Source organism: Pristiophorus japonicus, chromosome 17 (assembly GCF_044704955.1).
Source record: "Pristiophorus japonicus isolate sPriJap1 chromosome 17, sPriJap1.hap1, whole genome shotgun sequence".
Lineage (NCBI taxonomy): Eukaryota > Metazoa > Chordata > Chondrichthyes > Pristiophoridae > Pristiophorus > Pristiophorus japonicus.
The window spans coordinates 10218270-10333758 of NC_091993.1; the positions used below are offsets into that span (position 1 = coordinate 10218270).

The following is a 115489-nucleotide window of genomic DNA, read 5'->3' on the forward strand; positions in this document are numbered from 1 at the left end:
GGGCTTGAATTTTCCCCAGAAGTCTCAAGGTAATGCTCCAAGTCAATGCCCTAAGAGTAATAATATAATGGTGGGGTTTTGGCTGGAAATGTACCTGGATGCTTACCAGTGCTTTGTGAAGTTGGTTACATGGTAGTAGCTGGTTAAACTACTGAGTACCCCTGTGCACATTGGAGGTCACTGGACTCTGAAGTTAGGTACATGGAATGTATTTCTGCAGGGAGCAAATGTGTACTCCGTATCAGGCAAACAGAGCCTCTACATGTGTAGATTGATCAGCAGCTTGGTTGGAGACTCAAACATGAATGGGTGTCCATGTGTATCGCCTGGCTAATCAAATTGAAAACAATGGTTAAGCCAGCATTGCTACTGTATTCACAAAGTATGTTTGTGTGCTAATTAATGATCGATCCACTACAACCAATGTTCCCTCTAATTTTTTTTTTGTGCGCGGTCCCTCTAAATTTGCTGCGTGGTATCTTTTCCAGCGGCAACAGTTGGTGAGAAGCCTTGGTGGGACCTTATGACCGATGTGCGACCGGTCGTGCACCTTAGGTGGAATATTGCCTGCAACTGAATTGTAGCACAGAGGTTTCGTTTACAGATCTCTAATTACTTCGACATATTCGTTGTTCAAGGAAACGTTGATGTACAAGTCAATTTTTCTATGCAGTGAGTAGTTATGATCTGGAATTCTTGAAAGGGTGGTGGAAGCAGATTCAATAACTTTCAAAAGGGAATTTGTGAAATACTTAAAAAGGGATGCATTTGCAGGGCTATGGGGAAAGGGCAGGGGAGTGGAACCAATTGGGTTGCTCTTTCAAGGAGCCGGCACAGGCACGATGGGTCAAATGGCCTCCTCAAGTACTGTATCATTCTCTGCCTTACGAAGCAGAATAATATTGCACTATTAAGGTATGAATGAACTGAACTGGATTTCAAGGAAAACTGCTGTGGGTGAATGAAGAGCTGTGGATTTTTATTACTCTGTCTTTGTCTTGAGCAGTATACACTTTATATACTACAGCCCTACACTCGACATATATGTACTCTATTTGGGAGCATAAATAACAAAATATGAAGTATTTAGTTGAAAATATTTAATAGCATTCCATTGCATGCATGTAGGGGTCAGAAAACACATTCGGGGGATTAAAACTGTCTCAGTAAATGCAATGAACAAGACGGAGTAGAGGAGTATATCACATGTACAATAGTGATTTATTTATGGTGGATTAGCTCTGGAACAGTCAAAATGGACTCCCAAGAAAGTGCAACACATGAACCCACATAGATGATCTCAGCCTTATGAACGGCTCTACTTCATTCAGGACAATGTTTTATACCAGGTATAATAGTTTAATCTTTGTTAAATCAACAATTTCTGGAAGATTACATCTACTATAATTGTGTCACCCAATTTGATCACTTTGTGTTTAAGCTATGTCAAACATCCTTTAAGGATTAAAATATTGGTTGAATGCGATTGAAGTTAAAAGAATAAACATAGCTGATGAGTATTTTGTAAAGCACAATGCTGTCTGTGTCCCTAGAATCATGGTTATATACAATTTATGGAATTCAACTGGTCAGATTTGAATAGTAAGATCAAATTGACATCTGAAGATTACGCTTGATTATTGGTACGGAAGGTTGGGAACTCCGGGGGATATTAGATATTAGAGTGTATTTAAAAACACAATTAAATTTGTAAAACTGGTCAACTGCATCCATATATGACAGGACTTTGTTTCTGGAAAAAATAAACCTGTTACTGATTTATTTTTCAGTATACCACTAAATCCCATCATATTTTCTCCATGGATAACATGAGTACCAAGGGAGGATTGTGGAATTAATTACACAGTTCTTCATCAATCTTCTGCAAATCCCTCCCTCAGTAATACACTTGATTTGAGAGATTTTTCTAAAGAAATACATTTTAAGCAATATAAAAGGTGAAAACAGTGAAGTCAAGAGAACTAAAACACAAACAGATAAACGTCCTAAGTTTGGAGTAGTAAACATTGTGGCAGAGCATTTTCAATGCAAATTCTAAGCTATAACCATGACTAGAAGCTTGAGGAGTACATGCTCAAACTTTTACAACTTGAATTGGGAAGGAGACCCAGAGCATCCACAATAGGGCCAGCAAGTACGTTAAAGAAACAATTTCAATGTCAGCTGGAGTAGCAACCTGCATTGAACAGCCATCAGACTAAGCAAGGAAGCATGAGAAAGCAGTGATAATTTAGGCTACACTGAAAACCCCACCAGAAAATAATAGGCCAACCTTCCTTTCCAAGATCCTTGAATTTGTTCCGCCTCCCAGATCTGTGCCCATCATTCTTAGATGTTGATTCCCTCTAATCTGATTTCTGCCCCATCCAGAGTACTGAAGTGGTCCTAACCAAAGTCACAAAAGATATTCTGCGAGATGATGGTACATTATCTCTTACTGCCCACTCTGCAGCCTTCTAGTTGATCACAGCATCCTTCACCAATGCTTCTCCTCCATTGTCTAGCTCTGTGTTAATGCCCTTACTTGGTTTCACTCACACCTACCCAATGCAGCCAGAGCATCTCTGCTAATGGTACTTCTTCCCACGGTCACCTCTGAATTCCCCCAAGGATCTTGCCCTCCTCTACATTCTGTCACTTAGCAATATCATCTGCAGACATGGGGTCAGCTTTCACATGCAAGCTCTAACCCTCCACTGACTCTGTTGACAGACTGCTTTGTCTGACATCCAATCTTAGATGGGCTGTAATTTCCTCTTTTGGCAGACTGAAGCCATTTTCAGCTCCCGGCACAAACCCTGTACCCTCAGCCCCAATCATTCTCCTCTCTAGCAGTTTCAGGCTGAACTGGACTTCATGCAACCTTAGTGGTCGGTTCAACCCCAAGATGAATTTGTGACCCATACCCTTGCCATCACTTCTACCTCCATCTTTACCTCAGCCAACCTGTGCTGCAACCTCATTTATGTCTGTCACCTCCAGACTCAATTATTCCAATGACCCCTTTGGCCAGCCTTCCATCCTTTGTAAACTTCAGCTTATCTAAAGCTCTGCTGCCCAAATCCTAACTTGCATTAAGACCCGCTGGCCCATCACCCCATGTCTTCATTGACCTACATTGGCTCCCAGTCCCCCAGCAGATCAAATTTAAAATTCACATCCTTGTTTTTAAATCCCTCCATGGCTTTGCCTTTTCCTATCTCTGTAACATCCTCCAGCCGCCCCCCACTCCACTCCCACAAACTCACTCTTCCTCTGACTTCTGTGCATCCCCTTCTCCTCATCATTGTCCACTCTGGAATTCCTCAATAAGCCCCTCTGCCACCATATCCTCCTTAAGATCCATTTCTTTGACCAAGTTGTTGGTCTTCCCTCCTAATCATTCCTTCTTTGGTTCATTTTCTGATTTTCCTTACAGCTCTGTGAAACACCTGGATTGCTCTTCTTTGTTAAAGGTGCTCCATACATGTAAAGTATTTCATTCATTACAAGATATTAACTCATCCAGGTGGATGACTATTCAACAGTGAAAATAAAGTTCATGAAATTTTAAATGGGACCTATGATTGCTGGAAAAACAATAAACTGCTCAGTCTCTCAGAACTTCAATACATAAGGTTGTCACTGGTAATAGTAAAAGCTCCCTTCAGCACAAATTAGAGATACCATGTGATAGTTCTGTCCATTTTCTGTTCAGACTGTCAAATTGGGCAGTTTTGTGCTGTAATTTAATCACAAATATCATCGATACTTATCCTCAATAAGGGGGCAGCTGAATGGTTCAGACTTTTGGGTGTGCAAATACACTAGTTTGCACCTACAATTTCTGATCTCCACTGAATTATCCAGTTGAGGTGAAGCGAGGAGTTTCTCAATACAGGAATTGAAAAAGGTGGGAGTCAACCTGGGCTGCTTTTGCACAGCTATTGGGAGCCATATACAGAAGGGATCGACTGATATCCACCTTCACATGAAGCCCCATAATATCAGAGAAGGTACTGATTACTCATAGTTGCAACAATCAACAACATTTCAATTTGTGCACATTTTTATGTCTCCACTAAAGTGTATCAGTCAGCACTCATATCCTGAGCATTCCACAAGCACAAAGCAAGTAAATGACTCTCGATACATACAAGTTCCTCTAAATTCTGACAAAACTGCACGGTTCATTTCAACATTAGTTCACATGACTGTAGTCCAGAAGGAGGCCATTTGGCCCATCGAGTCTACGAGACACTTTCGAAGAGCAATGAGCCAACCAGCTGATCCAAAAAACATATTGGCCTTCTACTAATATTGGTAATCACGAAACACATTACCACGATGGTAGGAAAATACAGAACAAACTTAAGTACAATACTCTGTCTCATTTATACCAAGCTTAATTATAAATAGAACTCAACAGCTTCAAAAAACAATAACCCTAAATACAATCATGATGTTGTGTCACAGGACTGCCCAAATGTCCCAGTGAATAAGTGGATCGCATGGTGTGGCAATGAATCACACAGACCAGGAAGGTCTCGGATTCAGTAAGTGATCACTGCTCACATTCTGATTTGGGGTGTTACAATTTGCTTCAGTGTTTCTATACTTTATGGGGTGGGTAAGAGGAGAAAATAAAATCGGCCAGGGCTCGTGCCTCTGATTATTATCCAGTGACACCTGCTGGGAAGTGGTTATGTGGAGATGTCTCATTAGGGTAGGATTAGGCTTTGTCGAAATGCCCCCCCCCCACAGTCAAGTACCTTGTCAAAATTCAGGTGCACACTTGAAGAATAGTAATTTGGGTGAGGTATTGGAGTGCTGCCAGCACCCATGATTTACTGCCTTCAGGACAACAGTACAGGAGATTACAGAGAGGTAAAATACATACATACACAAAAAAGTACACAGTTACAAGTCATTAGATGCATTTTCTTTATTTGAGCTTGCAGGCACTGGCATTAAAGTTACATTTAACTTCTACAAGAAGAAAAGTATACAAACCATTATTTCCACTCCTCCCTGTGTACAGTAACTTTACTCTGAATAGAAATCAATTCAGTTCCAGAACTAAAAGTGGCAACGGCAGCAATGGAAACATATTTCCTCTTCCAAGTTAACCAGCATTAAATACAGTCACACTGAAAGTTATAAGGAAAAGCCTTTGCACTGTGCACTACCAATGTTATTACTTTTATATATTTCACAGAGGTCTAAACTGTTTTGACAACTATAGCTTAGTCCAATAATGTAAATCTGCCTAATCTGTCCATTTGCCAACATTTGCAAGCGCAGGCATCTATAACATTTATTCAGTTGCACATTGCTTTGTATACCCAACATTCATGAATAGATCATGAACTCAAGTGCAAGTATCCTGGAGTGGAACAAGTAAATTTACACTTCAGAGGTATAACAGCAATAAAAAGATCATCGTATCTCCAACATACAAATATGGAGATTATTCTTAAAGTAAAATACTAACAAATCCTAAATTAATCCTTTTAAAACACATAACAAAAGTATTTACAATCCTGCTATAAATTAACTGTGTAAAGGAAATTATATTAGATGAGCCTGCATTTCAACTCTCATTTCCCCTACAAGGTAGACTGCATATGCAAAACCACAAGGACCTGGAGGACAACGACAGTCAAACAAATCTTGAGTGGTGTCCACATGGAGTAAAACACAGCTGAGTACTCCGATGCCTCAGCCAATAGGTTATACGGGTATACATTTTTTCAAAAGAAAAAAATGTAACATTTTGAAGGAGCCTGGCACAAACGGCATGGTAACATTTGCCCTTGATTGCATTTACCAATTTGAAAATGTGTAATTATGTGTTCACCACAAATCTGTAGCATCAACTACATCAGTTTTTACACCATCAGTGACTGATCTCTAATTTTGAATTGGGGTGGTATTGGTAAGCATAGACTTCAAAACTAAAAGCACAATTAAATGAGTCTATAGAACTGGGCATGACAGTTTACCATATACCGTTGGTATCAAAACTTATTAAGCATATACTTGAAAGAGGTTTATTCTTGTAACTACAATTGTAACTGATAGTTAAAAGGAAGAACTGTAAGCAGCTGTCTGACTGTGAAGCAAGATACCAATTATATATTCCAGCAGTTAGGGGCTCAAATCCCAAAGCTGCTTTAAACTTAAACTAGCCAGGTTAGAATTTTTTTTAGGGAAGGAAAGGGGAGAGCCACAACCAACCAATATCATCAGCAAGGACACGTCCAGGTACACAACTGCGGAAAGGCATTGATGGCAGTTCAAGGGGAAGCCTGCAAGATGGAAATCACTGTGCTCCCAATGGAAGGAGAATGTATGGAGGCAAATGGCATGGGAGATATGTTAGAAAGTTTGCAGAAAAAGTCAAACAAAAGTATATCACATTTATGGATTACTACTTTAGATACAAAACCACTCAAATAAGGCATCCAGAATACTATGACAGTTATACAATAGTCATTTTAGGTGGGTTCTCAAATGCATATTAACGAAAGAAAATATGGAAGATTCCATCTTAATCAAAGAACGTAAATAAGAAATGTTCACATTTTATTAACTATATTTCTCAGAAGTGGAAAGTGCAACTGTTCAATTTGTGTTTATTACAATACATTTTTAGTAAATGATTTATATATTGCTTTGTGGCTTAGAATCTGCAGGTCTTTTTTAAGAAAAACAGTTCTATACAATGAGATATTAAAAATTCTGTTTATTGACAGATGGACAAAGAATATTTTCAGGGGTGTCTAATTTTTTTTGAGAACTAAGAAGATTTAGATGGGTAATTTAAAAATTATCCCATATGAAAATATGAAACAGCAAAATTGGTAAATTATATTCATCAAATTTTGATGCATGCTATTTTATATTCCTTTACTCAACTAGTCTCTAGCAAAATGCACTCAGCAGAAATAAACAGCCATCAGCATCAGGGTGCTCTCACATCCACATCACTTCCAAATTCTGGTAACTATGATGCACCTTCTGGTACTCATAACTAAAATAAAACAACCTTTATAACAAAGTAAAATTAGACACATCTAAAGACTCAAGTCTAAAGTTTTGATACTTAAATAGGGTTTTGTTGTTTTCTGCACAAACTGTTTGTACATCAAAGCAAGCCACTGTCAGTCACTAGCAAAGTACATGTCTGAAGCTATTTACCAAATATGTAGCAAAAAATATTCAGTATAATTTTAAGCAGCTTTATTCTTCCTCATACACAGTTAGCTTGGCACTATAAAGTACTGCAGTCGTTTTAAAAACAATTCATTTTTATGTATTCTGCAGCCCTTGCCTTTTATGTCTACCTCTGTAAGCAGAATGAACTGCTGAACCACAAAACATACATGCCAATACAAAGAAAGCATTACTTAACACAACATATCCTATTATCTACAATAAAAGGAAAGGATGAACTGCACTTTGGTTTACCATGTAACCCATCCTAAATGCTCTATCTCTACTGCAAAGACTATTAAAATAATAAGCACTGGGTTACAGCAACAGCAGGATTATGTCTTCTTGTACATGACTGAAGTCAGATTTTTCTGCACAGCTGCACACTGACATAATCACACATATTTTGTAATGATTCCACTTTCACTGAAAGTTTACTTAGGTAAGCTAAGAGCCTGGCAAGATTGCACCTATACAAAGGTGCTTAATTTTATACAGAATTCTACAGAATTGTAAGTCTTTTCTATTCACATGCTATTTTTTTTTGACAAAGACAGGAATGTGAACGCTAGTCGGAACAGGATAAGAATATCAAAGCCTTTAACAGTACAAGTGTTTGTGTGCTTGGTGTGTATGTGTCTGTATGAGTAAAGTCCAATAAGATAATCAAATGCCCCACACAAAACTTCAGCTCTTCTCACTTTCTTCTAGATGTTCTGAGCTCATGAGTATTGCACCAGAGCTGGTCTCTTTAGTATTTTCCTCTATGTACTCAGAAGCAGTTGTTCCCTTTTTCTTAGTGGAGGTAACCACACTCCCTTTCTGTAGAATCTCAGTAGCTTCATGCTCTAAAACCTCAGAAGGAGTGAGTGGCTCCAATTGGATACTGCCCTGCTCACTCACATCAGAACCAACAGCCTCTGGTTCATCTTTACTCCTAAAAAACTGTTCAAAAGAAACATCTTCTTTGGGATCCTTATCCTGTTCTACATTTGCATCATCCCCCTTGTCTTGAGTACATTTTTCTTCATCCAATCCCTCGTCCTCTGTCTGTTTACATTTCTGCATGGTATCCTCAAGGGTCTCGCAATCTTTTGTTTCATTACAAGCAGCATTTTCCTCAAATTCATCGTGTATTATTTCTGCATCATTATCAGCTGAATTGAAACCTTGTTCCTGAGCAGTGTTTGGAGTCACAGGTTCTCTGTCTGAGGAATCATCCTGTACTGTCTCTCCAGTGTCGCCTTCCTTCTCTGTAGTCAGTTCAGGCGGTAGACCATCTGTTGTTTTCAAAGTACTTTCTATACTTTCATTGGAGCTTATTTTGTCTTGATGATCCTTTAATTTGTCACAATTTGGTGAAGGCACATCTTCCACAGATGGCCACTCAACTTCAGCTTTTAACAGCTGATCAGTCTTCTCCAGGCTTCTGTTAAAGAGAAAACAAAACTGACATTCCATATTTTCCAATAGTACAACCAGGAAGCTTGTTTTCTAGTTATATATTTTCCTTTTCAATTTAGAATATTGTAAAATGATGGATTTTCAAAATGTAAATTATCCATTGACAGACATTCTGTAATTAAAAAAGAAAATCTTAATTACCCATCAGAAGATAAATCAATTTCCAAACTTTCTGCATCAGGTAAGATGGAAGATGTTTTCTCCTTAAAGATAGAATAGAAAAGGAGATGTTTAAGAACTTTAAACAAAAGAATAGACCGCAATACGTTTCTGCCTATAATTTTGATAAAAGTACCAATTACTTCTGAAAATTCAAAGTCATTTTTTATCGAACAAAAATTGAATTATTCAATAATTTGAATTAAACAATGTGAAGAATATAGCAAAGGAGAAAATTTATACCAAAAAAATGAATCATCGGGTAATCCAAATTAACCAACTAAATAGTATAATCGCAGCACAGAAGTCACAAAGATTTATTGTATATTATTAACTTAGTTTCCAAAAGACCCATCACTCTGACAATCGGTTGCTTAAACAGTGTGACTCTGCAACATGGAACAGAACTCTAATATTACAGGAACGAAGGTACACAAATGCCAGCTCTTGATTTATTACTAATCCTAAGATACAAAATAAACATCTTAAATAATGTTTAAAAATACTCTGCTCAGCTGATCTTTCTCGTCTCTTATACATCGCTTTAATTTTACTTTGCCCACAATCTCTATCCAATGTAACCACTTTAGCTATTTTCTTCCTTCTGCTCGTTCCATCTACTTTGGAGATGGAGCAAATTCTAAAAAATATGTCTTTTTAGGTTAATTTTCCAGCCAGTCAGAAGCGCCACGTCATACAATTGACGTGGTTGAATCGCAGACATGATTTTACACACCAAAGGTTGGTTCAATTATGTCAAAACAGGAAGGGGCTCTGTGGAGAATGAGCTCATTTATCAGTGGATCCACTGTCTGACAGCACCCAGAAAAATTAATCCACCCAGGATGCTGTAAGATTAGAAGTCAGTTATACATTTAAGGAACAGGCAAATCCACTGAATCACTGCAATTTTTCAATGCTCTGCAAGTTAATAATTGCATTTAATCCTCTGAAGAACCCTTATATTGGATTTTCTTACCAATAATGGTGAAATCAGCTATAATATAGCCACTTACAATATATTTGGCACGAGTAAAATTCTGCATATACAGTTCTGATCATACATACTAATGGCTACAAAATGATTGAAATTACCTCAGATTTCTCCATTTCATCAGCTGTTGAAATATCCTCACTTCCCCTGCTGGGTGAAAAAAAAACTGTTAGCTCTGAAATTCTTTAAAGTGATGTGGCTGGAAAAACTGTACAGGAAACTGATAGTTTAAAGAAAGGCATCCATGACAGTGACAAGCATGTTGTAAGATAGATAATTCTAATGGTATATACTAGAATATTAAAGGCACCGTGGGCCGTCATGTTTTTTTGTCGGCCGACTCCATTATGGGTGCTGGGCAGCTTTGGGATTTGAGCCCCTAGCTGCTATCTCGAAACTAGATACTGGTGAGTCTTCAGTATGCATGGGTTATTTTGTACATCTTAAAGATTATAAATATAATACATTTGAATACTGTAACGTTAATATTCTGAGCCATTCAAGCCTCACACTCTACCTCAATTCTGCTGTCAAATAAACAACAAATCGACCAATGTACCATTGTTAGAGAAGCAATACTTTCAATAAATATCCAATAAAAACAAATGTTTATGGTTGCCTAATTTTTGCCTCAACTTAAAACATACAGGAGCAGAGTAATTATTTAAGTTAATTTTTATAACACTACTGTCAAACAGCTGCATTGCATTATAGCTTGTCAAGCCATTTAAAAGGCTCTCTGAAATCCTATGAATGTCAGATCAAAATAGTCAGCTTACAAATCTTTGTACCATAGCCTTTCAGTAATTCAATTTAATGAAGCAAACTCTTAAGGGAAATCTCTTTGACAATGTCCTGAAATTATCTTGTGCTTTTCTAAAAAATGTTCTCATCTTTGCTCCTGAAGTCATTGACCCATGCTGGGAATATGGATTTATGTGCACAGGTCCTTGCCTGGGTGGCCACATGAGCATAGATGGTGAGTTTTTGCAGCCTATTTGACCACAGTTGAGACACGAGTGCAAGATCTCTCAAAATAGGGCATAGCTAGTGTTTCAACTGAGCTATAATACTGCAGTGTGCCACCCCAATGTTATGAAAGTACTATCTCCTTGCAGTGCTCTCCTCCGGTCAGTGGTTGTGTTGCTCTCCTCCCTTCCAAATCCCAATGTTTTCCTAGCCAGTCGGCTTGAAAATCAACGTTTAAAAAAAAATGTTTGCTTCACTGTCATGAAGTCCCACATGCCTTTGCACCAGGCACTGATTCAATACTGCAGCATAGATATTGGCATCTGGGATACAAAGAGCACTCCTCAGTTCAGAATGTATAGTATAGAAGTACTCAGTTGAGCAGCATTGCTGAAGTAACTGCTAAATTTAACAGTTTTTAAAAAATTAGTGTTGGTGGAACACTGCTGGATGTGGCCAACTTCAATCATCTTTTATTTATGACAATGGGAGACGGAGTAAGGTTCTTGCTTTTATTTGAAAGCACCCCGACAGCTTTCCTGTTGCACCCTATGGGTTTTCCAGGCTTCATTTTGGAATTCAGGAGGCTTGAGAACCACGTTTTCCTGCCTCCTGCTGCTGCTTATTTCTTGGACCAAATTTAGTTCTGCAAGAAGGAATTCCTGCTCTTGTTGTAGATCAAGAATTTCTTCTTACACTGAATTTTGATCTCAGAACCAGGCAGCCAAGTCACATAGGAGATGCAACCAAGAACAGAATTAAGAAATGCATCAAGGAAGTAGTTCTTCTGTGATTTGGATGAGAGAACAGGAGAGAAAGTATATTTTTAAACGAGAGAGCGAGAGAGGAGGCAGTTCAAGAGAGAACATATCTGTGTGAGCCAGAGGTGGGGTGGTGGAGAGGTCTGTGAACTAAGAGGGAGGATTGAAAGAAAAGAGTATCTCTGAAAAGGGGTGGGTGCTGTTTCAGGATGAGAATGCCTCTGTGAACTGGGAAGAAGGAGTTACAATGTCGTTGAATAAGATAGAGTGCCTCTGTGAAGTAGACAGGAGGAAAAGTGTTCAGGTTATATTTTAAGGAAGTACTGTTCCAGTTGCATTATTAAATATATGCTGGAACCCAAATGTCGCTTATTTTTCCTATAATTTTTAATATTAAAAATGTATCAATCATGAAGTAAAGTGGTGTTTAAAATTAATCAGATTAAATAGTAAATTTCAAAATTTTCCAAGTGAGCAGGTCTCTAGAAATGCAGCATCAACATACATGGGGATGCACTGAAGCAGCTTTTGGAAGGAGCATGTACAATTCTAAATTTGCTGCCGACAGCCCTGGTTAGGCCAGTTGATCTGGTGAGTCTGTCAATATTTGTAGGGACTTCCTGTGAGTGTTGTCAAAACGAACACAAAGTTTGAAAGAAAAAAAATCCGAGATGGATTTATTTTAAACTAATAATTAGTTAGAGAGCATCACACCAGAATGGTTTGGCCCACTTCCATCAGTTGTCTGAAGTATTATTTACTCCCATAAAAGTCCACCAACTTCTCTCATTATTTCTCAGAAAATCAATCTAAAACACTTTCTCAACTTCCACATTCTGTTTAAAAGGCAAGTTGCTTCCTCCTCACTATTTAGTGAATCAACATTTTACCAAATTGGGAGTCAGAAATGTATCATTTAGAAGTGTTTCAAAGTCTCTTCCATCTGTACTGCTCCACAAAGCAAGACACTATCAACTGAACAAAAGCAAAAAAAATAAAATTAAACCAGTAATACAGAATCTGTTCATGTGGCTCTGAAATTTAAAAAATGATAACTACTGAAATCTAGTTGATAATATCCCTAGCCTTAACATATTTTGCAATGCAATTTATGTGCAACACTCTTAATATAATGTCTTATTATAGGGAGAACACAAAAACATCAACTTACATTTCTGTTTTAAGATTCAGTTATTGCTTACTGGTTTAACTATTTGGTGTTTCTATAATATACACAACATTAACAGTCACCGCTGTTTCTATTAATGTCTAAGATGATTTGCAAAACAAACTTACTCATAAACATTGTCTGAGATTGTTGAAAGCATCAAGCATAAAATGTAACTAAATTTGTAAGCATTACTGCAAAAATCTATTTTTCCATTTAGATATTTTCACTGTTTCAAATCGCTGATCATTGTTATGCTAATACAGAGTCTATAGGCAAATAATTCACTATAACTATACATCTGAGACAAATATATTAAAATTATAATGTAGCTAATGGTTACAGGTTCTAATGATTGCAATGAAAACAACAGATTTCTTGCATATTGATTCAACATAAATATTACACATTAATTTTATGTAACAAATGGATCAACACTGGCTTCAACAGTAATGCATTCTATGAAACTGTGTTTTTATATATATAAGGAAATAGCTGGTGATTGCATCTTTTTAGCAAAGGCTGCACTAGTGTTAATTTTTATCCACTGAAGAAGAGCACTTACGCAGTATGAAACCTAGTTATTAATCATTTATTACATGATTCATGACCCTGTGAGCTGAAATTTTGACTCTTTTCTGCCACTACATGTTACATTAAGCATAATAAACAGATACATTGATTTTATCTATGAGAAGAGTACTTGGGTAATGCCCATTCAAACATGATGTATAGATCACTAATTTAGTAACAAATTGGTTTTCCAGTAGGGTGTCTAGTCTAAGAAAAATAGTTCTAACTAACCCAACCTCTCCAATTTTTTTAAGCCATCTCTATGGATGAATAATAAAGTTAACTTTCATTAATGATTTCACAACATTTACAGCAAACAGCAGTCCTATTGGTACTACTTCACAATCCATTCCCATTAGCTACTTTAAAATGGCCTGATTTATGACACAAAGCTGTATAATAAAATTTAAAAATTATCCAAACCACATCTGTTGTTATAAATGCTGCTTTATTATCAGGTAGATTATCATATCCTATAGGTAATTAGCAGTACAAATCATTAATATCAGCAAAATAATGAGGGAAAAACAAAATCAAAACACAATAAATAATACTTTCGAGCCATTTTCAGGTCAGGGAATTAGAATCCCCAAACGTACTTAATCATGAGCATAGCCTTCCTAAACGTTAAATACCAAGACAGAATGAAATAGCCATGTATATTACTGCTCATCACAGCCTCACCATTATTAATCATTATGGCCCAAATTACAAATTTTTAATACGAATATATTTCAATAAAGGTTTCTATTAGTCCATTTAAAATCTAAATCATTGTACATTGTTCAGCTTAGATTATGTAACATTTGCAACTTGCTTTCTTTGCAAAACTGGAGCATTAAAATTGGCACTTAGTTAGTGTGATTGACTCACGGATGAAATATTATCATTCTATGCAGCTTTTTCATTATAGTCAGAGCTTGAAAATTATGGCTTGTGCTGTTCACTTACATTTTTGCACAAAGACCTAATTGAAGCCCATTGCACAGCAAATTAAAGGGTCAATGTGCATTGAAACAAAGGGTTATCTAAGACCATCCCAAGCATTTGCCTTTCTAATTTCTTCTCTTTTTAACTAGATAAATGCAAGTTGTTGTTGTTAAAGCTAGGATCGTGGCTCTATTACCTGAACTTAGTATTAGGTCACATTTGAATATACTGCTGTAATATTTAGTCACAATTCTATAAATTTAAGATAGCTAATAAGATAGCTAATAAACAACTGGCGAGGCTATAGTGGCCCATAATTTTTAGTTTCAGTCTGTCAGCAAGATGTTCATCAAGATGCAGATTAAAAATCCTCTGGAGAGAAGCATCAAAAGTGCCTCAAACTCTCATGTGACAATAGATTGATTATCAGCTGATCTTACAGCCAATGAAGGTCCTACTGGTGTAACAGCTTAATCAACGTGCACAATAACTGTTGTCTCCATAAATTCTCCTTCCTTTAGACCTTTTTCTAAAATAAAAACCACATCAGGTAGTATTGTAAAAATAAACCACTAAAGTGCAACAACTATACCACTCTTCAACCTAACTGGACAACACATCCATGATTTTGTTACAAATGTTATCAGGTTGGCTCCTCTCAAGGACTGATGTGATACTTTCTAACGACTGACACGGTTTCCAGAAATTTAGCTAAGAATGTAGATGCTGTGAAACAATTATAACTTAAATATTTACAAAGTGGATGCCTGTATTTAACAATGCGTCAAATGGCTAGTTGTGCAATATCAGAGCTGTCAACATCAGCCAAATCCTAAACGTGAGATTTTCAGTTGCAAGCTGTATACCCGAGGAGATGTATCATGGCAAAACAGTAACTGTGAGTAAAAGGTGCAATTTTACCTATTATTAGGCTGCAAGGGACAACCAAATAGTATTAATATATTCTTTTTTTAATCATTTATCCTTCTTTCCCCATCTTTTAATCATTCCTTCTCTTTCCCTCTTCATAGCCTGTGGGTGTTTCCCCTGCAGCTACGGAGCTGGGTCTATCCCAGTATTCACAGTGGAAGTTCATACAATATACCCTTCCTTCCAAATACAGGAATTTTCACAACCATTATAGATGCAGGAATAGTCCAGTGTCACTCAGATTGTGTCCACTCAGAGAAAGCAGGAAAGGTGTGAGGAATTACTGGCAGTCCTTACAGAGGGAGAATATGAATCTGGGAGAGTTGGTATATTTGTGCAATAGTGGTATCCAGCAGAGGAATGGAACAAAATCTGCTTAAACGGAGAGTTTATTCCAACTGAAAGATACTCAGACCACAGCAGTACGAAGAGACAATCTCGTCACTAGCATTTTTCTAACTTTTTAGAAAAATCCATGTAGACTCATCTATATCAAATAACAAATTACAACTGCAGTTTAGCAACATGAAATTAAACACAACAATTAAAACTTGGCAAGTATTTATAACCAAGAAGAATATTTTTGCACTTTTTACAAAGTGCCCAACTGGGAAAATACTTTTATTGTGAATAATGTTGACTCTCAAATACATGGGGCTTAGAACATATGGTACAACTTTAATTTTCCTGCAAATGTTGAAGTCCCCACCGCTCCCTCAAACTTTACACTGCATAACTATAACTATTTCTACAGTGGATCTGAAAAGAAATGAACTGTGTGTTGTCAGTTGATATTAACTCTTCATGCTCAGGTACTTCGAGTTTGCCGCCCATATGTTGGCCCATCGCATGGGTATGCTCTGGGTACAAATTGATACCTGAAAGTGGGCGGGACATGGGGCGGGACAGTGGTCCGGGAAGGGAAAGGGGAATTGATTCACTAGCTCAAAGATACCTTTGGAGATTGATTTACAATTATATAAAAACTACACAGGGGAATAGTTTATAAAGAAAAAGGAAAGCATCTCTCAACACACTTAAATGCTTACTCGAATCATTCCTGAAATTCCTTAAACCTTTCATGATTTATAAAACAATGTAATAATCTGATCAAATTAGACTGTACCATATAATAAATGCTAAAAATGTATTTACATTACATATATACCACTGGTTTGTAATCCAGTGAATTAATGCTACAAAAGATTTCCATATAGAAAAAGGAAGCCCTGTTGCTTCCGATCAGAAAGTTTCATGAATTTTGCTTACTAATACATATTCCACGAGTCAAGCTTGTGAATGCTAGATATGCAACTGTGAAAGATAAATATGCAAAACAAACTGTCAAACAACACTGATCTATGAGGCAAATATTTGGTGTATGCAAAATATAATTACTCTATATAATGAGTCATATGGGGAGGTAATCCACGTCACATTTATACACTACACTCCGAGCAGCCAGTTATAGAGTACTTGCAGACAGGTCTCCAGCTAAGCTTTCGAAGCTGGATAATTTTGTTCAACATGGGGGAAGAGGAAGTATTTAATTCTGATAACTAGGCAATCGGTTACAAATGTAATGAAAAGGCAGCACAACTGTATAAAAAATATACCTACAAACCACAACAGTACAAAAAGGAATAATGGTTCCAATTCATTAGAAAAATGGGGAGGAACGATCACAGGAAATTATACAGAAGGATTTCAGTTGCATATATACTTCACAAAATTCTTTAGAACCCATGAGTGATCAATAGCTACTCAACAGGGATAAAGGAAGGAGACATCCCAACTATTTAATATGCAACTAAATAGTGAAAATATCTTCAAAATTATTTGAGGTTTTCAAAGAATGTTGAAGAAAAAGCATACTTACTTGAACATATTCTCAATAGTACAGGAAGCTATAAGCAAAAGAATCAGAATTATAAAAAGAGTATTCCTTTAGATCCCGTGAAGAACTATCAGCAAGTGGACTTAGATATAAGACAATTACTGAACAAGGCTGGTCAAGTTCACATTCATCATCAACCCTAATATGGTAATCGATTCTCTCTCAATGTGTTTTTTTTAGCTTTCTAGATAGACGCTACTTTTAAATGTACCATGTGTCCTATCTTTCCTGGTCTTACATATATTTTCAGTCTCTATTTGTGCCCTACCCTACTTTGCTTTCTCCCGCTCCATCTGAAACTGTATTCACAATCAGCTTGTTTACCCTAGCTATCCTGGAGGGCACAACTGGGAGAAATTGCAAGTTTAAAAAAAATTAAGATAAAATAAAATAAATACTATTTGCTTGGAGTTCCATGATGGGCTAATTAATAAATACACTACATGCCATGATACTGAACCATACAAACAAGAAATGTCCCAGGTCTCTGCTGAGGTAGCTGATTTCAGCCAGCGTGATTCACTGTCCCCAGGACAGGAAGAGGGAAAAAAGCCAGGATTCTAGCTCATTAATATCCAGTGATCCTTGTGACAACTGTGTGAGTGGATGTTGGTGATTGAGCTGAAACGCAATGCACCTCACGGTTAAAAAGCTTGCTGACACTCACTGTCCAGTTTGCGTGTCAAGTACAGTCACTTAAATGGGATAACCGTGGGCTGCTGGAGGACCGTACACCAGCACAAATTATTGTATTTTTGAGAGGACTGGAGAAAACTGGAAAAGGAAGTATGATTATGCAACTGTTGGTGTGATCAGTACAAAGTAATGCAAGGGTGTCATCCAAGAACTGAATATCAAAATGTTCCTTGTGACATTTTTTAAAAATTAAAAATTATATAGTCCCGCTTGGGAATACCTAATTAATTGAATCGGTTTTTATTCTATAAATAGAATATCAGCTATTTCACTGAGGATCGTAGAGAAAGATTTTATTTCAGCTGCGAAAAATAATAGAATCGCAGGTGCCACTGCAAGAATTCTGCACAGAACACGTCACAACAAAAGATAAATATAAATATGACAAACGTGTGATGTCAAGTAGCAGGCAAATCACTTTCAACAGACATACTTTTCCAAAAAGGAAAATACATTTGCAGCAAACAGATTTACAGTCACTATCACTTTAAAATGAGTTACAAACAACATTAACTTTAATATACTTCTGCATATTAATCTGTTAAAAGCAAAGGCTGATGACATAATGTGGACATTGGCTTCCGAGAGTTACTACCTTAATATCGTGAAAGCACTAAACTAACATGCATGGTTGAAGCTGAAGTAACATTGGGTTAATGATTTTCTCTGATGTGAATTTAGCTCCCTCATATTATCTGGGTTGGTAACTCATTCAAGACAGTGAGGTAGATTTGGTCTTTGTGCATTAATATAAAACGGCTGATAGCGCATCAGCAGCCCATTTTACACCTCTCCCTATGCGATTTTTATTTCCATTCAAGTCAATGGAAATAAACATCGAGAGAGATGTAAAACAGGCTGCCGATTCACTATCACCCGTTTTACATTATCGCACAAAGACAAAATCTACTCCAGTATGTCAGGCAATTATTATTTAAACAAATTACAGATTTTTAAAAAAGAAAGCAAATTGAACAGAAAGGCCTAACCAAAAAGTGCCGAAGATAACTCTAAAAGCATTTGGTTCTGGGAAAACAGGTACTGATGATAAAAACAGCTCTTCAAACAAAGAAAAAAATTATAGGCAATTTGTCTTCATTTGTTCATAGCTTTTTCCACTTACCACTGGACTTTGAAACAATACGACAGCCATGGAACTTGTTTCGATCAAGATGCTTTGCCATATCATCTGAGTCAGTAACATCAGCTTCAAATGGACAGCTAGCACACACCAGTTTGATACCTCTGCAACAACATAAAGTACTGTTGTTTACTCTGTGAAAACAAGTTTTAAATTCTGTGACAGGTATCACTCATTAGCGCACAACATTTAGCAGTTGGGATTGTCTGGGACATTCGCTTTTGTACAGCCTCTTAACAGCATAGACTAGCTGACAGAATGTATAATTTCAATCGGACAGTTTGAGTTTGCAACTGGGCATTTGTTAGCATGTAGCAACCCTGGGTAGTACCTAATTTAGCAACCCTGGGTTTGTCTTGCACTTGTCAGATTCTAGATGTGAATCAAGTTCTCAGCTTTTGTTTTAATTCTATTAAGGTGGCATGACAAGAGGATGAAGCCAGAGAGAATTACAGTAAGGGTAGATTTCACAAATTTGAATCTAGTAGTGGATGGAAATACAAAAAGACTCAAGAGAAATCAAACTGGGTGCCATTGAACAGTTCAGATTTTTAGTGCACTACATGACCATTAACTCAGCATTAAATAACTGCACATAAGAGATAGAGTTCCAAGCAACAACACAGCTTGCCAAGAGAATTCCACGGATACAAGTGAACTGAAACTCACCACTAATACTCTGCAAACGTTTTGGACTGATTTTGAATGCTGAGCAATAAGTAGCAGTAGCTTGTGCTTGTGCTTGTTGCGTAAACATGGAAGTGTGTCTTGTGCTAAAAGCTCTTTGTGCTGCTGTAGGTAGAATTTTGTGAATAACTGACAGGTCACCTTTCTTGGATGCTGGGGCGAGTGGGGCCTGGTGGGGAGGGACTACCCTTATACTCTGCAGGGCTTTAGACTGTACCGAGTCCAGAAGCACAAGATATATTTTTGCAAAAATCTGCCAAACAAGATTGCAATATTCCATAACGGAGTGGAAACAAGCTTAGTGGTACACTGAAGCAGTCACTGACAAATGGGAGTGAAATTAATTGAAGACTTCCCCATCTCTGCTAACAACTTTAGCTATCTTTGCCACTTGTTTGTTTCTGCATAAAACAGAAGCAATTACTAAATCAATGAGCTGTGTTTTTAACTGAAGAAATGTTGTGATCCTTACACAGTAGAAGTCAGTGGACAACATCACAATCAATCTTTCTTGACAGCTACTGATTTGGTCTTCTCTGTGCAAGTTAACACAGCATTTGTCCATTCACTATCCCATTTTGCTTGTATTTAGCTGCATTAATTCAGTTACTGTTTTTCTTTCAGATGGGGTGATAGCCAGTTTTTATGCAGAGGCAACATCACTTTTATCGTCATCCATCAGCTCAGTGAACTAATAGGATCACCCTGAGGATTAGCCTTTGCACAAGCTTTATTCATCAGAAGCAAACTACCAGTCTTTTAAGTGCGGCAAATGGTGGGTTAATACAAGTAACATTTTCTCAGTGATATATTTAGGCTTAAAGTTGTACTGTATTTCCTACCTCAATTTGTTTGAATATTCCCTGAACATCCAAAATTTCATTTTGCTTGGGACAGTATGAAAGCTGCAAAACACAATGGATATTAAAAGACAGCAATAATATGTGTACACTTCCAGATGGCAATCCATTGCTTAGATTTTTTTCCAATTGTACATTAGTGAAATTATTAAAATATATTTTAAATAAAGTAAATGTTACACAATTACATAGTAACAATTTTTAATATAAATATATATATGAACACAGAATTTAACATATTATATATAGGAAATTTTCAGTTTGTCAACAGCTGACTCCTAATATAGGTAAGAATCTTTTTGTTTGTTTTTGATTTTATTTTTAGTGTAGAAAATGGGAGAAAGTCAGCAGGAAAAATTGGACCCCAAAAAACTGAAGCAGTTAGTAAAAACAATCTACACGGGACATGAAAGGTACAATCAAGCTAAATAACACACAATTATTAGCGAAGTTCACGAACACCACTTGTATGTGGCCAGACTTTCATTTAACCCCAACATAATATTTTTTTTAAATTAAAAGTAAAATTGAAGAACCTATATTCATTGCTGTGGCTCTGGCTACTTACCTGCCACTATGATGAGATTGTAAAAATTGTTGGAAATTATGCACAGAAGAACAGTTGCGATCTTGCGTTTAGTAAACAATGTCTTGGTGTGTGACCTGAGTTAGACTTTGATTGATGACCTCAATCTGCAGAGGGCTATCAATGTGATAACTGTGTCAGTGCACTATCTTTGTTCCATATCCAACCAGGAATGAAAGGCTGACATTTGCTGCAGTATACAGCATATCGTCCTCACATCACTACTTAAAGAAGATCCAGATCCACTTAAAAAGTCTAAATTGCACAGCCTTCATTCCTTTTCCTGCCAAATACTAAGTCCAGAGATGCATATGCATCAAATCCATGATATGAGCACAAAAACATACAACACGTATGCTCACAAGCTGCAATGTATACATGTCTTGGACCTGATTTCTGATAAGAAAATAATGGGGAAGAAGGAAGGTTAGAAAATTTGGGAGGATTTTTTTTAACCAATTCACATTTAATTATTAGTGGAAATCAATAAAAACACATTTAATGATCCCGAAAGGCCAAGGAGAACATAGCACTCAGTTTGGAGTAGAATTTTACTGAACAAAAAACATTCATCCTACCTCATCATGTGGGCCGCATAAGATTTGCTGCAGCTACTTCTGAATCGACAAAGAGAACAACGGACATAAGTGCTGAAGTGACTGGCAAATTCCTTAATTTCTGTGTCACATTCAATACATTTGTGAAGACCACATCCGGTCCTGCAAGTAACAGAGAAAAATCATAGTTCGAGCTGGGATTTCAAAAGTACAAGTTCAATGTAACTATCCTGCCTTTTCCACAATACTCCTTATGTACTGACACTTGTGTGGCAACAGCTTCCCCAGGAATCCACTTTAGAAAAAGGCATTGGATTATTTAAGAAATTAATTATATATACGCAATGGATTTTTTAATGATTCAGAACAAGACAGGTCTCTAAACGGTCACAGTGCCATTATTTGGATGACTTGTTAAGTCAAGGCTTGACTTGCCTAGTCAGGTGTTTTGGATGGATGTTAAATATCCTCTTGCACTATTTGAAGAGCAGGGAGGTTGACTGGTGTTCTGGCCAATAATCTGCCCCTCAACCACCACCCAACATAGTCATTCTTCTCATTTTTGTTTGCGGCATCTTACTGTGTGAAAAATAGCTGCCACGTTTTCCTACATAACTTTTATATCTCCTTAAAGTAATTCACAGTGTGTATTTGAGTCACGACATGAAAATGTGGTATATAAATGCAAGTCTTTCTTTCTCAATACAAAATTTCACTGAAATATTGAAATAGAGATCAAATGGTTTAGGAAGTGAACTCATTCAGGAGTCACAATTTTCAATAAAATCTGCATGATAAATACTAGCTGACACAATCTAGCTATGCAGTTATTCTTTTAGCTTTACACATACTTCTTCATGTCTTTTTATTTACACACTGGAATTAAGATGCTGTGCAAATAACTTGGCATAATTTACCTGAAAGACTGCAGCACAATGTTAAAAGATTTGGTTATTTTTTTGTTGGCTGGACTTTCTTTCTTTTCCTGTTGCTTAAAGTACGGAGCTGGCAGCGACCTTCCTTCAGTATTAACTTGGTTTATAGTTGATGAGTACAATTTACTGTTTACTGTTACTGATGATGAGCACTGGAGTGTAGTACTAGTTGCAGTATTAATTGAGGGCATGGAAGATGATCCCACCTGATAAGGTGTCATGGAAGCTCGAATAGTAACCTGTTAGATTAAACGAGACTTCAATTAGAAGATTGCAGGATTCAAGTTCACAAACTGCCATGATTTTAGCCTGATTACTAGTCCAGTAACATTACTGCACCCGTTGTTTTATCAAGAAGGCTATGTAACGTGTAATGTTTATTCTGCTGCCAATGTAGATCTGTGTGTAACTGGCCTCTCCCTATATGGCCACATGGTCTAATAGATACCTCCTCTGATCAGTTAGAGGCCAATTACTGTCCGGCATACCCAGAGGTCAATTAAAGTGCAATTGGTTCTCTGCTAATTGGTGGCTGCTTGCAAGTCCACCACAAGGTCAAAAACCAGCAAGACTGGTTTCCTCTTTTAAAAAGATTATTTTGCATCTGTAATAAAATGTGAAGCGACATAAATCATTATATGCAAGACTGTCACTTACAAGATATACTTTTAAGTAACACAGTGGCATTACATCGGCTTTTATTACAAAATCCTGCAAAAGACACCATTTAACATATTTCAAATACTGTGAGGGTGGTAGCACACAAGGACTCAAAAGGTTTTTTTTAAACACATCTGCAGCCAAAAAAGTGTATGACCAGCTAACAAGGTTTTGTAAATGGCATTGCAACCAGCTGTCAGGTGTGCACAGCAGCTGCCTGAAGTTCATTCTCCTTTCAATCCTCTCTTTCTTCTTCCATGTTGGGTAAACATCCAGTGTCCACCTGAAACTTCTCCACAGTGGAATTGCTGAAAATGATAACTCAATGTGTGGGGGGGAATTAGGGATTGAATCTATATCCCACCACTCTGGAATGCTACACATGAAAGGGTACATTACAAAAAAATAAAAAAGTAACCTGCAACTGACCAAAGGACCTTTGCAGTTTCACTTTCGCTAAACTATATTATCCAGATTTTTCCATTTCAATGAAATTGTTCTTGTGGAAGATGTCTACTACTCCATGGCATTATAAAAATTGACCAAAAGCACCATCTTGTACCAATCGTTCCCAGCAGCATTTGAATTGATGCAGAGGATGACAGACTCAATACTAATGGTGAAAATATCATGCTAGGGAGAACAAAAAAAGATGCTCTGCAAACATTTTTAAAACTCAAGCCCAATTGTCGATAAGGACAAACACAATACATTAGCATAGGTTCAGCATTCCCAGATTTTAGCTGCACTCATAGGGTACATGGATAAGAAAATTAGGGCAACAGTGCTGTAGCTGTACCTCCTACCCATGTTTCCTTTTTGGAGGGTAGAAGAGGGTGAAAACAATTTATCTTCCCACTTTAAACTCAAATATTTTTGCAATTAAATAAAAGAACAGGTACACATATGATGCACATTAAATATGCTTGCTATGTCATGTCATGTCATAGGCAGTCCCTCGGAATCGAGGAGGACTTGCTTCCACTCCCTAAGTGAGTTCTTTGATGGCTGAACAGTCCGATACGGGAGCCACAAACCCTGTTACAGGTGGGACAGACATTCGTCGGGGGAAGGGGTCGGTAGGGCTGGTTTGCCGCGCGCTCCTTCCGCTGCCCGCAATTGGCCTCTTCATGCTCCTTGCGTCGAGCCTCAAAGAGCTCAACGACCTCCCGGATGGACTTTCTCCACCTCGGGCGGTCTGCGGCCAGGGTCTCCCAGGTGTCATGGTGATGTCGCACTTTACCAGGGAGGCTTTGAGGGTGTCCTTATAACGTTTCCACTGTCCCCCTTTGGTTCGTTTACCATGAAGGAGCTCCGCATAAAGCATTTGCTGAGGGAGTCTCGTATTTGGCATGCGTACTATGCGGTCTGCCCAGCGAAGCTGATCGAGTGTGGTCAGTGCTTCAATACTGGGGATGTTAGCCTGGTCGAGGACACTGATGTTGGTGCGCCTGCCCTCCCAGGGGATTTGCAGGATCTTGCGGAGACATCGTTGGTGATATATCTCCAGCAACTTGAGGTGCCTTCTGTACATCGTCCAAGCCTCAGACCCATACAGGAGGACGGGAATTACTACAGCCCTGTAAACCATGAGTTTGGTGGTAGATTTGAGGGCCTGGTCTTCAAATACTTTTTTCCGCAGGCGGCCGAAGGCTGCGCTGGCGCACTGGAGGCGATACTGAATCTCCGTATCAATGTCCGCCTTTGTTGATAAGAGGCTCCCGAGATATGGGAAATGGTCCACATTGTCCAGGGCCGCACTGTGGATCTTGATGATTGGAGGGCAGTGCTGTGCGGCGATGACAGGCTGGTGAAGGACCTTTGTCTTACAGATGTTAAGCGTAAGTTCCATGCTTTCATATGCCTCAGTGAATACATTGACTAGAGTTCATAGAGTTCAGCCTCTGAAAGTGCACAAGCGTAGGCATCGTCCGCATACTGCAGCTCAATGACAGAGGTTGGGATGATCTTGGACCTGGCCTGGAGGCGGCGTAGGTTAAACAGCTTCCCACTGGTTCTGTAGTTTAATTCCACTCCAGCGGGGAGCTTGTTGATTGAGGTGGAGCATGGCAGCGAGGAAGATTGAGAAGAGGGTTGGGGCAATGACGCAGCCCTGTTTGACCCCGGTCCGGACGTGGATTGGGTCTGTAATGGATCCATTGGTAAGGATCACGGCCTGCATGTCATCGGCGAAGAATGTTGACAAACTTTTGGGGGCATCCGAAACGGAGGAGGAAGCTCCATAGACCCTTACGGTTGACAGTGTCAAAGGTCTTTGTAAGATCGAAAAAGGCCGTGTATAAGGGCTGGCGCAGCTCCCTGCATTTTTCCTGCAACTGGCGCTGCAAAGATCATGTCTGTTGTGCCCCGAAGGGGACGAAATCCGCCTTGTGATTCTAGCAGGAGCTCCTCGGCCACATGGAGAAGACGATTGAGGAGAACTCGAGTGACAACTTTCCCAGTGGCTGAAAGCAGGGAGATTCCCCTCTGGTTGCCGCAGTCGGACTTGTCCCCCCTTTTAAAAATGGTCACAATCACTGCACCTCTAAGATCTCCCGGCATGCTCTCCTCCCTTCAGATGAGAGAGATGAAGTCATGTATCCGCGCCAACAGCGCCTCTCCGCCATATTTTAGCGCCTCAGCAGGGATTCCATCTGCACCCGTAGCCTTGTTATTCTTAAGCTGTTTTATGGCTTTGCCAACCTCGTGCAACATTGGAGTTTCAATGAGTTGGTGGAGGGTGGCATGCTGTGGGATGGAATCGAGAACACTCGAGTCAAAAGCAGAGTCTTGATTGAGGAGATCTTCAAAGTGCTCCTTCCATCGGGCCCTGACAACCTCGGTTTCCTTGGTGAGTGTTTCCCTGTTCTTGGCCAGGAGTGGGGTGGGGCCTTGGGAGCTTGGACCGTAGGTGGCCTTGACTGCAGTGAAGAATCCTCGCATATCGTGGCCGTCGGCCAGTTGTTGTGTCTCCTGTGCCACCACCTGTTCTTTAGGTCCCGAGCTTTTTGTTGGACCTGAGCCTTGAGCCGTCTGTAATGTTGTTTTGCAGCTCCCGAGTTGGGCTGTTGCTTGAGGCTCAGAAATGCTTTGTTCTTGCGATCTATTAGTTCTTCGATCTCTTGATCATTTTCATCAAACCAGTCCTGATGTTTTCTGGTTGAGTGACCAAATGTCTCTTCACAGGCACTAGTTATAGAGGTCTGGAGGGCAGACCAAGCGCTATGTGGATTCAGCATCTTAGGGTCATGAAGGCACGCCAGATTGGCTGTGAGGCGCTGGCTGTTTAGGGCTCTCTTAGCTGGGTCTCTAAGTGTTCCGGCATTAACTTTTATGCGGAACTGCTTCTGTTGTCCCTTCTGCTTTGGGGCAATGTTAATGTTGATGATGGATCGGATTAGGCGTGGTCCGTCCAGCAGTCTTCAGCTCCTGCCATAGCGCGGGTGTTGCGCACATCCTTGTGATCCCTGGCTTGGACGATGACTTAGTCAAGCAGTGTTTGGAGCGAGGGTGTTGCCACGATGCCTTGTATTTGTCCCTCTGGCGGAACAGCTTGTTGGTAATGAGGAGTTCATGTTCTAGACATTTTGTCAGGAGTAGGGTACCGCTGGAATTGGCTTTCCCTACCCCCCTCTCTGCCAATCACGCCTCCCCAGAGGGCTGTGTCTTTACCAACACTGGCATTAAAATCACCCAGGAGGATCAATTTGTCGCCCGTGGGGACATGGGACAAGGATGTCGCGAGGTTGGAGTAAAAACCCTCTCTAGCCTCATCTGTTGCATCGAGTGTGGGAGCGAATGCATTGATAACTGTGGCACATTGGTTCCGAGATAGGGTGATATGGAGAGTCATGAGGCGTTCGTTGACCCCACACAGGGAGTCTTTGAGGCGGTCGACCAGCTCATTCTTGACAGCAAAGCCGACTCCATGAAAGTGCCGTTCTGCCTCTGGTTTCCCTTTCCAGAAGAAGGTGTAACCTCCAACATGTTCCTTCAACTGGCCTTCCCCTGCACTTCGGGTCCTGAGGGAATGATCAGCCATGATATTGAATGGTGGTGCAAACTCGAAGGGCCGAATGGCCTACTCCTGCACCTATTTTCTATGTTTCTATGTCTCGCTTAGGGCGGCGATATCAATGTCAAAACGTCTCGAGTTCCCGGGCAACTATGGCGGTGCGGCGTTCTGGCCTTTTGCTGTTGGGATTGTCCATGAGGGGTCCTGACGTTCCAGATCCAGAACTTCATACTGACAGAGTGGAAGATGCCTGTGCGTGAGTTCTTTTAATGTGGGGTGGCCACTGCACACCGCAACCACACGGGCTTAGCTGAACAAGGTCTTGATCCAGTGGCAAGAGGGTCCAAGACAACTGGAGACCAGGCACAGCTCGATAAGCCTAATTGCCTACGGCGAAGTGTTGGCCGCAAACTCGGCGCCGGGTAGCGCTATTGATGGTAGATGGCCCGAGGCTAGGTTGGGGGCAGGCATTAGGAAGGTGACTTCCAAAGTTATTTTAAAAGATTAAAAGTTGATAAAGGTTCCCAATTTATTTCAAAAGTTTCTAAGATTTGTTAAAACGTTTTAAGAAGTTTCTAAGAATTGTTAATAATCTAAGATGTAAGTCAATAATAGATTATAAAAGTTTCCCCAATTTAAAAAGTTTCTAAAAGTTGTTAAAAGTCAAAGATGTAAGTTAATAATAGATGTTTAAAAGTATTTCGGTTGAGAGTCTAAAATGTAAGTTTTAAAAGTTCTCCTAAATTGTTTAAAAAGTTTAAAAGTTGGCTAAAAGTTAAAAAATTCATTAAAAGTTGGTTGGGAGTATGAGACAACGCCACGCCTCGGTCCTTTCAGCTGGTTCGGCACTGGCCACGGAGTCCCTTTGGCGGATTGAACGCCGGCCTTGGAGTCCCTTTGGCCGGCCCCACGTCCTCGAGTCCCTTTGGCAGGTCGTCCCGGAGTCCCATCGGCCGGCCACACGCCCTCCGAATTCGGTGCTCCTCCCGGGCCGGGTGGCCGTGGACTGAGCGCTTCTCCCGGGCCAGGTGGTTGGCTGGCTGGAAGATGCTTGCTATACATTACAATTAAGTGACTGCACTAGTAATCTATCTTCCACGTCTTTACACATTATAAGACAATGACATCTTTTAAATTCAAAATTGAATGCTGCATTGAAATCAGCTAACAAGCTACCAAATAATGAAATATTAAACAGCTGTTACATACTGTACTAACACTTTCAGAAAATGCATATAAAAAGTATAGCAACCCTACCTTTGTTCCAGGAGGTAGACCTTCTAACTGCATAGGTTTTCGAAATGTCCTATGGTGCTGAGTCTTATGATCCACTTTTTCTTTACAGGTCAAGAATTGAAGTTTACACTTGCTGCAGCGGTAAACTCCTTTTTTCTGGATAAGCAATTAAAATTTTGAATACATTTTTTGAACTTGTAATAATAATGGGCTATAATTTGAAAGGAGAAAATAACAGGATTGCGGTGGGGGATGCTTTTAATCTAAAATATGTACTTGCTTATGTGTTTCACATCCTTACTTTGAACAAAACATCATTTCATCTACATCTCTTAAACAGCACCATTCCCAGTCCAAGAGGTTTAGCAAGCCACTTGCTCACAGAACAAAAAACGATGTAAAGAAGTGCCAGATCTTGATTCTGTGATTCACTGACAGTGGATTGCAATTCCACATAAGTTGAGTTCGCAGCTGCTCAGTTCTATCCTATCACTTCATGGTGATACAATACAACGAGCAGCTGTGAATACACCATAGCGTTTAAAGAGTTTCCTTTTTGAAGTTAAGGTTGTGGGACTCTATCTTACAATGAATGCTTTATCCCCCAATAGGTAAAGAAGAAGAAAAGTACAGAGATGGAATCCTGTTCTTACTCAATTCCACTTGTACATAAATCCACCCACACTCATCCCCTTGACTATGTCAACTTGAGAACTCTTGCCACTGCTGAGAACACAATCTTCAAAAAAGCCATCTCTGATCACTTCTTTGTTTCCCTAGCATCCACACTATCCTGCCTACTACAAATCCGTCTACAAATAGATTTGTTGTCTGATATGTGATCTTTTTCACCATTAACCCTAACCTCTTACTATTAAAACTATTGATACTACCATGGTCAATGATCCTATGGATTTTTTGTAACTTCTACATTACTGTATCCTCCAAATATTCCACTTGGCTGAGTCTATCACAATTTGCTACCACCAATAATTTTTTCCAAGCATGTCAAAACTGTGGAACTCTTAACTTCCCTCTGGTGTTCCTTCTACAATGATCAGACTTTTAAAACCGAAACCTGGCATCATTTAATAACCATTTCCCAATTTCTCTCATTTTTTTCTTCTTTTCAACCTAGATCGTGCTCTATCCTTTGGGCCTTGGTGTTTCATCTTGGTTTAAAAGAAACTCAATGAAATTATTTCCCCGCTAAATGAGGAACTGAAAAACACAATTCACATGGGGAGAAAAAGCTTAATGATATGTGTGCACTGGCTGCCCTCCACCCTTCCATCTGACTGAAATAATTGTGCTCATCAAATATAGCTTTGGAGAAAAAAACATCGTTTTATTACTTTATATTCTCTCCTGCACAGATAGTTCAGGTCACAGAATTTTGAGAAAATGTTTAATCTACAAATAGCGATTATAATAAAATACAGTTGTCCCTGACTAAAAGGTTGCTCAATGTAGAACACATTACTTATGACTCCCGATCAGAGACGCCACATGATATTCCATCTATTCAGCAGGATCTTTATTCTTACATGCTTTGTGCATCCTTCCAAAGATTTCCTTATAGAGAAACTGTGGTGGTTTACTTAAATTTTTTATTCTCATTAGCATTCAATTTATTAGTCAGTACAACTTAAATATTAAAATTGTTTTGTTTTTCCCCCCCGATTCTGATTTGGTCTTCAAACAATAAACAAGCAGCATTCATTAAAGCTTTGTGTGTGGTCAAGCTACTACTATCTACTTCTCAATGATGCCAAGTTATGAAGCCTAATCAATTCAAGGAAAGTAGATAACTGAACACAGTAGTCTATAAGTGGGTTTCTGGTTATGCTGACTGTTCAAGTTGTTCAGCTATGAGCCACAAATAGATTTCTCCACTGACAATGATAAACTGAGATGTTCAATACACCCAACAACAAATGTCAAAAACAACAATAATGCTGTAATTGATTACTGACCTACTTTTTCTCTATGGTAAGTGCAAGTCCTCCACCCGTTTCTCATGCATTTCAAAATCTAATGAAAATAGTGTTTTTTTTCTGAGCTAATTCACTCAACTGACCCATTCACTAGTCATATTTTTCCAAATAGTCAGCAAGCCAATTGTACATGTTAAAATAATTACTGTAATTTTCAATGATCAATTCTCAGTAAATATCCAGAAATTTAGCAGTATCATTGCAGAAAGCCATTTATAAAATTACAAATGAACTCAACACACATCAATACTAATACTGTACCTGATGCCTCATGTAATGCTGAACATAAGCATTTCCACTTTTAATGACCTTAAGGCAAAAAGGGCAGAGCAACTGCTTGGTATTTTCATGAATGATGCGGAAATGGTTATCAACATCTGAATACACTGACGACCGGTAGTTGCATATCTAAAAGGGAAAAAAAAACAGGGGGGAAAATTGTAATTTTTTTAACGAAAACTTTTTGAACAACAAATCTTTGTTTACGAATAACAATTGAAAATTACCTGACAAACATATGGCATTTCCCCTGGTTTATGATTGTCTTTCATATGCTGTAGAAGTACTTGCTCAGATTCATAGGATAACTCACAAATTTTGCAAATTGCTAGAAAGCAACCAAAGAACAAGGTTACAACAAATTGCACAAGATTTGCTTCTGCATATACGTTACATCCTATAAATATTGAAATATTGTTGTAAATCAAAATAGATCAAAACAGTAGCTTGTGCTACTAAGCTCGGCTGCATGTGTTGCTTAACAATGTGAAAGGAACAAAGTAATTTTTTTTTTTAAGTGTTATCAATGTCTTGCATTTTACTACAAGTTGTATCATTCTTTTCTGCTCCAGCATTTTCGGAATAAAGTTACGGTACTTGACCTCTTTATGTAAAAGAGGAAATTCAGACAAACAGCATCGTTACTCCCATTGAAGCTTAAACTATTCCTGACAAATGGTTTTTACTCCTGGTCTGATTCTGCTTTTTCATATTTGAGGTATATAAAGAGACTTCTTTGCTTTTCAAAAATATTTAGATTTTTTTTAAACTACTGCTCTTTCTTTACAAAATCAAACAATTTGGTCTGAAAATTTTTAGGATTTCAGTATTCCAGATGTATTATGCTTAGATTTGAATACTATTTCCGACATGTTTTTCTGATTATTTGTTTCTCTGATTCGCATTTGATTCCCCATAATTTATTTCTCCAAAACATTTCTTAATGTTTCCTCCATCACTTCACCTTGCAGTTTTAGCTCATTTACTGTGACAAATGGCTTAAATTTTCCCTCATTTATAATCCTCTTCCTTTCACCAATACCCGATTTGCACTAAACTCAGTTAGCTCAATGCAGACATATTTCCCAATGCACGAGGTCAGACTGAGTGGAAGTGTTTATACAGTTTACTCTCTGCAACCAAATTTACATTTTGCAAAACAGTATCACTAAACACATCCTGATGTGCAAGAATAAATTGAGCAGTAGATCCATCATCAGGTTACATAGCACTGCCTCTGAAACCAGTCTCTGCATGACTCTACCCCTGAAATGGGTTTACTTTAGAATAATTAATTCAAACCATAGAAATTACACTATTTATATAGTCAGCTGGAGTTAAAATCTTGGCAGATACTGGTGGATTCCAATCTAACCTCCACTTAGCACTTAATAAAACTGTGTTTATATCTCCATTACAGCTAAGAAATGTATTTACTAACACTTTACGAATCAGTGGCACAATAATTTTATATAAAACCAGGCAGTAGAGTGAACTGGGACACTATTCTTTCACTTCTGGCATCAGGGTCTGAATCTAGCATAGACTGTTGAGATGAAAATCTACCTTCTCTGTTGACTGTAAAGGCCCCACGTGAAAAGAGTTTAGGTAGCGTCAACCAAATTCCCGGTGTGATTGTGCCCATAAAACAAAACTGCCCATTAATTTAGCACAAATCTCACTCAGCATGATATGTGAAAGGAAAATATTCATACTTGGGCAGCAAGTTCAAGATGAAGGAACATTTTTGAAGGACAGCAAAGAAAATTAAATGCTGGCACCAGATGCCCAAGGTGGAGAAGCATTCCACCTCCCAGTATTCACAGGCCTCAACTTTGATAAGGAAAAGTAGCACTAATAAGATTGCTGTGGAGCTTTGTTAAGAATGCCATGTTACAATTAACTTTTGATTTAGTCTTGCTTAAACCACCAGATAAAATAGAAATCAACCCAGTACAAAATAAAGTTTGTGTTAATGACAAATGACAAACAAATTAATATGCTCTACAATGAAGATTATTCAACCCATTCAAGACACCCTCCCCAAAAATGTTCAAGTGACACTAGTTTATGGCAGTTATTTTAGCCAGACAATTTTGCCATCATCGCATTTGCTCCTTTTCACAACAGGAAAAATAACAAAATGTTAAAAAAAAACTAGCTTGCTCCTAAAATTGATTCAAATAATAGTAAAGTGACTTTGAAGACAACACCCAAGGATTGTGCTGTGACAAAAATATATCTGTTTTCTATATCTGTTTCCCACATTACAACAGTGACTGCACTCAAAAAAGTACTGCATTAACTGTAAAGCGCTTTGAGACATCCGGTGGTCGTTATATAAATGTAAGTCTTTCTTTCTATATAATTATTTTAAATGTGGTGTAGGTTGCACTTTTCTCGAATGATGGTTGCATTAAAAAGAAAAAACATCAAATTATACAGCTTTTGGCGACTAATGATAGAAAGAGATAAGTGGGCAAGGATTTAAAGAGACCAGCATGCTTTAGAGTTGTGAGGAAAGCAAAGAATAATTTGAAGAAAAAAACAAGATCAATTTAACATCTGAACTCTATGTACACAGATATTTGTGCCAGGTATGACTTTTTATCTTTACATTTTCTAGCAAATGTAATTGTACAAGAATTATTTGCAAAAATATTGGGCAAAAAGCAAAGATTGAACAATTAAACTGGAACAGTAAGAGAACAAAATATAGGAACATAGAAACAGGAATAGCCATTCAGGCACTCGAGTCTCTTCTGCCATTTAATTAGATTATTGCTGATCTCTAGCTCAACTCCATTTATCCACCTTTGCTCTATATCCCTTGATACCCTTACCTAAGAAAAACTATCGCTTCAAAGACTTGCAGTGCATTTAAGTATTATATTTAATAGTGATTATAATGCTTCTAATTAAAGTGCACTATTGTATCAGATTTAATGCAATGCAACCTCAGGAACCCCAAAGAATCAGTTGGCCACTTTTGGAAAGATTAAAATCCAAGTAGAAAGAATAAAGTAAAATAATTCTGCTGTACAGGTAAAGCTGTTTTATGGGAATCACAAAAATAATTATGTGTTCTATTCAGACTGTTTGGAAACTAAAGGAACAAGAGCTGCAGTGGCTCCAATATAAATACAATCATGGTTCCATTTTACTGATGAACAGAACTCTAATTGAAAAGTACAAAATTCTCAGAGGGCTTGACAGGGTAGATGTTGAAAGGCTGTTTCCCTTAGCTGGAGAGTCGAGAACTGGAGGTCATAGTCTTAGGATAAGGAGTTGACCATTTAGGATTGAGATATCGAGAAATGTCTTCAGTCAGTGGGTTGTGAATCTTTGAAATTCTCATCCCCAGATGGCTGTCAATACTGAATCGTTGAGTATATTCAAGATTGTGGTCGATAGATTTTTGGGCACTAAGAGAATGAAAGGATATGAGGATAGGGCAAGAAAGAGTTGATGTTGAAGTTCAGCCGTGATCTTATTGAAAGGTGGAGCAGGCTCAGGGGGCCGTATGGCTGACTCCTGCTGCTATTTCTTGTGTTCTTATGAATTGCTGCTTAAAATAATGATTATTCTAAACTCTACACCATTCCTAAGAGAACTAACAAATTTTCAGGACAATGCACCAGCAAAACAGTTTTTATAAAGATCATAGTGCAATGTAATTGGAAAAGGCTTAGTATATTTTAGTGAAATATTTTTAGTTGAATACTGTATGATCTTTTCATCAGGATCTATTCACATTTCCACCACAATAAGTTACATCTTGGAAATAGTTTCCTACATTATATATTAAATTGAGTGTACTTTGCCCACCGCCAAGACTATTTAGAAATACGGTACAGATCACAAAAATACTCAGCAAGTTGTTGGACTGCCCAGCTGACAGTCTCTGTAACAACAACAAGGAAAGCTAGAATTGAGAACCAGTTTTAAAAAAAATATTTTCCCCATTCACCCTTTCCAATTAATCTAATACTAATTTCCACCCCTCCCACAAATAAATAACTCTCAGGTCCCATATAGTTTGAAGTAGTTTATAAAAGTCATTATATTTCTTAGCGAACTTTGCAATCTCCCCCAGCACAAGAAAAACATAGCAATGCATTATAGAATACCTGTACTGGATAAATATTGCTTAAAAAAATTAATTTTCAATTCCATACATGAATTGGCCCAGTCACAAATATTAAACAAAACCGAGCACATCTTAACATTTTATTTGCAACTAAATCCATCGTTTGATGACCCAGATTAAAAGTGTGCTTGCTTTCAGGATGGGGAAATTCAAATAAAATTCTTATTTACCACAGACCTAAAGTAGCAATTAAACACCATTAAAACTGGGCAAGAATTTTAATTCTTCAATGGCGAAACTGGCAAAAATATGACGTTCTCTCAACCAAACCCACTAGTAAGCCTCATAATTAAATCTTGATCTCAGCTCATCAATTTTTGGGGGCAATTTGGAAATGAGGAGAAGAACGAGGTGCCAATATTGTTTATGTCTCTGCTTTTGAAAATAAATTCTCCACAGCTATTCTGAAAGGATGCACATTCCTTTTATAAGTATTGGAGGAAGGAGAGGTGGGGAAGAGAGAGCGAAAGAGTGTTAGAAAGAGAGAATCTTATCCCATAAACCTAGTATTAACAGATTGACAGCAGAGAAATATGCTATTTGATATTAGACTTAAAACAGAGTTCAAATGGCACCTTCCACTTAACATTTGAGCTCACCTAACCTCACAGTGAATTTTATCAGGGAATTATATAGAGACTGGGTCAAGAGTGAAGTGCCTCAGATTAGGAGGAGAAAAACTGGCAGGGCCATCTTATTCTGCAGAACTGTGTCAACTAATCATGTAGTGCAGCTCATCCTGCTGGAGAAGGAAACATGGCGAGCCACAAATGTACAGCCTCAAAAGAAAATAAATTAAAAAGCATACTGAAAGAATGCCCTGCAGTACTGCAAAGAAGAATAAAGTGAAAAGCCAATTTAACAAAAGACCACAGAAAGACACCCATTGTATATTTATAAATCCTTTTACTTGAGTGAAGTATTATTCCACTGGATGGTGAAAACATAATTACCGTAGATAATAGACCAGACAAGGCAGAATAATGAAAATTTTGTGGTAACTGGATTATAGCAGTCACTTTCTGAAAAGAAAACTGCTCTTTCATTCAGTGCTGTGCAGGAAAAAAAAATCTGCCATGAAAAGGTAGGATGAATTTATACTGTTCATCCAAACAACATGCAATATCCTGCGAGCAACCTCTACATTTGAGAGAGGCTGGCATAGATTATGCAACTATGAACTAAAATCACAAACAGCTGAGTGAGAGAGAAAGAATTACCACATTCAAGGAAGAACATGGCTCATGTTCAATTAATGGTAATTTCAGCACCATCTGCAGTTACAGATGCCCAGACTCAGACTTGTGAAGGACATGGCAATTCTCCCCCGAACGTGACCACAATGGGTTCTTGTCCAGGGTTTCCTCTAGCTTAAGATTGATGTAGGATTTCACATATAGCAGCCACTTAAGGAAAAACAAGTTTCAAGGCAGGATCTTCGAGACACAGGCAGAAACCTTGTTGTTATTCTTATTCAAGTGTTTTAAACAGAAAGAAGCAATAAATCCTAAAGTGTGAAATATCCTATGCATTTTTATCAAACTCACAATTGGAATGAAGAGGCGCTGTCAAGCAACATTGTCATTTAAAAGCATACAAAAGGCAGCTAAACACTTACTTGTTGACTCATATGGACTGTGCGCAGTTTCAATGTGGCACTGTAGCTGGAAAGGTGTGGGGAATTGCCGATGACAGTGCTGACAGGTGGTGTGGTTTTCCCAGCTTTCACTGCTCTGCTTCTCTAGTTCCATGTGATGCTTCATGTGGTTCATAAACCTAACAATGACGAGGCAGCTACTAAAATACTAATCATCTCCAACGTGCGGCTTTAAACATATTACATGGTGAAATAAACTGTATGTAAGTAAAAACCAGAGAGTAAACCTGATATTGCAAAATGCATAGCATGCTTTTTAAATGTGGTTTTAAACTTTTGAATTTTAACTAAAAAACACAAAATTAAGTCGGCATAATCATTCATTTTATTTTACAATTTATAATCAATCTTTATGTATAAACATTTAAAGTTAAGTTCAGAGACTCCACCCCGATCACAAAGCCTTCCTAAATAAAAAGGTACTAAACAAAGAATTTGGCCATAGTGTTATTACCTTAACTTTGATGGGTGCATGCAGAATTTATCCTATAGTTTATATTTTGAGAGTCACGTGCACAGTGAATGCAGAAAAATGCACATGAACTAAATCTGCTGTGAATAAATGCATTATATGAAGAAAACAAAATTTTAAAGTAACACATAATGCTTCATTTATCCCGATCACTACGGCCCCGATATTTACTGGATTTCCAAGTGGGGAGGGGGAAGGAGTTCTCGTCAGGAAACCCGGCACATTCAACTCCACAGTGTGCGTGTTTTTAAAAAAAAAAACAGGTTCCTTGCCAGGAAGCCAGTCTGATTGACAGGCCTGGCTCCGTTGGGTGGAGCACGATCCAGAATCGGCCGCAGCCCAGGAACAGGCAAGATCTTGCTCATCGGGGTAGAGATCACGAGGGGGGGGGGGGCGGTGGCGGGGTACAGCGTCGATCGTGAGTGGCCGAGAGTGTTTGGGGGGGGGGGGGGGGGGAAGGCTGGTGATCAATGGGGTGGTGTGTCAGTGATCGCGCAGGGTGGAGGGGCAGTGATGTCAGTGATCGTGTGCTGGGGGGGGGAAGGGGAGAACAGGTTTGCTTGGTGGGCTGGGGTGGTGGGGGAGGAATGCTCCTGCTCCTTCTGGCCCACAAGCAGTGCTGGAAAAGCATTTAGCTCTTCCACACGATGATCCTCACTTCCCTTTAGCCGACAGGTTTCCTGAGGTCCGGGAAACCCGGCTGGCCAGTGTTATAGCTGGGAGAGAAAGAAAATCTGAGGCGTGCACCCTCATTAAAATATTTAAATTAGCGACCCACCACCTGGGAGCAGGTTGGTTGCTCGGCCCCTGTACCGCCTTCATTGAAAGTGGAAGTGGGTGGGTTCGAAGCAGGTTAGGTTCGCGATTCAGAGTTTTTACATTTTAACCTCCAAACCAACCTAAACCCACTCATCTTTGGAGGGTTAAAATTACCACTTATATGTCTTTAAAAAATGCTCTTCAAATTATACCATCAATAACTGTCTTTTTCATACAATTACTAATTTAATTTGAATATTTACTGAATTAGATTTTTTTTCAACCAGGCATTTGATATAAATGGAAACTCATGCCCATGCTTTTGACTCTCCAAATTAAGTTACAAAGAAATTCACAAGGGTAAAGTTTCTGTTTGCCTGATACAGAGTGAACATTCTCCACCCACTTAAGGGAACAACTTATTTACCCATATCCTTTGAGCTTACTTTGGCAGGTCACAAGCATAGTGAATCTCAAACGCCACAGGGTACTACAAGTGTTAATCAACTAAAACTACTGCCTCTCAACACAGGGCATTGGTAGACGTCTCAATGCTTGTCCAGCTAGGACACCCCATCAGTTAAGGCCAGTAGCTTTGCGTTAACTACAGCCAGAGTGGGAAGAATGCCAGCCCCATGACAGTCCAGTTTCAATATATTAAGTAGCTTCTAGGTCAACATCAATCTTCGATTTGATCCCAGAGAGTCGGGATAAATGGGTCCTTTTCAGAATGGCAGGCAGTGACTAGTGGAGTGCCACAGGGCTCAGTGCTGGGACCCCAGCTCTTTACAATATACATTAATGATTTGGATGAGGGAATTGAGTGTAGTATCTCCAAGTTTGCAGATGACACTAAGCTGGGTGGCGGTGTGAGCTGTGAGGAGGACGCTAAAAGACTGCAGGGTGACTTGGACAGGTTAGGTGAGTGGGCAAGCGCATGGCAGATGCAGTATAATGTGGATAAATGTGAGATTATCCACTTGGGTGGCAAAAATATGAAGGTAGAATATTATCTGAATGGCGGCAGATTAGGAAAAGGGGAGGTGCAACGAGACCTGGGTGTCATGGTACATCAGTCATTGAAAGTGGGCATGCAGGTACAGCAGGTGGTGAAGAAGGCAAATGGTATGTTGGCCTTCATAGCTAGGGGATTTGAGTATAGGAGCAGGGAGGTCTTACTGCAGTTGTACAGGGCCTTAGTGAGGCCTCACCTGGAACATTGTGTTCAGTTTTGGTCTCCTAATCTGAGGAAGGACGTTCTTGCTATTGAGGGAGTGCAGTGAAGGTTCAGCAGACTGATTCCTGGGATGGCAGGACTGACATATGAGGAGAGACTGGATCGACTGGGCCTGTATTCACTGGAGTTTAGAAGGATGAGAGGGGATCTCATAGAAACATATAAAATTCTGACGGGACTGGACAGTTGAATGGGGAGAAATTACAACATGCTGCGGTGCAGAGGGACCTGGGGGTCCTTGTGCATGAATCCCAAAATGTTAGTTTGCAGGTAATCAGGAAGGCGAATGGAGTGTTGGCCTTCATTGCAAGAGGGATGGAGTACAAAAGCAGGGAGGTCCTGCTGCAACTGTACAGGGTATTGGTGAGGCCGCACCTGGAGTACTGCGTACAGTTTTGGTCACCGTACTTACGGAAGGATATACTAGCTTTGGAGGGGGTACAGAGATGATTCACTAGGCTAATTCCGGAGATGAGGGGGTTACCTTATGATGATAGATTGAGTAGACTGGGTCTTTACTCGTTGGAGTTCAGAAGGATGAGGGGTGATCTTATAGAAACATTTAAAATAATGAAAGGGATAGACAAGATAGAGGCAGAGAGGTTGTTTCCACTCGTCGGGGAGACTAGAACTAGGGGGCACAGCCTCAAAATACGGGGGAGCCAATTTAAAACCGAGTTGAGAAGGAATTTCTTCTCCAAGGGTTGTGAATCTGTGGAATTCTCTGCCCAGGGAAGCAATTGAGGCTAGCTCATTGAATGTATTCAAATCACAGATAGATAAATTTTTAACCAATGAGGGAATTAAGGGTTATGGGGAGCGGGCGGGTAAGTGGAGCTGAGTCCACGGCCAGATCAGCCATGATCTTTTTGAATGGCGGAGCAGGCTCGAGGGACTAGATGGCCTACTCCTGTTCCTAATTCTTATGTTCTTATGTAGGTTAGATGCAGGAACAATGTTCCCGATGTTGGGCAAGTCCAGAACCAGGGAGATAGTCTAAGGATAAGGGGTATGCCATTTAGGACCGAGATGAGGAGAAACTCTTCACTCAGAGAGTTGTTAACCTGTGCAATTCTCTAACGCAGAGAGTTGTTGATGCCAGTTCATTAGATATATTCAAGAGGGAATTAGATATGGCCCTTACGGCTAAAGGGATCAAGGGGTATGGAGAGAAAGCAGGAAAGGGGTACTGAGGTGAATGATCAGCCATGATCTTATTGAATGGTGGTGCAGGCTCGAAGGACCGAATGGCCTACTCCTGCACCTATTTTCTATGTTTCTATGTTAACTGCATCACCAGAAAATAACAATGTTACAAATAGGGATGTACTGGTTTGAGTCACATGCAATATGCACATCTTATTCTACTGCAAGTTTTCAGTGTTAATTAATACATGTTCTTATTTATACAAGAGCAATATACAGTGACTAGCCAATGAGTAATCCTCAATCAATTTCATGTGTGGCGTACACTGCACATTGCCTTGAAGCTCTGTACTGCCGTTGGCGGTTAAACCATGGAACATGGGAGCTGACTTAAAAAAGGCAGTTTTTTTGTAATTGATGCTTTATAGCTTTGGATTGAAAGGATAGGCGAGTAGGTATGATGTTAGTAACTGTGGACACATAACAATTTTCCCAAAAATGGCAGTCATGGTTTTAAATAAATAAACGGCCATAAGCAAATACAGTGAAAATGAGACTGGGGGGGGGTGGGGCGGGGGGTGATAATAGTGTTAGTTCATACTTTATTTATAACTAAAATGAGAGTATGTTCCTACAGAAAATTTACTTTCATATTTATTATTTCTCAGTCATAAAACTCTTTAAAAGTATTCATTAGATTTGAGCTGCTCTCAAGACAAATCACTAGCACTTCTACTTAGGTCTCTGCTTCTAAGTACATCTAATAGCGATTAAAATACCCTCAATTATATGTAGCTTTTGCTTTATTTAAGAAACTCACCTCACCTATTACTACAACTCAGCTCATTTTATCATGCAGGCTGTGCTCTCAACAGCCATGCCCATAATTCAATTTTCACATTTTGCTATTTCAGCTTCCCTTAAAGGATTCTTATTCAGGGCAACTATGACCTTAACTGCCAGCACGTGACTGTGATACAAACGGGTCTGGCTGTTAAAACAGCTTACAGAAGCCTTTTCGCAGCATTTTAAAGTAAAGTTATTCAATCAAAAGAACAGTTGTACTGTATAAACTACCAACTATTTTTCACTGTACATCCCTGAAGGGAATTCCACTGAAATCTGCTGATAATGCCATCAATCTGTACCAAAAAATGGTAATGAAGGCTGTGGAGTATTGTACCATATACTCATGGTGCAGCATAATCACCCTCTAGAGTACTTGCAAGCACACTTGCCAAATTTGGTCTTCTGATGGTGTTTCAGGTTTAATTTCTTTTCAACAGAATTGAAGCTATTGTATTTCTTTGCACTGTAATAGTATATAATGTACTGCAAAAATCACCACACGTGGTAATTGGAGTAAAACTAAAACACATTTTGAATACCTGGGTTCACTCACATATACTATTAATATAATCACTCAGAAAATTAATTTAGCAATTACTTCCATGAATATGAAGAAACCACAGTGCAATATATTTAAAACAGTATTTAACAAAATGTCTCCCTGTGTTTTTCCTCAATCTACATTTCACTCGAGGTGAAGAAGGGGGCCAACGGGTATTCAGGGCTCTCCAATTAACCACACTGTAACTGTCCATTTGGAAGTATTCAATAATGACCCAGGGTAACCCACTTATAGATTCTTCCATCTTATGGGGAAACGCCTCAATTTTACTCAACATTCTGTGATAACAGACAAAATGGGAAAGGTCCCATGTTGAAAATAGTGGGCACAAACCTGTATTCTACCACTACTAGGTTAATGTTAACCATTTGCTACTTATCCTCTTTAATCAGAAGGCGTCCTCAAACATCCAATAGCTATTTACTGTGAAAGTGTATTTAAATTTTATCCAATGCATAACAGGGAAAAAGTTACACATTAAAATGATGAAAGCACTCTCCCTCAAATTTACCCAGTTCCAGAAATCTACTGAAGAAATGCCATGTTTTCCTATAATACAAAATGAATTGTGACCTTTTATAATGGTCTTGACGCAGATAAACAATGTTAATTGACTTCTTCATTTATTTTTAGGGGGCATCTGGGGGGCATGGGGGAGGTGGAGGAGGAAAGTGACAAAACTAAAATACAACAGATAAGAGGGAGATGCACTGAGTTATAATAACCCTTCAATATAGCACCCTCTATGATAACTGCAAAAAATAGCAATAGAGAAAGTAATGTTTTACTAACTAATAATGTGCGTTGATGTACTAAAGAGTGCAGTCAAAAACTGGGCATTATAAAGATGGGGTTAAGCATGCTACTAAAAAGGATATGGCAGTATACATCACGACATTTAGAACGGGTTTCCTTTTGCATTTTTAAAATATGTTTTTGTTGGATAAAAATGTACTACTGTTTTTGCAATGCCAAACTCAAAATTCTAGTTGAAATAAGGACATGATCGATAGACACTAAACACCCCTTCCAACAATAAGTTTTGAGATTTCTTGTAATGTTATGAAGAACAACAACTTGTATTAATATAGGGCCTTTAATGTCCCGGTGCTGCACAGGAGTATTATGAGATAAAAATTTGACACCAGACTGCATAAGTAGAAATTAACGCTGGCGAAAGAGGTAGGTTTTAAGGAGCGTCTTGAAGGAGGAAAGAGAGGTAGAGAGGCGGAGAGTTTTAGATAGGAAGTTCCAGAGCTTGGGGCCTAGGCAACAGAAGGCACGGCCACCAATGGTTGAGCGATTATAATCAGGGGCTCAAGAGGGCAGAATTAGAGGAGCGTGGACATCTTGGGGGGTTGTGGGGCTGGAGAAAATTATGGAGATAGGGAGGGTCGAGGCCATGGAGGGATTTGAAAATAAGGATGAGAATTTTGAAATCTAGGCGTTGCTTAACTGGAAGCCAATGTAGGTCAGCGAGCACAGGGGTGATGGGTGGGCAGGACTTGGTGCAAGTAAGCCACGGGCAGCCAAGTTTTGGATCACCTCTAGTTTACGTAGGGTAGAATGTGGGCGGCCAGCCAGGAGTGCATTGGAATAGTCAAGTCTCGTGGTAACAAAAGCATGCATAAGGGCTTCAGCAGCGGATGAGCCGAGGCAAGGACGGAGATGAGCGATGCTACGGAGGTGGAAATAGGCGGTCTTAATTAAGCTGCGGATATGTGGTCGAAAGCTAATTTCAGGGTCAAATAAGACACCAAGGTTGCGAACAGTCTGGTTCAGCCTCAGACAGAAGTTGGGGAGAGGGTTGGAGTCAGTGGCTAGGGAACGGAGTTTGTGGCGGGGACCGTAAACAATGGTTTCGGTCTTCCCAATAATCAATTGGAGAAAATTTCTGCTCATCCGGAACTGAATGTCGGACAATTTAGATACAATAGAGGGGTCGAGAGAAGTGCTAGTGAAGTAGAACTGGGTGTCATCAGCGTACATGTGGAAACTGACGCTGTGTTTTCGGATGATGTCGCCGAGGGGCAACATGTAGATGAGAAATAGAAGGGGGTCAAGGATAGATCCTTGGGGGACACCAGAGGTAACGATGCGGGTCGGGAAGAGAAACCGTTGCAGGTGATTCTCTGGCTACAATTAGATAGATAAGAATGGAACCAGGTGAGTGCAGTCCCACCCAGCTGGACGACGCTGGAGAGGTGTTGGAGAAGGATAGAGTGGTCAATTGTGTCAAAGGCTGCAGACAAGTCAAGAAGGACGAGGAGGGATAGTTTGCCTTTGTCACAGTCACAAAGGATGCCATTTGTGACTTGGATGAGAGCTGTTTCGGTACTGTGGCAGGCGCGGAAACCGGATTGGAGGGATTCAAACATGGAATTGCGGGAAAGATGGGCACGGATTTGGGAGACGACAACACGTTCAAAGACTTTGGAGGGGAAAGGGAGGTGGGAGAAAAGTAACTGTTTCATGCTGTTGGACCACCTACTCTGCACTGACCACATTGTCAATCTCATTCCTTAGTTTCTTATTTTTATTATAATGTACCTTCTAGCTCAGTCTTCCAGATCTGAGCTTATTTTTCTCTCTCTCAAAAATCACCAAATCAGAAACATCTTGTTGCATTAGCTATTTTCCTTTCACCAGGATTTTCATTTGTTTATTGTAATTAGGATTAAACCTTTTCCTCAAAAGTTATGCTATGCCTGAAAGAATCGGTCACATTCAAGATTTTTCACTATTACCCATGGGTCATTTTCAGTCAACTACAGCAATGGTCCGGATTTTCCATGGCCTATGACGGCATATGTGGCCATAAGTGCCTCGCAGGTTCCGGGTTTACGCATGGACAGATCCTCTGCATCCCCAGGAAATGGACATCTGTTGATGGAGAGTTGGCCTATTTGCCCAACTCCTGCCCAGCGAATGCCCGTAAAACGCCAACGCCTGGTAAAAGCAGGCGCAAGGCCTTTTACCAGTGTAAAGGTGAAAATAAATATTAAAATAAAAATTAAAAAATCATTTTAACATTCATAAACCTGTAAAATAAGTTTATTTTTGGCCCCTTAAAAATGTTTACATTTATTTTTCCAAAATTATTTTTTTGTTTTAAATATTTCATTTAATTCAATATTTTAATTAATTTTAAACATAATGAATTTTTTAATTTCAAGGTTGTATACATGTGTTTTTGGGTGATTCCTATTAAGTTCATGGGGATTTCATACGTAAATGGAATCTCCGTAAGCATAATGAGAATCCCCCTTTCTGATTGGTTGGGCCAGCCCATGTGATCCCAGGGGTGTTTGTGAACCGTCTGTGCCCCTGGTATATGTGGGCCTCTACGCAGGCCTATGCATAGAGGCCCAGGAGCGCGAGTCTCCGTGGATCCAGAACCATCAGGTAGGTGCGTATATTTTTTGTGTTCAGAGGTATCCGCGCGCAGGAAACCTCTGACCGCAAACTCAGGCCCAATGTGATTGCACAGTGTGATTAAAAACACTACATAGATCGGACCTGTCTGTGCCCAAGTCATTTGCTGACAGCCGTAAGAATAAAAACATAGAAAAGCTTCAATCAATCACAAAATGGTGTTAACGTGCATAGCGCAGTCCTGGACTACTATGTGTGCGGGAAGTGTATCCAGCTGCAGCTCCTGATAGACCGCAGTGCGGCACTGGAGCTGCGCATGGATTCACTCTGGAGCATCCGCGATGCTGAGGATGTCGTGAATAGCGCGTTTAGTGAGTTGGTCACTCCGCAGGTAAAGGTTACACAGGCAGATAGGAAGAGCAGTGGAAGAAGGTAGTGCAGGTCATCTCCCTCCTAGACAGATATACCACCTTGGGTACTGTTGGGGGAGATGGCTCATCAGGGGAAGGCAGCAGCAGCCAAGTTCATGGCACCATGGGTGGCTCTGCAGCACAGGAGGGTAGAAAAAAAGAGTGGGAGAGCTATAGTGGTAGGGGATTCTATTGTAAGGGGAATAGATAAGCATTTCTGCGGCCGCAAACGAGACTCCAGGGTGATATGTTGCCTCCCTGCTGCAAGGGTCAAGGATGTCTCGGAGCAGCTACAGGGCATTCTGGAGGGGGAGGGTGAACAGCCCGTTGTCATGGTGAGTAAACGTACCAACAATATAGGTAAAAAGCAGGATGAGGTCCTACAAGCTGAATTTAGGGAGCTAGGAGTTAAATTAAAAAGTAGGACCTCAAAGGTAGTAATCTCATCTGCTAGTCAGAGTAGAAATAGCAGGATAGTTAAGATGAATACGTTGCTTGAGGAATGGTGCAAGAGGGAGGGATTCAAATTCCTGGGACATTGGAACCAGTTCTGGGGGAGGTGGGACCAGCACAAACCGGACGGTCTGCACCTGGGCAGGACTGGAACCGATGTTGGGGAGGATTTAAACTAATAGGGCAGGGGGATGGGAACCTATGCAGGGAGACAGAGGGAAGTAAAAAGAGGGCAGAAGCAAAAGGTATAAAGGAGAAAAGTAAAAGTGGAGGGCAGAAAAATCAAAGGCAAAAATCAAAAATGGCCACATTACAACATAATTCTAAAAGGACAAAGAGTGTTAAAAAAACAAGCCTGAAGGCTCTGTGTCTTAATGTGAGGAGCATTCGTAATAAGGTGGATGAATTAACTGCGCAGATAGCTGTTAACGGATATGATGTAATTAGGATTACGGAGACAAGGCTCCAGGGTGACCAAGGCTGGGAACTCAATATCCAAGGGTATTCAATATTCAGGAAAGATAGACTGAAAGGAAAAGGAGGTGGGGTAGCGTTGCTGGTTAAAGAGATTAACGCAATAGTAAGGAAGGACATTAGCGTGGAAGAGGTGGAATCTGTATGGATAGAGCTGCGGAATACAAAGGGCAGAAAACGCTAGTGGGAGTTGTGTACAGACCACCAAATAGTCATAGTGAGGTTGGGGATGGCATCAAAACAGGAAATTAGGGATGCGTGCAATAAAGGTACAGCAGTTATCATGGATGACTTTAATCTACATATAGATTGGACTAAACAAACTGGTAGCAATACAGTGGAGGAGGATTTCCTGGAGCGTATTAGGGATGGTTTTCTAGACCAATATGTCGAGGAACCAACTAACGGGGAGGCCATCTTAGACTGAGTGTTGTGTAATGAGAGAGGATTAATTAGCAATCTTATTGTGCGAGGCCCCTTGGGGAAGAGTGATCATAATATGGTAGAATTCTTCATTAAGATGGAGAATGACACAGTTAATTCAGAGAAAGTTAACTTCGATGGTATGAGACGCGAATTGGCTAGGATAAACTGGCGAGTGATACTTAAAGGATTGACGGTGGATAGGCAATGGCAGACATTTAAAGATCACATGGATGAACTTCAACAATTGTACATCCCTGTCTGGAGTAAAAACAAACCAAGAAAGGTGGCTCAAGAGGCATATAAATTGGCCAAAAAAAGCAGCAAACCTGAGGACTGAGAGAAATTTAGAATTCAGCAGAGGAGGACAAAGGGTTTAATTAGGAGGGGAAAAATAGAATATGAGAGTAAGCTTGCAGGGAACATAAAAACTGACTGCAAAAGCTTCTATAGATACGTGAAGAGAAAAAGATTAGTGAAGACAAATGTAGGTCCCTTACAGTCAGAATCAGGTGAATTTATAATGGGGAACAAAGAAATGGCAGACCAATTGAACAAATACTTTGGTTCTGTCTTCACTAAGGAAGACACAAATAACCTTCCGGAAATATTAGGGGACCGACGGTCTAGCGAGAAGGAGGAACTAAAGGAAATCCTTATTAGTCAGCAAATTGTGTTAGGAAAATTGATGGGATTGAAGGCCGATAAATCGCCAGGGCCTGATAGTCTGCATCCCAGAGTACTTAAGGAAGTGGCCCTAGAATTAGTGTATGCATTGGTGGTCATTTTCCAACATTCTACAGACTCTGCATCAGTTCCTATGGACTGGAGGGTAGCTAATGTAACCCCACTTTTTAAAAAAAGGAGGGAGAGAGAAAACAGGGAATTATAGACCGGTCAGCCTGACATCGGTGGTGGGGAAGATGTTGGAATCAATTGCTAAAGATGGAATAGCAGCGCATTTGGAAAGCAGTGACTGGATTGATCCAAATCAGCATGGATTTATGAAAGGGAAATCATGCTTGACAAATCTTCTAGAATTTCTTGAGGATGTAACTAGTAGAGTGGACAAGGGGAAGCCAGTGGATGTGGTGTATTTAGACTTTCCTAAGGCTTTTGACAAGGTCCCACACAAGAGATTAGTGTGCAAAATTAAAGCACATGGTATTGGGTGTAATGTACTGACATGGATAGAGAACTGGTTGGCAGACAGGAAGCAAAGAGTAGGAATAAACGGGTCCTTTTCAGAATGGTAGGCAGTGACTACCGCAAGGTTCAGTGCTGGGACTCCAGCTATTTACAATATACATTAATGATTTGGATGAGGGAATTGAGTGCAATATCTCCAAGTTTGCAGATGACACTAAGCTGGGTGGTGGTGTGAGCTGTGAGGAGGATGCTAAGAGGCTGCAGGGTAACTTGGACAGGTTAGGTGAGTGGGCAAATACATGGCAGATGCGGTATAATGTGGATAAATGTGAGGTTATCCACTTTGGTGGTAAAAACAGGAAGGCAGATTATCTGAATTGTGACAGATTAGTAAAAGAGGCTGGGGTACATCAGTCATTGAAAGTTGGCATGCAGGTAAAGCAGGCGGTGAAGGCGGCAAATGGCATGTTGGCCTTCATAGCGAGAGGATGTGAGTATAGGAGCAGGGCGGTCTTACTACAGTTGTACAGGGCCTTGGTGAGGCCACACCTTGAATATTGTGTACAGTTTTGGTCTCCTAATCTAAGGAAGGACATTCTTGCTATTGAGGGAGTGCAGCGAAGGTTCACCAGACTGATTCCCGGGATGACATATGAAGAAAGACTGGATCCACTAGGCTCATATTCAATGGAATTTAGAAGAATGAGAGGGGATCTCATAGAAACATATAACATTCTGACAGGATTGGACAGGTTAGATGCAGGAAGAATGTTCCCGATGTTGGGGAAGTCCAGAACCAGGAGTTACAGTCTAAGGATAAGGGGTAAGCCATTTAGAACCGAGATGAGGAGAAACTTCTTCACTCAGAGAGTTGTAAGCATGTGGAATTCTCTACCACAGAAAGTTGTTGAGGCCAGTTCGTTAATATATTCAAAAGGGAGTTAGATGTGGCCCTTATGGCTAAAGGCATCAAGGGATATGGAGAGAAAGCAGGAATGGGGTACTGAAGTGCGTGATCAGCCATGATCATATTGAATGGTGGTGCAGGCTCCAAAGGCCGAATGGTCTACTCCTGCACCTATTTTCTATGTTTCTATACCATGAAATAGTGGGACAGAACTTCCAACAAGCTCTCATAAACCAAGATTCCCATCAGCCACATGGAAACACCAAGTGGAATGAGAATCATTGCTGACCATTGTCATGGAACCCAATTCAAAGCCGTACCGATTAAGAGTTCAAACAGCAGTAGTCCACTGCTGCTGCAATACCCAATAAAGTCCAGAGGCAGTCTTGGCCAAAGTAATAAAAATATTTAGATTTTCCCCCCTTCCTCTTCAATTTAGGGTTATTTAGAAATTACATTTTATAATTGTGGGGTTAAATTTAAAACTACATTTTAAACTAAGTGTAGATTTAATAGAATAATAAATGTTGCAGCATCTAATTGATTAAACTCTCTAATTTTGAATAACATGCTATTTTAGAAATATGGTATAAGCCCTACACTCGGGCAGTTAATTTATAGTACCTTATATTATTCTTCAGGATCTTCAGACAGCTGTAGCACTTGAAAGTTGTATGTGTCTTCTGATCTTGCTGATTTAGGTGGGCATCGCCATCATCTTTTCCATAATAAAAGTCATTGACCAACATGATAAGTTTCCCTTTTTCGATCTCGAATACCTTATTTGACGACTGTTCGGTTGACAGTACAGGACAGTAGCTGGACACCAGATCTGGACAGCAGAACTCAACAGGTACAAACAAATAGTGGTATTATTTATCAGTGCTTACAAGATAAATATTTTTAATACGATCACAATATTTTAATGCATATGCATAACAAATTTAAAAACCATATGCCTCTAGAACAAAATGTTGGTTAATAAAGGCTCATAATCCCAATTAATGGCCCAGAATCTGTGGCCGGAGGCTTTCCGCGGGCGGATGCTTCCGGCCGCAAATATTTCTACAAGACTACCTGTTGTTCCTGGAGTTTCGGAGACTTCTGGTCCTGGGCCTCCACGCTAAGGCCTGCCTAGAGGCCCACGTATTCCAGCAGCGTATGCATTTCATACGCATCACTGGGATCACATGGGCCAGCCCAACCTATCAAAGTAGGGGTATTCCCATTCATACTTATGGTGATTCCAATCATCATAAGTATGAATTGGAAAACCCCCCAGAACACACAAGCACTTAAGATACATTTTGTTTTTAAACATCACATATTTAAAATTAATCAAAATGGAATTTAATTAATTATTTCTAACAAAAATGTAATTTTTTGAAAAATATATTTACATATTTTAAAGGGTCTAAAATTAAATTTACCTTATAGGATTTAAATGTTTAAATTATTGAAAAAATGTATTATTCTGTGCTTTAAAAGTCCTGCGCTGATAAAAGCAGGCCTTACCCCTGCTTTTATCAGTCATAAGCATTTCAATGGCATTCGCTGGGCAGGAGTTGACAAATAGCCCAACTCTCCGCCAGCAAGTTCTGGGTTTAGGCGCATGCGTTTCGCATGCCTATACCCGGAACTGGCAGGGCCCCTATAGGTGCATGCGCACCTCGTACCCGCTGATTGGGACCGCGAATTCAGGTAATTTTAAAAAATATTTTTAAGACAAGGTTCTATCTTCTTAATTGCAATATTTTTTATTATGTTCAATTATTTGCACGCACAATCTCAAATTATAGCAGACTATTTCTTCTTATTCCTTGTTTAAATAATAATCATTATCAAAATACTTACAACCATATGTTGCCGTAAAGAATCCAAGACATTGAAGTGAATGTTACACTTTGGACAAGCCCTTGGAACTGGTACTCCATTTTTAATGTTACTTTGTGATCCTGCCAAAATAATTTATAATTATTTAAATACCAACCTAAAATGAAATACTCAGCTGGATCAGGTCCTTAATGGTTACAAGTGGTAGAGTGGAACCTACATTGATCATCTGCCTCCTCAATTATCCACCAAAATATTTTCAGGAAAAACAATGCACAAATCTTCACTTCAATCCTACTAGACCAAAATTAACTATACAGCTGAGAAATGTTAAACTGACTTTATTTGTCTTCATTCCTGTGCCGAGTATGTTACTGGAGGATAAGTTAGAGAATAAAATTTAGGGATTATCCATGAAAGTTCATGGGGACGGAATCTCTTCCATTATGGTGGATAAGAAGTTAAACTGCATAAGAAAAATCAAAAGAACACAATGACAAATTCTTCTAGTGTCCTAAAAAAATTATTGCAACATTCTAACTTAAAGCAAGAATATGACTGAATAAACTATGAAAAACTTTGGTGTACCAAAACTAGAAGGTAAAGTCAATACTGGACATGGACAGGAAGCAGTTGACAGTGCTTTTTAAAAAAAGTGTAAACCTCTACCTTAGCGAGGACCGATGACAAATATTTTAATGATAGTTTAAAGGAGTACCCTCAAGGAGTATAATAGAGGGATTTATAAATGGAAAGCATTGGCAATTGGTAAGACAAATAAACCTTCTCTTTATCAATGGGATAAAAATTGATAAAGAGGTATTAGAAAGGCTGGCTTCACTTAAAGTAGATAGGTTACCAGGATCGAATGGGATGCATCCTAGGATGTTGAGGGAAGTTAAAGTGGAAATCGCAGAGGTTCTGGCCATAATCTTCCAAACCTCCTTAGATACAGGAATGATGCCAGAGAATGGGAGAATTGTAAATGTTACACCCTTATTCAACAAAGGGTGTAAGGATAAACCCACCTACTACAAGCTAGTCAGTTTAACCTCGGTAGTGGGAAAGCTCTTAGAAATGATAATTAGGGACAAAATTAAGTCATCTGGACAAGTATGGATTAATTAAGGAAAGCCAGCACGGATTTGTTAAAGGCAAATTGTGTTTAACGAACTTAATTGAAATTTTTGATGCGGTAAGCCTAGATGAGAGATCCTGGGCTTTATAAATAGAGGCACAGAGTACAAAAGCATGGAAGTTATGATGAACATTTATAAAATACCGGTTCTGCCTCAACTGGAGTATTGTGTTCAATTCTGGGCATCGCATTTTAGATGTGAAGGTCTTAGAGAGGGTGCAAAAAAGATTTACGACAATGGTTCTAGGGATGTGGGACTTCAGTTACATGGATAGACTGGAGAAGCTGGAGTTGTTCTCCTTGAAGCAGAGAAGGTTGAGAGGAGATTTGATAGAGGTATTCAAAATCATGAGGGGTCTAGACAGAGTAGATAGTGAGAAACTGTTCCCGTTGGTGGAAGGATCGAGAACCACTGTTGGCGGAAGAGTCAAGAACCAGAAGGCACAGATGTAAGGTGATTGGCAAACGAACCAAACACGACATAAGGAAAAACATTTTTTACGCAATGAGTGGTTAGGAGTTGGTATGCAATGCCTGAAAGGGTGGTGGAGGCAGACTCAATTGTGGCTTTCAAAAGGGAATTGGCTAAGTACCTGAAGGAACATTTTTTGCTGGGCTACGAGGAAAGGGAGGGGGCATGGACTAGCTGAAGTGCTCTTGCTGAGAGCGGTCACAGGCTCGACGGGCCGAATGGCCTCCTTCTGTGCTGTAACCATTCTATGATTCTATGTGTTGCAACACCCCAAGTTTTGAAGAACAACAACAAATAGCAAAACATGGGAAAGGTGAATGAGAGCGGAGAGCCTCCCCAGTGTCCTAACCAACAGTTCCAGCGAACTGCAGATCGACTGATTATTCATGACTGCAGAATGTTGCTGGCACAGAATAGCTGCTAGATTTGCCTACATAAGAAAATTCACTACACTTCAATAAGTAATTCACTGTAAAGTTCTTAAGATATTTTGATGTGTAAAGTGCTAAAACAAGCATATTTTTATTTTATTATAGTATTGGTCTATAAACATAAATGAATCTGAATTACTCTATCAATAATATTCTGTTTCTTTCAGACCAGGTCTTATAATTATAATTTTCCATGGGAATGTGAAATGTGGAACTCTTGCTAACCTGCAACTAATTTCAATTTTTAAGCCTTTTGATACTCAACATAAACGGGAACACCTGCCATGTCAGTACGTGGAGCAACAGCAGATCAAGCTAACATTCTTTCAAGCAACATTCATGACAGTGCTGCTGGCTGAGTTGAAACCAAAATCTTACATTGTCTTATTAACTGAGTTAAAAGCTAAGGATACAAGGTGTTAGTTAAACCTGCCTTTAGGATTAAATCTGTGACAATCCATCACTATTCAAGAAAAAAATCTGGAGTCTCCACACCATTTCAACTTCCAGCTTGCTTCCAACAAACCTAATTCTCTTGATGATGGAGAACGTCATCAAGGGCAGATGCAAAGATATGTTCTGATTCTATGCAGGAGCAGGTACCTTATAACTCATTGGTCCTGCGAGGGTGAAGCGTCATTGATCTGAAGAGTAAGATTTGGTGCTGGCATTTGCTGATCAAAGAACCATTAAAACCAAAAAGTCGGAGTGATCACAGGAGCCTTTCAGCAGCAGGAAATTCTGCTGCTGACTAAATATGTTTGATCTTCATTTCAGAGATACAGGTACTCGAAATGCATAGTTTCCTAATTCATGCAGGCAACTGACTTTGGACAGGATGAGTATCGGGATCATCCAATCATTTTATTAGTGGTCATTTAGGTAGGTAAGACCATAATGAAACAGTCTCATTTGTGAGTGATTGTTGCTGGTATGCCCCAATTTAAACCTGGAATATCCTGCTTGGTTATGTCATTTCTCTGTTCATTTCAGTCTATTAGAGATCAGAAGAAAAGGGGAAAAAGCGCTATGAGGCCGACAGTAACCTATCTTGCAATTAACCAAAAATTTGAAATTCAAATTTCCCCCAATAAGTTTGCAAAGTTTATATTCTAGTCATAAAACTATTTATATTCTGAGATACATACAGTAGTAGCCTGTGATCCCCTCTAAATTTGCCCTCTACTTCAAATGTCATTAACTAAAGACATTAATAGAAGTAACTATCTATAAAAAAATCTACCTATAAAAAAAATCAACTTAAAAAAATTGATTGTTGAATGTTTGCTCGTTTTCCTATTTCAACTTGTAATCTGCAATGTTTGATTTCTTGAAATTTAATTTTTTTTTAAAGTCACAAAACAGATTCACCCTATTTAAACAATGAACAAGAAAGGAATTTCCTTCTTTTTTTCACTTTAAGGCCAGTCCAAGTCCCAATGCGTTACTGTTGAAGGTTTACTAAAAACACAAGTGCCATCAATGTTTGAAAGTGGGTCTAAATGAGCAGAGAATGAGTAACTGGGAACAAAAATTCAGTTTATAACAAACCTTACCAAATCATTAAATAAACTACTAACTGCTAAAAAAACAAGCCCTCCAGTGATGTTTCTCACAGGTAGTCTCAATTTCAGAACCTGTAATGTTATTGCCAATGCTCACTGCGGTCCCACGGTAGCCAAAACATGAGTGATTTGAACAGTATCGGAATACAGCAAAATTATTGAAGCAACATATCATATTATTGAAAATAAAACTGTTGCACATACTGGGTTTCACAGATACAGGATTTGTAACACTATTTGCCCACGACTTTATAAAATCTGAAGATGCAAGTACAGTTGCTTTTATTTCCCGATATCTTTGTTATTTATATTAGTTTTGTTTTGCATTCACTCACAGTGGATTTTCAGTATTTACTTAAGATTGAAATATTTTTATTTATTCATTTTTTCTGCTCTCCCCAAATCTGAACTATTTTTTGTAGTTATTTACACAATTAGAAAAGAGATTTTTTTCTTCTGAACTTTCCAGGGTTCTGAAACCGTCATTGACGAAGTTGAATAGGCAGCCATTCGCCATGCTGAGAACCTGACTGTGCTCCAGCCAGCCACAGATCGGAATTCGGTCTCAAACATCACTATCCATCCCTCTCAGTAATACAAAAACCCCAAACAGTATTAGCTTAAAATGAATAAAAACTTTTGGGGAAAAAATTGAACTAATTTTAATGTTGGTGATTCCATGACGCCTAGTTCTGCCACTCCACCACCTGTCTCGACCCGTCCACCGACTCTGTGTTGTCTGACAATCAGTCCTGGATGGGCTGCAATTTCCTGCAGTTAAACAAGAGGATACTGAAGCCATTGTCTCCATCCCCGTCATAAATTCTGTACTCTCGCCACCAATTCCATCCCCTCTCCCCAGCCACTGTTCGCAACCTCGATGCCGTATTTGATCCAAAGCTGAGCTTCAAACCCCATATCCTCGCCATTACAAACACCACCTACTTCAACCCCCGTAATATCGTCCATCTCCATCACTGCTTCGCCCCATCTGCTGCTGAAATACTTCATCCAAGCCTTAGTCACCTCCATACATGACTATTCCAATGCTTTCCGAGCCAGTCTCCCATCTTCTACCCTCCATAAACATTAGTTCATCCAAAACTCCACTGCCCATATCCTACCCTAGACCAAGTCTTGTTCACCCATCACCCCGTGCTCCCTGACTGACAATAACCAGTCCTCAAATTTAAAATTCTCATCATCATGTTGAAGTCCCTTCATGGCTTCACCCATTTCTATCTCTGTAACCCCCTCCAGCCGTACAACCCTGGCTAAAAAAAAACCTTGCCATGTTTCAAGGGAGGCACATTAAGTACTTACTGCACACATCTTCCCACCGATATATTTAACTACATCCACAGCAGTGCTTAAAGCTTTGACAATTGAGAAAATAATAGCTTGCTAATAGTAGTAATAAAGATCATAAAACAGTGTCGAGTGTTTAGCTCAGGAATAATGGTAAGTAGTTACCATTAACAACAGGGAAAATTAACTGGCTCTGACCTGTGGTGCGATAGAATGGAGATAACCTGGGCTGACCCCTGCAGTATGTAGTATGTGTAGGATGCAAGAGCGAAGGGCTACAATTCATGAATGTGAAATTATGTTACAGTTGTATAATTGAACAAATGATCATTAATATCCAGGCATTTACCAACGACAGCTTTGTACAAAATTTTCTTTTACTATAAATACCCATGTCGAACGAAAAGGTACCTTTTGATGCACTATTATATGATGACATCACTGCAGAACAACCGGTTGAAGATGGTGATAAAATTGATGGACTGCTTCCAGATCCAACTTCAATGGTTTTTGATTTCTTTGAAGCAATACTGTTTGTCTCACAGATTGCTGAGCGCTTGCTAGTGACATTCGTGCTCTGGGCTGCACTTGCTGCAATGAACAAAGTAAATGCCTCATTATAGCAATTAAAAATAAGTTAGTCAAACATTGTCAATTTCATGGAGTCTGTGATGAAACATATTCCTTAGCGTTACCATTATATTTTTTCTACCAATGAGTTGCATTGAATAACCTGATCAAATGGTTCAGTAAATGTCCCACTCGACAATTAATAAATTTGATTGTTTGAGAGTTAAGAAAATTATCACTGTGTTCGAAAATAATTACTTAAAAGATGAACAGAACTTATGGGGGGTGGGGGCGGGAAAGAAGAGGAAGTATTACCGATGTGGTACTGGCTCCAACTCCATCAAACTTCCAGGCTACTCACTGAGGATGAATCTAGTGGTGTAGTACCTTGGGTTATGTTCGAACCTTAGCTCAACTTTAAAACTAACACCAATCCATTACCAATACAGATTATTCTGCCTCTAAACCTTTGTCCACATAAGCCCCTGCCTCACCTTGATCACTGATTAAACTTTCATCCATGTCTTTATCACCTTGAGAATCAGTTTCACAAATGACCATATCAGCCTCCCTGCCTCTACCATTCAGAAATTTAAACTAATCCAAAACTTTGTGCTCCAGTTCCTCTCCGACACAAAGTCCTGCATACCCTTCATTCACTGGCTACCTGTACCTAGGTGAATTGATTTCAGGATGCTCCTTTCTCGTCTTAAATCCATTCATCCTTTGTTGTAGTTTATCTGAGAAATCTTTTTCAGCCTAACTTCTCAGCTTCACATAAGAACATAAGAAATAGGAGCAGGAGTAGATCATTTGGCCCCTCGAGCCTGCTCCGCCATTTAATACGATCATGGCTGATCCGATCATGGACTCAGGTCCACTTCCCTGCCTGCTCTCCATAACCCCTTATTCCCTTATCTTTTGTCTATTTCTGTCTTAAATGTATTCAATGTCCCAGCTTCCACAGCTCTCTGAGGCAGCAAATTCCACAGAGTCACAACCTTCTGAGAGAAGAAATTTCTCCTCATCTCTGTTTTAAATGCGCGGCCCCTTATTCGAAGATCATGCCCTCTCGTTCTAGTCTCCCCCATCAGTGGAAACATCCTCTCTGCATCCACCTTGTCAAGCCCCCTCATAATCTTATACGTTTCGATAAGATCACCTCTCATTCTTCTGAATTCCAATGAGTGGAGGCCCAACCTACTCAACCTTTCCTCATAAGTCAACCCCCTCATCTCTGGAATCAACTTTCTGAACTGCCTCCAAAGCAAGTATATCCTTTCGTAAATATGGAAACCAAAACTGCACGCAGTATTCCAAGTGTGGCCTCACCAATACCCTGTACAACTGTAGCAAGACTTTCCTGCTTTTATACTCTATCCCCTTTGCAATAAAGGCCAAGATTCTGTTCCTTGTACTCTGGATTTCTGCTTGTTACTTGCTCCTCTTGTTTTACCACCAGGGACCAATGTTTCAGCCACTGCATTCCAACCCTCAAAATCTCCATCACTTTATCTTGCCTCCTCTCTCCCTTCCTTCAAAATATCTTGCAAATGTATCTCTTAAACAGTACCTTTAGTTGAAATAGTTAATAGAACACCAATATAACAACCAGAACAGTAGAATGCAAGACCATAAGAAACAATGTTGAGGCTTTACAATGCACTGATCAGATCACACTTACAGTAATGTGTTCAGTTTGGTCACCATCATCACAACATAAATGTACCTGCACTGGAAAGGGTACAGACTGATCCCAAGTATAAATTGATGACAAATATTCTTATTCTTTAGTCTCGGCAGTTAAAGGGGGAACCTCAATGAAGTAGTTATTAAATTAATAATATAGATTAGGTAAAGCAGATTATTTTTATTCATTCATGGGATGTGGGCGTCATTGGCAAGGCCAGCGTTTATTGCCCATCCCTAATTGCTCTTGAGAAGATGGTGGTAAGGCACCTTCTTGAACTGCTGCAATCTGTGTAGTGAAGGTATTCTCCCCGCGCTGTGAGGTAGGCAGTTTCAGGATTTTGAACCAGCAAATGATGAAGGAACGGCGATATATTTCCAAGTCACAATGATGTGTGACTTGGAGGACAACTTGGAGGTGGTGGTGTTCCCATGCGCCTGCTGCCCTTGTCCTTCTAGGTGGATTTGGCAGGTCTATTAAAGAAGCCTTGGCGAGTTGTTGCAGTGCATCTTGTACACGGTAGCCACGGTACACCGGTGGTGGAGGGAGTAAATGTTCAAGGTGGTGGATGGGGTGCCAGGCTGCTTTGTCCTCGATGGTGTCGAGTTTCTTGAGTGTTGTTGTAGCTGCACTCATCCAGGTAAGTGGAGAATATTCCATCACACTCTTGCCTTGCACCTTGTAGATGGTGGAAAGGCTTTGGGGAGTCAGGAGGTGAATCACTCACTGCAAAATACCCAGTCTCCTTCCTGCTTGTGTAGCCACAGTATATGTGGCTGGTCTAGTTAAATTTATGGTCAATGGTGACCCTCCCCCCTCAGGATGTTGTCGGTGGGGATTTGGTGATGGTAATGCCATTGAATGTCAAGGGGCGGTGGTTAGACTCTCTCTTGCAGGAGATAGTCAGTCAATGCCTGCCACTTGTGTGGTGCGAATGTTACTTGCCACTTCTCAGCCCAAGCCTGAATGTTGTCCAGGTCTTGCTGCATGCAGGCACAGATTGCTTCATTATCTGAGGAGTTGCAAATTGAATTGAACACTGTGCAATCATCAGCAAAAATCCCCACTTATGACCTTCTGATGGAGGGAAGGTCATTGATGAAGCAGCTGAAGATGGTTGGGCCCAGGACACTGTCCCGAAGCCGAGATGATTGGTCTCTAACAACCACAACCATCTTTCTTTGTGCTCGGTATAACTCCAGCCAGGAGAATTTTCCCCCTGATTCCCATTGACTTCAATTTTACTAGGGCTCCTTGATGTCACACTTGATAGTGTTTCTTGAAAGGAAGATTACTGAAGTGTAAACTCAAAACAGATTAGAATGAAGAATTTCACAAGTCAAAGTGAAAAGTACTCAAAATAATCTGTTAAGCAGGGAAGCAGAGGCAAAACATTTGGGTTGTTCAAATACAGTTGTCATGCTCTTGAGGGAGATTTAGTTTTGGAGGAATAGTTTTCAATGGGCCACGCGACCTTTTCTCATCCTTGATTTTCCTTATACAGGTTGGACCTCTCTGGTCTGGAAACATCTGTGGTTCGGCATTAGTCCCAGTTTCCCGCGATTCCTGGCTCTCAGTGTTCATTAAGGTAACCGGGCCGGGCAAGGAAAGCGAAGGGCAGGCAGCTGACTGAGGTGCCGGAAGCTGGGCCTGAGGGAGAGGAGGGTTTATATAAAAAAAAAGAGCACCAAACCAGCGAGTTAATTAATAAATGTGGCTGGGAGATTTCTACACGGAGAGAGAGAGAGAGAGAGAGAGAGAGAGAGAGAGAGCGAAGGCTGAGTTTCGCTGCCTGAGCCAGTGCATGGCGGAGGCGTTCAGGAGCCCAGGTGCTGTATACAGGTGCCGGTAAGCCTAGACTAGAGGCGTGACCTCCCGTGGTTCGGAAAATTCTCTGTTTCGGCATCGGTCAGGTCCTGAGGGTACCGGGTCACCAAGGTCCAACTTGTACTCATTCTGAATGAAGACAACCCTGGATTTTCTATTTTTAATAGTGTTTCCATTGTGCAGATACTGTCATGTTGTAACCAGGTTTATTTAGTGTAATACGAGTACATTATGCAGAAAACAAAATCGAACTTTAGCCAATATACTTTAGTGCTGTATGTGCATCTTGCGATTCTATATAATATATAAGAGTATGTACAGCACAACCAGGCCATTTGGCCCAACTGGTTCATGGCGGTATTTATGCTCCACATAAGCCTCCTCCCACCCTACTTTGTCTAACCCTATCAACAAATCTGCTACTCCTTTCTCCTTCATGTGTTTATCTAGCTTCCCCTTAATTCATCTATGCTATTTGCCTCAACTACTCCTTGTGGTAGGGAATTCCACATTCTAAGGACTCTCTGGATAAAGAAATTTCTCCTGAATTCCCTATTGGATTTATTAGTGATGATCTTATACTTATGGCCCTTGGTTTTGGTCACCCCCACAAGTGGAAACATCTTCTCTACGTCTACCCTCTCAAATCTTTTCATAATCTTAAAGACCTCTATAAGGTCACCCCTCAGCATTCCTTTTTCTAGAGAAAAATTACCATCACTAGTGATAGATCTGTAACCAATACTTCACCCAACAACTCAAAAATATTCTCTGTGGAAACAATCCACATTTCAAAGGACCATGTTCGAGAAATTTATCGCAGTTCAAGTGGACATGGCATGCAAATTTCACACTGAAATTCAACAACTACTTGAATTTATATAGCACCTTCAACATAATAAAACATCCTAAGGCACCTCACAGGAGCGTAATCAGACAAAAGTTGACACTGAGATATTAGGACAGGTGACCAAACGCTCGGTCAAAGTGGTAAGTTTTAATCAGCATCTTAAACCTAATGATTAACGCAGCTCGAGCGGAACTAAACAGGTGTCCCAGCTGCATTTGTATTACTGATTTCTGAATGTAGATCATGAATTTGCATCACAGTGACCAAACATACATAAAAGTGTTATAGCTCCAGTATAGCTGATACAGCTGCACTCTAACAAAACACGGAGGATATTCAAGGTTTATCTCATTCTTACCTATTCCACTGGTATGGTTAAGGATCTGAGTTGTTTGAAGAGGTTTTGGAGAGATTCCCTGGAGCAACTTTTGCCCACTTGAACTTGTAGAAACATTCGGTACAGATGAATTCACCTGAGTGGGATTATAGCTGATATTTGGAATTGCTCTAGCAGTAGCAACTGGCCTTAACTGAGGAAGGCCTGTTCTTCCTAACTGGGACGTGACTCCTATGTATGAAGGAGAAAAATCTTAATTATGGATCAAATCACATCTACACATCAAACAGCAATTTTGTCAATTTTGATTAAGGGTGCTCTATATAAATGTTTTAATTTCAATTTTCACAACAATACCATTAGCCCCTTTGCTTGAAATGCTGCTCTCCACATCAAATGTACAGAAACAACCCTATCTCATTGATGATTTTTCACCTTGATACTGTCTTACAGTAAATGCTTGTCTTACATTTTAGCTTTTATATAAAGTTTCCCAAATATACTCTACCTTTTTGTGATTATTGGTTAGCATCTATCACACTATGAAATGCTAATGTAGGCATACGCAAGATCCCCTGATACCCCCCCCGCCACCCACTCCAGACTTTCAAAATTCATCATCTGAATGTGTTGCATGAAAATAATTTGAAAATATTATTAGCATATTTAGTGGGTTAAGAGGGGGTTAAACAAGTGCAAGTCATCATGGTGTCAAATTAAGTGGAAGCTCAATTATCTGCATGATGTAGGGGGTCCCAGCCAAAATTGGAAACTGGCAGATAATCAAGTTTCTACTGTATAATAACTTATTTGAATTATCTAACATGTACCTAGTATGTGCATAGCAATTTTGGTTTTAAAAATCAGTTAAAATACCAATTCAGTTGTAAGGAAAAGATGCATTGTTTAATATGTACTCCAAATCTATAATGCTATACAACTATACAGGTAATAAATTAGCTTGCATTAAGACCTTTAAAAAGGACATTTTCCTTTGCCCACAGAGTTTATAAACACATCAAATAGGAATGCAGCTTATCAATCATCATTTGACCAAGTTTCCCTCTGAAGATTGCTATTTTACTTGTGCATCTTTATATTGTTGTCAGTCCAGGAACTTTCATTGCAATACAGTAAAACTATAACCCTCAACAATAGCTGATCTTCCAGTGAACCCCCGACTGAATCTAAATATTAGAACAGCATGTGAGCAGAAAACAGTTAAGAAGAGCAACTATTGTTTTCAATGTAGGTCTACTTCCCCTAAAAAACTTTTCCTCATCAATAGTGATAGCTCTGATTTCTGGTGGCCTTCCTTCACGCACAAAAATTGTCACGGACAATCAAGAGTGCGGATTATGTAAGCACAAAGGATCGTGGCTCTATGCTTAGATCAGTAACAACGACATACAAGAACAGTCAGTTTGCGTCTACGTTTACCATGCCCTTTGGCATTCTGTAAGCAACCTTTCCTCAGGGTGGATCCACAATGGTCAGTGGAAGGAACTGGCTGAAATAAGGCAAATTAATGTTTCTCATCCAATGCTTTCTTATGTTCTTATAAGAGTACTGACTTACATCTAAGTTTTCTTTGTCAGTTACTATTTTTGTGTTTAAATAAGAATTGCTGAACAAAAACAAGAATTAAGCAGCAAAAGCCTCACAAAACATACATACCGGAAATCACAGGAACAGTTGGTCTGCTTTGATAGTGTGTTAGACTTGGATTCTGCCTTACATTGTAACTCTGAGACACAGTCGCAGGCGAACCCATATCTTTTAAAACGAAACCCTAACAAAGAGGAAAGGTTTTTAAATCAAATCAATATTTTTTTCCTACAAATTAATGTTAAAAATGGAGAAGAAAATTAGGGTCACAAACCATCACACATGATAACTAAACATAGAAGTTTGTTTCCATCATGTTTGCTTACAAAGAATTATTTTACCCAATGATAACTATTCAAAATGGCAAGCTGACAGAACCAGTTACACAATGTCTGTACAGCACCATGATCTAATTGGGCATAGCTTCTCTCTTGATTAGTATTACAAATCCTCACTTATTATTCACAATCTATTGATCAACCAAACTAATGCACTTAAAAAGATCTGGTGTCATACTCCCTCATGGGTCAACAAGTGGCATTGAGCAACCGAAAACATCAGGTTCCCAAGTTTGATTTCTGGTTTGCTCTGACCTAAATAATCTCAGTTGGGCAGGGTGGGATATTACAATTGGTCTTAATGTCTAAACTCTATGATGGAAGGTGGTTGGGTGAACCATTAACCAGAGCTCACCATTCGATTGTTATCCAGTGAGACCCATGCTTGAAGTATACTTCACCACAGTTTTTCTCAAACCTATCCTTAATCAACAGCTTTTAAAAAAAAATGAGGATAGTATTGAGAATAACTGTGATGAATTCATATGCTAGATTTTTAGTGTATTATTATAGAAGGATAGATATTCCAATTTTTCCGATTATAAAACAGCAATTTTCTTCAAAGAAAATTTTAAAATAATTTTGAAATCCTCTGGTTGAACATTTGTGACTGAGAGTCGCTTTGCTTATACAGAGGGTAAACACGGACCGGTTTCTGTTCTGCAGCTTCTACTTTTACGTAGATTCTATCTAGTCTTAATCTCACACTGACATTTACTAAATTGCAACAAAGAAAAACATTTGATCATCATGAGGCATCCCATCATACTGGTTATGATGATGACAATAGGAATCAACAGATTTCTTCAGGACAAATAAAAACAAACTTTACAATAGTGTTCCAATATTTTAGATAAAAATCACCAAATTCAACAGAATGTGAACTGTACTTAAGTAAACAAATTATATCACTTTGTAGTTACATGTGTTAATACCATAGGCTGTGTTGTTAATGAAGCAGGCATAGTTCGAGATCCTGACTGATACACAGCCATTGTGCTAGAATTTGATGGAGCAGAAGTCACGGACTGTTGGTTGACTGATGGAATTGTAGAAGATGCACCTAGTACAGAAACAAACATAATTTTTTATGTGTTGGATTTGTGTGAACTTGGAAATTAGTAAAAGTTTTAAAATATCATTATTTAATTGGTGCCATTCATTGTTCAATATTAAAAGGTTCTATAGTTTTAAAAACATTGAACAGATAAAATTCCAAATGCTGTCACAGAAATAATTAGTGAAGACATTAAAACAAAAAAATCACTTTGATATCTCTTACCACTGCTAAAGGAGACCATCATGCCTCTGCTAAGTCCACCATTTTGTATTCCTCCTTGCTGCGTCAAATTAAACGTTGTGCCTCCTGCTTTATTACCTTATAAGCAAATAAATAAAGATAATATAAGCCATCTTGCAAGGAGAAATTTGAAGGGTCTGCAATATTCAAAATATGACATTATTATCCTATAAACATTTATTGTTGCATCTCTGCTGATTTTCTCATAGTGCTGATATGATTGGAAAGCTCGGCAGGTTCCAGAAGGTGGAAGAAACAAGGATGGATTTGAATGGCTAACTCATGGAAATTCGAACTGAGATACTTCCCACTAACTCCCAGATATTTAACCTCTACAGTGCTTGTGGGGGGCAAGGGGGGATGAATGAATGGAATCATTCTTTGCAAAGTTGCCTATCATTTAAAGAATAAAATCAACCCTAGTAGATAAATTTTAATCTATTGATCTTCTTCACTGCACATTGTCCATCCACTGTCGGACAAATTTCGAAGGGGAGGCCTCTACATAAAAGCTGTAACATAAGTAGTTTTATGTGTTGCAGTTAAATCTTTTTATCCATTGTTAATAAATGTGGGAGGGGTGCTCCATCTGGTAGCCTTGCATCCTTGCATATGCGATCAATTGAAACCTTATTGGGAGTTGTTGTGCATCAATTGGAATGAGCGCTAAGCTCATACTTTGGATTACTTCACTGAAGAATGGTAGCATTATAAGATGCAATCAATTATCCTTAAGTTACCTCATGCTTAGTGATTGATCTGCCTTGGGTCTTGAGTTCTTCCTAAATTGCTCTGTGTGAGACAGAGTGAGACATAGGCCCAGAAATCATGGCCTTCCCGGATCCGTACGGAGTATGTACGGACCCAGGAAGGCATTGCAAAAGCCGGATTTCAGCCCGCAATGCGCATGCGCTGAAAACCGGCTTTTCCGATCTGTCAAGTTCCAGCTTGACAGATCCTTCGCGTCTCGGGAGCGAGGACATTTGCAAGGGCAAGATTGCGGTATTTACCCATATCTTGCCCAGCAAATGTCCTGTAAACTCTTGCGCCTAATAAAAGCAGGCGCATAGCCTTCTTTTACAGGCGTAAGAGTTTTAAAACACACAAAAACATATTAAAATAAATTTTAAAAACACATTTTATTGCTTAAAAACCCTGCCTACTGCAGTAAGTTTATTTAAAACTAAATTTTAAAAACTTTTTTTTTTTAAATCGGAATTTTTTTTCGCTAAGACATCTATTAAGTAAAATTAATTGAAATTAAAGTTATGTGAGGTGTTTTTTTTAATTTTTTATTATGGTGTTTAGTGTGTTTGTTTTTCTCTCTCATTAATAGCAATGAGAACTCGTAGATACACACATGACTGCACCGTCTGCATGAGAACCTGGAGGATGGGAGCGCGCTTTGCAAAACGGTAAGAGAAGGCTTCCCCACTGGAATTGCACACTCCTCCAGGATCACCAGGTAAATTCGTAAAAATTCTCCGGTCGGAGGCGTTCGTCCGAAAGAAGGCCCCGACCGGGATTTCAAGGCCAGTGTGAAAATGACGTTTCAAATCTGACGTACAGTAGGTACATAAAATGATGGTACAATTTCTTCATCCAAGATGAAACTAAAAAGTGACTACAGGTAAAAACTCTGGATATGTCCTAAGGATTTCCATGTCAGAATGCCAAATCAAATATAGCTGAGATACAGTAACAGCTTACAGTTCTGTAACTTTGCAAACTCAAACAAAAGCCAACAACAGTACAGCTATCCATACAATAAACTCAAAATGCTCACCTTTGAAGTGGTTTGAAAGGTGGATATCTTAAATTGTGAATAATTAAATTAAGAACCCAATTGGAAAAAACATGCAGAAATCTTCAAGTTCAAGAAAAGACCAACACAGCCTTCAGGACAAACTTTTATTTTCTGGACACTACATCTGTCCTCAAACAAGTGCACGGAGGCAGATGATTGTCAAGAAAGGCAAACAGATCTTTCTCCAGGCATCCACAATTCCTGAGAGTGTCCTAAACTACCTTCAGATGTTTTTTCCATTCATGAGGGGGGATGTTAAGATGACAAAGAACCTGCTGCCATGTTGTGTACCCTAGCTAAAGACTGAGCCAAAAGACGAATGTTCTGATACCAACACTGCTGCACTGATAGGTTCACATCTTGTCAGATGGAACAGGAGCGAATTTTTTCTCTCCTCCCCGCTTGTTGATGTTGCAAACACAGTACGTTGTTTTGCCTCAGACATACTGGCTTGCCTATACTACGGGCTGGAAGCATTGCCCTTAATTCCAATCAAGTGACATACCAAGTTGACTGTTCTATTTTCCACTTGCAGATTAGTGCTCCATCCAATTTGTCAGCATGTCAACTGTGAGAAAACCAGTGGCAAGGGACTTCTCTATAGTACAATGTCCACCTGAGGCGATCATATGAAGTCCAGGACTTAATAGTTTAGAAAAGGTATGCTTTGCAGCAGGGAAACCATTGGTGCAGCAGGCTCCCTTGAAATGGTTACAAAAAAAAAATCAGGTATCAGAATGATGGCTGCTGTCATCAAACCTACATTTTTTAAATAATCTTTCAATAGGATTCACAACCTTTCCTGTAAAGTGGATGTCACTTTACTGGGTACTATAAAGAGTCTAAAGGGGAAAGAAGCTTCTGCTGGGGAGCCTGAAATAATAGCCTAAGAATACTAACTCCTGCACTTATTGCATAATTTAGACCTGGAACTCTGATGAGCCAATTCTCTCTGTACAAATGGGTGTGAAGTATTGGAACTAAGGAGCTGAAGAGAGAATCCGATTTCCAATTGCCTGTTGGTGAATGGACACATTCTGAAATGGGCCCATAGGTATCGGATACCTGCTGGGATCTTGTCTACCTCGGTAAAGATGGGGACATAACTTGCATTGATTACATCAAGACATCATGGTCTTGTAGAAGGAGTCAAATTGGTCATGCAGAATGCTCTGTGAATTTGTGGCATACTATATAAGGAAATGTGCCAGATTTGGTTTGGTTCCTTAGAATCCTTCTCTTTAGTCACAGTCTTCATGCAGAGGGACAAGTCACCAAAGACTAAAATACCAGATTAGGTAGGAGCCAGCAATGGAAAAGGGTGCTGAACATGACTATTTTCATGGGAGAAAGAGGTTTTGTGGAAGGTTCTGAGGTAACATTTTTGATTGTCACTGATTGGTGAGATAAATGTGTTTTGAGCAACAGGCAACTCAGTACGCCTGGATTTCTTAGGCTCACTATGCTCATGTAACAGTGCAGCCAGTCTTTATGGGTGTGTTTCATGAACCCAAGAGAAATTTAGCAAGTCACCATCAAATTTAGGGGACAAGTATTTTATACAGTGAGTGAGAGCATCACCAACTGTGAATGTTTTTGATTATGCTTAATTTAACTCTGAATTTAAATAAGGTATGTAAATTGAGGAATATAATATTGCAGGGTTCTAAATTGGCCTTTCTCTTCCCCCACTAATCTAGCCATCAATCAATAATTGGTAATGTGGAAACTCAGCCATATCTGGCACCGTTAGGCTAAGTGCTTGGAAGGCACTTTGTTATTGATGCAGATAATGCATTGCAGGGATCAGTGCTGAAGGGTGCATTAGAATATGTTCTGAGCAATGTAAAATTTCTATTTTTGTGCTCGCTATTTTTACACTTAATGCTCTTGTTGTTGCCTGCTTTATTTGCTCTATATTTTTGTTCTCTTTGTTTTAGGCAGCAGAGCACTGGTTACCACCTAAATTCCCAGCTTTTTTATGTGTGCTTGCCCTGAAAAAGGCAGACTGGTATGATATTTTCTGGAGGCTCATCGCCTATTGCAAATACCTTAGGCACCTGGGAAATATGAAAAAGAAAAAAACCCAGGTAAATCGGTTCACATTACAGAATATTTGATACTTTGTCTAACATAGTCTACTTCCTTGTAGACAGAATAAAGGCGTTATCGCAAACTTGGCATCAAGGAATTAGATGTGAGGTGCAAAGAATTTTTAGCTGGGGAAAAACAAACTTGCATAATGGCACAAGAAAGATTTGATGAGACAATCCAGTTGGCTCATTCTAGCTCATCCCTCTAGTAAGAAAATTATGGCGTTCTCTCTCTCTTAAGCAGTCCCCCAGAGTCGAGGCTGACTTGATTCCACACTAAAATGAGTTCTAAGGTGACTGATGAGACCAAATGAGGGTCCCGATGTTCCAGGTCCCGACAGAGTCCATCACAATATCCAACCGTTTCCAAAATGAGTCCAAGGTTTTGTCTCCACTACCCTATCCATAGATTTAAGCCAGTAGACCTTTAATGTTATGCTGCTCATTCATCACCGCAAATTGTTCCCACAGCCATCACCACCATGTGAAGACCTGCATCAGTACTTTATCCTATTATTTTATAGTTCAAAATACTTTCACCAGAAACAATCCACACTCACAAGGACAAAATCTATTGTAAAGTTGACATTAAGTGAACAATGAAAATCTCACATGTTCACCATTATGTGACTTAATAAAATCTTACTGACCATACTGCAATACATACAAGCAGTGCAGACAAAAGAGTGGAGTTAGAAGAAATACTTTATCATTTTAAAAAAGAAATGCATACTCCAGGTACTGGGAGAGTGAGCTTAAATGACACTAGAACTGACAGAAATCGGTTGTTCAAGACTTAATATAGAAATGTTGCAGTCCAAGAATTAAATTGTTCAATTCTGAATGAAGCTGCATGAAATGTCAACTCCATCTCATAACTTGCCTTGGTCCATAATGTGGAAGGGCTGTTCTAATCCAGCATGTCAAAACTTCCAGAGGGGCCTCAATTACACTACTGGCAACTCCTCAGGGAAATTCTGTATTTTGTACCTGTGGAAATAGTAAAGCTCTGTGTACACTGATGTCAAATGTTGCCCTGATAACATGGAAGTGTTATCATTTTGGCAATGCATCAAACATTTTCTTTACAGTTCACTGTCTCTGAATCTGTCCCCATAGGAAATCTATCTTACAAGAGAGTTTATTTCATAACAGGGCCAATACAGAGCAGAAAATCATACATCTACACAGTGAGCTGGAAATCACATTTTGTCAGGTCAGCTTCAACCTCAAACTGCCAGAATAAAATAACTATCACTAAGGCCAGATGAATAATTGGGAAGAAAAATGTTCCCAGGCACCATCTCTATTACAGATTATAATTATAGCTCTTTCTCCTCCCTCCAAAAAAACAAAAGAAAGGACAGCAATAATAAAATAAATATACATTGGTAGGCGTGACTAACAATGTAAGCAAGTCCTAATTTCGTCGAACTAAATATTACAATACTAAAATTTGTACATCTTGTTAAGACAAATCTAATGCATTCAAAAAACAAAATACTGCAGATGCTGGGAATCTGAAATAAAAACAGAAATTGCTGGAAGCACTCAGGTCAGGCAGCATCTGTGGAGAGAGGAAAGGTAGTGTTAACGTTTCAGGTCAATGACCTTTTGTCAAAACCGGGAGATGTTACAGATTTACAGATTAACAGCTTATAAGGAGGGAGAGAGCCAGGGAAATGGGGTTAGGGAGGAAAAAAGAATGGCCTATGATTCGGTGGAGGATGTGTAAATAGTTACAGCAGAATACGCGGTCACCCCACAGCTAAAGAGTGTGCAGGCAGAGAGGGAGTGCTGAGTACCGGTGGGGGCGATGGTGGCTCTGGGGAGTGCAGCCAGAGCTAAGTCCACGGCACCACGGGTGGCTCAGCTGCACAAGGCGGGGGGGGGAGGAAGAATAATGGCAGAGCTATAGTGGTAGGCGATTCAATAGTCAGGGTAGCAGACAGGCGTTTCTGCGGCTGCAGACGTGACTCCAGGATGGTATGTTGCCTCCCTGGTGCCAGGGTCAAGGATGTCACCGAGCGGCTGCAGGACATTCTGGGGGGAGAGGGTGAACAGCCAGAGGTCGTGGTCCACATCGGTACCAATGACATAGATAGGAAGAGGGATGAGGTCCTGCAGGCAGAGTGTAGGGAGCTAGGAAAGAGATTAAAAAGCAGGACCTCAAAGGTAGTAATCTCCGGATTACTCCCAGTGCCACGAGCTAGTGAGTACAGAAATAGGAGGATAGAGCAGGTGAATACATGGCTGGAGAGATGGTGCAGGCAGGAGGGCTTTAGTTTCCTGAGGCATTGGGACCGCTTCTGGGGGAGGTGGGACCTGTACAAGCCGGACTAGTTGCACCTCAACAGAGCCGGGACCAATATCCTTGCAGGGGGCTTTGCTAGTGCTGTTGGGGAAGGTTTAAACTAGCTTGGCAGGGGGATGGGAACCTGAAAATAGATTCAGTAGGGATGGGAGTAAAGCTGGAATTAGGAAGCAAAAATAAAGAGAGTGAATTTGAAGGAGAGAGGAAACAAGCAGGAAAAAATGGTAAAAAAAACAAACTTAAAGGCATTTTGTCGAAATGCACGTAGCATTTGTAACAAGATAGATGAGTTGACGGCACAAATTGAGACAAACGGGTATGATCTGATAACCATTGCAGAAACATGGTTGCAAGGTGACCAGGACTGGAAATTAAATATTCAGGGGTACTTGACAATCCGGAAGGACAGACAGAAAGGAAAAGGAGGTGGGTTAGCTCTATTGATAAAGGATGGAATCACTGCAATAGTAAGAAACGATATTGGCTCAAATGATAAGGATGTTGAAACAGTTTGGATGGAGATAAGGAACAATAAGGGGAAAAAGTCACTGGTGGGCGTGGTCTATAGGCCCCCTAACAGTAGCAACTCCGTTGGTCGGAGCATAAATCAGGAAATAGTGGGGGCTTGTAAAAAGGGAACAGCAATAATCATGGGTGATTTTAACCTCCATATTGATTGGACAAATCAAATTGGTCAGGGTAGCCTTGAGGAGGAGTTCATAGAGTGCATAAGGGACAGGTTCCTTGAGCAGTATGTAACGGAACCAACCAGGGGGCAGGCTATCTTAGATCTGGTCCTGTGTAATGAGACAGGATTAATAAACATCTCCGAGTCAAGGATCCCCTCGGAATGAGTGATCATCGCATGACTGAATTTCAAATTCAGATGGAGGGTGAGAAAGTTGGATCTCTAACCAGCGTACTAAGCTTAAATAAAGGAGACTATAAAGGTATGAGAGCAGAGTTGGGTAAAGTGGACTGGTAAAATAGATTAAAGTGTAGGACGGTTGATGAATAGTGGTGTACATTTAAGGAGATATTTCACAACTCTCAAGAAAAATATATTCCAGTGAGGAGGAAAGGGTGTAAGAGAAAAGATAGCCATACGTGGCTAACTAAAGAAATAAAGGACGGTATCCAATTAAAAACACGGGCATACAAAGTTGCCAAAACTACTGGGAGGACAGAAGACTGGGAAGCTTTTAAAAGCCAGCAAAGAACGACTAAAAAAATGATTAAGAAAGGGAAGATGAAAGTAAACTAACACAAAATATAAAAACAGATAGCAAGAGTTTCTATAGGTATATAAAAAGGAAAAGAGTGGCGAAAGTAAATGTTGGTCCCTTAGAAGACGAGACCAGGGAATTAGTAATGGGGAACATGGAGATGGCAGAAGCTCTGAACAAATATTTTGTATCAGTCTTTACGGTAGAGGACACTAACAATATTCCGACAGTGGATAGTCAAGGGGCTATGGGGGGGGGAGGAACTTAACACAATCACAATCACTAAGGGGGTGGTACTCAGTAAGATAATGGGACTAAAGGCAGATAAATCCCCTGGACCTGATGGCTTGCATCCTCGGGTCTTAAGAGAAGTAGCGGCAGGGATTGTGGATGCATTGGTTGTAATTTACCAAAATTCCCTGGATTCTGGGGAGGTCCTAGCAGATTGGAAAACTGCAAATGTAACGCCCCTATTTAAAAAAGGAGGCAGACAAAAATCAGTAAACTATAGACCAGTTAGCCTAACATCTGTGGTTGGGAAAATGTTGGAAGCCGTTATTAAAGAAGCGGTAGCAGGACATTTGGATAAGCAAAATTCGGTCAGACAGAGTCAGCATGGATTTATGAAGGGGAAGTCATGTTTGACAAATTTGCTGGAGATCTTTGAGGATGTAACGAACAGGGTGGATAAAGGGGAATCAGTGGATGTGGTGTATTTGGACTTCCAGAAGGCATTTGACAAGGTGCCACATAAAAGGTTACTGCACTATATAAAAGTTTACGGGGTTGGGGGGAATATATTAGCATGGATAGAGGATTGACTATCGAACAGAAAACAGAGAGTTGGGATAAATGGTTCAATCGCTGGTTGGCAACCAGTAACCAGTGGGATGCCGCAGGGATCAGTGCTGGGACCCCAACTATTAACAATCTATATTAACGACTTGAAAGAGGGACTGAGTGTAACGTAGCCAAGTTTGCTGATGATACAAAGATGGGAGGAAAAGCAATGTGTGAGGACACAAAAAATCTGCAAAAGGACAGAGACAGGCTAAGTGAGTGGGCAAAAATTTAGCAGATGGAGTATAATGTTGGAAAGTGTGAGGTCATGCACTTTGGCAGAAAAAATCAAAGAGCAAGTTATTATTTAAATGGAGAAAGATTGCAAAGTTTTGCAGTACAGCAGGACCTGGGGGTACTTGTGCATGAAACACAAAAGGATAGTATGCAGGTACAGCAAAAGGATAATATGCAGGATCAGGAAGACCAATGGTATCTTGGCCTTTATTGCAAAGGGGATGGAGTATAAAAGCAGGGAAGTCTTGCTACAGTTATACAAAGTATTGGTGAGGCCACACCTGGAATACTGCGTGCAGTTTTGGTGTCCATATTTACGAAAGGATATACAGGCAACTCTCGATTATCCGCACACGGATGCAATGGGAAATCGCTGTAACGGCATTTAAAATTCCGTGTGTGTGACGTCACTTTGAAACTCTGATGTTCCTTTCGAATGTTGCCTGTTGAGCCTTGCTTTTAAGCGCTCTGCCTTGCCTCAGCTCATAGGTCCACTGCCTCTGTCGAGCCTGCACTTGTTTTTAAGCGCTCTGCCTTGCCTCAGCTCCCACTGCTACTCGCACACTGGTCCACTGCCTCTCATAATTCATTAAAATGCCATGAACAGTTTACAGGAAGTAATCAACAAGCCTAATCTAGATCTTTAGATCTAGAGGACTAGAATTCAAGGATTAGAAGATAGGCTACAGCTATTGGTTACAGCACACCTGTAGTACTGTAAGCATTAACTGTAATGTCAACTCGCTCTAATGGAGAAATCATTTACCCGGCATAGCCCAATCCCCGAGGGACCCGGATAATCGAGAGTTGCCTGTACTTGCTTTGGAGGTAGTTCAGAGAAGGTTCACTAGGTTGATTCCGGGGATGAGGGGATTGACTTATGAGGAAAGGTTGAGTAGGTTGAGCCTCTACTCATTGGAATTCAGAAGAATGAGATGATCTTATCGAAATGTGAAAGATTATGAGGGGGCTTGACAAGGTGGATGCAGAGAGGATGCTTCCACTGATGGGGGAGACTAGAACTGGAGGGCATGATCTTAGAGTAAGGGGCCGCCCATTTAAATGAGAAATTTCTTCTCTCAAGAGGGTTGTAAATCTGTGGAATTCGCTGCCTCAGAGAGCTGTGGAAGTTGGGACATTGAATAAATTTAAGACAGAAATAGACAGTTTCTTGAGCGATAAGTGGATAAGGGGTTATGGGAAGCGGGCGGGGAAGTGGAGCTGAGTCCATGATCAGATCAGCCATGATCTTATTGAATGGCGGAGCAGGCTCGAGAGGCCGTATGGCCTACTCCTGTTCCTATTTCTTATGTTCTAATAGCAAGGCGGCAGGGAAGCATGCAAAATCTGGTGAAGTGGAGATGTCTCCCAAGGCCCTGGAGTATGGTGCAAGAAAAAGGCAGGTGACAGCAGGAGTGCAGACCACCCCACCAGCCATGTACCAATAGGGGATCCCCATCCCACAACCTCCCCTATTCCCAGTGTACCAAACAAATTAAGCATTAAGTTTCAATATAAAAACATAAGATTAATAGATAAGAAGAACATAACTTAAGAATAACATAACTTAAGAATTAGGAGCAGGAGTAGGCCATTCGGCCCCTCGAGCCTGCTCCGCCATTCAGTGAGATCATGGCTGATCTTCTACCTCAACACTTTTCTGCACTATCCCCATATCCCTTGATTCCCTTAACATCTATTAATAAGTTAATGTTTACAGAAAGATACTAGTCAATCCCAACAGGGCCATTGTTAAACAAATCCAGAATTTGATGAAAAAATAATCATTTTCCATGTGGCCATTTTTCTTTCTATGAACTTATTTTTAATTGTGGGCTTTGTGCTTATACTAAATATTTAAAAGAATATACACTGATCCCTTGTGACAGGGTTCATACTGAGTTGGGCGATAGCTATTTTAGAATGATAGCAGTATTATTTGATGGAGCACAATGTATTATTCTATATTACTAGATCTCCTGCGGTACTGGTGCTGGCAAGTCCAAGGATTATGCTATTTGACTATGTGTTACTATGTGATACAGCAGATATACCATAGTTTTGCTCGTGGTGGACTAATTGAACATATTTATTCAGTAACTTAACAGTCTCCAAGTCCAAGGCAGACATGGGAGGGGCACAGATAGCCATCACAGCTGGATGAACACACATCCCATCATGGGGTGTGCCATTAATTTCTGTGCAGCTGGGGCCAAGCCTGGTGTGTATTCTCACTATTATTAACCTGTACCTCGTTCTGCAAGCGTGTGTTGCAGAATTTGTGAAAGGATACCTGGTGTATTACTGCCTAAGAGGGTCTAGATTCCTTGATACTTCCCCAAGCCAAGTCCATCATATACTCTGGCTGGTGTATGTCCTACATATTTGTGGTGGGAGGAGTAGAGTCTGGTCATAATGGGGAAATGCATCCTCATGGCTCTAGCAGTGATATTTGTATTGGCCGTTGCATCTTAAACTGATGTTACACCCCTAGGAGACAGGGGAATGGATCGAGGGGTACATGAATGCTGGTTATAGTCTACATGGCTTCCCAAAATGGTTGGATTTGGGGACAGGACCAGATGGCAAGTACAAGTTTGCCATTCCGGCCAAATCCTCTCCTGCATTCATCTGACAGAGAAGGGCAGAATATACAAAGCTTATGATTATCGAGATGGGAGAGAATGCTATCAACACTGACAGATGTACGCTTGACAAAGAGTATGAAAGAGTCGACAACTTATTTTATTTTGGAAGTGTAATATCTGCTAACAGCCTGTGAAGACTTAATAAGTGAAAGCTAAGCTAGTGGGTCATGTTCTCATTTGTCAAACATCTGAAAAAGTAAGAAGATACACCTACACACGAAAATCAGATTGTGCAGCACTATTGTCCTCTAGCATCACTGTACGCCTCGGAAACGTGGCACAACGTGCTAGAAGTGCATTCCATCATCTTTGTTTATTAAGAATTTTGGGAGTTCACTGGAGTATCACCAAAACCTACTTTCATCATTGTAATATTGCCCGGTTCCACTCCTGCCTCAAACCATCTACTGCTGAAACCCCCATCCATGCCTTTATTACCTCCAGACTCCACTATTCCAACGCTCTCCTGGCTGGCCTCCCAGCTTCCACCCTCCATAAACTCGAGCTCAGACAAAACTCTGCTGCCTTACTCGCACCAAGTCCTGTTCTCTCATCACTCGTGATAGCTTACCTGTCTCCCTGTACAGCAACGCCTCAAATTTAAAATTCTCATCCTTGTGTTCAAATCCCTCCAGCGTCTCTTGTCTCTCTTTGTGTGTGCCTCTCTCTCTCTCTCTCTGTCACCTCCTCTAGCTCTGCAACCCTGAGAACTCTCTATTTCTCTAATTCTGGCCTCTTGGATTTCCCAGATTTCCTTCAAGCCACCATTGGTGCCCGTGCCTTCAGCTATTTAGGCCCCAAGTACTGGAATTCCCTCCCTAAACCTCTCTGCCTCTCTCTCCTCTAAGACGCTCCTTAAAACCTACCTCTTTGACCAAGCATTTGATCATATGTCATAATAATTCCTTATGTGGCTCGGTATCAAAGTTTGTCTTGAACGCTCCTGCAAAGCACCTTGGGATGTTTTACTATGTTAAAGGGGCTATATAAATGCAAGTTGTTGTTACTGTTGTTTGCACTGCACAGATCAGCTATGGACTCAATAATCAAACAGAGACGGTTATGGTGGTTTGGCAATGTCATTCAGGCTGCTCCATGGCAGAAGGACGAAATTCCACCTGGAGGACAAATAATGACCTATGACAAAGAATGACCAGTATGATTAAAGAGGATTCTGCCATCATGGAAACAACTTACAATGGAGTCAAACATCTTGCTCTGGATAGACAACAGTTGAACAAACGGGTTACCTCATGTGCCATTAGGCATTGGAGACTCTAAACTAAACCAAACTTTTTAAGTCTTCCTGTCCAAATTATATTCCATTTTTCACTCGACATGTAATAGGTCACATTTGTGAGTATTAAACTTTATTTGCTATTTCGCAGAAAATATTTTTTATGCAATGAGTGGTTAGGATTTGGAATGCACTGCCTGATAGGGTGGTGGATACAGATTCACTCGTAGCCTTCAAAAGGAAATTGGATAAATACTTGAAGGAGAAAAAATTGCAGGTATATGGGGAAAGAGCGGGGGACTGGAACTAACTGGATTTCTCTTCGAAAGAGCTGATACAGACTCAGTGGGCCAAATGGCCTCCTTCTGTGCTGTACTATTCTATGATTCTTTGCCAACTTGCATAACTGATCCAAATCTTTCTTAGTTGGATTTTCCACTGAGGTTAATGCAAAGTAAAATGAGGCGGATGTAAAATAGTTGGCAATCTGATACCATCAATTTCCCATCAGACGGGTTAGGCTATAATCACCCCCTCAGTCTTAGTTGGTCAATTTTAGTATTATCTGCAATACTAGTAAGCTTACTATACTAATGATCATTTATGCAAGTTGGAAATAAGAGGTCAAACAATAACCTTTTTTGGGACACTACTCAGCAACTCCTAATCTGACCTTTATGATCCATTGCTATGTACCACCCTGAATTTCATTGGTTTTTAATTTCATTGGAAGTATAGTTATACTTTCCGAAAGTCTAATGAATTGAACGATAGGGAATACCAATTACCTAATCTGTAACATCCTTAAAGAAGAAGAAGCTAGCTGCTTCTGATTAAGCTACTGCTGTACAGGTACTCCTCCTGCCTACTCCTTGAAATCTGATGATATAACATTTATTGGCCTGCAGTTGCCTGGCCTTATTTTTCATGCTTTTTAAATACAGGCACTAAGTTTGCCGTTTCCAGTCCAAAAACCTTGACAGTACTCAAATACTGCTTCATGACAATAGCTGATGTCCCAGTAATTTGGCCTCTAATCTCCTTTAAACTTTAGGATCTATATCATCTGGCGCAAAAGATTCATTCGGTTACAGGAAATCAAAACTACCAATTACAACTGCCAAACTGACGTCAGAATTCTCCAAGGTATTTAATGTAATACAGATATGGAACAGTTTATAGCATTAAAAACTTTAGACTTCCCATTTAAAAAAATAAATTCCATAAAAATGTCCCAAGTCAGCAAAAAGGCGTTATTTTATAAACTCATCATCATCATCATAGGCAGTCCCTCGAACCGAGGGTGACTTGCTTCCGCGCCAAAAAAGGATGAGTTCTCAGGTGTTTCAATGAAGGACCTAATATTCCAGATCCCGAACTACATCTTGGAGGGTGGAAGATGCCTGTGTGTGGATTTTTTTAACGTGTGGTGGCCGTTGCACACCAGCCACAATTCTGTGCTGCATTGGTCTGTATTGGTCGGGGGGCCGAGATGTTGGAAAGCAGTGAGGTCAAGAAAGTAACAAGACTGCTGTTGAAATAAGTGAATAAATGAGGCATTTATGCATATTATAGTTTTCCTTCTGATGATTAAAAAGCTCAGATAAGAGCAGTAGAACCCCAACAGTTTATGCAGTATGGTTCTTCACCCACTGCCACACCACCTGCATTACAATTGCTACTCAGAATGTACCAAATAGTGACCGAAGCAAGCTCATCTTAGTAGGTTAAACACTGCCTACTTGCCCACTTTATTACAGTTAAGCAAGACTTTATTTCTTTTGACAAGGGAGATTTCAGAAATAAAGTCAAGCTGCATAACTTTGAACTTCATTTATTATAGCTGCAAGTCCAGTCTCCTGATTGTCACAGGCTGAAAACGGAGGTAAATCAGAAAGAAAGCCAAGGTAAACTATGCCTCCATAGGGGATCTCGTAGAAATTAATCCCAGCCCTCACAGAAGGGGGCAGGCCTGAGTGCAGGAATGTTGTTACATGGCTATCCAAGATAAAATAGGCAAGTTCATGGCTACAATTGGTGTCTTTCTCAGGATTTAAAAAAAAAGTTACATTTAAGCAAATTAATTTGTTGGTTTTGTGGCAGTTGCTGCTTGTTGATTGGTAAATGTTTCTACCTATCGAGCACATTGATTTTCAAACCGTTCTCTGTGGGGATCCCTGCAAATATGGATATACTCCCAGGTATCCCCAAACCTACCTTCTGAAAGACAATGGCCCCGAACTTGGTCAATGTACTACCCATAGCCGCCAAGGTACCGCCCAAAAAAAACATTTTTGAGGAAAATCCTCAGAGACCGCCGATCTGCTGCCCAGGTCCCGCCCGGCGGGAGTTTCATCGGGGAACTACCGCCAGGAAAACTTCCTACTGCCCGCTCATGCCAGAGTCTGAAGAAACGTGATTTTGGTGGCTAGGATCCTTTAAGATCCTGCTCCCGCCCACCAGAATGACCGCTGGGAAAAAGATGGTGTGAGCTAGCTGTAAATCGGGTGGGAGGGACAATCGCGCAGAGTGGTCCAATGCTGCACATCCCGGCTCTCATACATATGCTGGACCGGTATTACACCCTCAGAATGAGGTCACAGATGGAAATTACACTGCTCAGAAACACTTTACAGATGGAAATTAAAAGTGCTTTGTTGAAGGGCAGGTGTGGGATAAGAAGTGGAAATGAGATGCGAAAGACAGTAAAGGCGCCATGGTGATGTGCTATAAGGGTATTGGGACCATTGCAGACAGAACAGATTTATTGAGACAATGTGAGTATACAGATGGTATGAGCTTATGTCAAAGTATATAGGCAATAATGAAATCCTGTAAGGTTTTCTTAGGTGGCAGGATGTGATCTTGAGAACAACATGAGCTCAAGTACATAAAATGGAAAAATATCTATAATGGATTACAATGTCACTGAAGAACATGTCATGTCAGGGGTGGGGCTCAGTGATGTTGCACCTAAGAAAATGTGGACTCAATTGCCAGCCTTAATGTCTGGCCACCAAGTTCTGCAACTATCTGTAATTCAATGGCAGCCTTCCTGCATTGATGACCCTTACTTGTCGTAGCTAAATTGGCTGATGTCAGGACCCATGAAAGAGTCGTATCATGTGGACGGCAAGATATTGCTGAGAGATCAATACACTTGAAGGAGATGTGTCTGTTTCTCAGCATGTACCCCAGATTATCTAAAAGTGAAACACTGACCAAGAGTTGTTCAAAAATGTGTCTGTATTGAATTGTACAGCATTCCAAAGTGACAGAACATGCAAACACATGAAGCCAAATCTTTTACATTATTTCAAAAACCAGTAAAAGGAACCATGTGAAACAACAGCAACAACATTATGAAGATTTATCACCAGCACCAACACCCAACCCTCTACCCCCACCTCCCTTTCCCCCCCTTGATGTGAGCCCCATTGTTCTCTTCATGGTTCTGCCCCTCACCACCTCTGCTCCATGACGTTGTGCAGGAGGAAAGTCAGAGCTCTGCTGTCGTGTTCCGTCGTGGAAAGAATGTAGGGGGTGAGATGGAAGCCACTGGCATCTCCGGCTCCTCAGGGTCTGTCGGCGTCGCTGGTATGGCATCGGGGGGGGGGGTTCCATGACATGGCCTGAAAGCATCGATTGGTGCATGGCATCTACAGAGTCAGTGTTTCGCTCCACTGCACTGATGAACCGCGACATACTGGCAGTATGCTGCTCTGCAAAGGTGGTGATGGAGGCACCATAATCTCAGCCATGGCCTGCAGCAGATCTCAGCCTTGATCAACGCTCGTCCTCAACAGCTGCACCATTTCCTGCATTGCTGCCACCCGTCCTGCATCGTCATCTGCTTGATGCATCATCCTGGGTGAATGCGGCTTGGTGGCTTTACTGGCACGGCTTCGGCACCTCCCAACACTTGATCCCGCTTCGTCCAATTCAAAGCCCAAGAAGTCGGACCCCGAGACCGATGTTGGCCGCACAGGTGGCACAGCTGTCAGGAGGCTGGAGACCTCCTCTTCCACCTCCTTGACCTCAAGTGGTACAAATACTGGGCCTTCTCCCTCCTCTTCCTCCTGGTCTTCGTGTCTCTGGGTGGCAGAGGTGGATGCGGTGGATATGGAGGATCTTTGGGGGGGCTGAAGGAGCCTGTGTGGCGTGCTTCTGACGACGTCGAGGTGGAAGGCGTTGGTGTTAAACACTGTCTTTGTGTGCCAGAGGTGGATGGGGTGCATAGATCGGTGCTGTCCGATTCAACATCTGCAAGTACAGGACAACATTTAAATGTTTAACCGGGGGGTGGGGTTGGTCATGCTGACATGAGTACCGTCATATTTCACATTCTTACTTCAAGGACTACCATCGCTACGTCACCACACCATGAATGGCCGACAGACAGTGCATTAAAAGGTATTTGACATCACATTACATGACCTTGCATGACATGAGCATCACACAGACCGGTGAGCTGTTTAAACTTACCATGCTCCAGCATGGGATCGGCACCACCATGTGTGGTGGCACAGGGGTGGTCACCCACCAACGCCAATGCACACTCCTCTGTTAGTCACCTCGATGACATCTGGTGGGCCCCCTCCCCTGGCACTCTGCTTTAATGCGTTGGCTGTTCTTTTCTTCTGCAGAAATAAAAGTAGCAGCCATTACCCGTTTTGCACATGCAACACACACACACACACACACATACATACACACAATGGACACAGAACCTTTTTGAGAAGTACGCAAGTGCAACAATAAGATGTTTACTTACTCTTGCTGACGCAACCATATCGTTCCATCTTTTCTTGCACTGGTCTCCATCCTGCACCATGTGGCCCATTGAGGACACGGCCTCACCAATCTCCCGCCAAATGCGTCTATATTGGGGTGGGGCAGGCTTGCCACGACCATCCTGGGTGAGGTCGTTATAATGGCGCTCCATCTCTGAGACAAGTGCCTCCAGCTCCTCCTCAGTAAGCCAGGGAGCTCTGGACCTCCCTCCATTAGACTTCTTGACAGCTTTTCTTTCACTGATGAGAGCTTTGTAAGATGGGTGGCTGATGATTATGTTGATTCTCTCGCTCTACATCAGACCCCTCTGCAACTGGCAGGTGCAAGTGAGTAACGAGCTTTTATGCACATGCGCAGCTGAGCCCTCAGCCCCAATTGCGGGAAAAGTGATGTCATCGGCCACAAGAAACTACAAAAAAAAATTTGAAATCTCGCGCATGCGCGGCCTCCGACGTTTGTCGAGTCGAGAGGCCTGCACCTATCGCCCGCTGACTCCTGCTGCCGCCAGCAGAAACGCGACTAAACTCGCACCCGACTGGTCCCAGTGGTAGTGGGCGGGAAAAACTCACATTCTGCCCGGGGACCACCAAGAAATGGATGGGCCTAAGCTCGCACCAAGTTTGGAGCCAATGTTTTCTTGCCAGAAAAAAACAGTGGTATCATTGCAGAAAGCATTATTTAATAGTTTACATATTAAAAACATACTATTTAAGTGAACAAATACAGAAATGTGATGACTTTACAACCCCGCTTGATGAGGTACACTAGGATACCCTTACTTTTAAGCATCGGATTTAGTGAATTCAACTATTTTTTCATTGGTTTCTATATCTGATTTGAATTTAGTCAGTAAGTGAAGAAGTTAACACATTTATTTAATCCAATCACCTTTTTTATTCTATGGAGGCGCACAATGTCATGGATGCAACATTGGACCGAATACTTAATAATACAGATAAACAGATTCAGATAGCATCCAATTCTTAAAGTTTGACAGAATATTCTAATTATTAGTTAGATTGCCTGCAGTTTTCTCCACCTTTACAGAAAAACAGACTACTGCTTTCACAGATCTCGAGCTCAAATGGCTATTGTTATCATAGCAAATTCCTCAATTCAATAGCTTCTTTAGAGCATAATTGAATTGTTACTGTATCAGGCCATGTTTAATTCTGAAATGGCCAAATGCACACCTAAAACAGACAATATCTTTATCCGTTAAGTTATTTAATCATTCTGCAAAAACGCTCCAATTATAGTTGTTTTAGCTGAAACTACAAGTAAAACAAAATAAAAAGTGATCCAATGCTACCAATACTGCCTGCTTGTATTTTTTTTTAAATTGAGGGAAATGTGTTTTATAATTCCAAAGCGATTCATCATACTCCTTAGCATTACTTGTTCAAAATGCTGGAAAGGCAAGAATTCAATGTCAGAACTAATTGGATCCCAACCTGCTTAAGTGATCATTCACTTGAGTGAACGATCAGTCACCCAGCAACAGAAAGTTATGTTCAATCCCATAAAAGATACATTTGTGGCAAATAACTTGTATTCACGTAAAAGGATTGCTCTGGCCTGGAATCTCAATTAATCCTGAAGAAAAAAAATATGTGTCATACTTAGGCAACTGGAGGTTTTGGAGCTTGTAATCTCTCCCACAAAAATGGGCTCATCATCATCATCTTCATCGTCTTTATTCCCTTTTTGCCAAGGCTCCAACTCCTCTTCTTCACATTCCATAAATAGTTCTGCCATCCTGATGCTTCAGTCCTGATTTTGGAGGGGGAAGGAAAAAGTTTGCTTCACTTAAAAAAGATTGTTTTAAAGTCATCATTACATAACCTTACAACTAGAAGAGATATTTGTACATTTCTAATTCCTAAAATTAGTAACGTCAACCAATTCTGAAGAGAAATCTATGATATTTCTACAATGGCTTCATTTAAATTGTACTTTTCTGTGTGTATGTGCCATTAGATGTCAGTTCAGTCATCTCAGTCAGGTGTGAGGAAGGAATTACTTGAGTCCATTAAGATTATTTCACCAGAATACAAAGAAGTGTAATTTAATCCAACTGTCAAAAATAGCTGCAGAACAAATATAATGGGTGGGACAAGTTTTATCACCATCCTAGCTGTCTGTCTGCCATGTTGAGAAACCCTTTAAACTGAGATTTTGGTTGTAAATATTGAGCCTCTCCAATTGGTCAGTTAAATAAAATTGCACGTGACCAAGTGAGAGGTTGAGAGCAATATAAAAACGATGGTGCATCATAATCAAATATGTCAATTCTGTAAATGCTAACAAGGCTTTGAAAAACAGGATTTGTAATGGCTATGTTTGAAATAGTCAGAATAGTTTTAAACAGTATGAAAAACACTTTTTTTCTTAAAAGTGTTGCAAACAGCAAGTTAAGACTGCTACTGTTGAAAAAGATTCAAGTAACAGCAGCCATTCTGTAATTTCCAAATACTTCTCAGAGTTACATTTCAACTAAAAGTTGAGTTGCTGGAAAAGGGTCACAAAATTCAGCACTGGATAGCATCCTGAAATTGTGTACCTGTATCAGTATCCCTGATACCAATCTTCGAGAGGAGAACTACTGCACTAGAGTAATGAATAATCTGCTTTTCTCAGGCGTACTCTTCCCACCCATCTCCCATAGTATTGTTTATGGCGGAAAGAATGAAGTAGGCAAATGCATATGCACAAATGGTTAATGTCCATAAGGCAGAAAACAAAGCAGAGCAAATATTTACTGTAAATGAACATAAGTAGAATACTGTAGTATGCAGTTGAATTATTTCACTAATCCTGAGTTTATCCTTATTAGCTCTGCATATCCAGCAAGAGTTTTGATTTGGTTGCAAATCTTCCATTTACCTGATCATTTGTTTCTTCTTCTCTCCCTTCCCAATAGTAGGTTTTAGGGCTTGACAGGTTCTCTTTCCACAGCCCTTTTCCCTACTGCCGACCTGCAGTCCTCCAGATCAACAGTTAGCAGCAGCTCTGACATCTCTAAAGTGGGTGATCATGGGTTCAGCCCTACTCCAGGGACTTTAGCACACATGGCTGATACATGGTGCAGTACTAAGGGGGTGCTGTATTGTCAGATGCGCCCTCTTTTTGGGCACATCTGGCAACACATTAAACCAAGGTCCTATCTACTGGTTTGTATGGACATATTAGATCCCATAGCACTATTTGAAAAGAAGCAGTGGAGTTCTTCTGGTGTCCTAGCCAAAATCTATCCCTCATCCAACATCACCAATAAACATATTGGCCCAGGAATTTGTGGTCCTGATGATGGCGAACTGGCAACATTCGCCGTTATTTTGCCTTTGAAACTGACCACAACTTCTTAATGTAGCATGTGCGCAGCCTAATGTGGAAATCTTGAAGTTAGGGTCAGTCATTCACTGCTCCGCCACAGGCTGTGCTGCGGATGCTGTAGACCCATTCAATTGAGATGTAACTGGTTTTTAATGGCGATCCAAGTAATAACTACTGATAAACAACTGTTCTGGCCCCTTAATCCGGGCGAGGGAGCGATTCTGCCAGCCGACCCTCGAGCCTTGTGAGGAGACGTTCGGTCGGCAGTGGGGTGGTACTTCGAAAAAAAAGCTAAAATTAAAGAATTGCATTAGACTTCATTGCCCCAAATATCTTAATTGAATGCCTAGCTTCCCGTTCTAAGCAAGCCTATTGCGCATGCGCAGACCTGGGTGTGGTCCATACTAGGGCGTCGACCTTGGAGGGAGAGAGAGGGATGGGGGGGGAGAGAGAGAGAAAGAGAGAGAGAGGGAGAAGAGAAAGAGAGAGGAGAGAGAGAGAGAGAGAGAGAGAGAGAAAAGATTTGAGTCCTTTGTCCTGTTGTTTCAAACTTCTTGCAAAACTACAATTATGGGGGCAATATTGACAATGCCACACCTCGTGCAAGCCTTCTGCACGATGGTGCTGCGGAGGAGATAAATGATTAGACATCATCGCATGAGAAACCTCAGAGCACATAGAACGATGAGCAGGAGGCCTTACCCGCATCGGGTATATCGAGACAGGCTTTCAAACCTGCACCTGAGTAATGCAGACTGTGTGACAAGGCTGCGTTTCCGCAAAGAAGTTGTAACCGAGATCTGAGTTAGTAAAAGCAGATCTGCGCCCTAGAAGTGTCAGGAGAACTGCATTGTCAGTTGAAGTAAAGGTTACAACTGCATTTTCATTTTATGCATTTAGAGCGTTCCAGGCCACAACTGGGGGTGTGTGCACCATTTCTCAACATGCAAAACATATCTGCATTCGGCAGGTGCCTGCTGCACTATATGCCCATGACCACCCAGGCAATGCGTGATGGTGCTTTTGGCTTCTCCAGGATTGCTGGCTTCCCAAAGGTACAGGGCTGCATTGATTGTACCCACATCGCCTTGCAAACACCTTTGGAGGATTCCGAGATGTACAGGAACAGAAAAGGCTTCCACTCCGTGAATGTGCAGCTTATCTGTGACGACATGCATCGCATCATGTCAGTTGATGCGAGATACCCTGGGAGCACCCATGATACTTTCATCCTACACGAGAGCGCTATATCTGCCATGTTTCAGCAGCAGCTAGAAGGGCAGAATTGGCTGCTGGGAGACAAAGGGTACGGCCTCGCCACCTGGCTCATGAAGCCCCTACACGTAACCCGGACGGAAGCTGACCGGGAATACAACATGTCGCACATTGTGACGCGCAGCATAATAGAGAGAGGACCATTGACATCTTGAAGCAGCGTTTCCGATGCCTGGACCATTCCAGAGGCTACTTGCAATACTCCAGAGATTGTCGGTCAGTTCACTATTGTGTGCTGCATGCCTTAGCCATCATGAGGCAGCAGCAGCTGGTAGTAGAAGACCCACCTGAGGTGAGAGTGGCTGATGATGAGGACGAAGATGTAGATGACGAGGAGGACGACAAGGAGGAAGCCATGCAACTACCTGAACCCAGAGCACAATGGCGGAGGAGGGCGGGCCATCGTGCACCTTTAACGACTGCTAGAGCCTTGCACAAGCAGCTCATCCGTGAACGTTTTGCTGTCTGAAGACTCAGCGGCAACTATTCCAAATGGACCATATTTACTGTTTGGACCTGTTCCGTAATGTTGTGATGTGATAATGGAACAAATAATGAAAATGATTCTTCTTTAGTTCAAAAAGATGTGTTAATAATGGGACACAATAAAATATATTTTAAATTATAACTGAATAATTTCTATTCAAAAGTTTTAACACTGGTTTGTACTTAACTTTAATAAAATTATTCATGTATCAAATTTTAAAGTTTTCAGTTCCGATCACTTACAAACTTTTGACCTTGTAAATTTACATCACTTACAAAAAACTTTTAATTTGAGAATAGTTACAACAGTAACAACAATAACAACAGCAAAGAAAGGCTGCACTCATCTTTCCCCATCTTATTCTAAGACCGCCCGCTGCGCTTGGTCTTGGTGACTTCACCCCTGCTCGCAGCGTTTCTCTGGTTGGCACCAAGCTTATTCTTTCGAGCATCAAGAAGTAATGAGCACTTCTTGATGGGAAGGCATGGACAGGCGGTAATGTGGAAGGCCCGGCCTCAGCCTCTTCACAGGCTGGTCTGGGGTTTGGAGTGGGAATGGCAGTTGATTCTGTCAATGGGCGCGGGGTCTGGGCGTGTTCCCTTATTGCAGCAGCTATCTCTGATATTCCCTCCCTCATGTGCCCCGACAGCGTATCAACTACCTGCAACATTCCCTACCTCATGTTCACCAACAGTGTATCAGCTGCCTGCGACATTCCCTCCCTCATGTGCCCGGACAGTGTTCCCATTTCTCGAGAGAGTGTTGTTCCTTCTCCCGACAGTCCCGATACCTCATCAACTACCCCACTGATGATGTCCAGGTGTGATCGCATACGGTCAATGCTCTCCGCACTCATTGCCATCATCTGAACTACATCTGTTAGATCCTGCATCTCATGAGAGCGCTGTCGCTCTCTCCTTCTGCTCCTCACCCTGGGTGTGGCTCGCTGCATCCCACTGGTACCCTAGGGTGCAGCCCTAGGTGTGCATTGCGGCACCCCACAGCCTCGGACTGTGCAAAACCATGGAATGTCCCAACACTTGCACCACTCGGGCTGGCACCTCAATGGGCGGCATCGACACCTCCTCCAGAGTGAGTACAAGAGTGGGATCTTCATTCTTCCCCCCCCACCCACCGCCTCACCCCCATGCTCTTGGTCTTGAAGGTGGAATTGGAAGATGTTCTCCTCGTTCACGTCTGAATCATCTTCTGCATCGGCTTCAGCCTCGTCAGGGTTGGCCTCAAGTTCTGCAAAATATAACAGAACAGCCAAATGGTTAGCAGCAGAGGAGGGGACAGGGTGGCATGAGTAAGCTCACATAGTGCAGGCAGCAGGCTCATTTAGAAGACCACGATGAATGATAGCACATTGCATCAACCAAAGCATAGCTGACGTTGACATCCCCATGAACCGAAGCATGGCTCGCCCGCGCAGTACTTGACTTTTAGTAAAGTCAGAATGTGGAATTTGCAACACTTACCCTCTCCTTCGAGTGTGGGCCCAGCTTGTGCAGTGGTGGTTGCTTTTCTCCAGGCAGGACCCTTCAAAGCAACGACCCTGACTTCCAAGTGCGTCAGTGGGCCTCCTCCTGTTCAGAGTTCTTTCTCTTTTGTTGTGTACCACCATCCTCTGCAAAGATGAAAATATGGCTTTTTTTTAAAAAAGAGAGGTTGTCTTTCTGTTGGGTGGGACATACAAATGGTCACACTAGAATTGTAATTCCAGTAAATAAATGAAAATATTACTTACACTAACTACTTGACTAAGGTCCTGCCACTTCTTTTTGCACTGGCCTCCAGACCTCGGGGTGGTGACCATTGCACAGTAATCTTCTGCAACTTGGTTCCAGTGTTTCTTCATTTCTTTTGGTGAAACTTTGTGACCTCTGCTGGTGTCCAACTCATGCCATTTGGCCTCAATTGCAGTAACTAGTGCCCTCACTTCGTCCTGAGAGAAATTGTTGGTCCTTGAGCCGCGTTGCATATTGCAGCTCCGATTTTCCACTGAGAATTAAAAGTTCTCACACACAACTGGCTCTTTAAAAATGGCCGAATGCAGACTGGGAGGTGTACTGTGCATGCATGCCCATAACAGTCATATAAAAAACATCATTTTTTTTCCCACGCATGCGCAGAAAAGGGGGGGGGGGCATCAGTTTTGCGACACAAATATTAGGCTCCACCCCCCGAAGCTAAAAGGACAGGCTGCATGGCGCCAATTAAAAAAATTAGAATGAGGAAACTTTTTGTAGTAGTCGGGGCCAAAAAAAATTAGCGTAACTCTTGAAATACACAAAAATACGGCATTGGGGAAAATTGAGTCCCTAATGTGCAAAAATTGGCTGCTCTGCCCATATAACAATAGTGATTTCCAAGAAATTAATTGGGTACGAAGTGCTTTGTGACATCCTGAATATATGTGAAAATGCTGTATAAGTGCAAGTTCATTCGTTCTTTCTTTCTACTGCATCAAGGTGTCAGGACACCTCCATGCTCCAGGTGTTTCTAACTTGTCTGCATCCCACCAAGGTGCCGCCAAAAGCTATGAGTAGCCAGGAGTAAGTGGCAGAGCAGGAACTGCAGCGTTGGAAGAAGGGTACCAAATACATGGATGGCTGTGGAGCTGCTGAAGAGAAAAAAGACTCGGTCAGACTCAGGTGGGCGGAATGGGTTAACTTATGTGGCTGAGGCAAAGAGCAGGGCTATATACAGCCTCTTGTTGGCCCATCTGTAACCCCAGCTGCATCTCATTGCTCAGCGTTACCTTTAACTAGTCATTTTACCAGCTGACTGACACTCATTACTGTTATATGATCGTCCCAGGGCCCCACACAGAGGCAGCATCATTAGCTCAAACTGTATATTTAAGTATCATGGGGCCTATGGTCAAACTCAATCCATATGCACGAAAGCAATGCAGATACAAAGTAAAAAAAAAAATGGGAAATAAAGACTGGGGAAAAATAAAACTGTGTGAAAAGAAGAAAAGTGAACCCCAAGCCTCCAAGTAGATCTTGGAAAGAAATAGTAATGTAGGAATGTGAGATATTATACATGAAAATGTATGGGAAAATATTATTGTACAATGTTATTTATACAGCTGTAATATTCAGCTGGGCCAGAAATAAAAATGGCAGCTGGAACCAATTTTGAAATGCAACCTACCTTGCCTTTCTGTGGGGCCTTTCAATGGAGATAACTGTGAAATTTGATTTTTACAGTTACAGACAGATTTAATGCACAACCAAAGATTCAATGTGTGAGGCGCTAAATATCAGACATTTAATTATATACGTGTACTACCCAATCTACCATAGCAATGCACACAGGGTCTCTGGCATCTGGAGCATAGTTGTAATGTTTAGTTGAAAAGGTGAAGTTGTATTAAACTCGACCTGTGCCCTAAAGGCAACTGCTCAGTTAAAAAGAGGTCCTATTGGAATACTCTGAAGTAATTTTGAGGCTAATTCTTGAAGAAAATTTCAGTAGATTGGCAGCTACCATAAATTGCAAGCATGGTAGGAGGTCAGATTAACAAGTCAGAAACAACAGGAAAAAAAACTTTCACTTTTTAGAAATATACTTTTTAAGTGTGAAGGATGCGCACGAGATAGGTAAACAACCAGAGTATAAAATAAATTATCTGTACCAGGACTACTTCACTTTCACAAATTACAACAGGATCCATTTCCACTACTTGATGATATCTCTATGCTTATTCAAAAGTACATATGACAAAGGGACAAAATCATCATAGGCCTGAAGCTACATTTATACATAATCATCATCATCATAGGTAGTCCCTCGAAATGAGGATGACTTGCTTCCATGCCGAAAATGGATAAGTTCACAGGTGTTTCAATCATATTCCAGATCCTGAACTGCATCCTGAAGTGTGGAAGATGCCTGTGCGTGGATTTTTTTTTTTAAAAACGTGCGGTGGCCGTTGCACACCAGCCACCACACGGGCTTGACAGAGCTAGGTCTTGGTCCAGTGGCAAGGATTAACCAAGACTGGAGACCAGCTCTGCTGCACGGACTTAGTGCGCACACATATCGCAGTGTGGGCCTCTGCTATCACTTCCCTAATTTATTTTAATATGGATACAATCCATCTGGACCAGGAGTTTTATCCTTGAAGGAGGGTGAACTTCAGTGAGTAGAAAAGGGATCTGGCCTAGGTGAAATGGAATCATAAATTGGCAAAACAGTAATTGAACAATGGGAGGCCTTCAAAGAGGAGATGGTTCTGGTACAGAATAGACACATTCCCATGAGGGGAAAAGGAAGGGCATCCAAAGCTACATGATATGGATACGACTGAGTGAAGAGCAGAGGCGCAGTGTGAGACCGCGCTGGGGGGGGGGGGGGTGGGGGGCGGTGCCCCCAGGCTCTGTACACAGGCCCAGCGCTGGGGGGGGGGGCGATCCCCCCCCACCCCCGGGCAGCAGCAGCGCAGGGACAAAAGCAAAGAGAGTGACTTCTTTGAATTTGTCAACATACTCCTGTATTAGTTCTCCTTGTGGCTACTTCAGTGCAGTACTAACAACAATGATGTCCTTCAGACGAGAAATTAAACCAAGGTCTCATTTGCCTATTCCAGTGGTTTAGGTGATGAGTAAAAGACCCCAAGGCACGATTCCAAGAAGAGCAGAGGGCTCTCCCCAAGTGTGTTGGCTAATATTCTTCCCTCAGCCAACACCAAAAACAGTTCTCACCTTGAGCAACTTCTCTTTTGACTCCACTCACTTCCTCCAAATTAAAGGTGTTGCTCTGAGAACCCACATGGGCCCTAGCTATGCCTGCCTTTTCATGGGATACGTGGAACATTCTTTGTTCCAGTCTTACACGGGTCCCTTCCCTCACCTCTTGTCTGTATTGTTGCCGTTTCCTGCTCTCGCCCCAAACTAGAAAATTTCAATCACTTTGCATCCAATTGCCACCCTTCCCTTACATTCACATTGTCCATCTTCGACTCTTCACTTCCCTTCTTCAACTTCTCTGTCTCCATTTCTGGGGATAGTCTATTGACTAACATTCACTATAAGCCCACTGATCACCCACAGCTACCTGGACTACACTTCCTCCCGCCCTGCATCCTGTAAGGACTCCATTCCATTCTCCCAGTTTCTCTGTCTCCGTCGCATCTGCTCTGATGACACCGCCTTCCACACTAGTGCCTTTGATAGGTCTTCCTTTTTCCTCAACCAAGGATTCCCCTCCACTGTGGTTAACATGGCCCTCGACCGTGTCCGTTCTATTTCCCGCACTTCTGCTCTCACCCCTTCCCCTTCCTCCCAGAACCACAACAGGGTCCCCCTTGTCCTCAGCTTTCACCCCACGAGCCTCCATGTTCAACGGATCATCCTCCACCATTTCTTCCACCTCCAGTGTGATCCTACCACCAATCACATCTTTCCCACCCTCTCAACATTCCGAAGGGACCGCTCCCTCCGCGACACCGTGTTCCACTCCACAATCACCCCCAGCACGCCCTCCCCTTCCCGTGCAAGCGCAGGAGATGCAACACCTGCACTTTTACCTCCTCCTTTCCCACTGTCCAGAGCCCTAAACATTCCTTCCAGGTCAAACAGCAATGTACTTCGTTCAATTTAGTATACTGGATTTGCTGCTCGCGATGTGGTCTCCTCTACATTGGGGAGACTAAATGCAGATTGGGTGACCATTTTGCAGAACACATTCGTTCAGTCCGCAAGCGTGACCTCGAGCTTCTGGTCGCCTGTCAATTTAATTCTCTGCTCCACTCCCACTCTGACCTCTCCATCCTCAGCCTCCTGCACTGTGCCAATGAAGCTCAATGCAAGCTCGAGGAACAGAACTCATCTTTCGTTTTAGGCACTTTAGAGCCTTCTGGACTCAACATCGAGTTCGATAATTTCAAACCATAACCTCTGTCTTTTTTTTCCCCCTTTCCTTCCTTTTTCTTTTACAAATTCCCCCCTTTTTTCCTCTTTTCCATGGTAGCTGGTGATTATTCCGCCATTCACACCTCATCTAGACTCATCTTTTGTTTTGTAACTTGTGCTATGACCATCTCATTTTTGCCCAGCATCTCTTTTGTCTCTTAAATCACTCCTGCCTTACATCCTATCACAGAACTTCCCTTTTGTTCTCCACCACCACCCCCCCTCCCCTCTCTTCTCTCTTCTCTTTCAGTGCTGCTGCACTTTCTTAAGAATCTGTTTCATCTCGAACTTTTCCAGTTCTGACAAAGGGTCACAGACCCGAAACGGTAACTGTTTCTCTTCACAGATAGCATTTTCTGTTTTTATTTCATATGCCAGCATCTGCAGTATTTTGCTTTGGTCATTCATCTCATGGTTGTTTGCACCACTATGCTGTGTGGGAAATGGTTACATGTTTACCCATATAACTTCATTATGTGTGAAGTGCTTTGGGACATTTTTGAGAGAAGTGATATAAAAATATGTATATATAGTTGCTACTGTGGAAACTGCAGTGGCCCAGGAACTAAGGAATATAGAGCTAGAGCTGGCCAATCATGGATAAATTGTCATAAGGATTTTCTGAAATACTCAATGTGCAGATTAAGTGCCAGCTTGAGCAGAAGTTGACTACCAGTAGCCTATAGAATTGAAAGCCCTTCGTGTACAAGTTACCTTCAACCAGAGGTACCAAAAGGGGAAGACAGAGAACACTTTTAGTTGCAAAGAAGATTTTGCATTTTAATTTTCATATTTGCAGCTTTCTTTTATTTCTCGTGCTTTGATTGGGCATAAACCCCTCGTCTTTTCACCCCACCTCCGCAGTATTTGCAAATTACTTTATCGTTTCCATCAGTATTCTCATTGTCCATTTTCATCATATATCTGCATGATCTTTTATTCTATCTGCTTTCTATTTAGCAATTTGCAGATCATTTAACACATGAACTCCCTCTCTGCAACTGGAGAACATGTTGGTTTTCGCCTTCCACCTTTCTCTCGGTATTTTTTAAACCACACTAAAGTATCCGTTAGTTTGAAATGTCATTAGCTGTCTTTTCTTTTTATAGATGCTGATTGATCTGCAATGTGTTTCCAGCATTTTGTGTTATTATTTCAATAAAGTAATGATAAATTTAGACAAAGCTTTGTATCATTTTGGACATCCTATTACATATAAAACATAGACAATGTAAAGTGCAAATTCACTACAAAAGTAACAGAAAAGGACAAAGATAGGAGATATGACATATTGAGATTGCCACTGGAACAAAGTCTGAGAAGATTAATTAATGTTTTTTTTATTATTTAGGGTTAGATAGGTTAAGCAAGGAAAAAAATATTTCCTTTGGGTGAGGAGTCAGTGATGAAGAGTCATTAACTCATCACTGAAAAAAAGGTGTTGGGGTAAAAAATGTTTTACTTAAAAGGTTGTTGGAACACGGAGTACTCTGCTGCGGAGAGTGATTGAGGCAGAAACTATTCCAATTTTAATAGGAGAATTGGACACATTTTTGGAAGAGAGGAAGATACAGGGATTTAGGGAAAAAGCAAGGGAGTTGCGCTAATATTGAATTTCTCAAGTAAAGACCCAGCACAGGCACAATGGGCTAATTGTCCATCTGTGCTGTAAAGTCTTATGGTTTTATGCTTTCCTGTCCTTCAGTTTGGGTCTCGGTGTGGGCACCTGTGACTTTCCATTCGTTTCTCCAAAACATCCTCAAGAATTCCAAAATGCGACAATCTCTCCGTGAATATATATTTCCGGGGGTGAATCAGTGTCTTGTAGAGCCATAGAGATGGTGTACACGTACTTTGCTGCAGTTATGCTCTACAGTTCAGATGTTTCTGTGAACAAAAATAATTAGATGGTACCACAGTTAACACAGAAGTGCTGTATTGGTTCTGTGTACTTACTGAAAAAGACAAATGTTAGATCAGAAAATGAAATGCTCCCTACTGGTACAAAGCTTTGCCAGAAACGAGTATTGGTCTGAAATAGGACTAGAGCATTGTAGTCCCAATTCTGTGTCCTAAGCTTACATCCAGTGAAGAATGTCCTGTCAGCAGACCCTTGTAAATTATGCCTTGTTGCAGCTAAGCATGCATTTATGGGTAAGTGTGTTTTTCAAATATTACCATGGCTAAGATTTTCAGTTAAAGTTAGGTAGACAACATAACTTTCCAAATTCACCAGCAGAAGCCTTTGCTGTTGAAACTGAAAGTCATGTGGCTTTTACGAACAATTATTCCATTATCATCAAAGGCAGTCCCTCAGGGTCAAGGATGACTTGCTTCCACACTAAAAATGAGTACTCGGATAACTGATGAAATCATTTTAAACGGTGGAAGATGCCTGTGCGTGAATTATTTTAAGGTGGGGTGGCCGTTATACACCACATGGGCTTGACGGAGCAAGTTCTTGGTCCAGTGGCAAAGGGATCCAAGACGACTGGAGACCAGGCTCCACCGTACGTGCCAATACATACACACAAACTCAAGAATACTCCTACTGTCCTCCTTTCCACAGGACCTCTCTCTACATGGAATTCATAGTATGCAATGTGAGCCTCACGACCTCACAGCCTCGGTATTGGCCCGTGCTGCACCTTCCCTTGGTCTTGTCCACACTACTCCATCTCTGGACTCCAACCTCTCTGCTCCTCCGTTCCTCGTCCATCATTAAGGGCTTTAATGAATAACACTCACAAAAAGGAACCCCTTGAAATCGGGAGTGTCTGAACAATAAAAATGTAAATTCCCCCTCTCAGACATTTAGGTGGGGGTGAGTAGATGACCTGGATACCTTATCAATACTGCCAGTATCAGAAAATTGTTCAAGTTATGGCAATGCGGTCACTACGCTTATTTAGTTAATTGATATCAATACACAATTATATAAATTGTACTTCACTTTAATCCTGTGTAGTATTGTTTGTGTGAGATGCTGTCAATTCATTATTTCAACAGCATAGCTACCACCAGTATAACTACAGTACTTCATCGAAGTGTTATATGGAGGAAGGCATCGGGTTTTGATGCTATCCCAACTGAGATATACAAAGCTAGTGACGACAACTCTGTCAAATGTCTCAATGAACTATTTCAATCTATATGGCACATGAGAAAAATCTCCCCGCAGTTCAAAGATTGTTGACCTCTACAAGAGAAAAAGAAATTGTTTTAGCTGTGATAATCAAGGGGGAATCCCAAAATTTGCCATTGCCGAAAAGATCCTTGCAAGTGATGCTTAGTCACTTTCACATTGCTGACAAAATCATAATAGTCAAAGTAGATTCAGGAAGGGAAGAGGCACAACTGATATGATCTTTGCAGCCAGCCAGCTCCAAGAAAAATGTAGACATCTATTGTCTTTGCTGAACTGACAGAATATTGGACATTTGTCAATAAAGTCTCTGGAAAATCCTCTCTAAATTTCTGTGTCCAAACAAATTCATCAAAAATTATCAAACAATTCCATAGCAAGAGATGAAAGAAGGGGAGAATTTCATCTCCTTCCCCATTACAAATGCATTCCAAACGCAACAGTATTTTGGGCATTTTCAGAAAATGACAAATGCAGAGAACACAATGGAATACATAACTGCCAATGTGTACAACTACTACAAAGGCCATCCACAACAAAACAGCAAATTAGAATATGTGAATTGGCATTTCAGGTGGATCTTTTCCACTTTAATGATTACATTCCAATTTTCAAAAAGCTTTTATTCTAAGATGAGCTTTATTACTTATGTAGGTCTGATACAATACAGTTCTGCATGTCCTTTCAATCCTCAGTTTTCTTTTACAAGTGGATGTTGGGCCAGATTGTACCATGAGCGGCGAACGAACGGCACAACAACCATTCATTTGATTTGCACTTGCCCATAGACTTTCCATTGGATTTTGCACGGCAAGTTGCTGTCAGCAGGACATCCAAACGGTGTGGCACCCTCTGCAGCGCATCATGGACCTGTATGACCAGATCAAGCAACTGTGCATCTCCTTAACCAAACAGACTGAAGAATCATTAATGAGCAGTGCAAAGTTTGAACCTGGAAGTGTAAGTTAGAATAATGAATTCAATGTCAAGTCAGATACAGAAAGCAAGATAGAGAACGAAAGAAATACTGGATTGAGATATAAGAGAGACAAAGAAAATGTTTTAAAAGGTTATTTAAAAAGTCTTTTTTTTTTTAAATCAACAATAATTAAAAGCTGAAGGAATGAGACGCCACATTTGCAAAAGTTAATTTTCAGTGACAGAGAGGTTGTTTGGCAGTAATTAAAACTCATCACACCATAAAAACGGTAGATAGACTGGAATGGACGAGCCCGATCTTTTTGTGATGAGTTTAGCATATCTACGTCAGTACATTCAATATATTTAAAATGTGGAATCAGGCAGCGAGGTGTCGTTTCGTGCAGATTACAGCATTGCAGTGCATCTTGGACACCAACTTCCTGACTTGCATGTGTGCTGTTCAATTTGCACATAAATAATAGTGAGCGCCGTCAGTCACACTGTTATTTTCACAGCAAAATCTGGCCCAATATATAAATATTTCATATTGCAGTTAACTTTTGGTATTTTGTTTCAAAATGTTAATTTGCCATCTCAATTTGTTACAAACAATCAAAAATGTTCTATTACAAATATAATTAAATGATTTTTTTTAGGTTTATGCTATGCACTTACATACTTTGGTGGCACCCTCTGCAACTACACTGACTTTTTAAATCAATAATAGAACACATTATATGCGATGTATTCAATAAGCATCTTAAAATCCTCAATTGCAGTGTAACAAGAGTATTATCCTCGGTGCCTTCCACTTCTGTGCAAAGTACTGTGCCATCAATAACGGTTTTATGTTAAGTGCTTGAGTAATATATGATAAATTGTAATCCACACACAACCATCGGGTTAGTTCCAGGAATTATTTTTACTTAGTATGTATTGGGGGTAAAATTCCAGCCGGAGGCTTCCTTCAGACGAACATCTCCGACCCAAATTTTTTGAACAAGAATACCTGGTGGTCCTGGAGGCATCTTCGATTCCGGTCGGAGGCCTTCATTACATGCGTAGCGTCTGGGAAGATGACTTCCCCGTACGTATGAAAAAGCTAGTCACATGGGTGTGGACCAATCACTGCAGTATTCTCGTTGATAATGGGAACTCTGTTTATACGAGTTCCCATTATCAATGAGAATAAACCCCTAAAACAAGAAACATAAAAATTTTTTTTTTTAAACACCTCACATATTTAAAATATTGAAATTAACGTTAATTAAATGTTTTAGAAAAAAAAATATTTTTGCGAATTTTTTTTTTTAACGTGTTTTAAAATAAACTTGCCTTAATGGACAGCGTTTTACTATAAAATTGTGTATTTACATTAAATTTTTATATGTTTTATGCGCCTGCTTTTACCAGGCGTAAGAGTTTGAAGGACATTCGCTGGGCATGAGTTGGGCAAGTAGCCCAATCTCAACCGCGCAAATGTCCTTCTCCCAGGGATGCAGAGGATGATAGATCGGAAAAGCCGGGCTTCGGTGCATGTGCATCGCGCCCCGAAAACCGGCTTTTGTGAGGCCAGAATTTTAATGTTAATGCATGATATTTTGATATCAAGCATATTTCTTAAATTGAGAAGTGCATGCTTTCAAACAATAACCATATTAAATGTAAAAAGAGTGGTCTTACTAAACCATTATCATAGTGTGTGTTAAAGTGTTGGTTAATGGTGCCCTGGGAATAGATTTTCCAAGCAGAAACCTCCCCAGTGTTGCACCATAATGTTCTACTTCATGAACATTACAAGTGGGGAATACTCCCCATAAACAACAATTCCTATTCACATCACTTAAGAACTTTAGAATGCCACAGTGGAAATAGGTCTACAGAAAACATGAATCCAAGGGTGCTTTTAACTTGTAGTTTTGCAACATACTGGAAACCACTGTAACAAGAACAAAACATGAAGTGACACCACCGCAGGATTGACAAAGCCCAAGCGCAAGTTGTGTGCACAATGTTTCCCTCAGGCTGCTCAGGAATGGTTCTCGGGCAGTATGACACCCGCCACTTACGGTGCAGCCACTCCAGGATTTACGTGATGCTCCTTCACAATGCCATCACGAGAGCAGCTTAGGAGTGAAGGATACACAATCCACTGGTCTCCATGCCAGCTGTAAAACTAATGTTTTGAAGAAAACACCAAATATTATAAATGCTGAGCCAGTGTTTCTAAACAGATCAAATCTACCGGGAACAAAAAATACTTCCATTCGCGCCTCAGCCAAACTTTCCTTCCATTTCAAAATCTTTAAACTAAAATAATGGGTATGACTCAGTAAATAGTGACTAAAGTGAAGCATTGTAAAGAGAACGGTGTTGATTTCCAGTTCAGCTCAGAAAGCAAAAATGGTCCAGTTCTAATACAGGACCACAACAGCATTTCTCAATCCTGTATTTTTCCTATATAGAATGCTGAACCAAACCCAATTATGGAGATTGAGACTCAGCAAATTCCAGGACAAGTACTATTCATGTCACGGCATAAGCAGATATCTGGACTGCCAAATCAATCACCATGAGAAATTGAAAAGTAAAACTTGTTAAAACCTGCAGAACCAAATTGTTGCTGTTGGCGGTTTAATTTCTTCCTAATCTTATCCTGTGCATTTCTCCTTGAAGACAAGGCGTCCCCCACTGCCCTATTCTACAAATTTCTTAGGACTTCCGTTTCTGTTAAAGTTTGAAAACAAAATTACTTATAAAAGACTTTACTGCCTATTTTCAAACATCAAAATTTTTAGTATCTTCGCAATATGAAAATAAAGTTGACACATGCTAGTAATCAGCTTGAAAAATTTCAGCAGAGATTCAACCACCATTGTTGTGTAAACTTCTTAAATTATTGTGCTGCTGATTTTTTCTTCAATTTAGAAAAGGATTAAGATATGAAAATATAATTAAAGTATATTACCCTACATCTACTCTGGAAGCCAGGTGAAGAACAGGCTCAGCTTTGATGTGCCAGCAGTTGAATAGCCTGATGACACCCACTATGTTAACCCACATAAGAACATGAATCTTTACAGTACTCTGGACTGATACAAGATGCTGCACTTTAAAGCTTTTAGCAACTAAGGAACAAGAAAAAATATGTATGCCTTGCAATACAATAATCAAGACAATTAAATGTTTATTACACAAAATACAAGATAGCAAATGAAAAACTTAAGATGTGACTGTTTACAACCACACAAAATAATTCAAAATTCCCCCGAGTATCAAATGAAAGTCTACAAATCACTACTCCTTGAAACCCAGAAATTTAAACCACCCCATCCATGATGATCCACAACTGTTATATCTGACACAATGTACCGGTTAGTCCTCAAGACTGAAATAAGGCAAGATAAAAACAGAAAATGCTGGAAATACTCAGGTCAGGCAGCATCTGTGGAGAGAGAATCTTTTCAGGTCAATGAACTGTCGTGAGAACTAAGGTGAAATATATTCCGAGAAGTTTTAGTTCAAGTAAATTCACTGCAAAATTTCTTGATGTATTGTTGCAATTTGTCATTTTGTCTTATGATGTGCACACATTCCAGATATGTACATCTGCACCTTATGCTTTTTTGTTAGCATCCTATGAATTTAAAGCATTTGGAGGGGGGGGGGGAGGAGAAAGAGAAGAGAAAGAGAGAGACAAAGAAAGCAGGGAAACCAAGGGAAAATTAAAATTGTAAATTGATCAAAATGGCAGAAAGTTAAGTTCAGTACTTGGAACCATCTGCACCTGTATTGTTTTCAAAAAGGTCTTAGACACTTGATTATATGATTAAAGAGTCATCACAAGAGGTTTGGAGGAGCTTGGAACTTGACGATGTTAGTTATGCACATTATAAATACCCACTCATACACTCAGAAGGAACAGCAATTTTCACTCATTGAGCAAGTCTCCATCCATGGGTCACCATGAAGAAAAATTACAGCTGCAATAATTAGTTTTACGCTTATATTTAAAAGCAGTAACCACAATTTTCAGCATTTTAAGAGAGAAATTGTGCTGTTTTTGATATTAAAACTATGTTTTCATACTTTTTAGCAAATTTCGATCTGACCGTTTGTATTTACAGTAGAGTTCAATTTTTGGCAATTGATTTGAAAGAAAACTGCTACCTTCTTTTAAAATCAAAAAGTTTATTGGACACATATGAAATAGGAGCAGGAGCAGGCCCCTTGAGCCTGCTCCACCATTCAATAAGATCATGTGTGATCTTCTACCTCAACTCCACTTTCCTGCACTATCCCCAGATCCTTCATAGCCAAAAATCTATCAATCTCTGTCTTGAATATACTCAAAGACTGAGGATCCATAGCCTTCTGGGATGGAGAATTCCAAGATTCACCACTCTGAGTGAAGACATTTCTCCTCATCTCAGTCCTAAATGACCGACCCCTTTTTCTGAGGTTCCAGACTCCTCATCCAGAGGAAACATCCTCCCTGCATCTACCCTGTCAAGCCCAAAAGAATTTTGTATGTTTCAATGAGATCACCTCATTCTTCTAAACGCTAGAGAATATAGGCAAATACAGACACAGCAAAGCTCCATCTACAGTTAAAATGAATCACTTAAAAAATAATAAAATAAATTATGTGGATGTGCAAAGGTTAGCACAGTTTAGATTTATAAGCATTTATACAGCACCTTTAATGTATAAAATGTCGCTAGGCAATTTACAAAGTAGCAGAAAAAGAATGGAACATCGAGTTGGGACAAGAATTTAGGGGGCAACTGTAGGTTGGAGAAAAAAAAAACATGGGCTTTTATAAGGCTTTTTTTTTTAAAAAGGAGATGTAGAGAGGCAGAGAGGTTTTGGATAGGTGTTCCAGAGATCTGGGCTTAGGCAGCTTCAACTTCTGCATCTGCTAGGGCAGAGGGAAAGCTGGACACACAGTTGGCCGGAGTCAGATGAAAGGGTGCAAGAGAGAAAATAAATCTAGAGAAAGCTGCAGAGGTCGGGTGGATAATAACATTCTATGGGACTAAGCCTTATAATTAAGTGTTTAGTATATCAAGTCTACAACTGGAGAGAATGACTAGTTATGATGATCCAAACAGGTCACCTGTCACAATCTGGCTGAAGTCTATCCTGGCCTCACTAGCACTGGTCTCCTACTTGTGTACTGACTTGTTCCGTTCAGTTAACATTGTGGAACAGGCAGCATTTGTGCGACTGTTATGCACAAACACAATCAATGTTGTGAAAGAGCAGCAATGAAGAGTATAGGACAGACAAGTGATCAGACCAGTATCTGCTGAGTATATTCACCCAGAGTGAACTTATAGTACCACCCAATGCAACCACAGACCGCAGAAGCTGGAAGGAACAGAGGCAGTTCACTATACCTGCATATATAAACACCAGTCCTTGGTATTCATCAACAAACGTGCACCACTCAAGATATACAAATGAGGAAAACCACTGAGCCCATTCTAACTCCTCCACCCAGAAAACATATGAGTCCCCCTTCACAGCATTCCGCATTTCTTAATTCCAGGGTTTTTGCCTCAAATCTCTATCCATAAATCCAATCGAAGTGTTAATCATCATACAAAGAACTTCCTGACATCAGTCCTAGTTTTACCTTTTGCCAGTTTTAATGTATGACTCTTGTTCTACTGCCTGTTAAATTTGAAGCAATGATCCAGATTTACCTTGATTATACTGTTTAATTATCATCTACTTTTGAGAGACCTCCTCTCTCTCTCACCAAGTTTTTTCAGTCTTGCCTGATTATTAATAAATTTAAAGACTAGAGATGAGTACCTTGGCTCTTCTCTGCACTGTCTCCAGATGTGAATTGTCTCCCTAGCGTCTTGGTGACTAAGGTGTGATCTGACCAGAACATTTTACACTTTTAAGTATAATGTCCCCTGACTTGTACTCTACTTTTTTGCCTATATAGTTCCCTCTTCTCCTCACCTTGTTACTACACATTGATTAGTAACACCTATTTTACTGTAACTCGGGATTTTTCCCGTAATAAAATAAATTAAGACTTGCATTTTATAGCACCTTTCACGACCACCGGGCATCCCAAAGTGCTTTACAGCCAAAGAAGTACTTTTTGACGTGTAGTTACTGTTGTGATGTAGGAAACGTGGCAGCCAATTTGGGCACAGCAAGCTCCCACAAACATCAATTTGAAAATGACCAGATAATCTGTTTTAGTGATGTTGATTGAGGGATAAATATTGGCTAGGACGCCAGGGAGAACTCCCCTGCTCTGCTTTGAAATTGTACATAGGATCTTTGATATCCACCTGAGAGAGCAGACAGGGCCTCGGTTTAACACCTCGGTTTAACAACAGAAAGATGGCACTCAAACAGTGCAGCCAGCCTAGATTTCGGTGCTCAAATCCCCGGAATGGGACTTGAAGCCACAATCTTCTGACTCCGTAATAATCTTATCCGTAATGTTTTATATTTATCCACACTAATTTTTAGTTGTTATTGTTCTGCCTACTTGCATATTTCACCAAATTAATTCCGAATGTCCCTGGCCGCTTCCTCAGATTTAAATGTTCCCATGCCCGCCTGCCAGTCCTCGCCTCGCCCACACCAACCCCTCAGTTTGGCATCATGTGAATCTGACGGGTTACTTAAGGCTTACAAATCAAAAATCAAATCAAAAGATGTCACGGTAAATTAGAAACAGAAGGGATCCAGCATTAATCCTTGGAGCATTCCACTTCCCCACCGTGACATCAATCCCCGTACAAGTACCACTGCTTCCTATCCTTCAGGCAATTTCTTATCCAATCCAGGCTTTACGTTGAAACCTCACTCTTTTAAGCTTGTGTCAGCTTTTATGCATTACTTTTTGGAAGTCTAAATAGACCACATTGTAGGGCTTTCCATAGTGCACTTGGGAAATTGCTTCTTCAAAAGAAAAATAGGGAAGATTGTTAAACAGGATCTTCCCCATCTAAATCTATGCTCACTGCTATTTACTAGGTTAGTGTCATATTGGCAATTCTTAACTTTACTCCTGATAAATGATGAATTCCATTATTTTATTTGATATTGATGTGACTTCCTACATTACAACAGTGACGACACTCCAAAAGTACTTCACTGGTGGTAAAGCGCTTTGAGACGTCCAGTTGTCGTGAAAGGTGCTATATAAATCCAAGTCTTTCTTTCTTTGCTTCGCTTTATTCTGAAATCTTCTATTGAAAATATTGAGGTTTCTTCCATTTCAAATCCAGCCATAAATTACTGGGTCCGGTTCCAATGTCTGCCTGGCCCCTCAAAAGTATAGCACTGCCTAATGTTCCAGTATGGTCCATTAAAGATTCAGATTTCGAAAACGGAGGTTTCCATTGAAGATGCCATTATCAGTTGCATAAAAAGAAAGATTTGCATTTATATAGTGCTTTTCATGACCACTGAATCTTTCAAAGTGCTTTACAGCCAATGAAGCACTTTTGGAGTGTAGTCACTGTTGTAATGTGGGAAACGCGACAGCCAATTTGCGCACAGCAAGCTCCCACAAACAGCAATGTGATAATGACCAGATAATGTGTTTTTGTAATGTTGATTGAAGGATAAATATTGGCCAGGACACCAGGGATAACTCCCCTACTCTTCTTCGAAATAGTGCCATGGGATCGTTTACATTCACCTGAGGGGGCAGAAGGGGCCTCGGTTTAATGTCTCATCCGAAAGACGGCACCACCAGCAGTGCAGCGCTCCCTCAATACTGCACTAGAGTGTCAGCCTAGATTTGTGTGCTCAAGTCGCTGGAGTGGGACATGAACCCACAACCTTCTGACTCGGAGGAGAGCGCGCTACCCACTGAGCCACAGCGGACACAACCACTTTGTCATTTGGATGGTCTAGGGAATTATAACTGCTTTTATATTGTATCAAGTGGGGCACAAAAAATGCCAGCTCCCAACATGTGGGTGTTAAAACAGATGGCCCCAGCAACTGGTACCAACCCCAGAGTAAAATCGCCTGTTTCATTCAGGCCAATCCCTGGGAAAAGCTGTTTTCTAAACCAAGTCTTCACAAAATCAGCAAGTTTACTACAGGCCCACATGCCGGTTAACACTAATCCTAGCACTCCCATTTATTCTAATATAAAAGCAGTTTTAGTATTCTGACGTATATTGGTGGGATATTTCTCACTCCCCTTTAGCCATTTAAGTATATTATGGCTAGTTCCAAAACACTGGCAGTAATCTGAAATGTCAACAATTTACATAGTACCATCAAGAGCCACGTCTATCTCCAAATTGAAACCAAGTATAAATCAATACAACAATTTCACAAGAAGCTCACATATGTCATGCCGATTCTTCAGCATTTCCTAATAAAACGACCCCAATATGTACTTAGTTATGGAATACACTGGATGTCCCAGGCCTTATTTAAATGGTTACTTAAACTATTCCTCCTCTACTTTTAAAACCCAACATTAAGGGGGAAGATTTCCTGTGTAGACCTGTTTCTAAAGAACAGGCTTTGGATTTCATTATAAATAGTTCAGGGGAATCCCCAAAATAACAGATGGCCAGCCAATAACTTACCTGAATTAAGTAGTTCTGATGTTTAAAGCTGTGGTTGCAGTTTATTACATCATCAGAATCCTGCATTTCAAGTACTGTCTTACCTTCCTACCATCCATCATTACTCAATATTTGTTTTTACAAAGTACAAGCCATAGTTATAGCAAAGCATATTCCTCGGTGTAATGCTATATAGGTGTATAGTTATTTCGACTAAAACTGTTTAACCTATATCAGTAAAAGGCAAAATTGATGACACACCTAAAAGGTACACTAACTACTATAACAATCAACAAATATTGGGTAATAATGGATGACAGGAAGATAAGACAGTACTTGAAATGCAGGATTCTGATGATGTAATAAACTTTTCCATGATAGCAGAATGCATGGAAAAAGAGGCACTATACTAAGATATGGAAAATTAAGCATCAATGGTGACCTTTCCTGAAAGATTAAGCTAAGCCTACCCATTCAATAATTGTTGCTACTTACTATGCAAATTATATAAATACAGGTGGGAGAAGAAGTTGCACCCAAATTCTTCAAGTGCTTCCAAGTTTATAATTTTGACCCATGAATATGGAATTTAGTTTGAAAAACATTTTGAGATTATCCTTCATTGCACTTGTCCTTTGTACAGGACAACATTCCACAAATACTGTTCACATACTCCGATGTGTTAATTTAGCTGGGTAAACCAGTTAGCTGCTTCAAAGATAAAACTGAAACTGAAGTTGGTCTTCCAAAAATTAATTCCAAATAAATTACACCATTTTTAAATATATTTTAAACAGGTTTAAAAAAAAATTACTAATCTATTTAGATAAATAACTGCTTCATGTGTATTTTAAATAAAAGTTGAATTGAATAATGTTGGTCACCAATTGGATATGAAATTACAAAAAGTAGTCAATTACAAGATGTTTTATCCAAAGCAAATCTCAGATACTCGAACTTTGCATCGTAGATTTTACTGGCTAATGAGATATGGTGGTCATAGTTTCAAATAAAAACAAACTGACAGAAAGGATCAAATGTCAAGAATATGTAATTTTGAATAAAAAATGTCAAGCATGTGCCAAGTTGTCAGTTTATTCAACACGGGTCATTTAAGATTTCAAGCTTGTCATTTCTTAACGAAGACTATGAATACCCTAAATATGAAATACTGAATAATTAAAGCTTTTAAAACAAAAAGTTACATTCAGTAGTTCCAAATTACTTTTATTGCCTACTGTGCCTGGGGTCAGCGTGCAGTCTTGCCCAGAAACTATAATCTCAAAAAACATACAAGTTTTGCTGTAGCTATGCGAATTCCTGCTTTTAGCATGTCCGTTCCTTACATCTTTTTTTCCCCTTAGTTTGCTTTACAGATTCTGCACTATTTGTTTTATTTAAATTTTCTACTTCTTTAAATCAAATCAAAACTAATCTCAGTCAAAATTGAAGTCACTTAAAAACTTTTCAAAGTTTATTCTCCAGCCAGAAGCAATTTGTACAGCTACTAGCCCATTGCATCACTACAAAATATTTTCTACGTGTTCAGAACTAAAATCTAACAACAACTTGCATTTATTTGGCAGTTTTAATGTAGAAAAACTTTGCATGGCATTTCAGAGGCATGAGGGAAAAAAAAACTGACGGCAAACTAAAGGAGGAGAGATTGGTACCAGTAAACAAATGCTCCATCAAATAATTGGGTTTTAAGGATGGCCTTAATGGAAAAGCGAGAGAATAGAAAGGCAGAGGGCTTTCAGGAGGGAATCTGGAGAGTGTGACCCAGGGAGCTGAAGACACAGCCAGCAATGGTGGAGCAAAGCGAGGGAAGAATGTGCAAGAGGTCAGAGTCAGGGCAACGTAAAGCTTGGCTGCGTATGGGGCTATAGAAGGTTACAGGGAAAAAGAGGGGCGAGGCGATAAGAAATTTAAACACAAGGATGAGAATTTGTAATCTGAAGTGTTGGGGTCAATCAAGGACAGTGAGGATGGGGGAGGCGGGAAACGGCAGTAGGCCTTGGGGTAGGATAGGAAATGGGTAGCAGAATTTTGGATGAGCTGAAGTTTATGCAGGGTGAAGCAGAGGAGGCTGTCTCAGAAGGCATTGCAATAATCCAGTCAGGAGGTGACAAAAGCATGTAAGGGTTTCAGTGGCAGATGGGGCTGAGGTTGGAGCAGAGACAGGCAATGTTACAAAGGAAAATAGGTGGTCCTTGTGACTGAAAGGATATGTAGTTGCAAACTCAGCTCAGGGTCAACCAGGATACTGAGGTTCTGAACATTCGTATTCAGCCTGAGTCAATGACCTTTTCGCTGGAGGGAGTTACAGCTCATCCAAGACTGGATGTCGAACAGACAATCTAACAGTACAGAGTCAGTGGAGAGTTCACAGTAGAGCTGGGTGTCACTGCTGTATGTGTATAAGCTGACCCAATGTACACAGATGATTTTGCCAATGGGTAGCATGTAGAGCCAAGGATAGTGACAATGTGCAAATGGGAAGAGATAGCTAGAGATGCTCTGGCTGCGATTGGATAGGTAAGACAAGAACTTAGTAACAATAGTCCCATGGGGTTGGTCAATGTAGATGGCACAGGAAGTAAGTTTGTGTTGTCTTTTATATGGCCCATTTCTGTTGTATTATGTATAATGTGTGGAGTACACATGAATTTTGCATTCACCATTTCTCATTACTCACAAATGTGACCAGCACTAATCTACATAGATGAATTTCACACATGCAGTTAGGAAAAAATTGTTTTTTGATGTGAGGAAAGTCATTTTGGATAAGCGATGTCGAAGGGCACTGCAGGCCTCCTTAGGCAAGCTGACAGCTCCACCCACTAGTAGACACCCCATGTGATCAAGCCTGACCTATATGCCGCCAACACAAGTGCTTTATATCGACCACGGCCAGTCGTATGGCCTAAAGACAATGAGTTAAAAGCCTATACCTGTATTCAAAGATTGCTCTTGTTGTCAGTTACAGTAGCATACTATGGGTTGTCTCCAACAATGCTTTGACTATCGAAGAAAGCGAGGTAATAGAAAGGAGCATAAACCATGTAATGTAAAACGATTAGTGAACACTAAGTTTGCTTGAATTTGTTCGCTCAGTAAGTATAAAAGAGATTCAGTATGCCTTGTGCAACTTTCTTACAATGGAAATAGGATATTAGTGGGCCCACAAACTCTAGTAATTTCTAAATTGCTTGGTATCTCACATCTTTAAAAAAAAACGAGCTAAATTAAAAAGTAGGACTTCAAAAGTAATAATCTCGGGATTGCTACCAGTACCACGTGCTAGTCAGAGTAGGAATCGCAGGATAGTGCAGATGATAGTGCAGCAGGGAGGGATTCAAATTCCTAGGGCATTGGAACTGGTTCTGGGGGAGGTGGGACCAGTACAAACCGGACGATCTGCACCTGGGCAGGACCGGAACCAATGTCCTAGGGGGTAGTGTTTGCTAGTGCTGTTGGGGAGGAGTTAAACTAATATGGCAGGGGGATGGGAACCAATGGAGGGAGACAGAGGGAAACAAAAAGGAGACAAAAGCAAAAAACAGAAAGGAGATGAGAAAAAGTGGAGGGCAGAGAAACGCAAGACAAAGAACAAAAAGGGCCACTGTACAACAAAATTCTAAAAGGACAAAGGGTGTTAAAAAAACAAGCCTGAAGGCTTTGTGTCTTCATGCAAGGAGTATCTGCAATAAGGTGGATGAATTAACTGTGCAAATAGATGTTAACAAATATGATGTGATTGGGATTACGGAGACGTGGCTCCAGGATGATCAGGGCTGCGAACTCAACATCCAAGGGTATTCAACATTCAGGAAGGATAGAATAAAAGGAAAAGGAGGTGGGGTAGCATTGCTGGTTAAAGAGGAGATTAATGCAATAGTTAGGAATGACATTAGCTTGGATGATGTGGAATCTATATGGATAGAGCTGTAGAATACCAAAGGGCAAAAAACATTAGTGGGAGCTGTGTACAGACCTCCAAATAGTAGTAGTGATGTTGGGGAGGGCATCAAACAAGAAATTATGGGTGCATGCAATAAGGGTGCAGCAGTTATAATGGGTGACTTTAATATGCACATAGATTGGGCTAACCAAACTGGAAACAATACGGTGGAGGAGGATTTCCTGGAGTGCATAAGGGATGGTTTTCTAGACCAATATGTCGAGGAACCAACTAGGGGAGAGGCCATCTTAGACTGGGTGTTGTGTAATGAGAGAGGATTAATTAGCAATCTCGTTGTGCGAGGCCCCTTGGGGAAGAGTGACCATAATATGGTGGAATTCTGCATTAGGATGAAGAATGAAACAGTTAATTCAGAGACCATGGTCCAGAACTTAAAGAAGGGTAACTTTGAAGGTATGAGGCGTGAATTGGCTAGGATTGATTGGCGAATGATACTTGAGGGGTTGACTGTGGATGGGCAATGGCAGACATTTAGAGACCGCATGGATGAACTACAACAATTGTACATTCCTGTCTGGCATAAAAATAAAAATGCGAAGGTGGCTCAACCGTGGCTATCAAGGGAAATAGTATTAAAGCCAAGGAAGTGGCATACAAATTGGCCAGAAATAGCAGCGAACCCGGAGACTGGGAGAAATTTAGAACTCAGCAGAGGAGGACAAAGGGTTTGATTAGGGCAGGGAAAATGGAGTACGAGAAGAAGCTTGCAGGGAACATTAAGACGGATTGCAAAAGTTTCTATAGATATGTAAAGAGAAAAAGGTTAGTAAAGACAAATGTAGGTCCCCTGCAGTCAGAATCAGGGGAAGTCATAACGGGGAACAAAGAAATGGCGGACCAATTGAACAAGTACTTTGGTTCAGTATTCACGAAGGAGGACACAAACAACCTTCCGGATATAAGAAGGGTCAGAGGGTCTAGTAAGGAGGAGGAACTGAGGGAAATTCTTATTAGTCGGGAAATTGTGTTGGGGAAATTGATGGGATTGAAGGCCGATAAATCTCCAGGGCCTGATGGACTGCATCCCAGAGTACCTAAGGAGGTGGCCTTGGAAATAGCGGATGCATTGACAGTCATTTTCCAACATTCCATTGACTCTGGATCAGTTCCTTTCGAGTGGAGGGTAGCCAATGTAACCCCACTTTTTAAAAAAAGGAGGGAGAGAGAAAACAGGGAATTATAGACCGGTCAGCCTGACATCGGTAGTGGGTAAGATGATGGAATCAATTATTAAGGATGTCATAGCAGCGCATTTGGAAAGAGGTGACATGATAGGTCCAAGTCAGCATGGATTTGTGAAAGGGAAATCATGCTTGACAAATCTTCTGGAATTTTTTGAGGATGTTTCCAGTAAAGTGGACAAGGGAGAACCATTTGATGTGGTATATTTGGACTTTCAGAAGGCTTTCAACAAAGTTCCACACAAGAGATTAATGTGCAAAGTTAAAGCACATGGGATTGAGGGTAGTGTGCTGACATGGATTGAGAACTGGTTGTCAGACAGGAAGCAAAGAGTAGGAGTAAATGGGTACTTTTCAGAATGGCAGGCGGTGAGTAGTGGGGTACCGCAAGGTTCTGTGCTGGGGCCCCAGCTGTTTACACTGTATATTAATGATTTAGACGAGGGGATTAAATGTAGTATCTCCAAATTTGCGGATGACACTAAGTTAGGTGGCAATGTGAGCTGCGAGGAGGATGCTATGAGGCTGCAGAGTGACTTGGATAGGTTAGGTGACTGGGAAAATGCATGGCAGATGAAGTATAATGTGGATAAATGTGAGGTTGTCCACTTTGGTGGTAAAAACAGAGAGACAGACTATTATCTGAATGGTGACAGATTAGGAAAAGAGGAGGTGCAACGAGACCTGGGTGTCATGGTACATCAGTCATTGAAGGTTGGCGTGCAGGTACAGCAGGTGGTTAAGAAAGCAAATGGCATGTTGGCCTTCATAGCGAGGGGATTTGAGTACAGGGGCAGGGAGGTGTTGCTACAGTTGTACAGGGCCTTGGTGAGGCCACACCTGGAGTATTGTGTACAGTTTTGGTCTCCTAACCTGAGGAAGGACATTCTTGTTATTGAGGGAGTGCAGCGAAGGTTCACCACTGATTCCCGGGATGGCGGGACTGACCTATCAAGAAAGACTAAATCAACTGGGCTTGTATTCACTGGAGTTCAGAAGAATGAGAGAGGATTTTATAGAAACATTTAAAATTCTGATGGGTTTAGACAGGTTAGATGCAGGAAGAATGTTCACAATGTTGGGGAAGTCCAGAACCAGGGGTCACAGTCTAAGGATAAGGGGTAAGCCATTTAGGACCGAGATGAGGAGAAACATCTTCACCTAGAGAGTGGTGAACCTGTGGAATTCTCTACCACAGAAAGTTGTTGAGGCCAATTCACTAAATATATTCAAAAAGGAGCTAGATGTTGTCCTTACTACTAAGGGGATCAAGGGGTATGGCAAGAAAGCAGGAATGGGGTACTGAAGTTGCATGTTCAGCCATGAACTCAATGAATGGCGGTGCAGGCTAGAAGGGCCGAATGGCCTACTCCTGCACCTATTTTCTATGTTTCTATGTTTCTTAGGCTGCCCTGATGATTCTTTGCCCAGTGAATCAAAAAGACTAGAAAGGTCCCCAGTTCAATCCCTGGTCTGCGCTGAATTAAATCGATGTCTGCAGTGTGAGCTGGAGTACTACAATTGACCTGGATGCCCTGCTGTTTTGTACTCTCCTTGTGGAAGCACACCTCACTGAAATTCTACAAACATGCTACCTTGTCCCTTAATTGGTCTACATTAAGTTCCGATCAAGCACAAGAGAAATGATTCATAGAAGTTCTCAGGATTCTATTTCCTGAGCCCCTTTTGTTGAACGCTTGGTCATCAGCCCAAGGCATCGCATTATCATCTTCAGGTAGCCCTGAAAACAAATGCCCAACTGCGAGAACAGGAAATTAAAGCACGAGTGCAGGAAAAGCTATCTCCCACATTATTTAAGTGCCTTGCACTGATATCATCTTTGATCCAGCTCTGCCCTCCTGCCCAAGGTATCCCCAGACATTTCAGGACAACTAAAGGGGACAAGGATTTGAAAGAACAAATCACCAACCCCTTTTTCTTGACCTTTGTGCCTGGGAAATGGTGTTCCCTGGGACAAACGTCATTATAGTGTAAAATAAAAACAAACATTTTACTCGTGCTTCAAAACAGTTAATATCTTAAAGCTTGATATTATAAGACAGCAGAGGTTCCACTACAAATGAAGTCCAATAAATGGCAAATAATTTACTTGATCCATGTTAATACCATTGCACTGTAAAAAGCAGCTGATAAAACAGAACGATTAAAAATTGAAACAAAATTCTGAGCAAAACCAAAAGAAAAAAAGAGCAATGACAATGAAGAATGAGAGAAAGAAAATGGAGAGAGAATTACATTTGAAAGCCGAACAGTACAATGTGTGTCCTAAATGTACACATGGTTATAAATCCAGCACAAAGTGTTCAATTGTGGATCATAACAAACTTCAAGCATCACCTTTGACAATAACCAACTTTTGTTCACTTGCCACTTTTGTTTTCTTTTCACAACTTTTTTTCCCCACTTTTTTTTGAGAAGCTTTGCAATAAAATGGGTACAAAGTGTACTTACTCTAGGACTGGAAATATGACACGAAAGTAGATACAATGTTAACCTTAGAACTCACTATAAAGTTAACTCAGTAATCAGTCTCACCAATTTGGAATGTGTATATTTTTTTTAAACATTAACCATATCCAGAATCAGCCTTAACCAAATTTAAATTTAACAAATATTTTTACCTCAACCAATTATGACACTTTCAAATTTAATTGAGTTAAATTATTTATTAAAATACAATTAAAACAAAATTTAAAAAAAATGACATGTACTTGTTATAAAAGAGAATGTTAGAACCTCTGGGATCCTCAACAAATGTCAACATTTCCTCAGACAGCTCAACAATCCTTCCTACTTTGGAAACAATTCCTGAACTAATTCTGAAGTTTAAACAGCAGATCTTCACTCTGAATGAGTTACTACTGCATTTCTACATGTGGGTTATGTGACTCTACTCATTAGTATCTTTACCAGCAGAAAGAAAAGATTGACAATTTGCCTACATAAATTAGGGATTAATTAGTTATTAATGCAATGTTAGCTTCATGTTACCTGGTTGTATTTTGGATTTTTAAAGAAAAGATGTTTTTTTTCCCCCCTAAATTACTGGTAGAATTGTCATCTAATCTTGGCTGTTCAGCTGCCTATGTTTACTTCCTATATTTTAGTTAGTTCATTTGTTCCCATTTTGGGGGGAAAAAACTATCACAAAGGTGGTTTGGTTTTTTCCTTTCTTTTCTCATCAATTTTTCCTCCCATGTCCCTCCTGATGGTGCTAATTCTTTGCTGAGGTATGAGTTCATACTTCATTCAGTTCATTACTCACGTGTGAATGCCAACACAGCCACATATTACCCCATCTGCATTCACGCACTTCAAGGAGTGGCTGCTGGATAGCAATCAAAGCAGGAACCTTGGCCAATTTTCAATTCACTTACCCATAGTGCCCCACTGTTGGCCACCAAACAACAATAATTTGCATTATGTACCCTGTAAAACATCCCAAAGCAATTCACAGGACTATTATCAAACAACATTTGACACCTAGCCATAAAAGGTCAATTAACTAAGCACAAACCAAGGACTTTCCTAATTTATATGGCTCATCTCCTGAATCATCAGGATTATTTTTTTTTAAATCACAACTAGCAACTCCTCTTAACGGCAATACTTGTAAAACTTGATACACGTCGACCAGGTTAAGACCAAATTATGCTGATTTAATCATCTTTTCTGTCCCAGTCCTGGAATACTTTTTTCAAATAACTAACCCAAATTATTGGTCCATATTTGGAGTATAAATCTTATTGGGAATACCCATCCTCCCCAAAATTAAAACGCTAGCATATTTTTAGTAATCTGTTACCTTTAGGAAAATAATAATTTTCGACCTATTTCTGGATTAATTCAAAAGTACAGCCTCATTTAAATTACTGCGATCTTTATCAGTCAGTTCAAATAATGGGAGACAAGACAAGTGCTGTCGATGTTAATCCTTTCAAAACACATATAACTTAAACTCAAGAAAAGCGCCAAAATCTCTTTAAATCAAGGTATTTCATCCCAACAGTTTGATAGGCTACTCGTTCGTTTACTGAAATATAGAGCAGTTCATTGAAGTGCACATGAACCAGATAAGAGGATGATGCGTAGGCACATACGTCAACAAAATAAACACGCAATTGAGAAACCAATACAAAAACGCAGCAGTATTCGAATTACAAGAGCCGAAATATAGTTCCGTATGATGCGAGTAAACTATGTGTTGACCCATGTTTTTCAGGAGAGAAACAGCTAAAGCGAACTGCCACCGTTGCTCTTAACTTCACCTTCGTACTTGGGGGGGGGGGGGGGAAATAAAACCTGCGTCCAACAACACGGCGTCACTGTCAAAGAAAAAAAATGCACGTGTTTTTGCTCCTTTGTATCATGCAAGTTGCATTAGGACATGGCAAACAGCTGAGAATGAGTGAGTGTATATGTGTGGGGTTTTTTTTTTAAGCGCCCGCTGGGTGAGAAAACAGCGGGGCAAACGGGCAAAAACACCCCAGGCGGCCGATCCAGCTCAGCTCGCCCATCCCCAGTGCTCTTTGCATTCCTATTTTTCTGCGAGTGGTGGCAGCGGCCGGTGACTTTACATAAATAACCTTGTGGCGCAACACGAAAAAAAAATTTAAAAAAAGAGAAAATAAATATAACCCAGAGCCGCCCGCCCAAACCATCATCTCGCACAGTGTGAGCGAGAAAGAGATTTACACACCATTTTTAAAAAAAAAAGACAAGCGAGGGCGAATTAGTTGTGAGTCAGTCGGTCGGTGGCCTGACGGCGCGGCGCGCCGCTCTGCTTTAATCCGGCCGGCCGGCCCGGCCCGTCCGGTTGTTTTCGGTGAAGCAACAACAGCCAAAGATGGCGCCCGCGATCAGCCCGCCAGCTCCGCAGGCCCGAGCCCCTGCAGCCGGCGCTCGGACACCGCTCGCCGCCCCTCGAGCGCCCGTGGGCCGGCCGCGCACCTCGGGCCAGCTGAATTAACCGCCGTCAGAAAAGAGTTGACTCACCGCCTGCTTATTCCCGGGCTAAAAGCACAAAAGTGTGGACGCAGTAATCCGCCAGCATTTTGTGTGCATATATATATATATATAAATATATTTATATATTTTTTTTTTCTCTCACTCTTCTCGCTGGCTGCTCGTGCGCACTGGGGAGTTGGCGTGAACCCGCCCGAGGATCATGGGTAAGGGAGCGATGGTCCGCGCGCCAAGCGTTGTCGCTCTGCAGCGTGCCAGCCTGCGGCGGGGCATGAGGCTCGATTCACTAACCCACCGCCCCCCCCCCACTCAGGCCCGCCAATAACCCTCCCCTAAATTCCTCTTTCCACCCTCACCCAGCTTTTTATTTGTTTTTTTTTAAAAAAAATGTAAACTCGCTTGATTGTTCCTTCAGCGGAGCGCTGCACTGTCGGAAGCGGCGTCCTTCGGACGGCACACGTCGACCCGAGGCGCC

The 115489-nt window shown here is 40.5% G+C and overlaps 1 protein-coding gene across 11 annotated transcripts; it reads right to left on the minus strand.

Annotated features, from left to right (window-relative positions):
• Window positions 1-4930: 4930 nt before the first annotated feature.
• Window positions 4931-115228, minus strand: LOC139227533 (zinc finger protein 280D-like). Of its 11 annotated transcripts, none has more exons than XM_070858339.1 (22): window positions 115045-115228; window positions 93950-94110; window positions 82821-82971; window positions 63985-64080; window positions 63638-63765; window positions 62434-62548; window positions 60778-60987; window positions 55894-56073; window positions 50590-50690; window positions 49360-49580; window positions 36481-36638; window positions 30940-31040; window positions 30695-30841; window positions 28458-28592; window positions 22508-22764; window positions 21612-21752; window positions 20430-20492; window positions 18883-19004; window positions 17046-17073; window positions 9937-9985; window positions 8824-8885; window positions 4931-8647 (listed from the first exon to the last, which is right to left on the minus strand). In XM_070858339.1, the coding sequence occupies exons 3-22, from the start codon at window positions 82954-82956 to the stop codon at window positions 7906-7908; spliced, it is 3192 nt and encodes a 1063-aa protein (XP_070714440.1). In that variant the 5' UTR covers window positions 82957-82971; window positions 93950-94110; window positions 115045-115228; the 3' UTR covers window positions 4931-7905. The 11 variants fall into 11 exon arrangements, with proteins under 11 accessions (XP_070714440.1, XP_070714439.1, XP_070714443.1 ...); XM_070858338.1 differs by lacking the exon at window positions 93950-94110 and adding an exon at window positions 113427-113478; XM_070858342.1 differs by lacking the exon at window positions 93950-94110 and having other exon boundaries at window positions 115160-115228.
• Window positions 115229-115489: the final 261 nt, after the last annotated feature.

Coding starts and splice junctions, on each gene's coding strand:
- LOC139227533 (XM_070858342.1), bottom strand. CDS start 82,956: ATGGCAGAACTATTTATGGAATGTGAAGAAGAGGAGTTGGAGCCTTGG. Junction 36,639..49,359: donor ATCCTGAAGAATAATATAAG/GTACTATAAATT, acceptor CGTCATTGTTAG/GTTTATGAACCACATGAAGC. Junction 9,986..17,045: donor ACTATTGAGAATATGTTCAA/GTAAGTATGCTT, acceptor TTTTTCACCCAG/CAGGGGAAGTGAGGATATTT.